Consider the following 144,179-nt stretch of genomic DNA (forward strand, 5'->3'; position numbering starts at 1 on the left):
ACTGATCTCTTATGGAATTGTCTCTTCGATCCTTTCTTGACTCTGCTTGTACTGAGGTTAGCCGATGGGTTGGCCCGTTGAGGTCATTCTTGTATGCGCGGATTTCAACACAATAAGCATTGTGGATTTCGTCCAAGTGGTTGGAGAACTCTTCATCAACCGACTTAATAGTTTTCTCGTTGCTCTTGAACCATCCCTGCTCAACCCATTCTGAAAGGCTGCGACCGCCATCCCTTCGGACACGTTTGGTAAAGTCATCCTTACTCGGTTGCACCGGGCAAGAAAGTCCCTCAATCCCTCTCCCAAAGATTGTTTGACGGCAAATATATCGTTCACTCTTGCCTCAGCTTTTTGGCTCCGGCGTGGGCCGTTACGAACTTGTCAGCCATTTGTTCAAAGGTTTTAACGGAGCGTGCTGCTTGCTGCGAATACTATGTTAATGCTCCTCTAGTGAGGGTTTCGCCAAACTTTTTCAGCAAAATGGAAGACACATGTTCTTTGGTGAGGTCATTGTCTTTTACGGTATGACGTAATGAGTCACATGATCTTCGGGGTCGGTTGTGCAGTCATATATCCTGAGGTAGGGCGGCATTTTAAAAGTTTTTGGTATAGCATGTGGGGCTGCATCATCATTGTACGGCTGTTCAACGAACCGGCCGGCATCCCTCTTTGGTAACAGCTTGGGAACGCACGATATTTTATTGATCCTTTCCTGGTGTTCCTTCATTTGATCTCAGAGTGCCTTGTTCTCATTCTCCATTTCTTCCATCCTTTTCAAAATGGCTGCGAGGGCATTGTCACCTGCACTATTAATGACATTGTGAGTAATACCTGTCGTTGGAGGAACAGGGAGTTGGTTGCACTGCTCGTCTGTCAGTTGTATAGTGCAAGTCCTTGCGTTTTCTGTAGCCGTGTCCTTGGCGGGCTTGTTAAGGACGCTGGTTAGCATGTCAGTTAGCCATGCTTAGAGGAAATTTTTTACAGCTGGGGGCGTCTCCTCCCCCACAGATGTAGAGGCTCCCTTACCAAAAGATTTTGTGATGATGCAGTGAGGAGGCGACAACCCATCTCGCCTAGGGAGGCACTGGGCATTGCGTCTTCGCCTGCTGTTTCACAGCTTTCGTTGATGACGTTCATGAGGTTGGTTGGGAGGTCACTTATTATTCTCGTCCTTTCTTCTCGGTTACCTGCCATGTTGGGATTTGTACACACAAAGAAAACAGATCTTGTTTTTGCTCTTTTTGTTTTACGCTAGTAACTCGTGTTAGTTGTAGATCTAGAAGAAACTAAAACCTTAACTAAGAAATTCCCAGAGACGACGCCAAATTGTTTGACCAAAAAATATAACTCTTGGTTCAAATAATTAAATTTATGTGATAATGGGTTAAACCTAGTTAATAATAATATTTCTAGATGTGAATTCCGAAAATGTGACTAGCGTCAGATAGATCTGGTAGAACAATGACAGCAACGCACAATAACTACTCCAAAAAAGTATGAGCAATAATGTATCATTTAATAGCAATGAATAACAATAAATATCATTTAACTAAATAGGAGGAGTGATCACCCAATAAAGAATGAACTAGATGGTTGTTCCTCCCGACAATGATGAGTGACAGACAAATCCTAGAATATTCGAACCATTATCGAATCTAGTGAAAAAGTATGGAATAATATGAATGAGAATCTTGATGAAAAGGTAGTGTTTGTATCTTAGCAAGAGAGAGAGATAATCTTTCGTCAAAAGTCTATTCTTACAAAATGAATGTGATATGCCCCATATCATTGTATCTTTTTCTATTTATATGAGACATTTTCCTAGTAAACCCTAACAGTACTAGTGCAGAGAATATCCATTAGAATATTCTCTTTAATATCCTATTTTGAAAACTAGTCATTACAGCTTCATCAACGGTGCTCGACCTCGACCATTGTTGACATCTCGACCACGAGTCTCGCTGTTTCCTGGTTGGTCTCGACTGAAGACGACTCGAGAATTCTTTCTTTAGTGTTATCTTATCTTAAATATTCTTTGACATATATTGACCCATACATTATCCTCACCAATCAACTGGAATTTCCTACTATTTAGATCAAGAACTATACGCTGACCACTTGTTTGTTTGGCATGCTTTGATCCAAACATTAATAAACCAAAAATACATAATTTAGAATCTCAAATTTCTGGTAAAAATAACAACTTGTCCTTTCTAGTAATATGACATGATGAATGAGACAGGTATACTTACGTGTCATGAGGTAGATGAGAAATTAATTAGTTTTAATGTTTTACACGTAATGCGCTTTGACATAATAAAAAAGATTCTAGGTGTGAAAATAAAGAACTTCTTGTTCGTAATAAATTTTTGTAGTAAAAAAAATAAATTGCAACAAAAGTAATATGAAGAAAATGAGATTTTATTGATGGATATTTGTGAGTATAATTATATGTATCCCTTGATTCTCCTCTATAAACTTCTCTGTGATTCAAGGGCTTGAGAAGCGTCTTTCTCGAATGTAGGATGATGCAGACCTCTTTGTGATTTATTTAATCGCCCGGAACGTCGGGCAACACTTTGTTATTTTGGGTTGATCTCCGGGAAGAACTTCGTTGATCACTCCTTTATTGAAGAACTTTGCACTTGATGATTGATCTCTCTGTTTGCGGATGCCTTTACCAATTGCGGAATGCTCTTCTCCAACTCTGAATATCCCTCGAGAGTTATGTAACCCCTCTATTTATAACGGTAGAGGATGGACAATCCAGCTACATACGAACTCTCTTGTTTGATTCTAATTGGCTCATGTGAGTCATCAAACTTATCACATAAGCTATGTGATAAGCTTGCTTGTGATTGGCTAAGACATTTCATTTTAGACACTTGGCAATTCTTGATTGGTCACTGTTTTGGACTGTGATTGCCACATCATTTAACAAGCGGCATCATCTTGTTGGCCTTGGGTTTGACTGGACATGCCATATCACTTGACACATGGCATGAGTCTGGGCCTTAAGATAAAATGGACCTTGGGCTTGAAAATAATAAAATGGACTAATTTTAATTTATAAAGTCCAAATTAATTATTTAACCCAAATGATTTTAATCCAAGTTTTGTATGGATTAGACCCAATAAATTTTATATGTCTACAGATGGCCTCTACTTTAATGCTTGTCGGAGTGTAGGCTTGTCGAAACTCGAAGACGAGGCTTGAAGTATCCATGAAAAGAAAACTTTCTTTCTTGCCTATAAATAAAGAACTTGAATTCTTTGGGCAATCGTGATTCTTCGGTGAAGCATGTAATCAAATCCATCAAACAAGGCCTTCTTACTTTGCCTTCATTTTCTACTTTGGATATAAATTCAATGATATATGTCTTGCCATATGTGAAGTTCACCAAATGAAACTGACCTAAATCGAATTGAAAAAAACTTTTGATGCCAAATATGTTATGCTTAAAAAAATACTTTATTAGTAATAGCAAAATTTTGGTCACCAAAATATGGTCACATTTAACAATGTAAGACAATTTGATCATAAATCAATTTCTTATGACAAAGCCACGTGAAACTCATGCATGAAGCCTTCCCCTCTTTCACTTTGACTTGAATTCAAATACGTCTTAGCAGTTACCTTCTAATGAATATTTACCATTTAAACATTCAAGTCAAACAAGAATTTTCTTTTTACTTTAAGAAGAATTCTTTTTTCATAGAGAAAGTTCCACCGCCTTAAACAATCTATATAAGGGATCTTTCTTGCCTTTATCTTGACATATGAGACTCGTGAACATAGGGTTCCTTTTACGCTGAAACGACTACTTGCAGTCTGCTTTCACTTCTTTTTTCGTTTATTTTTTTCTTTAAAACAGAAAGAATATCAGTCATGCCTTTTTTTAATTGCAGTACCAGTCAACCAGCTTTGCACCCTTGCAAAAAAAGAATTCATATTTTGCTGTAGGAGACTTCAAATTATGAGCCGCTTATTTCTATCGAAACTACACTCATAGGACTAAAACATATCAAAATATCAACATGAATCTCCTTTAGTATCAGTTGAATTTAATTTTCGAAGTGATCTATACGTCTGGCCCGTGTTGATCTCATAGCTTTGTGCACTCTCGATAAAAGATTCATATCTTGAGATCGGAGAATCCAAATCATGAACCGTTTTTATCATTGGAAAAAAGACTCTGAGCTCTACAATATGTGCAAGTATCACAAAGCTCTATCATTTTTAATATTGTCACTGTAAACTTTGAATCGAGCGCTGAAAATCGGAAGGAATGTTCGGGCAACATATACTTCTCCCCTTTTCTTTGCAGGTTTGGAAAAGATATACATGATGAATTCTCCAAGCCACATCAAGCGAAGAAGTAGATGATCACCACTCCTTTTTGTATGGAAGAGGTTCATGAAGCGTACGATCTATCGAGATTTTATGGAGAAGTGCACATCACAATATTCACCATCTGCATTGAAGCGTCATGTCATTGATACCGGTTCTTGTTGCCGTGTAAAAGCTCCATGCCATTGTTTTTATTGCTTGTGCATGGCTGGTGGAACTGCTGGTTTCGGATACTCAATGACCTAACTCATGGTTAAGGCTAGAGATTAATGAAGCTCCCTAATTTTAACTCCCTTTCCACGCCGATTAGTTTCAATCAAACTTTTTGTTACTCATGCTAATCTTTTTTCTTCTTTTATTTTCTTAGAACGTGGTTGTGGAGAAGTCTTCATGAAGCAGCAGAACCACTAAACGAAATCAGAATTATCCCATGAAGCATTGGTCTGAAAGCAGAAAGTCTCAATTAGTGCACCGAATGCATCTATCGTCATTAAAAAACCCAACCAGCAGGAAGCATACACTACTCTACATGAAGATAGCAGTAAGCCTTATGTTGAATTAAGCGTCTTGTCATCAACATTGATACTTACTGCTGAACTGAGCTTTGCACCGTCAACACCAATCAATCATGTGAAATCGAAATCTTCATATTGTCTCCATCGATATTTATGAGTAGAGTTGAAGTGTCATGTTGCTGAAACATCGTGCTATTGGCACCGAGGACTTTCAAGATATTTTATTTTGAAGGATTTTAAGAGATTTCAAGCGATCTTGATATCCCTAAGAAGGTGCATTGCTAGCAAACCTCTCGTCTCTTTATTGCGGCTTGGCGAGCAAGACACATGAAATGTACTTTCAACCTCAGTGACAAAATCCCTACTCTTAGAGTCTTGGAGAGACTATATTTCATCATCGGTGAGCTAACATATACTACATCGCATCATTGAAAGTTGACGAGGAAGACAACTGGAGTAGGCCTTTCCAACTTCGGCGAGCAATCACCTAGCGGGTCTCTGCAAAAATATTTATTTCTCGATGCAGGAGCGATGAAATCACAAGCCACTTCTTCCTAAAGAATAATAACTCGAGGAGCTGGACGATATAAAAAATTCAGTACCAAATTACTCGAGGATTAGCCGCAATATTATTTTTAATTTGATAAACGTGTCCAGCATTTTAACTTTATAGCATTGTACAGTCTCGCCAAAAGATTGATATCTCGAGTTAGGAGTGCCCAAATCATGATCTGTCTATTCCATTAGAAAGAATACTCAGAAATAAGGAAATTCTAAAGATATCATGGAAGGATTCCTTTTAGCTTGGGCAGCAATTTCTTAACTTTGATTCATATGTCTGCCAAAATTGCTCTTCAGCTTTGCGCGCTTTTATGAAAAAATTCATATCTTGAGCTAGGAATTTCCAAATGGCAATCCGTTTGCACCGTTAGAAAGTAAATCAGAGACGTGAAAGACATATGCATTTCATGGCATAACCTTTTTCGGGCTGTCAATAAAATATTTTTGAAGTTGACCTAACTGCAGGGAGCTTTCAGGCTTGCGTACTTTCGGCTAAGAAAAATTGTATCTTGAACTAGGAGCGTCGGAATCACCAACAATTTAATACTATAAAATTCGGACATCAAGAACTATAATCATGTCAAAGATGGAGGCTCAATTAATTTTAGCTAGCTTAACAAATATTCTTTTAAAGTTGATTCTACAGCTTCACATGTAATGGCTTTGGCTATCATCACAAATCTTATCTCCTAGTTTATTTCTTTTGCAGACTTGTGAAGGAGCCCAAAATCTCTTGGTGTCAGACTAAGAAGGCACACAAGATGTGGATATATTGATGTTTCGAGCAATAAGAAACGAGCAAAATCTCCATGCAAAAGACGTACTTGTTGTAGATAGATCATCGTGTGAAAATACTCATTTCCCAAAAATTGTGTATACTTGAATTTTTTATATCCATGAAGCTTATGATGGAGCTTTTAAGAGTGATGTATATGCTCATGTATGGGAGCTTCGAACGAAAGAAATAGATCATTGTGCCCACGACTCAACTACAATAGTTAAGGGATTATGGAAGCTGCTAAATGCCATGAGCACGCCATCAAGGATGATCCATCATATGGAGAATTCACGGATGAGTTGGCAACCAGACTTATCTTTCGATCGTCTACATGATGTTAGATTCCTTGTATAGGATGACGTCTCATTTTGCTTTTATCATTGATGTAAATAACTCTTTCAATATTAAAGCAATAAAATATCGTTTATGCTTTGGTGCCACATTGTCTTATTTTCCTTATTTACATATGCCTATACATATAGAAGAGTTAATGTGATGATCCCATAAGCCAAACCCTTTTTTTAAAACTCATGTGACTGAACTTAGAATGAAACTTTAAGCTGCCTATGTACCTTGGTGAAGAGGATCAAGTCATAACATAGTTCAGAGGGATCATTTTTTTTTTGATTGTTTTAGTCCTAATTTTTGCCTAGGCCGCCTCTTGTGAGGTTTTCAATCTAGCGGAACTTTTTTTGTAATATACAGTTTAGGCTCATGCATCAAGGAGTGTAGCAATATACAGTTTAGGCTCATGCATCAAGGAGTGTAGCAACGTACAGTTTAGGCTCATGCGTCAAGGAGCGTCATGACTTACAGTTTAGACTCGTGTGCCGAGGATCGTCATGACTTGCAGTTTAGGCTCGTGCATCGAGGAGCATCATGACTTGCAGTTTAGGCTCATGCATCGAGGAGCATCATGACTTACAGTTTAGACTCGTGCGTCAAGGAGCGTCATGACTTGCAGTTTAGACTCGTGCATCGAGGAGCATCATGACTTGCAGTTTAGGCTCGTGCGTCGAGGAGCGTAGGTGACTTTCATGGAAAGAACTGCTTTAGAAATTTACCATTGATTTGACCAACTCTGAGACCATCCTTATCAATGATTTTGTATGAGCCAATTGAATATGCTTTTTTCACAACATATGGCCCATCCCATTTTGAAGTAAACTTGTGTGTTTATTGAGGACTATAGGTCTTCGAACATCTAGGACCAAGTCTCCCACTTGGAATGATCGTGGCCGCACTTTCTTCTTGAAGGGCCTAGCAAGACGAGCTTGATAGCACTCCAATCTTTGTTTCGCTTCCAAGTTTTTCTCATCCAATGCCTCTAACTCTGCTAGACAAAGTTGAGCATTCTCTTCGGACGTGAGTCCTTCTTGGATTGCGATCCGCAATGATGGAAGTTTTTGCTCCAGTGGAAGGACTACTTCTATGCCATATACCAAAGAGTAAGGAGTTGTTTTTGTAGCAGTTTTGAAGGTTGTACGGTATGCCCACAAAACTTGACCAATTTTCTCATGCTAATCTCTCTTGTTCTTTGCAATAACTTTCTTCAAAAGGTTACTAAGCGTCTTATTAAAATCTTCAGCAAGGCCATTGGCGGGTTCATTATATATTGAAGACTTATGTTGATTGAAACCGAACTTCTCGCATAGACTCCTTACGAGCTTGTTGTCGAATGGCGTCCCATTATCAGTGATTATGTATCTTGGTATATCATACCTAAAAATTATATTCGACTTGATAAAATCGACAATAATATCCTTTTTCACCTCTTTGAGTGGAGCAACTTCAGCCCATTTAGAGAAGTAGTCTATAGCAGCTAATATGTACATCTGTCCCTTTGATAAATTTGGAAGCGCTCCAACAATCTCAAGTCCCCATGCATCAAAAGGCCATGAAGCTATATTTTGATGAAGAGGCTCTGGGGGTTGGTGGATGTAGTTAGCATGAAATTGACACGCTTGGCATCGTTTGGCATGCTCCATGCAATCCTTCACCATTGTCGTCCAGTAGTAGCCCATTCTCTTGATACGAAAATGGAGCTTGGGACTAGATTGGTGTGCTCCACATGAGCCAAGATGTGCCTCCTCCATCGTTTGGTGGGCTTCTTCTTTGTCAATACATCACAAGAGTAGTCCTTCAAAAGAGCGGCGAAACATTGTCCCCTTATAGAAGATGAATTGTGGTGCTCTTCGTCTGATGTCTATTCTTTGTCGCAGATCCTCAGGTAACTTTTCATGTTCAAGGTACTCTATCAGTGGTTGCCTCCAATCTTCTTCTTCAATCAGTCGAACAGATGTATGATAGATTTCATTGATTTGAAGATCAAGAAGTCTAGGAATAACCCATCTATGACACACATATACCTTTTGTTGACTCATTCTCTCCAAGTTCCATCGTCGTGGCCAAGTTAGCCAAAGCATCACCCTTGCAATTTTATTCTCTTGGGACGTGGTTTAAGAACACTTGATCGAATCTTTCAAGTAAACCAGAAGCATATTGATGCTATGACAAGAGATCTCCCTTCTTACCTCGTAACTCCCCAAAAGTTCGTTTATTATCAGCTAAGAGTCGCCGTAGATCTCCGATTGTAGAATCTTCATGTCTAATGCCATTTCGAGACCGACGATCAAAGCTTGGTACTCTGCAGCATTGTTGGAGCATGTTTCACCTAAAAAAGGAGAATGACAAGACTTGTCTTTTTGGAGAGATTAACATAACACTTGCCCCCGCACCGTTACGCGCGCAGATCCATCAAAAAACATTGTCCATGGTGGAAATTCTTCAATGAACAAAACGTCTTCATTTGGTAACTCATTAGAAAGCTCCCGTTCCGCCGGAAGAGGGTGATCAACTAGAAAATTAGCAAGTTCTTATCCTTTAAAAGCCTTTTGAGGTGTGTTTGTGATCTCATATTGGTTAAACAATATAGACCATCTTGCTTGATGTCCAGAAAGAACAGGTCGAGTAATCATGAACTTCACAGGATCTGCTCGAGAGATGAGTTTGATGGCGTATGCTTCAAAATAATGCCTTAGATTCTTTATCGCATAAAGTAATGCTAATCATATTTTCTCATCAGGCATATAGTTCAACTCAGCTCCTATCAGAGTTCAACTGAGGTAGTACAAGGCTTGTTCCTTTCCTTCCTCATTCTCTTGAGCAAGTAGTGCCCCAAGTGAATGTTCATGTGCCGCGATGTAGAGTATCAATGGTTTCCCAAGCATTGGATCCCCTAACACATACGGATTCAGCAAGTATCTTTTGATGTTTTCAAAAGCATTTTGACATGACTGATCGTGGTGAAAAGGGATATCCTTCCTAAATTGAAGGGTTGACACCTCTCGGCCAGATTAGAGATGAACCTTTGGATGAATGCTAAGTTTCCTTGGAGATTTCGAAGCTCCCTCAATTTCTTTGGCTCAGGAATTTTCTGAATGACGTCAATATTTGTGGGATCAACTTCAATTCCACGATGATGCACAATGAAGCCGAGAAATATTCCAGAAGTAACTCCAAATGCACACTTGAGTGGATTCATCTTCAGGTCGAATTTTCTTAACCTTTCAAAAATAATTCGAAGGTCTTCAAGGTGGTAACGCCTACTCTTTGTCTTTACCACCAAGTCATCAACGTAGCATTCAACCCTCGTATAAAGCATGTTATCAAAGATGTTTTCCATCGCGCGTTGGTAGGTGGAACCAATATTCTTCAAACCGAAAGACATGACTTTGTAGCATTATATCCCTTCTGGAGTTCGGAAAGCAGTATACTTTTCATATTTTGGAGACATTCTGATTTGATTGTATCCGGAGGACCCATCCATGAATGACATAGCATCATGCACTGTTGTAGCATCAACCGTAAGTCGAATAATTTGTACATGCCTTGTTTAGGTCTCGAAAGTCAACACAAACACGTATTTGACCATTCTTCTTCTTGACAGGTACAATATTCGATATCCATGATGGGTACTTCATCTCTCGAATAAATCCCGCCTCGATGAGCTTGTTGACTTCGACTTCGATTTATGGTACAATATTCGATATCCATGATGGGTCGAAACATGTGTTGTGACTGCTTCATAGGGCATGCTTCACTTTTGATCCCTAAATGATGAACGACTGCCTTAGGACTAAGACCAGGCATTTCTTGATACGACCAAGCGAAGACATCTTTGTACTCGGTCAATAACTTGGAGTATTCCTCCATCTCTGAAGGCATAAGAAGCGAACTAATGAAGGTGTGGCGTGGATCTTATGGAGTGCCTAAATTGAGTTCCTTAAGCTCATCTACAGTTGATTGCCCGCCATCTTCTAGTTGAGGGGGAGCCTCGTGTACTTCATCATTAATGTCAAGGCATGGGCTATCTTCCACAGTTATGTGATAGGATGTTTCCATAAAGTCTGACTTTTCTCTCTAACTTCATTGGATGGTCGGCATGGATTCTTTCTCTTTCTCTACTTCTTTAGGAGGATGGCAAGTGTAAACAATGATTCTCATTTGCACCTTCAGTGGACCATCTGTGGATATTGACAAAATAGACTTCTTCTTCATACGTGATGGGAAAGCACTATAGATTTCTTTGTAGAAACAACTTAAAATGACCCCGCTCCTCATGGCCTTACTCCTTATGTTTTGACAGTATCTTTCTAGATGGTGATTTCCTTGTTGTTCCCAGGCAACAAAAGACGGAGGTCTTTGAGGTAGTGGGAACTTCCTTTAGATGTTTGGAAGATACACGTTCACCTTTGTGACTTAGCCTTTCAAACACCGAGACCCGAGCGATTGAGTCTCCAATGTGATCAAACACTGAAGACCGTTGTTTTATTTTCTTGCCCTTAACTTCCTTTATCTCCTCTACCGAGGTGTGTTGTGATGAAGCTATCTCTTAGATAAAATTCGAAGAGGCTCTGCTAAATTGAATCCCAACCTAAACTTGGAGTCCCATTGGGCGTGCCAAAATTTGTTGGCAACAAATTTTTGTAGTACAAAAATAATATGAAGAAACAAATAGATTTTATTGATAAGTATTTGTGAGTTCAATTCTATGTATCCCTTCATTCTCCTCTCTAAAATTCTCCGTGATTCTAGGGCTTAAAAAACGTCTTTCTCGAATGTAGGATGATGCAGACCTCCTTGTGATGTATTTAATCACCAAGAATGTCGAGCACCACTTTATTGTTATGGGTTGATCTCCGGGAAGAACTTCGTTGATCACTCTTTTGTTGAAGAACTATGCACTTGATGATTGATCTCTATGTTTACAGATGCCTTCACCAATTATAGAATGCTCTTCCCCAACTCTGAATCCCTACCCAAACTTTGGAATGGCGACGTAGTGCCCTTGCTTTCTCAACTTCATTTGGGACTCATTGAGCCCATGTATCTTTTCACCAGTGACTTCATCTTTAAGTTCTCCTAGTCTTGATGGATTGGAGAAGTCATAACCAGACTTTTCAAGCAGTATGAAGGCCTTCGGATCAAAGTGCCTTTTTATTTTATCGGCTTGGAGACTGCCTTTAGCAGACTCACAAGTCACTGATGGGATTTGTGAAACTGGGATGGTCATATGCTCCTTCAAATCTTGGATCACTATGTGACTCATTTTTTTTCTTTGTAGTACCTTCTTCTAACAGAGGTTCTCATTTCTTTCTTTGCTCACGCGGCACATAGCGAAAAACCGATGCTCATTATCAATCTTCGTTTGTACGTCACTTTCACATGATGATAGCTTAATGGAGGTTTCTTCCATTTTCTTTGATAACCTGACAGCAGTCCATTGAGCCTCTTTTTTGCTTTTGAATTGACATCAGCTTTGTCAATTGATGATGGTTTCTCCATACTCAATTTACAAGAACCTAGGTAGAATTTTGCATTTGCAAAGTGTGACTCTGTCTCAGTGAAACGATTGATGTCTGCATCTATTTTAACTATTTTCCCTCTTTTCTGTACTTCAGACTAGGGGTGTTCAAAATCGAACCAAAACTGTTAACCGAACCAAACCGATAACTTATTGGTTTATTGGTATCAGATTATCGGGGTAATGGATGGTGAACGGATTGAGATTTTATAATTAATGGCTTAACGGTTTGGGGGCAGATTATTCAATTTCTTATCGAGTAAACATTTAATCCGTTAAATTTTTTTATATTTACACTTTTACCCCTATATATATAAAGTACTATTGAAACCCTAAAAGGCTAAATTACTAATTTCTATTTTCTAATTCTCAATTGTCTGCAACCACCAGAGGTAGAGAAGTCGTCAGCCTCGTCTCTCTCTCTCTTGAACTGAAAACTAAGAAGTCGAAAAATCGAAATCTCAATAATTTATACGTGTATATCTATATGAGTAGTCTTGATGGTATTAAAAATTTGGCTAAATGGCTAAACCACGAATTTCTATTTTCTAATTCTAAATTGTCTGCAACCACCAAAGGCAGAGAAGTTGTCAGTCTCGTCTCGCTCTTGAACTGAAAACTAAGAAGTTGAAAAATCGAAATTTCAATAATTTATACGTGTATGTCTGTATGAGTAGTCTTGATGGTATTAAAAATTTGGTTAATATGTGTATGATAGTATGAGTAGTCTTGAAGACTCTTCAATTAAAAAATACTATTTGGTTAGATCTTAGATGGTATTAAAAATTTGGTATTGATTTGAAACTGTTCGGTATTGATTGAATGATTGTTCAAAAAATTTCTATTTGGTTTAGCTGATAAGCCACCTGATAACCGCCCGAAAATTATTAATCCAATACCAATCTGCCCATTGTCTTATTGGATGGCTAGCGGATTACTATATTTATAATCCGATAACTATTAAGACGAACCGTTAAGTGTAATTATCCTCCCGATCCGCCCGATAAGCACCCCTACTTTAGACATTGATGCAAAGTAGACGATACCACTCCATTCTCATGAATTCAAGGACGTCCAAGTAGCAACTTGTACAATGTTTTGGCATCTATCACCAATGGATAATCCTACGCGGATCATAGCTATAGCTTGTCGTCCTCTTTAGTTGGAACCTTGGATTATTAGGTTACTTTTAGCTTATCGATAGAGATCCCAAGATTTTTTAGCACTATCTTTGGCATGATATTGACAGCCGAACCATCATAAACAAGTATGCGATTGAGATGTTGTTCCTGAATGGCCCCTACAACGAACAAAGGTCTGTTATGTGGCTTAGACCCCATCAACAAGTCATCACATGTGAAGGAAATTGTTGCACAACATGTGCCAACTTTTTCGTTATCATGATGTTCTTGTGTTTTCATTAGAGCAAGCTCATTGTTGCTTTCCTTTGTTTAATCGGTACTAGAAACTACATGAGTTGCACCAACGTGACCTCCATAAAAGAATTTTCTTGGAAAGAATTCATGCAATGTGATGGGATTTCGGAACTGTTAATCTTCTTGCTAATAGAAGATTCGATAATTCTAGGTGGTTGTAGCTTATCCATATCGCACATTTTTGCTCTTGGCTTAGGAATTCATAGCCTCAAAACTGCTTGATATTTTTGTTTCTTGTGAGTGATAGAGTCCAACCCTTATCGTCTTTGTCTTTGGACTGAGTGTCCAGCTCTAGTGAACCTTCAAGAGTTTTCCTTGGAAGATCAACTTCAACGGGCTCGAAACTTCCAAATTGTAAGAAGGCGGTGCTTGAAGTGTTCTGCAACCTTGATCACTTCTTTTCCTTGAGAGCGTGATACTTGCATGATTTGCTTATGCTGTTTCATCCATGTCTATGATGATTTTTCCTTTACTTACAGTAGCCAAGATTTTCTCCTTCAAGACAAAGCATTTCTCTGTAGGGTGGCTAATGACGCGATGAAACTTGCAGTATTTCAGATCGCCAACTTTACCAATTTCCTCAGACCTTTTTGATTCAGGGAGATAGATGACTTTCTTGGCTGGCAATTCATCAAAGATTGTGGGCACGTCTGAATCTGGAAGCACATAAACCTTAGCCTCTAATTCCTTCAATGAGGGACGACGTTTCTCCTCTTTGGAATATTGACTTGGGGTCTTATCCTCCTTCACCTTTTGCTTGGTCGTGACTTTCACAGAAGTTGCTTTCAATGCCATAGATTCTTTGGTTTGGTTCTTTGATGCAATATGTAATGATCCAATCGGTCATTTTGACTTTTAGAACCCTATTCCCCTAAATAAAACTTCCCGTATGTACTTTAAATGATTTATGACTTGTGGGGATGGTTGGTTTGGGATTTGGAAGTGTTTGGGTTGAAATCGGAACTCTTGGTTCCTTAAGTTAGCCTTAAAAGGCCAAGTTTGACTTCGGTCAATATTTTGAGAAAATGACCCCGGAATCGGGATTTGACGGTTCCAATAGGTTTGTATGATGATTTTGGACTTGAACGTATGTCCGAATTGGGTTTTGGATAACCCGAGAGCATTTTGACGCTTAATAGTAAATATCAACTATTTGAAGGTTTAAAATTCTTTAAATTTGGTTTGGAGTAGGATTTTGAGTAATTAAAGTTCGTTTGGAATTCCGAGTTTTGGAATAGTTTCGTATAGTGATTTAAGACTTGTATACAAATTTTCGTGTCATTCCGAATAGTTTAAATATATTTCAGCGCATTGAAAGTAAATTGAAGAACTTGAAATTCTTAAGTTTGAATCAATTTGGTTTAGGGTATGATTCTTAGATTTGGTGTTGTTTTACACGTTCCGAGAGTTCGAGTGAGTCCGTTTTATGATTTCAAACCTGTTGGTATATTCGGGCGGGGCCCCGGGGGTTCCGCGTGTTAACCGGACGAGGCTCGGACCAATTTCGGACTTGGGAGAAAAATGCTAAAGCTTTTTGCTTCAAGTACGTTCACACCTGCTCTTGGACATCAATCGTAGAAGCGGAAGGGGGAAAGAGAGCCTGCCATCGCAGGTGTGGAACATTGGGCGCACCTGCGAACATGCAGGTGCGAGAACTTTTGCGCAGATGTGACCTTGACCCAGGCGAGTGGAACTCGCACCTACGAGAAATTTCCGCAGGTGCAAAAGCCGCATGTGCGGTAACCCTCCGCAGGTGCGAAAAAGCTGTTCGGGCAGAATGTTAAAAAAGGGCAAGGCTGAGCCATTTTTGTCCGTGTTTCCTCCATTTTTGGGCAATTTTGGAGTTGTTCGAGAGAGGATTTCAACTAGCAACATGAAGGTAAGTTAATTCTACATACTTAGAGTTAAATACATAAATTATAAATAGATTATAACTCGTAAATCTTAGAAATCAAAGATTTAAATGAAAAACCTAGATTTTTATAAAAGTGAGATTTTAACCATGAAAATAGTTATGGAATTGGGTAGAAATTATATATTCATGTTCTTGAGATTATGGGTAACGTTTTCATCCAAAAATTCCCAGAATCCGAGCACGTGGGCCCGGGATAAATTTTAGAAATTTTACCATTTCGGATAAGGTAATTTATTTAATAGATAAATTTCGAATCATTTAGCATATATTAATTATTTTGTATAATATTTGGATAGTTTTGGATTTTTGGCGTCGAATCGAGAATTCAACGCGACATGGTAATCGGAAAGTGGACTTTGAGACTAGGTAAGTCTCTTATCTAATCTTGTGAAGGGGAAATTACCCCATAGGGATTAAATTGAATATTGTTGCTAATTGCGGGGGCTACGTACGCACGAGGTGACGAGAGTCCGTGCGTAGCTACTATTAATGCTAAAGTCCGGGTAGTTTAGGACGCAAAACATGAATTACTTATGTAAATTATATTCTTTGTTTAATTAATATTAATTGATATGTATGAATATATTGTGAATTGTTAGATAAAGATATTAAAGGATGAAAATCTCATATATTTGATTTTCTGTTTAAATTAATTAATTGTTAAAAGAAATTATTCTTTCTCCTGAATTTATCCTATAATAAATATACTCTCCTTCTGGAGGTACATAAGAAAATGTCCTCCTTTTTTGTAGAGCGGGCCGAACGCCTCGGCAGGATAGATGCATCTATGGATCGCGCCGCACGTCCCTCAGGAGTGTAGACAACACTCTGGATCGGGCCGTACGTCCTCGACAAAAATTGTACTTAATACTAATAGTTACACGATACCTTAATAGTTTATTTCAGCTTGCGAAACTAATTGATAAATTGGAAATCTTTAAAATTTAATGAATTATTATTCCTGCTTGTTAAGGAATTTTTGTTATTCCTGTAAATGAGACTAATTGATAAATTAAAAATTTATTAAAATTGAATTGCAGATTGTAAAGCTATTTGATAAATTGAAACTTTTATTGAAATTGCATGATTTAATTAATAAATTAAAAAATTATTGCATTTGAAGGATTCGTATTATTTCTGCTAATTGAATATAATTATTGTTAATTCTGTGAACCATGCTGATTTGAATAATTATAACTTATTCCAATTATTATTATTGACCCATAGTGAGTGTCAAAGTCGGCTATCTCGTCTCTACCACTTCGAGATTAGGCTTGATACTTACTGGGTACACGTTGTTTTCATACTCATACTGCACTTGCTGCATATTTTATTGTGCAGGTACATATATGTATAGCGGCCTTGTGGGCGCAGAGGCGTGGTTAATAATTTTGGGGACATGGGTGAGCTGCATTCTATATTACGATTCGCAGCTAACATAGTCTCTTACAGAGTTATTATATTTTTCTATCTAATTTGTATCCTGGACAGATGCTGTATTTTATTTTTAATTCCCTAGTAAATGCTCATGCACTTGTGACACCGGGTTTTGGGAATGGTTGTGAATTGTTTAGAAATTTAGCTGCAAAAATATTTATCATTTACTCTATGAGTTTTATCTCTCTAATTTTATTAAAGATATTTTTATTTCAAAAATACTAAAATGGGTAATTAAGTTAATTGATTATGGTTGGCTTGCCTGACAGTGGTGTCCGGCGCCATTACGACCTTTTTAGATTTTGGGTCGTGACAACATAGTATCAGAGCACTAAGTTCACTTAGGTCTCATGAGTCATGAGCAAGTCTAGTAGAGTCTTGCGGATCGGTACGGAGACGTCTGTGCTTATCTTCGAGAGGCTACAGGGCTATTAGGAATACTTTCCTTCTTGATTCCTCATCGTGCGATTTGATTCCTTTGAGGCTTATGCCTTCATTTCCCTCATATTCAATCTTATGAGACGTTAAGTGCTTGTTATACATTGAGGATCGAGGAAATGTTTAATGGTTCTACAGATGTAGTGCAGGATTCTTCTCCCTGTGTAATTAATTGGGCTATTGTCGTCGCCTTGCGGAATGACGCTCTGTTGTTTCAAGTTAAGTATCAGTACTACCTAAGGTTTTGAAATTTGGCATTGATTGTTACGACGATTCGTGCGTTGTTATCGCACAATGTTTATGTAATGGTAGAATGTATGTCTATGTGTCAGAGCAGTAAACGACTTGAAAGAAGGTTTTCTCAATACATGATTCAGAGGTTCCATGTTTTAATTCCAGCGGAGAAAATGCAATCGGACTATGAATGTTCAGGTTTGGGGTTGATGGGACAAAGCTTGATATTTTCGAGTGTGGTAGAATTCTCAAATTTGATGTGATGTCATCGCCTTGTAAAATGCGTTAAGGTTCGCCAGTGTTATGGTTTTCTTCAACTCGCCTTCACGACCGGGTGTTAGGAATTGGTATAGGGGAAGCAGTCATTAGAGATCACGGTGTGCAGTGATTCAGGATCGAAGCAGCGTTTCTAGTATTGATGTCTCGAGAAGGATGATCGTCAGAAAGGTTTAAAGCTGGTAACGAGCTATTGGTTCAAGTGCTACAGAGACGGATTTTGAGTTAAGTCAACAACTGGGCAGCGAAGGATGAGGAAGGACATGTGGAAGGTGCCTTGTGGTGGTTAGGTTCCGAAAAGGCCAAGTGTAAGAAAACAGAAGCAGAGTAGTGACTTAAAGGAGATGGTTGACCAAAGTGGAAGAGTGGCAAGGTAGCACATGGGTTACATGGTAGGATGATTACACGTCTTGAGGAACGTTTGGAGTGATTTAAGATGTAAAATGGACAATGACTAGGTCTACGGACTTAAGTTGTAATATTAGCTGCTATATTGAGGAAGATTGGATACAACAGGAGGGAGTTGCTTGATATGAAGAATGATACAACATGACTTTGGATTGTAATATATTGTCGCACCTCTAGTTGACGTCCATGAGGAGTGAACGGACTGGTGCAGCTGGTGAATGAGCTCGGACTCAGGATGATCTACTGATTTCGTAGTAATTGCACCCAGTGCAGCAACGTTGGAATATGTCGGCATGTAATATCCACAGGTGGGTTATCTCATGTGAGCAGGTTAACGGTCGCGTGGTGTTGACGACGCTTCTGCAAAGAATTTTACTGGCTACCCGGTAAAAGATTTAATATGTAAATGTGGCTTGTGGTTTGGAGTATTTATTAAAGGGTAATAGAAGAATTTCGAGAAATTTGGCGAGTTGCGGGTGCAGGATCATGTCAACAATGAAGAAAGAATTTCGGTGGATTCCAAAAATTTTGTAATTGTAGCTTCAAGCTAAGTGGGAGAGCCCCACCGTCTATGATTGAATTGTGTAGTGTCAACTTGTGCGGTTTCTGATTATCGGTGTATTGGTGAGTCATTGCAACTAAGGAAAAAAATATCAGTGGTAATTTGAGCAAAGTATTTTTGAAATGTGTGCCATATTTGGCCTTATCAATTCATATTCAAGTTTTTGGAAGACTCGGAGTTTATGCTTCGTATAGATATAACTCACAGGAAAGTGAAATAGTCGGATGTTTCCTTAATAAAGTGTCCATGTGCTAGCAGGGCCTTGGAATTGATTATGTTTGGGAACAAGTCAGAGCAAGTGACTCTCAATAACGGTCCTAGTGGATTCAAAAATTTAAAGTATGGTGTCTAAGGATCTCGAGTCTATAGTATGGTTGAGTATCGAGCTTTTGCAACAGATTATGAAACGAAGCTTGGAGTACTCTAAATTATCTTCAGGTTGTGGTGTAGCATTGGAAAAACAAAAGAAAATAACTTCGGATTCATAAAAGAAGTATCAGAATGGGTGTACCAGTTGAAGATGTAAAAAGTGCGCACAAAAAGGGATATGCGATAATTAGTGGGTTTTGAAATAGCATGGTCTCGTGAAATAAGGTCACTTGGGATGAGTGCGGATTTGAGTTCGTGATGTAATGAATGGAGCTATTATTATTTCTAAGGCAAGTTGAGAGTAAATTGAGAAAAGACGGATCAGCTAACAATGGTTGAATCGGCACGATGGTGGCAATGATCAGTTCCTTCAGCGCATTGAATTATGCATGTGATTTGTGGCGGTATGTGCGAGGCTTGACGGCTGCCGTAATTCATTTTATTTGGAGGAATTCAAGTATTATGACATGTTATGTGTAGAGGGATCCCAGAAGAATTATAGTGGTTTAGACCACTACCTGAGGCCGGTATTTTCTACGGATATGGGAATTCAGTCACGTATTGTAATGGTTCTTTTGAAATGAGTTAAGAAGAAGGTTTCTGTATGATGAAGTGTTTATCCTATTAGTGGTTCGGGAGTTATGATGGAATTCTTGTACTCTTGCACATTGGCGTGGTTAAGTGCACTAAGTAGCATGGGATTCCAAAGTTGAGGATCTAAGATTTCGGTTCGGTGTTGACAAAGATGTCATGAGCTCGGATGAGCAGGAAAGGGATTTAGATGTTTAAAGTAAGATGGTATTATTTTTGGCATCATCTAAGGTCGATGCTAGGTATAAGAGACCTTGTGCATTGATTTGTGGATTCTTGATATGCTTTACAACATTAGTGTAACCGGTAGCATGGCTGTGCAGAATTATAACCTAGTGCGGAAGGTCGTAGGAGCATGTCTCACGGAGAGATTGTGTTAGAGTTACATGTAGTTACTTGATTGAGTGAAGATTGAAACCAAGTATGAAGATTGTGGTAATATCATTGATTCGAGAATTTATGCCTGGAGGGCGCTCGATTCATTTAGTTGTCGACTGTGGAAGTATTATTCTGGTTATGATGGCTATTCTTGTATGTTATGGGAAAAAGGTTTATTATGGATACTTGAAAGGTTATTAGCCTAGTACGATGCGATCAGAATTGACTTGAGGTCTGTGGATGGATTTGAATATGAATATGGGCTCTATATCAGGCCAGATGTGTTCATTTCAGCATAACCGCTCCGTATGGAAGAGTATTCAGACATTGGATGTCGTTTCGTCGTCGATTATTTCATGTAATACTATATTGTTCCGTGTGAGTTATGAAACGGCTTGATAAATTTCTTATGTGTTGAGCTTCCGCATAGTGATGGTGTTATATGAGCAGGATGGCTCTCGAGATTCAGATCATATATCACACCTTAGTTGTGCTTGAGTTTTGTAGCGTATGGAGCTGTCGGTCCTTCCAAGGATGGTATTATGCACTTAGCATGCTTGTATCCGATTTTTGGATATTTTGTAAGTAATGAGCATTCTAGCTCGGTAAGTATTTTTTTATAGATTCTTTTTGTGCGGATCGGGTTGCACGCCGCAACAGTATGATGTTGAGTACAGTTCCCTATATTCTATTTTGTGTGTTTTGTGTCCCATTTTCTGAGAAAGGTTCATGACACCTTTTCAGTTGTTTAATTAGTCACGTGGGTTGAGTAATCCTTTCCATAGTCCGTTTTCCTTATGTATCGCAATCGAGTCCGTAGCTTATTAGCTCATTGTGGCGTCATATGAAACTTTTTGATCGTGTCTGAGGTGGTTTATTGTCTGAGCAGGTTATACTTGGTGAGACGAGATTATTGGATTTAGGATCAGTGCGATCGGATTATATGAAGGTGTAATAAAGAGAAAATACCATTATTTGGTTATAATGAGGCAATGGTTCTTGTCAGAAGGAGAAACTCAATAATTGTTGACTCGGCAGTTGGTTATGAATTTCTATACATTTCTTTCATTGTGAAAGTATTTCAAGAGTTGGAACATGACTTATATGTATCATGAGGTGTGTTGTGAACACCAGATTCGTGGAATTTTGGCTATTGTTATCGGAGGATATTATTATAGTCATGTGAATGATGCGGTGCATGGTCTAAATTCAACAAAGGTATGCAATCCTGTATTGGTGCATCGTGTAGTGATTGATACGACATTCATAGGTTGGAAACAGGCATGGTGGAGAATTCTAGATGTTATAATTGGGCTCTAAGGCTTATTTTCCTAAATAAAGGAGAGAATTTTTAGATCGGCTCGAGTTAATGTGCTCAACTGGGTGTGGTAGCACGGGTAGGTGCACGAGGTATTAAACAGTGATTTTGGATAACTCCGGAACACTCCTTAGCACGTTCGAGGACGAACGTATATTTAAGTGGGAGAGAAAGTAACGACCCAACCGGTCATTTTGACTTTTAGAACCCCGTTCCCCTAAATAACACTTTTCGTATGTGCTTTAAATGATTTATGACTTGTGGGGATGGTTGGTTCGGGATTTGGAAGTGTTTGGGTTGAAATCGGAACACTTGGTTCCTTAAGTTAGCCTTAAAAGGCCAAGTTTGACTTCGGTCAATATTTTGAGAAAACGACCTCGAAATCGGGATTTGATGGTTCCAATAGGTTCGTACAATGATTTTGGACTTGGGCATATGTCCGAATCGGGTTTTGGATAACCCGAGAGCGTTTTGACGCTTAATAGTAAAAATTAACTATTTGAAGGTTTAAAATTTTTTAAATTTGGTTTGGAGTAGGATTTTGAGTAATTGAAGTTCGTTTGGAATTCCGAGTTTGGGAATAGTTTCGTATAGTGATTTAAGACTTGCACGCAAATTTTCGTATCATTCTGAGTAGTTTAAATATATTTCGGCGCATTGGAAGTAAATTGAAGAACTTGAAATTCTTAAGTTTGAATCAATTTCGTTTAGGGTATGATTCTTAGATTTGATGTTGTTTTACGTATTCCGAGAGTTCGAGCGAGTCCGTTTTATGATTTTAAACCTGTTGGTATGTTCGGACGGGGCCCCAGGGATACCGAGTGTTAACCGGACGAGGCTCGGACCAATTTCGGACTTGGGAAAAAAATGCTGAAGCTTTCTGCATCTGGTACGTTCGCACCTGTGCTTGGACATCTGCAGGTGCGACCCTCGCAGATGCGAGCTTTAATCGCAGAAGCGGAAGGGGGAAAGAGGGCATGCCATCGCAGGTGCGGAACATTGGGCGCACCTGCGAACACGCAGGTGCGAGAATTTTTGCGCAGATGTGACCTTGGCCCAGGCGAGTGGAACTCGCACCTGCGAGAAATTTCCGCAGGTGCGAAAGCCGCATGTGTGGTAACCCTCCGCAGGTGCGTAAAAACTGTTCGGGCAGAATGTTAAAAAGGGGCGAGGCTGAGCCATTTTTGTTCGTGTTTCCTCCATTTTTGGGCGATTTTGGAGTTGTTCGAGAGAGGATTTCAACTAGCAACATGAAGGTAAGTTATATCTATACACTTAGAGTTAAATACATAGATTATGAGTTGATTATAACTAGTAAATCTTAGAAATCAAAGATTTAGATGAAAAACCTAGATTTTTATAAAAATGAGTTTTTAACCACGAAAATAGTTATGGAATTGGGTAGAAATTATATATTCAAGTTCTTGAGATTATGGATAATGTTTTCATCCAAAAATTTCCAGAATCCGAGCACGTAGGCCCGAGGTGAATTTTAGAAATTTTACCATTTTGGATAAGGTAATTTATTTAATAGATAAATTTTGAATCATTTAGCATATATTAATTATTTTGTATAATATTTGGATAGTTTGGATTTCTGGCGTCGAATTGAGAATTCAACGCGACATGGTAATCGAAAAGTGGACTTTGAGACGAGGTAAGTCTCTTGTCTAATCTTGTGAGGGGAAAATTACCCCATAGGGATTAAATTGAATATTGTTGCTAATTGTGGGGGCTACATACGCACGAGGTGACGAGAGTCCCTGCATAACTACTATTAATGCTAAACTCTGGGTAGTTTAGGACTCAAAGCATGAATTACATCTGTAAATTATATTCTTTGTTTAATTAATATTAATTGATATGTATGAATATATTGTGAATTGTTAGATAAAGATATTAAAGGATGGAAATCTCATATGTTTGATTTTCTATTTAAATTAAGTAATTATTAAAAGAAATTATTCTCCCTCCTGAATTTATCCTATAATAAATATACTCTCCTTCCGGAGGTACATAAGAAAATGTCCTCCTTTCTTGTGGAGCGGGCCGAATGCCTCGGCAGGATAGATGCATCTATGGATCGCGCCGCACGTCCCTCGGCAGTATACACGATACTCTGGATCAGGCCGTATGTCCTCGGCAGAAATCGTGCTTAATACTAATAATTACATGATACCTTAATAGTTTATTTTAGCTTGCGGAACTAATTGATAAATTGAAAATCTTTGAAATTTAATGAATTATTATTCCTGCTTGTTAAAATTTTTTTGTTATTCGTGTAAATGAGACTAATTGATAAATTGAAAATTTATTGAAATTGAATTGCAGATTGTAAAGCTATTTGATAAATTGGAACTTTTATTGAAATTGCATGATTTAATTAATAAATTAGAAAATTGTTGCATTTGAAGGATTCTTATTATTTCTGCTAATTGAATAAAATTATTGTTAATTTTGTGAACCATGCTGATTTGAATAATTATAATTTATTTTAATTATTATTATTGACCCATAGTGAGTGTCAAAGTCGGCTATCTCATCTCTACCACTTCGAGATTAGACTTGATACTTACTGGGTACACGTTATTTTCGTACTCATACTGCACTTGCTGCATATTTTATTGTGCAGGTACATATATGTATAGCGGCCTTGTGGGCGCAGAGGTGTGGTTAATAATTTTGGGGACATGAGTGAGCTGCATTCTATATTACGTTTCGCATCTAACAGAGTCTCTTTCAGAGTTATTATATTTTTTGTCTAATTTGTATTCTGGATAGATGCTGTATTTATTTTTAATTTCCTAGTAAATGCTCATGCACTTGTAACACCGGGTTTTGGGAATAGTTGCGAATTGTTTAGAAATTTAGCTGCTAAAATATTTATCATTTACTCTATGAGTTTTATCTCTACAATTTTATTAAAGATATTTTTATTTTAAAAATACTAAAATGGGTAATTAAGTTAATTGATTATGGTTGGCTTGCCTGACAGTGGTGTCCGGTGCCATCACGACTGACACAATATTTTTCTTAAACTCCTTTTGATCAGCAAATGGAGATGCCTTTCCATGACTTGCGATGCTTAACTCCATGTCGTGCGCTCGCGTTGAAAGTTCTTCAAAAGTTCGCAATTTGATCCCATATAGGATGTACAAAAGGCCCCGGTGCATTGCTTGAATACACATCTCCACAAGAGATATTTCTGAAAGGCGATCCTTGTAGTCCAAACTTAACGCTCTCAAACGATTAATGTAATCCACCACATGCTCGTCTTTCATTTGCTTGGTACCTGTCAACTCTATCATGCTTACAGTTCTTCGGGCACTGTAAAAACAATTGAGGAATTCCTTCTCAATTTGCTCTCAAATATCAATGGACTCGGGCTCTAAGTCAATATACCTGTCAAATGCATTCTCTTTCGGTGAATGAACAAACTGTTTTACCAAAAGGTCACTATGCGTTTCAGCATTGCCACAAGTCTCGATAAAGTGGGGAATATGTTGCCTTGGGTTTCCTTTGCCATCAAATTGATGCAACTTTGGTGGTTGATAATTGGTTGGCATAGTTAGAAAATCAATCCTCTTAGTATAAGGATTAGAGCAGTAAAACGAACTTTGTGATGACCCACCATATTGAGCTCTGATGGTGTTTGTTATCATGTCTTGCAATTGTTGGACAGTTAATGCAGCAACCGAAATAGATTGTTTTTCCTTCTGAATGCTGAACTTGGCAAGCTATTCCTTAACAACCATTTTTTGCGAGGAAAAGATTGGTGAACAAGGAGGGACGTTGCTCGACTCTCTAGGTGAATAGGCCTCCAATTTATTCATGAGTTGAGCGATTTGAAGGTCTTTGTCTTCAACAAATTTCTTCAAGATTTCTATAGTCTGTTCCATCATGGCAAACTTTTTGTCCACATTAGTTGCGTCAGTTATTAAGGCGTTGACTTTTGTTGAAACTGGAGAATATATCAAATCCTCAAATTCACCCAGGTTGGAGGCTGTTTGAGAAAGTTCGTCAAATAGCGAGAATGGGGTGTTGCCCCCAATGATTGAGATTGCAGACGTCATGTGAGATCTGCTCTTCTTTGCCATCTCCAAGGGGCGAAGTATTCGGATCCATCCAAGCCACCAGCCTTGAACTTGCTTCGAGTGATTGGGCCAACATGATTGAGCTCAGTGGATGCGGCAACAGTAGAATTTTTGCATGAAACATCATCACACTTGCGAAAGGCCATTACATCAATAGATATGAAGTTTGTCATTTTCAACTTGCAAGAAGGAGAGATGAAAGGCATAATTGATCCCACTGGGCAAACAAATTTTTGTAGTAAAGAAAATAAATTACAAAAAAAATAATATGAAGAAAAAGAGATTTTATTGATGAATATTTGTGAGTACAATTCTATGTATCCCTTGATTCTCCTCTCTGAAATTCTCCGTGATTCGAGGGCTTGCGAAGCGTCTTTCTCGAATGTAGGATGATGTAGACCTCCTTGTGATGTATTTAATCGCCCAGAATGTCGAGCAACACTTTGTTATTTTAGGTTGATCTCCGAGAAGAACTCCGTTGATCACTCCTTTGTTGAAAAACTTTGCACTTGATGATTGATCTCTCTGTTTGCGGATGTCTTCACCAATTTTGGAATGATCTTCTCCAACTCTAAATGTCCATAGAGAGTTATGTAACCCCTCTAAGATGAACAATCCAGCTACATATGAACTCTTTTGCTTGATTCTAATTGGCTCATGTGAGTCATCAAACTTATCACACAAGCTATGTGATAAGCTTGTTTGTGATTGTCCAAGACATGTCATTTTAGACACTTGGCAATTCTTGATTGGACACTGTTTTGGACTGGGATTGCCACATCATTTACAAATGGTATCATCTTGTTGGCTTTGGGTTTGACCGGACATGCCATGTCACTTGACTCATCGCATGCGTCTGGGCCTTAAGATAAAATGAACTTTGAGCTTGAAAATAATAAAATGGACTAATTTTAATTTATAAAATTCAAATTAATTATTTAACCCAAATGAATTTAATCTAAGTTTTATATGGATTAGACCCAATAAATTGTATATGTCTACACTTCTATATTTAGTTCTCTCTCAATTTCACTTAGCTTGTCACAATTTCAATTGACAAGAATATTAAAAAAAATGTAAATATAAGTTATTTATAATTTGTTGAGAAACATAAGGATATTTTCTACTTCTATATTACGAAATTGCAAAATTCATCCCGTAAAAAAATTATGATACTTAAAAAATCAATTACTTGTATTATTTGAATGATATTGACCCTAATATAATGGGATATAAGTGATTTATATAGCTGATCCAAGCTAACTTGTGATTCGAACATAGTTGATGAGTTACAAAAATGAGACAATCCAATAAGAGAAATAAACTAATTATCTTGGGACTAAGGGAACTCGCTTAAGTAATTTTTGTTGGCTTTGTCGACATGTTCCTTAATTTTATGTAGAAAGAAAGATCCAAAAAACCTTATGCTGGAGGTATATTCTTGGGGGTTCATATATTAATCGTTCCCCAAATGCATTAAGTTGTGATGGATTTTCGGAAAGCTAAGACATAATGACGACATTTTTTAGAGAAATTCAAAGACTGCGGGTTTAAAGTTTGAACTATGTAGACCCCCCCCCCCCCCCCCCCCCCAACTTTTTTTTTTTTTTTGAATTTTGACAAAATAGCTGCCACTTCTCTAAGGTTAGGTTCAACTCCCCTTCCACGGTTTACACACTAACAATGATGTGAGGCAGTCACGTTTTAGAGTCTTAATTTATCTTAAAAACTATACTCCATGCATCAAACAGAAAAATGGTGGTATTACTATAAGGAAGAGTGAAGTACCTCATTTTCTTTCAACTGTTACTATAATGAAGAGTGAAGTATCCCATGAACAGCTTATTTAAGAGCATAACTCGTACCAAGTTCTTATTAATTAGATTTTTCGGCCCCAGTAATTTTAACAATTACTATGACCAGTCCCAAACATGTTGGTATGGTCTATATTTAGAGGCGAATTTAAGATTTTTAAAACATGAGTGCACCATTAAAGAAAGCACAAAAAAAAAGTATTAAATGAGAATTGGTCCATACTTCTCTAGGTAAATATCTCAACATTCAACAAAGTACACTACTTTCTATTTGTTGCATGAGTGCCAACAAATAATATTAGATCAATTATAGAAAATATGTACATAAAATACCTTGTTTGCCACAGAAACCATAGATTCACGTACCCCATATATTGGGTTATAAATCCGCCCCTGTCTATATTTATGAATCATCATTAACCATGATTCTTCATTTAGATATATCTCAGACCAACATTATGCGGAACAAAAATAAAAATAAAAATAAAAATTAAGAGTATTAGCTAGAAGTTCTCTTCACTTTCTATTACCGTGAAAATCCCTAATATGGGTACTTTTAGAAAGCATGGACCTAAAGTAAACATGCTAACATGATTATAGTAATATATTTTCAACTAATTGGTATGGCCTGTATAGATCTTTTTATTCTATGGTGTCCTATTTAGTTAATTTTGCATAGATTCAAAGAGATTGTAAACCTTTTGAGATAATTTTCTTATATATTGATTTTAGGTCTATTTCGTCCTCTGGATCTTCATTCATTATGATTTTGCACCTGACAGGTTTATCCTACCCAATAATTTCTGTAATTAGAAGAAATATTTTTGACTTAGGCCCAAACTCTAGTGCATACTACCTCTCTGAATAATTCTGAAATATTTCTCATACTTGGGCCCAATCACATATTTGTGCATACTTGATACTACCTCTGCACCTCACAGTATTAGGACCAAGCTATTGCTTTTGGATTACCTCCCGGTATAATTCTGAGTACTCTGTTTTGGAAAAAAGATGGTCTCGAAATGCGAGGATAAGAACATTTAGTATTTAGAGTAATGTCATACAAATTAAGGTGGAGGTAAGTTGAATCAATTACTATCCACGTGGAGGGGTTCTTAAGTGTTTATACTTATCCCTTCACATTGGGTCCCTTAGACCCTGTCATCGTCGCCTTTTGCAAGAGATATGACGTGACTCTCGGCCAGATCCACTCTTCCTTTTGGAGAATAGTGATTCTCCTCCGATTCTTTTCGAGCAAAATCGAGGGGTGTCTTTTCACCCTCGATCACCTCATGCGCCTTTACAGTCCCGACTCTATCGAGGAGGGCTAATCTAACTTGCTCGCCGAAAAGCACCGTTCTCGAGCATAGACGAGACTCGTGACCGAAGTTGGATGGGCCGACTCGTTCGAGTTAGAACTTCGGACCTGATCCCTGCTGATGACATGCCGTTGTAAATTTGATATATTTGAACCGTCGATCTTTGGTGTATACCTAGACAACCATAAGTCACACAATCAACCCTTAACCGTCTTTGGTTCTCATTGTTGTGTTCGTTTCAGCCATGAACACCGCCTGATTTCATAAGTGCGTAGAGAACTAGCCTTACAAAGTTCTCCTTGAAGCGGCTAACACTTCACACTTACATAGGTGATTCCTAAACGTGTCATCCTGTAGATACACTATTTGATATACCCCGTATCAAATTTAGAAATCATTAAAAGGCCTTAATGCTTTATCCTTGGTACTGAACATTGTCTCATCACGAGAACGGACTAAAATTTTATTTGACAATATTGAACCGTCATTAATGACTTTGTTTGATCTCCTTGAATCTAGATCTTGGGATCTCTAGTCTTCTAGGTAGAGTTACCGCCACAATGACTTGTTCTCGGCCATAGCCCCATTCCCCTTGATGATTTCTCAACTACCTCTCTAGTTAGGCCTTTTGTAAGTGGATCCGACATATTATCACTTGACTTTACATAGTCAATCGTGATAATTCCTCTAGAGAGTAATTGCCTAACGGTTTTATGTCTTCGTCGTATATGACGAGATTTACCGTTATACATAACGCTCCCAGCCCTTCCAATTGCCGCTTGACTATCACAATGTATGCATATTGGTGCCAACGGTTTGGGCCAAAATGGAATGTCTTCCAAGAAATTTCGGAGCCATTCAGCTTCTTCACCGGCTTTATCTAAGGCTATGAATTCAGCCTCCATTGTAGAGCGGGCAATACATGTTTGTTTGGACGACTTCCAAGATACCGCTCCTCCACCAATAGTGAATACATATCCACTTATGGACTTAGAATCAGTTGAACCGGTGATCCAATTTGCATCACAGTATCCCTCAATCACCGCAGGAAATTTACTGTAGTGCAAGTCAAAGTTCTGGGTATGTTCTAAATATCCCAAAACTCGTTTCATTGCCATCCAATGAGATTGGCCTGGATTGCTCGTATATCGACTCAGTTTACTTATAGCACAAGCTATATCTGGTCGTGTACAATTCATGATATACATTAAGCATCCCAACACACGAGCATAATCCAATTGTGATATGCTTTGGCCTTTATTCTTTGCTAATGCAAGATTCACGTCAATTGGAGTCTTTGCAACTTTAAAGCCCAAGTGCTTGAATTTTTCAAGTACTGTCTTAATATAATGAGATTGTGACAATGCCAGACCTTGAGGAGTCTTATGGATCTTAATTCCCAGAATTAAATCAGCAACTCCCAAGTCTTTCATATCAAACTTGCTATTGAGCATACGCTTAGTAGCATTTATGTTGGCAATGTCATTACTCATTATCAGCATATCATCCACACATAGGCAAACAATGACTATGTGATTTGGAACATTTTTAATGTACACACATTTATCACATTCATTTATCTTAAAACCATTTGACAACATTGTTTGGTCAAATTTCGCATGCCATTATTTGGGTGCTTGTTTTAGTCCGTAAAGAGACTTAACAAGTCTACATACCTTCTTTTCTTTACCTGGAACCACAAACCCTTCAGGTTGTTCCATGTAAATTTCTTCCTCCAACTCTCCATTTAAGAAGGCCGTCTTAACATCCATTTGATGAATTTCAAGACCATACACTGCAGCTAATGCTACTAACATCCGTATGGACGTAATTCTTGTACCTGGAGAGTACGTATCAAAGTAGTCTAGACCTTCTCGTTGTCTATACCCTTTGACTATGAGTCTTGCCTTGAATTTATCAATAGTGCCATCATCTTTGATTTTTCTCTTAAAAATCCATTTAGAACCCAAAGGTTTATTTCCAGGAGGAAGATCAACCAATTCCCATGTATGGTTGTTTAATATGGATTCTATTTCACTATTGACTGCCTCTTTCCAAAACAATGATTCGGAAGAAGTCATAGCTTCTTTAAATGTTTGAGGCTCATTCTCCAATAAGAAAGTCACAAAATCTGGTCCAAATGAAGTAGAAGTTCTTTGACGTTTACTACGTCTTGGATCCTCTTGATTACATGTACTTTCTTTTGTTTCTTCCCGAGGTCATTTAGATCCTTCACCAAACGACTCACGTTCCTTTTTATACGGATATATATTTTCAAAGAACTCAACATTATCTAATTCTATAACCGTATTATTATGAATGTCGGGATTTTCTGATTTATGAACCAGAAATCGATATGCTTTACTATTTGTCGCATATCCTATGAAAACACAATCAATGGTTTTCGGTCCTATCTTTACCCTTTTGGGTTTAGGAACTTGCACTTTTGCCAAACACCCCCACACTTTAAAATAATTCAAGTTGGGCTTCCTTCCTTTCCATTTTTCATATGGAATGGATTGTGTTTTGCTATGGGGCACTCGATTTAATATTCGATTAGCCGTAAGAATGGCTTCCCCCCACAAGTTCTGTGGCAAACCAGAACTTATCAACAACGCGTTCATCATCTCCTTTAATGTGCGATTCTTTCTTTCCGCAATCCCATTAGATTGGGGCGTGTAAGGGGCTGTTGTTTGATGAATAATTCCATATTCTAAACATATTTCTTCAAAAGGAGATTCATATTCACCACCCCTATCACTTCTTATCATTTTTACTTTCTTGTTAAGTTGTGTTTCAACTTCATTTTTGTATTGCCTGAATGCGTCTATTGCTTCATCTTTACTATTCAGTAAGTAAACATAGCAATATCGAGTACCATCGTCAATAAAAGTTATGAAATACTTCCTTCCACCGCGAGATGATATTGACTTCATGTCACAAATATCTGTGTGAATTAAGTCTAAAGGATTTGAATTCCTTTCAACTGACTTATAAGGATGTTTAACATACTTAGATTCCACATATGTTTGACATTTTAATTTTTCGCATTCAAACTTAGGCAGTACTTCCAAGTTAATCATTTCCCGCAAGGTTTTATAATTGACATGACCCAAACGTACATGCCATAAATCATTTGACTCAAGTAAGTAAGAAGAAGCTGAAATATTATTATTGTTTTCCACAACCATTACATTCAGATTGAAAAGGCCCTCGGTGAGGTATCCTTTTCCTACAAATATTTCATTCTTACTTATGACAACCTTGTTGGACACAAAAACGCACTTAAAATCGTGCTTAACAAGAAGTCCAGTAGAGACTAAATTCTTTCTCATTTCGGGAACATGAAGGACATTGTTCAAAGTCATGACCTTGCCAGAAGTCATTTTCAGAAGTATCTTCCCATATCCTTCAACTTTTGCTGTTGAAGCATTTCCCATATAAACTGTTTCTCCGGGTCCAGCAGGAGCATAAGTAGCAAAAGCTTCTCTAACTGCACAAACATGGTGAGTGGCTCCTGAATCAAACCACCACAGTTTAGGATTTCCCACCAAGTTACATTCAGAAAGCATGGCACACAAGTTATCAACATCATCATGATTTACTACCATGTTTGCTTGACCCCTTTTCTTGTCTTTCTTCGGAGCACGACACTCCGTAGATTTGTGTCCGTTTTTTCCACAGTTGTAGCAGTTTCCACTGAACTGCTTCTTGCTTGGGTTGTATTTCGGACCAGAAGCCTTCTTTCTTTTTTTATTATCTTCAACAATATTTGCTCCCATTATTGTTGAATTTTCACGGCCTCTCCTTTCAGCAACTTTATTGTCCTCTTCGATTCTCAACCGAATAATGAGATCTTCAAGGGACATTTTCTTTCGTTTGTGTTTCAAATAATTTTTGAAGTCCTTCCACAACGGAGGCAACTTCTCAATCATTGTTGCTACTTGGAATGCTTCATTGATGACAAGACCTTCAGCAAGTAGATCATGAATAATCACTTGCAATTTCTGGACTTGGGTAATAACAGACTTGCTATCTACCATTTTGTAGTCCAAAAATTTTGCGGCAACGAATTTCTTCATCCCGGCATCTTCAGTTTTATATTTCTTTTCAAGCGCATTCCACAATTCTTTTGACGTCTCCACGCCACTGTATACATTATACAGATTATCATCCAGTCCGCTAAGAATATAATTCTTGCATAAAAAATCAGAATGCTTCCACGCTTCAATCACGATAAAGCGTTCATTCTCTGGAGTTTTATCTGGAAGATCAGGAACATCTTCCTTGATGAACTTCTGTAGACATAACGTAGTTAAGTAGAAGAACATCTTCTGCTGCCAGCGCTTGAAATCAATCCCGAAAAATTTTCTGAGTTTTTCTGTCGGTGCCAACGCCGGTGTTCGGCTTGTCGATGCGTTGGCAGTCACCGTCGGAACAACTTGGTTTTCGCTTTCAGTCGTCATTTTTCCTGTAAAAGAATGACACAAACAAACGTTTTCAAACTGGAGTAAAAATCACGTAGATTTTAATCTCCAACAAAACGCCACGAAGGCTTTACTCTCCAAAACGGGAGTACACAAAACCACAAAGATTTTAGTTTGCAGAATAATAAGAATAACACAAATACATAAATAAATATTAAATTCCTTAAGATTGTTATTCCCGCCAATATTGCTGTATTTGTAAATAATAATTCTGCAAAATATAAGTTATCGTAATGAAACAATAATTAATTCGAGCCCACTGAATTCACAGTGTTTCCTTAAGGAATTTAATCCCTCCTAGTACCCAAGGTTATGGATTATTTCCTCCCAAGATAGAACAAATAATACACTGATGTAGTGGTACTTCAAACCCCAGTGTTTCAGCGAACACAAAGTTCGGTAGCAAATCACACTTATAGTTGCTTTGTTTGAAGTTAAAACAATGCAGAACGAAGGAGTAGAAACTCAGAAAATCGTATGGAAATGCTGAGAGGAAGGAGTGCAATGTATAGCCAAATCTGTTGAGCGTTTTCAGTTTTGTGTCTTTTGTATTGTGTGTTGTGTGTTGTGTGTGTCTTTCTTCAATAGCTGCTGTACATATATATAGCAACCAGTGTTGAAGAAGAACGACCGTCCACCCTCCATGGTGGAGCATGGATTAACTTGTTTGTGGAGCAAGCACTTGACCATGGTGGAAAGAGCATTAGGCGGCTTGTTGTCGCAGCTGGTGGTCAGTACACGGATTGGAACATATCCGTTACAAATGCGGATAATCTTACGTTAATATTTACTATTAACAAATAAATTTGGTCCAAAAAATTAATCAATCAATCGATCATTTGACCAAATCCAAATCCGAATCCGAATTCGAATCCGAAGCCGAAGCCGAAGCCGTAGCCGTAGCCGAAGCCGAGCCGAGCGAGCGAGCGACGACGGCGGCGCGAGGCTTGCTTTCTTCTTAACTCTTTAAGAGCTACAAGAAGAGCAATTATATATATATACCCACTAAAAATCTTTTCCTCTTCCAATATGGGACAATGTCTCATTGTCAAGAGGGGGAACCTTAAAATTTTACTCAAAAATTTCATTTTCCCTCCATTTCCCATTCACCCTCATTTTAAGACTATTTCATCTTAAATAACAAAACCTTCAACAATTTTAATTCACAACTCACAATAGTTTTTTTATAGGACAAACTGGTATCTAATTGGAGTGCAAAGATTCACATATTAATGTGGCATATTAACCGAAAAATGGCACCATCTAACGGTTCATTTGCACAAAACCAAAATTTCTCAATCAACCTTTGATGCCAATTATGGCAAACTCCTAATTATTTCCATGCAAAACAAATACCATTCTTCCCTTTATTTCACCTATCCTTTGTGTCCCTCAATAACTTCACGTCTACCGCTCCTCATTCTGGCATGGAGGAGCGGTCACCACCACCTGCCGGCGACGTAAACGGCAAGGCCAGAAATCCCCTTTCATCAGCCACATCGCTGCGCCTCTCTCTCACGCCGTCTCGCTCGCCGGATCAGACCTACGTTGTCCAAATCCCTCGTGATCAAGTTTATCGTGTCCCTCCTCCTGAAAATGCCCGAATTGTTGAAAATCATCGTAAGCCAGATTCTCAAAAGAAAAACAAATGCACATGTTGTTGTTTGATCCTAGCCGTGTTACTTGGTCTTGCTATCATGATAGGAATCGTTGTGTTGATCATTCGCGCTTTGTACACCCCCAAATGTCCTGAATTTTCCATCACTAATATCCATTTCAAGAACGTTACGCACCCTTCAAATGGTCATGGCCAAAAGAATAATATTCATCCGCAGCCATACCCTCAATTTGAGATGGAGTTGAAAATTGTTAACGTGAATGAGAGAATGGATGTCGCCTTTGGTAAAGGAAATAACGGGAAGGCTGCCCTTATTTTCAAGAAACATGAAATTGGACAAGGGAAATATCCCTCGATTTCCCAAAAACCTAAGGATTCAACGAATGTACATTTCAACCTTGACGTTGGGAAATTAGCTGGTGATACTGAGAAAGGTCTTGAGGTTGATAAGAAGCCAATAATGATGACCTTGAGCGTCCATGCACCATTAGAGATCACGAGCTGGGCAAAAGATTTGAAAAAGAATTTGATTGTTACGTGTGATTTCGACGTGGAATCATTGATGACAAATAAATCCAAGATTAAATCCGAAATATGTCAGACTGATTTCTAATGCCACCAATTAAGTTGACAGGTGAAAGGAAAATTTTAACAGTTAAATCTATTTGTGATATAGATGAATGTATAATTGTCAGTATCATCGTCTCTGTTTCGGTTAATCTTTTCCACACCTGCTTGATGATCACATTGCTGCATGTGGTTCTCTTCTCCTCCCCCCCCTCCCCCACCCCAAATTGATTAACCTAATTTTCTTTGTTCTTCGAAATTCGGGCGCCATCTGTTGTATAAGGTACTATATAACTTGGATTTTTTAGATTGAACGAAGTGTAAAGTATTCTACTTTACCTTCTTAGATTTTTGTACATTTTACATTTCTCATATGCTATTCTTTAGCTGGCTAAATTTTCTTTCTTTAATCATCTAAAACCTTGCCTTTTAAGATTGGATGAAGCATGAGGTCTTCTTCTTTTCTTCTTAAGTGGGTTACATTTGAAAATGTATATGTCAAACTGCGACATGCTTAGTTGCTTACCCTCACCCTGCATTTTTTTCAGGCAATTGCCATATTATCTGGCATAATATAATAACGAAGTCGTTACTCAAAGGTATCAAATATGTACGTTTGTTCAAAGCAAAAAATTTATGACAGAATTTTTAATTATGAGTACCCTTCCCCATTTTTGTTAGTAGCTTTTATGTTCAAGACCGTAAAGGAACAAAGTATACTAGACTAGTCCCTCCATGTAATATGACGCATATATAGCTTACTATCTTCTCAAGAAAAAAAATAATTATTTCGCGAATCAGATGTCTACGTTTGACTTAAATAGTGCTTGAAAATGAGTTTTACATGCTATATATATACGTACATATATGTACCCATTTTATTCTTTATGATATGAAAAAATTGAAAGAGTGGTCCAAAGAAAAGTAACAGTAAGATTTTCCAGTTATGACATATAAAACGTGGTAAAAAAGATCTTTAGATTTTGGACTAAATAAAGATTAATTAAGTTGAATAATGCAAGTGGTTTAGTTTTCATGTTGATAAGCTTTTCGGAGTTTAGACCGCCTTCAAATTGAAAGATGGTGTGTGTCATTTTAACCCCTTTTCCCATGCACCAAAGGGTAAAATTAGTTCATATGAAATACTCGTATAATAGAGCGACACATGGAACCAGAGACAGATGAAAAATAAGACAGATAGAAATCAAGGTCGGGGGAGCAGTTTCGATTGGCACCGGGAAGCCCCCGAAGAGAATATTGCTCATGAAGGCAAATGAATGCTTGCCACTCAGTAGCATTCAATGAAGAATATTCTGAAGTATTAAATACATAGTCTTTTATAGAGAATTACGACATTCATGGCGTGCCGTTACACATTCTTCAATGGCCCCCATAATTGCCATATAAGAGGGGCTTGATCTTAGAACCTTGTTCCGTAGGTGCAACTATAAATAGTGACTTTAACAGCCATTAGAGAAAAATGAATTTTCTAACAAATGCTATATACTATTCAAAAGGTCAATAATATTTTATTTCTTGTTTAATAGTATTTGTATTACTGCCTTCGGGAGCTCTGCTCCCGGAACCAAAGTTATCTGCTGCTTTATCTCGATTTCAATGCTAAGCCTTACATTTTATTTAATCTGTTTATCATTTTGGGATCAAATCAATTCGCTTGTCTATAAATCACGTTACAAATTCAACTGTACTATTTTACGGCTAAACAATTTGGTGCCCACCGTGGGGCTTAGACAATTGCATAATTGAGTTGATCCTTGCATCTACACTAACCTGTTAAATTCTTTGTTTCTTAGCAAAAAATCATAAAAAAGGACAGATAACGATGTTAATTACATCACGCATAATGCTGATGCCCAAGAAAATCAGCCTCATCACAAAAATTCGATTAGTGACACCTGCAACGAGGGGGATGAGGCCACGCCGGTCCATGGCGTGCAATATTCACGACATGTCCAGGAGGTAACTCCTGATGATACTGAAGACGAGCACGTTGCGGAAACAGTGAGAATCCTGAGGGAACAACAAAAAGCTATTATGAGCCATCTCTCGTGACAGGATCAGGTCATGACGGATTTGAGGCAAACGTTATCGGTGCTTCCAAAAATACAAATGGGAGAGGTCCAATTCCTTCTGGTGCTCCCGCAAACCAAACAGTACAAAGGATTGATAACAACACCCCAAGGGGTGAAGTCGTCTTCGATATGGCTGGGGGGAACGACACCAGATCCGGTAACAATAACGAGAATGATCCTATTAAAACCGAAGTCATGCAGTTTATGAGGGAAATAGACGCCCGAATGGACTAAATCCCGGGTACACCGCCAGTATTGAATGGACCAGACTCAAAGAAATACAATCAGTTGCCGTTCAAACCAAGCGCAACACCAAAGTTGATCTCGAAGCAATTCAAAATGCCCGACGTACCAAAATATAATGAGACTTCGGATCCTCAGGAGTACATAACCAACTACACAACATTGGTGAAGGGAAACGACTTAGCTCCGCACAAGATTGAGTCAGTCTTGTTGAAGAAGTTCGGGGAGACCCTCACGAAAGGGGCCTGGCATGGTATTCACTCTTACCCGAGCGCTCAGTAGATTCCTTCGAGATGCTCGTGAATTCTTTTATCAAGGACCATGCCAAGGCCAGGAAGGTGCAAGCCCGGGAGGGCGACATATTCAGGATTGCGCAAGGAGAGTACGAATTGCTGCAGGAGTTCGTGACCAGATTTCAGAAGGAAAAGATGCTGCTACCGGCTGTGCCGGATGAATGGGCAACTGAGGCATTTACTAAAGGGCTGAATCCGAGGAGCTCAGACGCTTCCTGAAAACTGAAAGAAAGTTTGCTCGAGTTCCATGTAACAACATAGGCAGATGTACACAACCGCTACGAGTGAAAGATAAGAATAGAGGATGACCATCTCGGTTTCTCGGCATCAACCAAGGGTAGGGACCGAGAAAAGAAAAAAGAAAAGTTGAAGGATGATTTCAACGCAGACCGATGGCTTTCCAGAGGTCAATTGTTTCTCTACGAAAGGGACAAAGAACGCGGTAGAGGTTTCCGGATGGAAGTTATATTCACTACCGATAGGAGAACTGGTCATGGTCGGAATAACAGATCATTGCAGGACAAAGAGGTATCGGGCTACCGGGTTTCCACCTACCCCAGATTGTTCGAATATAACTTCTATGTCAGCATAGTGGAACTGGTATCAGCTATGAGAAACATTAAGGATGCACGATTCCCGAAGCCAATGAGCTCCGATCCCAGTCAGAGGGATCCTAATCTATAGTGCGAGTACCATGGGACCAACGGCTATCAGGCTGGGGACTACCGACATCTACGTGAGGAGGTGGTGACATTGCTGAAAAATGACCATCTCAAAAAATTCTTAAGCGACTGGGCTAAGACCAACTACGGCCACAACCGAGATAACGCAGAACCCTAAAAAGCAGGAGAGGATCCCCCTCGTCTAACAATCAACATGATTTTCGGGGGGAACGAGATTAATGGTGTAACCCTTTTGGCAACAAAAAAAAGACAAAGGTATTGATGACCCAGGGAGTTCAGCCAATATTATCCAATGGAGAGTGCTGGAACAAGCCAAGATGACTGGAGGCATCATTCCGGCCACAAAACTCCTCGCCAGGTTCAATTTAGCAAGCGTGACAACCTGAGGGGAGATTTTGCTACCCACGAATGCCGAAAGGGTAATGAAGACGACCATTTTTGAAGTAGTAGACAGCGATATGGGCTACAATATTATTCTTGGAAGAACATGGTTACATGAGATGAAAGATGTGCCGTCAACATACCATCAACTTCTGAAATTCCCAACTTCGGAGGGAATTAAGCAAATAAGAGGAGATCAACCGGCAACAAGGGGGATGGACACTATCTTAGTTTCTAGTAGCAAAGGGAAGGAACATACGACATAAAAATTACGGGAACCGACGCCTGCTCCCGAGCCGAATGAAATCAGTAGGGGGAGTCACCAGAATCCTATCAGGTACCAAGATATTTCCAGATACCAGATGAAACGGACGCAATCAAATCCACAACGGAAGAACTCAAGCAAGTCGCATTGTTTGAGAAATTCTTGGAAAGGAAGTTCCACTTGGGGACAGGACTAAACCCCAAACTCAGGTAAGGATTTATAGAATTTCTTAAATTTAACGCTGACTGTTTTGCGTGGTCGCATGCGGATATGACAAATATTCTGCTAGAGGTGGCCGTGCATAAGCTAAGCCTTGATCCTAACATCCCTCCAGTAAGTTAGAAGAAACGCCTTATTGCCGAGGTCAAGAAAAAATTTGTCCAAGAAGAGGTAACTTAATCGCTTGATATCAGATCAATCCAGGAGATAAAGCATCCTGACTAGCTAGCTAACGTAGTAGTAATTCCTAAAAAGAATAATATATTTAGCATGTGCATAGATTATAAGGATCTGAATAAGGCGTGCCCAAAAGACTCGTTCCCATTACCAAACATTGATCAAATAATTGATGCAACGGCCGGACACGAGTTGATGAGTTTTCTCAATGCCTATTTCGGGTATAACCAAAACAAAATGAACCGGAGGATCAGGAAATAACTTCGTTCATAACAAAACTTTGGCATATATTTTTATAATGTGATGCCTTTCGGGCTCAAGAACGCTGGAGCCACCTATCAGAGGCTTGTGAATAAAATGTTAGAAAAACAAATAGGGAAAACCATGGAAGTTTACATAGATGATATGTTGGTTAAGTCTTTGAACGCATGTGATCATCATAAACATCTCCAAGAAACCTTTGACATCCTAAGGAAGCACAACATGAAGCTTAGCCCCGAACATGTGCATTCAGAGTCAGTTCCAAAAAATTCTTGGGGTTCCTGGTGTCTCAAAGAGAGGTCGAAGTCAATCCCGATAAAATGAAATCCATCAAGGACATCCCCAACCAGCTATCAAATATGAAAGAGGTTCAAAGGTTAACAGGAAGATCAACATCTTTAAGCAGATTCATTTCCCGATCTTCCGAAAAGTGTCACCTTCTTCTCACTTCTGAAAAAGAAGAAAAACTTCGAATAGACTCCGAAATGCCAGCAGACTCTGAAAGATTTGTATAGGTATTTATCGAGCCCTCAATTACTATCAAAACCGGAGGAAGGCGAGCAATTACTGATTTACTTAGCGGTTTCGAAGGTGGCGGTAAGTGTCGTTTTAGTTCGAGAAGACGAAGGTATTTAATCTCCAATCTATTATGTTAGTAAAATTTTAACGGGAGCAAAAACTCGCTACCCACATCTGGAATAATTGGCCTTAGCTCTCATTGTCGCCGCTCGAAAGCTTAGGCCTTATATTTAATATCATCTGATAGCCTTGGTAACAACCTTTCCCCTGCGGAATATCCTTCACAAAACTGAACTATCAGGTCCACTGGCCAAGTGGGCAGTCGAAATAAGTAAATCTGACATAGAATATAAACCCAGGATTGCGATCAAGTCACAAGTTTTTATCGATTTTGTGGCCGATTTCAGTCCTGGACTGCTTCTTTTGGCTACTAAAGAAGGGGTGATGGTGTCAGAATTGACATCGGGAGTCTGGACCCTGTTCACAGATGGATCTTCCAACGTGAAAGGTTCCGGACTCGGTGTAGTATTAATCACGCCTTCGAGAGAAACCCTAAGGCAGGCCATAAGAACGGTTCCCCTAACTAACAATGAAGCTGAGTATGAGGCTTTAATTGCAGGACTCGAGCTAGCCCGGGGACTGGACTCCGAGGTCATAGAAATCAAATGTGATTTCCAACTGGTAGTAAATCAGGTCTACGGGATCTTCGACACCAAAGAGCAGCGCATGCAACAATATGTAGTGAAAGTCCAGACTCTGCTCGCACGGTTCAGGGAATGGTCAATCACCCACATCCCGAGGGAAGAAAACGTGAAAGCGGACGCACTGGCCAATCTGGGCTTATCCACAGAAATAAAGGGATCAGACTCCGGTACGGTCGTGCAGATTATGCATTCGGTATTGGATGTGGACAGTTATTACGAGGTAAACGTGACCAATTTGGTCTGGGACTAGAGAAATGAGATCATTAACTATCCCGAGCATGGAAAATTACCCAAAGGTTCCAAGGCATCTTGGGCGCTATGCACTAAAGCAACCCATTGCTGTTTCAGGGGAGGACAATTGTATATAAAGTCTTTTCAAGGCCTGTTGTCCATATGCTTAGGAAACTCTGAGGCTAATTACGTCATGAGAGAAGTCCACGAAGGAATTTGTGAAAATCACTCGGCTGCAGACTCCTTGGTATTAAAGCTAATTAGGGCAGGATACTACTGGTCCCGGATGAAACAAGACGCTAAGACATATGTTCAGAAATGCGATAAGTGTCAACGCTATGTGCCGTTAGTGCGTCAACCAGCAGAACTATTACACTAGGTCTTGTTGCCGTGGCCATTCATGAAATGGAGAATGAACATAGTCATTCCGCTGCCACCGGGTTCCAGTAAGGTAAGGTTTTTTTAAATATTAACTAACTACTTTTCTAAGTGGGTTGAAACATGTCCTTACCAGAAAATCGGCGAGCGCGAAGTGATCGATTTCCTATAGGAGAACATAATTTGCAGATTCGGGATACCCAAAGAGATAGCCTGCAACAACGGGCCACCATTTATAGGCGCAAAGGTCACAAAGTTCATTGAAGACTTGAAAATAAAAAAAAAATCACATCATGGCCTTACCACTCGAGCGCAAACGGTCAAGCGGAATCAACAAACAAGGTGATTATTCAAAATCTCAAAAAGAGATTGGAAGCAGCCAAAGGCAAATGGCCCGAAGAGTTACCGGGAACGCTATGGGCATACCGAACGACGACCAAGTCGAGCACGTGAGAGACACCTTTCTCTCTCGTATGTGGAGCAGAAGCCCTGATCTCGGTGAAAGTGGGAGAACCTACCATGAGATACTTCTAGACGGACGAAGAAGTAAATAACGAAGCATTGTTGGTCAGATTGGACCTGTTCGACGAACGCATGGACTTGGCACATATAAGGATGGTGGTCCAGAAACAAAGAACGAAAAGAATATTATGAAGGAAGCATCGTCAACAGAAATAAGACCTTTAAACGACAAAGCATGGAAACAATGAATCGCTACGGGACAATTAGATAATCTTTTGCTCTATAGCAAAGTTTCCACTGGGAAATAAAGCTTGCTATCGGGCTAAAGGTTACCCGACCATTCACGAATGCAAGTCACTGGGGGTGGTTAGATAGTCTTTGGCTTTATAGCAAAGTTCCTAATGGGAAGTGAAGCTTGCCATCGAACCAAAGATTATCCATCCATTCACTAGTGGAGTCATCAAAGGAGCAAGACTTTCAGTGTTCAAATTCACATTTCTCGCATTCGAACACTGGGGGGAGGGGGGGGGGGAATGATATGCGAATACAGCAACATGACTGCCACACATACTAGGACTACGAAATCCGGGAATAAAGTTGTATCATCGGGACCGGGGACTGTGCAGCCAACCCCGTAGAAATAAGTTTTACAAATTAGCCACAATTCACTACTAGAAACACATCATTTTTTCACGAAAAAATTATTAGCGGCAATTCCCACCGATATTCAATGAGAAAAGTAAAATTTCTTTTCCATGAATAAACAATAATGTTTCCCATTGACTATCCGTGGGAATGTTTTTGCACGAAAATACGCGTAATTTAGTTTTCTCTGATTCAGTGAGAAAAGTCATTAAAAAAATAATTATATAAAAACTAAAAAATTTCCCAGGGAAAACAGTGGAAAAAAAACGTTTTCAAATATTCCCATAGATTCTGTGTGAATGAAATTTTTTGAATTTTTGTGCTTTATGAAAAGGTTTTCCCACGGAGATTTTCCACGGTTGTAGTGGGAAAGTTTTATTATTATTTACATAACTTTTTAGTTTTCTCTTAGTCTATTTCGTGTTTTCTCCCTCTGTCTCTCCACTCAAACGATGAATTCTTCACCTCACTCAATTTTCAGGTTAGTCTCTCTCTCTCTCTCTCTCTCTCTCTCTCTCTCTCTCTCTCTCTCTCTCAACCACTCCTTTTTTTCGATTTTAATTTTTCGAAACTAAGGGATTTTCTGCTATTTCAAACCCTAGGTTTGAAAAAATTATTGTTGTTCTCTTGGACATGTATAGTCTAATTAAACCTAAGTTTTTATTTATTTCGTCTTAGAAATAATGAATTTGTTAAAAGACAATATTGAGTTGGTTTATTCTTATTAGTTTGGTCTATTTTCAGATCTGTTTTCTTAATATGGATTGGTGCTATATATTTATAGGCTTTCTTCACAAACATGGAGAAATTAGAAAGATTTCTAAGTTGCCCATGTCAAAATGAGGAATATTTTCTTCCTTGAGAACTGTAAAATAATGTAGTATTTATTTTTAAGTAGCTATAGATTTAACAATACAAGCACAATCCTGCTAGAACCGCAGACAAATACCTTCTAAAACTAGAGTTTCCTTGAATTATGCCACCTTTTTTATGATATAGTTACTAAAGTAATGTCTAAGTTTATATTGAAATATCTTTTTGGAATATTTTTCAGGTTCTTTTAAAAGTACATGAATGAGGGTGGGTTCGGGTTTGTTCACAGTAATCTAAAAATATAGCTTTTAATTGAATTAAAAAAAGAAAAAAGAAAAAGAGTACTTACTAATATTTTTCAGAATTAAAGATGAGAAATTAATGAGTTCATGGCTTATTTCATTAGGTGCTTGAATGTGTCTATTTGAGAATGATTTTATCATTTAAGTTCTTGTTTTAGCTTAATATTTTCATTTGATTTTCTTTGTTTATAGGTATTTGGTTCATTAGAAGTTGAAGGTGATAGAATCTAATTGAGAGCAGATGTCAGTGGTGCCTATTAGTTAGCTTATGGGTATTGATTTTTACAAAAGAGATGGTGTAGTAATTTTTTCCCATTAGAAGTACTGATACATTGTCTATATGCGAGTAAGTTTCATATATTAGATATTTTTGAAACATATTAAAATGATTAAGTCCATCCAGACTGCTAAGCTTATTATCTTTCCGTGTGTTTCACTTTAAAGTTTGAGAAATAAAGATACTTAATTTTCTTTAATAAAGTTTACTTTTATAATAATTGTATTTTTTACAGGATAATTTCAAACGAAGCCTGGAGGAGTTCATTCAAAATCAGTCGATTGATGTTAACTATGGAATACTTGTCACTAGTGATGTTAAAAGTCTCAAGTCTCACATAAACTCCCTCTTAGCATTTGGTGCATTTCCTGTGTCCTGTTCTCCAGCATCTGATGATAACTAAGGACTAGTTTCTTTTATTAGTTTGTCTTGGATGGTAGCTGGGTGTTGAATATTGAATGCTGGATTTTTTGAGTTTTTGTTCTACTTTCTGTTTAGTTGGATATTATTTATGAAATGGATTGAATTAAGTATTGTTTATGAAATGAATTGGATTGCATATTGAATTTGGTATTTGAATGCTTAGTTGTAATTAGTCTTGTATTGTTGGTTGTAGTTTCTGTTTGGCAGGTGGTGTAGTTCTAAAAATAAATTTGGCTATGAAAATATTTTTCAGATTTCCCACGCATCCCACCGACTCCGCGGGAATTTTGTGCATATATTTTTTTAGAATTTTAATATTTCCCACTAATTTCCGTGGGAATGTTCATATATATATTTTCAGGTTACGAATATTTCTCACTGCTTCCATGTGTAAAAGAAAATATCTAAATTATCTTTAATACATCCCAAAGATTCGGTGAGAAACTTAAGAAAATTAAATTATTATATTATCTTACTTTTCCCACGATGTTCGTGGGAAAATACACTATTTGACCCCCACCAAGTTCTCGTGAAGCCCTCGGTGGGAAACTCCTTGGGAATTACCCACGAATGTCCTGGGAAACTAATTTTCCACCAGCCATATTCCCGCTGAGCGTCTCCCCTGGGAATGTCGTGGGAATATTAAAATTTCACATAGAATTCCCACCGATTCTTCCGTGGGAAAAGTCTGTATTTATAGTATTCAAGTAATGGCAATTGTTTTCCAGCACAATGAATGCTTATGTACTTTTTAAAATGGAAGGAGTAAAGTAAACTCCTTTTATTTTTATCCTGTTTCTTGTCCAAACGATGAATTAATTTTATCATTTGAAAGCTAATCAAGTACTTCAAATGCTAGTGCTGGAATGAATAGGAGACGTCCTCTTCAAGAGTACCGTAAACATAAGAGGGACCTATCTTATGAAACCCTCACAGTAAAGGGATGGTTTCGGAAGAACTTATGTCCGGAATCCAAATGCCATCGGAGAAAAGTGCACCGAACTCTTGCATAACTCGATGAAAAAAGTAAAATTTGCGCAATGCTTAAACGATAAAGCACTTTTATTTATAACAAATGTGCCAAGTAGAACAATTATAAAAGTATGAAAAACAAAAACAAAGGGAAAATAAAGCAAAAGGCTAAACTATTACATCCCTAGAACTTGGGGGAAGAAAAGAATTTGCGCCCCCAGGAGAAGTAGGCGAATTTGCTGCCGGTTCGGGACTTTGTCCTTCATTATCATCCCCTTCAAGTTTCTCCTCCGTTCCCGAGAATGCGGAACCAGAACCAGAAGAGTCAGTTGCATCGGGCTAAACCGGGAGGCCCCTTCGGGAAGTTGACTCCAGCTCACGGGCCTTGGCGATCTCGGCATCAAAGTCAATGACACATGCTTTGGACTCTTGTAAGGATTTTCTCCTCATGATATACATAAAATATGCTTTTTTAACAATGAGAGAATCCGCTCGGCGCTGAGGCTCTTCCTTAAGCAGGTCAACCTCGGTCGAAAGGTTATTCTGCTCAGATCTAGCGGCCTGAAGGCTGACGTCAAGGTCATAGATAGTAGAGTTATAAACTTTATTATGCTCCATGACCTTATACTTCTCTTCCATCCGGATATGCTTCTCCTCAGCAGCAGCAACCTCTTCAGCTTTGGAGTTCAAGGGTGCCTCCAAATTATTTAGTCTTTCAGTAAAGGCAACCTCACGCTAGGCAACAATAAGAACTACATTATGGACCTTGGACCACTTTGCCTTGGCCTCTTGAATTTGTACCCTTAACAGGGCAACCTCTTGGATGAGGGTCACCACCTCTTAATCGCTTTGCTGCAATTGAGCCTCTAACTCAACTGCTTCGGCAACTTATGCTTCCAGTGCCGTGTGGCGAGCATCAATTTGATCCTACTCAGCCAACAGTTGATCCCACTTAGATGTGAGTTTCTCTTTATCAAGGATCAACCTCTGAAGGCCTTTGGAAGCAAGGAAGTTAGCCTGTAAAGTACAAGTTCAAATCCAAAATCTTGTCATAGCGAAGCTAGAAGAAACAATAAGGGGAACAAATATCGTACTGCTGCTGCGTTGTGCATGAAATTATATATAACACATTCCCCTGAGAGAGAATATATTTTATTCTTATCTTTCTCTGAAGCTAGAGGCTTCAGGTAATTGGCGAGTTACACCGGCCAGGACATCGGATGGCACTTGGTAGAAACCGAGAGGGAGACGCTCCTCCTCTGAGGATCTGCGGAGGGGGATGAATAGTTATGTCCCAAATTCCCATGGATTGGGGACTGGGGAGGAGGGATATCCTCCTCTCGGATTTCTGCGATGGGTGGGGATGATGTAGTAGTTGCTGGTGGCATAGGCATGGTTGGAGAAGAAGGAGATGAAGTTGATGGTATTGTGAGTTGAGAAGCAGCGGAAAAAGCAGTGCTAGATATTGGTTGCTCATCAACCAAAGATGGAAGAGGTCCGACACCCAGCCTCACAGTAGCGGGAGCAGAGACTAGTGCTCGGAAGAGAGAATTGACATCTTCCACTATATCACACTCTCCCCAGAGCGTTTGGACGTCGTCAGCGGTTGGTGTTATTAGCTCTTCAGACTGAGCATTATGTTAAGCTGATGAAGGTCATCGTCTCCTCTGTAGGGAAGCCCCTTCATCACTGCCCCCCCATTATCATCAATCACCACAGTGGCTGCGGTTGGCTCGGGCGCAACGTTCTTTACCTTTTTATTTTTATCCTGGGCCGTAGAGGAACGTCGCCTTTTTTGCTACTTGTTATCCGGCAGGGGACTCCGAGAGGAAACACCTGCATCGGACGCAGTTCCGATGACACCCATTCGGGCGAAGGCCTCCTGCAGCAAGCTTGTCGCATCTATGGGATCAGCCAAAACATCCTCCTCGGGGACAGTAACAGAAACCTGCGGAAGACCTGAATTCAACAAAAAGAGAAATTAGCCAGTTTTTGTTTATGCACAAACTTAAACAAGATACTTACCTCAAACAAGCTAAATCAATCTACTAGTAAGCTTCCCGCGCAAATCCACTTTTGGACGGCTCGAATCTAGCCAAAATAACTTAATATCATAAATAAAAGCCATAGAAAAATATTTCGGATAATAAAGATTCGATCTTTAATGAAAATCAAAAAGTCAACCCAAAAAAGTTAATCCCGAGCCCACACCTCGGAACCCGACAAGACTCACAAAATTTGAACACCCATTCCTATATGATTCCAACCACACCAAAATCATTCAATTCCGACCTTAAATCGGCCTTCAAACCATCAATTTATGTTTTAGAAGGTTTTTACTAAAATTCTCAACTTCTCTAATTCAAATCATTAATCAAACAATAAAATCGAGGTTGGAATCATGAAACAATAACAAATCCGAGTAAAAAATACTTACCCTAATTCAAGTAGTAAAAATACACTCCAAAATCACCCAAAACTGAGCTCCAAAACCTTGTGAGAAAAAGTAACTAAATTTTGAAACAAGAAAATGAATACAGTAGCTATCAGAGCTTAAATTCGGTCCTAGATGATCTCGAAACTCATGCTTTCTAATCCAACCATGATCCTTGCGAGATCACACCCAAGATAGCCCCTCGAAACATCTAATTTGGCCTTAAAATGAGGGAGATATGATGTTTTGAAATTTTAAAAGCAATCTAAAAATTTTAGGGATATAAATGGCATTTTTGTAATTACGTACACCAGAAGAAAAAAACCCAACAATATAAAAATCTTCGTTTTAGCATCCAAAACTCATTCGGAACCTTCCGGACACAAACCATATATGTATTTCAATCATAAAATATGCTACGAACGTACTCGCACACTCAAAATACCGGAAAAGGTCATCTTGACCCGATATTGACCATGGGCAAACTTCAAATCTTTAACATAACTAGTTTCTCAACATATGATCCAAAATACATCCGAGCCCTCCGGACCCCATCCAATCATACCAACAAGTAAAAATACATCATCCAAACTTATCCAAAGCCTCAAACACACCCACGGAAATATCACAACAAAGAATCAAGGTTCAAACCGAATATAATTTCTCTTAAGTTGTTAAATCTTCGTTCTTTCAAAAGATTATCCAAATCACACTTAAACACTTCGGATTACTCTCAAACTTTGCACACAATTTAAATTCAACTATATAGACCTACCCAAAGTCTTAGAACACCAATTGGAATCCAATAACATCAAAGTCAACTCTTGGTCAAACTATGAACGTTTAAGTTCTTGAAATTTTCAACTTTTGACAAATAGTGTTGAATTTTTTTAGGAAAATTTGAAACCAAATTCGAATATATGTACGAGTCCAAAATCATCATACGAACCTATCGGAATAATCAAAACTCGATTCCGTATCCGTTTACTCGAAAGTCAGACCTTGGTCAAATCTTCCAACTTAAAGCTTCTAAAATGAGAATCATTCTTCCAAATCAATCTAAAACCACTCGAAAACCAAAACCAACCATACACGCAAGTCATAATATGAAACTACGCAAAGTCTCAAACCACCGAATGGAATGCTAAAGCTCAAAACTATCAGTCGGATTGTTACAGATGATATGTGATGCCTTGGGGGAATATTATTGATGATATCCGTGTAATGGTGTGATGCTCCTTGTGTATGCCTTACATATTACGTGACTTGTGGTGTTGTTTCCTATGTGCTACTCGATGTCTCTGATAATACTTGTTAACTTGGGCTGTGATAGTACACTTGCACATGCATACACTGTAACATATCATTTATACCAGTTTAGGAGTATGAAACTTGATATTCTTTGATCATGCACATGAGTTCTTATATATCTGTTTTCTCGACGATATGGTTAGACTGTTATCCTGTGACCATGCCGGGAAGATTGGGATATTCATTTTGTGTTGTTATCCTGGGACTATGCTGGGCGGATTGGGATATTCATCATGTGATCATGCCGGGCAGATTGTGATATTAGCCCATGACCACGCTGATCAAATTATAATAGTGAGCCTGTGACCATGCCAGGCGGATTATGATATTGGCACGTGAGTTATCCGTGCAGCACGTGAGTTGTTCGTATGGTTGTGATTGATATCATAGGCACGAGGTGTCATGTGTATATGATTCGAGATTTGGGACTCATGATTTGTGATTATGAGGTGTTGTGCCTCATGTCGATTTTCGTTGTAAACCATATATTAGAAAGTCTTGATTGTTTGGTTGTCATTGGTTTTCCATAATTGGTTTCACTGGTAATCTAATTGTGTTCTGATTATTTTACTATGTTACCACCTGGTTACTCCTAGTTGCCATTTGTTGCTTTTACTTTCCATGGCTAGCTTTAAATTGTTATTCTTTCCATGTTTTGCTTTGTAATGATATTCGTTTTTCTGTTAGCTTTATATTAATACTTTGCCCAGGTTGTTTATGTCTAGTAGGTGTATTGACTTGTACCCCATCATTAATCCACCGAGGTTAGTCTTGATAGTTATTAGGTACTGATTGTGGTGTACTTATACTACGCTTCTGTATATTTTTGTTCAGACCCAAGTACCTCGAAGCATGCCAGTCTTTAGTTAGCTGATAGTGAGTTGTTGCAGAGACTTCAAGGTACACCTGCCATTGCATTCACATGCCTCAGAGTCACCTTCTGTTGTCTTTCATTACCACTATTTATTTCATTCCAGAACAGTATTGTATTAAGAGATTTAGTATTCTCAGTAGAGGTTATGACTCCGTACTACCGATTTTTGGAAAATATATAGCTATTGACCATTTTTCACTGTGTATGTCCTTTATTGGTTTACGTTTAATGGTTAAATAGTTTAAATCTATTAATAACTCAACATGTGTTAGGCTTACCTAATCCTAGGGACTAGGTGCCATCACAATCCTTACTTAGGCCGTGACAACGACAAGCTCGCATCGAGTCTCTATATTTTTATTCATTAATATGTTATATGTATGTATACATAATTTATCCTATGCATAATTTGTTGAATTTGAAACTAGACTCTTAATTATTGGGCATGATTTTCTTAATCAAACTATGACTTTGAAATACCTCTATTGATGGGGTGATGAACATGAACGATTCAGCTAATATGCCATGACTTATGAAATGACATATATTGATGAACATTGAATTTATTTCACTACAGAAAAGGAGAAAAATAGGCGGTATTAATACCATATATCGTGCAACTTTCAACCCGCCAGATTACACAATTTTTAAAGTGGCATTTTAACCTGTATTGCGGCGGTTTGAACCGCATATACATTTATTTTAATTTTTAATATATTTATTTTCAGCTCACAAATACAACTCCTCCCACTCTCCGCCCCCAGCAAACGCTATTCTCCCTCTCTCGTTCCATCCCTCCCCCTCTCTCTCCCACCAAATCTGGCGCAACTCGTCGGTGGTAAGTACTTCACTTACCTCTATCTGCTCCTCTATTTGCTTTTGACGATGTCAACTCCCAACTCCAAACCAAGTTCAGCCAGGTCTCTCTATTTCCTCTCCTTTCTGCTTATGTGTGTATATGTATTTGTGTGGATCTAGGGTTTATTTGTTGGTTTTGTGATGGGTTATTTAATATCATGTTATCATTATTGTCTTCCTATGTGCCTAAAAAACTTGATAATTCAAATGTCTGTGAATTTTATTTTGGCAGTTTTATCGAGTTGTTATTTTATTGTGTGCAACTTAATTAGCCACTTTGTGGTCTGATTTTGGGGTGGATTTTGGGGAACCGGAATTGTAGTATAGGAAATATTTGAAAATTAATCTATTGTGATGAATTACCCAATTAGGAGAGTAATCTAACTCGTCAAGCACTAAGATAAAATCGGACGACATGATTCTCACAGAATGTTCGATAAATATGCTTCAATGATAAAATAAATTTTGGAAATGATATTAAATATTGATCATGAGTCTTAACATTGATTAATCATTAAGGGATGTTAATTTGGGGTGTTCTTCAGGGATTATTATCTCCCTTTTTGGTTTCGTAACTCTGTAAACTTGGATGTCATTGGAACTAATTTCCCGGAACATCCATGAACGACCCCTGGCAATGTGAGTGTTCCAAAGGCTCTTCAATTTTCCCAAAAAGATTGCTATATTTGCTAGTATAATGCTTTTCTTTCTCTTTGCTACTTTTTAATGTGTTACTATAATTTTCTTGTGGAAAGTATAATTTTGAGGGGAGATATGATCAAGATTTTTATAGACCGTAAAAAGCTAGGCTTTTGTCATGACCCAAAATCTCACCTTAAGGTTCGTGATGCCACCTAGTCTCTAGAACTAGGTAAACCGTTCACTTACAATAGTTAAACCAATTGAACATGATATTATGAAGTATAATATAATATAAATGAGAAATTTAAAGGTGTATGCCATTTTTAAGACGATGAAGATGCCTGATGAATGGAGAATGAGTACGATAATTTCGGTGTACAAGAATAAGGGGGATATCCAAAATTGCAAGAACTATAGGGATATCAAGTTGCTAAGCCACACCATGAAAGTTTGGGAGAGGGTGGTAGAAGTTAGGGTGAGGAGTGGTGTGTCTATTTTCGTGAATCAGTTCGGATTCATTCAGGGAGATCGACTACTAAAGACATTCACCTTATTAGGAGACTGGTGGAGCAGTATAGGGATAGGAAGAAGGATTTGCACATGGTGTTTATTGATCTAGAGAAAGTTTATGACAAAGTTCCGAGGAAGGTTCTTTGGAGGTGCTGGGAGGTTAGAGGTGTGCCTGTAGCTTATACTAGGGTGATCCAGGATATGTATGCTGGAGTTAAGACCCGAGTTAGGATGGTGGGAGGCGACTCAGAACACTTCCCTATCTGGATGGGCTTGCATAAGGGATCCACGCTTAACCCATTTTTATTTGCCTTGGTGATGGATGTTCTGACGTGGTACATTCAAGAGAAGGTTCCACGGTGCATGTTATTTGCGGATGATATAGTACTAATTGATGAGACGTGAGGTGGTGTTAACTCGAGGATGGAGGTTTGGAGGCAAACCCTGGAGTCGAAAGGTTTCAAGATGAGCATGACTAAAACAGTGTATTTAGAATGCAAGTTCAGCGATGCGACCCATGATATGGACGTGAAAGTAAGGTTGGATTCACAAGTCATCCCTAAGAAGGGGAGTTTCAAGTACCTCAGATATATTATCCAAGGTAATGGTGAGATAGACAAAGATGTCACACATAGTATTGGAGCAGGATGGATGAAATGAAGGCTCGCTTTGAGGGTTTTGTGTGATAAGAAGGTGCCATCAAGACTTAAGGATAAGTTCTACAGAGTTGTGGTTAGACCTACTATGTTATATGGGGCAGAGTGTTGGCCTATAAAGAACACCCATCTCTAGAAGATGAAAGCAGTGAAAATAAGGATGCTAAGATGGATGTGGACATACCCGGTTGGATAAGATAAGAAATGTTGATACTCGAGAAAAGGTGGGAGTGACACCTGTAGGGGTAATATGAGAGAAGCTAGATTGAGTAGGTGTGAGAGGTTGGCAATATGGGAGCTGAGAAAAGGTTGGGGATGGCCTAAGAAGTATTGGAGAGAGGTGATTAGGCATGACATGGGGTGTCACGACCCAAAATCCAACTAGTCGTGATGGCACCTAACCCAACCCGCTAGGTAAGCCAGTTAACCACTAACCAATTACAATAACAATCAATAAGGCAATTAAGTAAAGAAATATTGAATCTAATACGTTTTCCAAGAACTGGTAGTACAAATCATGAGCTTCTAAGAATAGAATTTACAAAGCTGAAATGAAATAAATGCATCGTCTGTTTGAAAAGTACATAAACAGAATTTTTATAGATCTAAGGCTATCAAGAACAAGAGGCAGCTACAACCGGGACGCAGGTACATCTTCAAATCTAGCTCCCGTCGAACACAACAACATCAGCAGCCAGTATCTGCACGCCAGGTGCAGAAGTGTAGTATGAGTACAACCGACTCCATGTACTCAATAAGTAACAAACCTAACCTTAGGTTGAAAGTAGTGACGAGCTAATAAAAAGATCGGGTCTAACACTAATATTCTACAGTAGTTCATAACAACATAGTACAATAACAAAAGAAGAATCTCCAAAATAAAAGGCTCAGTTCGTTCACAGTTCCAGAAAAATAGGCATTTCTTTTCAAATATCTCAGTGAAAATCCAAATCTTTTACCGAAAAGCCAATATACAAGTAATTTTGAAAACTGTGATTTTTCCCAAAACTCCTTTCAACAGATAGTAAGTTGTTTCATTTTCATATAGCATGAGGAAAGTACTTCTCTATGCCTACATGTCAAGATGCAGGTAAAATCATAAATGTCCCCAAAACTGGGTAGCAGAAGGAAATGCACCTTTATGCATGTATCTCAAGTACGCATGTCAAATGCAATGCATCTCGATAATGAGCTTATGTACTCACACTCTCAGAGTACTCAATCTCACTGTCTCGTATTCTCTCTCAATATGCTCAACACACTTAATTACTCAGCGCTGTACAATACCCATTGCGGCATGCAGCCGATCCATATTTATAGTCGGCCGCGCTCACTGGGGGTGTGCAGACTCCGGAGGGGCTCCTTTCAGCCCAAGCGCTATAACTGTATAGATGATAAGTGGGGATTTTAACCTATTATTTGCTCTCTTTTACTTGTGTTTTAGGCCAAAAATGCTTGAAGGTATTCCCGGAAACTAATGAAATACGCTTGCTTGCAGGAATTGTTCAAAATGAGCCAAAGGAATCAAAATCAACTCACAAAGGAGTCAAAAGTTGAACAAAAACCAAGGTTGGGAAAAGAGGTCTGAAGTGCGGAGCCATGATGCGGCCGTAATCATAATTATGCGGTCCACGAGAGGTAGATTCAGAGAGTGTGATTTTGGGTTAAATGATGAGCGCGGACCGCACCATAAATGTGCGGCCGCAAAAGTCCCTGTGCAGCGGCAATTGAAATTACACGGACTGTGATGGCTGAGATTCAGAGAGTTGACAACTTAAGCAAAAGAGAGAAGTGCGGACCACACTAGAATTGTGCGGTCGCGAAAGTCCCTCGTGCGTCCGCGATTGAAATTATGCGGTCCGCAAGATAAAGAATTAGAGAGTTGATTTCAAGTCAAACTCAAGAAAGTGCGGACCGCATCACTTTTATGTGGCCGCATAATCTGGAGCGCGGCCTCACTTAGAATTATGCGGTCCGCGAAAGTTCAGCTCAACCCAGATCCAAAAGAGAAGAACGCGGACCGCATCAGAATTATGCGGCCGCGAAAGCAAGAGTGCGGCCGCACTCAGAATTACGCAGCCGCATAACCTCCGCAGGGGCATTTTTGTCAGATATTTTCAGCTTAGTATAAATAAACCTTTTGGTCATTTTTAGGTTATGTTATGTTTTGTATGAGCACCTGAGACGGCTGACTTTTCTGTTTTCGAAAATTTTGTACTAGATTTACTTCTTAACATTAGATTTTCATTCCATAAATTAATATTATGTATTTTATCTTCATTGCATCTTTAATTTATGTTATTTCCATGAGTAGTTAAACCCATAGTTAGGGTTGTGACCCAACCCTAGTGTGGGTATTTAATGGGTATTTGATTTTAGGGCTTGAATGTGAATGGGTTAGTAATATTTAGCCAAGTTCTTGCTAGAACTCAAGAATTAATGGTTACAAACTTTGATTCATGCCTTTATGACTTAGTATCTATTTGAGAAAGAGGGACTAAGTCTAGAAAAACTAGACTAACAAGGAATTGGGATGAACTCTTGAAATTGATAGCTCCAATAAAAGGGTTAAACCTAGAGATAGTAATACCCAACTTGAGCTAATATCACTCGATTTGCATGAATACCTATTTGGACTTGAGAAAGCTAAATTGGGCAAAATCACTCAAACTACCGAGAGGTATAGAGTGAGTACCCGCGTGTGATAGCTATATTACAATCTCAGCTAATCAAGCTTGTCCTAGATTTTGTTACCCGTTAGATAGCCACCTAGGTAGAAGTCACTACCTTAGTCTCTTTAAACATTTGAAAAACTACAATAAAAATATTGTCCTTAGTTTCAATTATTGCAATCTTTAGAGTAAAATTAGAAATAGAAATCAAACCCAAACTTGTAGAAGTGTAATTAGATTCAAAACCCGCATCTATCTTAGATATAAATCTGATTCCAAACATTAACTCCTTGTGGATTCGATCCCAACCTAGTTGGGTTAAAACTGCATCGACCACCCTCGCTACTCAATAGTAGTGTAGGCTTGGACCCGATCAGCAGACAACTCACGTGTTACACGGACAACTCACGTGCCATAATATCAACATCTAGAATCGCACGGACAACTCACGTGCTGCACGGACAACTCACGTGCTATAATATCAATATCTGGAATCGCACGGGAAACTCACGTGCTGCACGGACAACTCACGTGCCATAGTGACAACATCCTCACAAACATGCCCTCGACCTCACTCAGTCATCAATCTCTCCAGTCTCACTCACAGGCTCACAATGCCATGAAACTAGCCCGACAACAATAATATGATGTATCAATAAATAACTGAGACTGAAATATGATATGAATGCATGAATATGACTGGGTACGAAATATCAATGAAAACAGTGAAATAACAGCAAGAAATGACCATTATGGGTCCTAGCAGTATCGTCATAAAGCCTAAATATGGTATCTAGCATGTTTGACAGCTCAATTACTTTATCACATGGTGAAAACACAGACATCAACAAAGTAGGACCACTATACAGTGCCATGGAAACAACATAGTCCCAATTCACATGGTGCACGCCCACACGCCCGTCACCTAGCATTGCGTCACCTCAAACACAAATCACATAACACGTATTTTGGGGTTTCATACCCTCAGCTCCAAGATTAGAAAAATTACTTACCTCAAACAAGACAATACCAATACCGAGCAAGCCAAGTGGTGCTCCCAAGATGCCACCCCGCGCATTCCGACCTCAGAACGGCTCAAAACTAACCAAAAATAACTCAAGTACATCAAACAATGCTAAAGGAATCAATCCCGATCGAAAAAGATCAAAACTTGAATCAAAAGCCCAAAATCAGCCAAAAGCCCAACCCAGGCCCGCATCTTGGAACCCAACAAAATTTACAAAATTCAACAGCCCATTCAATTACGAATTCAACCATACTAGTTTCACTCAAATCCGACTCCAATTAGATATTCAAAACTCAAAAAATCATATTATGAAACTTTAGGCCAAAACCCCAAATTTCCTCTTTAAAATTCACAATCCCATTACCAAAAACGTAGGTAGATGCATGGAATAAAATCAAAACCAAGGGTAGAACACTTACTCCAATCCTTGTGACGAACATTGCTCCAAAAGTCGCCTAAACCGTGCTCCAAAAACCGAAAATGGGTGAAAAATCACAAACCCTCGAACTTAAAGGGTTCTGTCTAGTCAATCCGCATTTGCGGATAATTTGTCGCACCTGCGACCACCGCTTTTGCGGAAAAGTATCGCATCAGCAAAAAATGGCCTTGCCCAGCAACCCCCGCACTTGCGGTATTAAGCTTCGTATCTGCGAAGACTCTCGCACCTGCGCTCCATCACTTCACACCTGTGTATCCGCACCTACGCCCTTTTCTCCACTCCTACGGGCCTCCTCATCCAGCTCTCATCTTGCATCTGCGCAAACCAACCGCAGGTGCGATCATACCATAACCAGCAGCCTTCAGCAATGAAACATGAAGTGAAAATGATCCGAACCTCGTCTAAAACTCATCCGAGCCACTCGGGACCCCGTCCGAAGATACCAACAAGTCCAGTAACATGACACAGACCTACTCGTGGCCTAAAATCACGCATAACAATATTGAAACGACGAATCGCACCTCAAATCGAAATATATGAACTTTGAACTTTGAAATTCAATAACTTGTGCCGAAACATAGCAAATCAATCCGGAATGACTTCAAATTTTTTGCACAAGTCCCAAAGAACATAAATAAGCTATTCCAATTTGCAGAATCGGATTCCGACCCTGATATCAAAAAGTCAACCCCCCGGTCAAATTTTTTAAAAATTCAACTTTCTCCATTTCAAGCCAAATTCCACTACGGACCTCCGAATCCCAATCCAGACGCGTTCCTAAATCCAAAAACACCCAACGGAGCTAACAGAAACATCAAAACTCCGTTCCGAGTTCAAATTCATAAAAAGTCAAACTTGGTCAATTCTTCCAATTTAAATCTTCGACAATGAAATCCATTCTTCCAATTTGATTCCGAGTAAACTGAAAATCAAAACCGATGATTCACATAAGTCATATTGCATCATACGGAGCTACTCATGCCCGTAAAATACCGAGCAAAGTGCAAATGCTCAAAACGACCGGTTGGGTTATTACATGGCACTACTTTATCTTACCGAGGACATGGCCCTTGATAGAAAGGTATGAAGGTAGATAATTAGGGTAGTGGTTAAGAGGGAGTGTCTTATTTTATGTCTTATCAGTGTTACTCTCGTACTTTCATTTGTTCGTATCCGCATATTTCTTTTACTTTATGTCGTTTCTTTCGCTCTGGCTATTATATCACTTTTACTTGTTATTGTTAACACTTGTTGTCTCTGCTTCCTTTTTAGGTTTTTTTCTTCTTGAGCGGGGGGGGGGGGGGGAAGGGGAGGAGGAGGGGGAAGGTCTATTGAAAACAACGTCTCAACTATCATAAGGCAGGGGTAAGGTCTATGTACACTCTACCCTCCCAAGACACCACTTAGTGGAATTTCACTGGGTTTGTTGGTATTTTGTTGTTGTTGATAAATTTAAAGGTGATACATGCCGACATATGATAATCACTACAATCCCCAAGACTCGGTAGTACAGAGTCACGGACTCTAGTTGGATACATACAAATGTCTAAAAATACAATACTATTCGGATAAGAATTTGACAATATAAATGTAAAGAAAAGGACTCCAAAGAACTGCGACGACCAAGAAGCTTTACCCTGAATCCTCGCGATCAAGAAACTAAGTCTCATATCTCCAATACTTGAATCTGCAAAACAATATGCAGAAGTGTAGTATGAGTACACCATGATCGGTACCAAGTAAGTATCAAGACTAACCTCAGTAGAGTAGTGACGAGGTACAAGTCAAGACACCTACTATACATAATAACCTGTGCAGAATATCAATATAAAGCTAATAACGGAAGCAAGAATCAGTAAATGCCAACAAGGAATAAACATGTGATAGAACAATAAAGTAATCAGAACACGGTTAGTGTACCAGTGAAACCAATTAATTAAAATAAATGACAACCAAATAATCAAGGCATTATGATAAGTAGGGATTTTGACTACATATTAGCACCTTTTTGCTTTCATTTTAGTCCAAAAGCGTTTAATTATGTTCCCGAAAACTGATAAAATATGCTTAATTGCAGGAATAGTGGAACATGAGCCCCCAAGATGAAATCCAACTCAAGAAGGAGTGATATGAACTCAAGGGCACAAACAGGCACAAAAGCTCAAAGTACGGACCACAGATTTTGAAGAAACTCCTATCAGAGACAAGTGCAAAGTGCGGTCCGCACATGACATGTGCGGCCGCAGAACCTAGGCAAGAGCAAAAGTTCAGAGAATTTGCATCTCAAGTTCAACAGAAGTGCGTACCACACAATTATTGTGCGGCCGCAAAAGAACAGCTACGTGACCGCAGTCACATTTGTGTGGTCTGTAGAAGAGCAATATGGGGCCGCACTCAGAAATGCGCGGATCGCAGAATTAGTGAAGTGCGGTCACAGTTCAAAATTATGCAGCCGCAGGTTTCCATTCCTGTCAGGTTGGAGCAAAGTGCGGACCGCACATGGAATTCCAGCACTATATAAATAGAAGAGTTTCACTTTTTTATGTCAAGTTTTGACATCAGCAGCTACAATAGACATTTTCATCTACTCATTTTAGTAGTTTTTACTATTTTGAGCTATTTGAATATTGATTTTATCATTTTAATTATTAATATGGGTTTAATTATCACTTCTTCTTTTTCTCCCAATTTAAGCATGAGTAGCTAGATTTTCACTAAGGTTGTGACCCAACCCTAGTGTGTAAACTTAATGGGTGTTTTATTTATTGCTTGTTTATGGTTGGGTGTTGATTATCTAGCCGAGTTCTTGCTTTCATGTTAAGAATTAATGGTTGCAAACATTATTTCATGCCTATTTGACTTGGTCTCCACTTGAGAAAGAGAGATTTAGTCTAGAAAAACTTGGCTAGCAAAAAATTGGGTCAATCGAGAGATTGATAAGCCCAATTAAAGGGCTGAACCTAGAAATAGTAAAACCCGACTTGAGCTTATCATCAACTGTTTTGTTCAATACCCATTTGGACTTGAGAAAGCCAAATTGGGCAAAATCACTCTGGCCGTGAGATATTGAGTGGGTACTTGGGTGTTGATAGCTATAATACAAACCGACCAATAAAACAAGCTTTAAAGTTTATAACTCACTAGGTGAACACCTAGGTGAAGGTCATTGCCCTAGGCCTTTCATAACATTTGAAAAACAACCAAAAACACTTTCATAGTTTAAATTCTTAGTTTGTAGTCTTCGTTTAAATTAGACCTAGAAATAACCGAAATTTATGTAAGTGCAATTTGAGATAATTGAAGCTCATACACTATAATATATATTCCTAAGACCCATTCATAGCTCCCTGTGGAAAATAGACCCCGACTCCTTGTTGGGTATTACTATTGCATCGACCATTTTCATATCCTTAAATAGAGAAGTGAAATTGGATGAGATCTATTTTTGGCGCTATTGCCGGGGAGCTAAAAAATGGTGTTACTATATATTTAGGTGTGTTTTTGGAATATCTTCTTTTCCTTCCTTATTACTAACGTGAGAGTATTGTAGGTGCAATCATGGTTAACAACGCGCTCGGAAACATAGCCATGGGGGGATGTGGACGTTGATGATAATGCAATGGATGAGGTCCCTCTTGAACCTCAAGCAAATAGACGAGGCCAACCGCCTCAAGACAATGTACCTGTTCCACCCCCACATTCACCACGAGCGGCTCCACACCGAGTATTGCCGAATGAAGGGTATGCAAGTGATATAGTCCCACCCCGTATTAAGGCGGGAAACTTTCAAATAACCAACGTAATGCTCACTTTGCTCGAGCAACGAAGGTTCTTCACTGGTGCACCGAGCCAAAATGCATATAAACACTTGAAGGGGTTCGTTGATACATGTTGGGGGAGAAAACAAACAAATGTCTCCGAGGATGCTTTGAGGCTAAGGATTTTTCCCTTCTCTCTGTGGGGGAAAGCTTTAGATTGGTTGGAACATTTGCCAAATCATTCCATTCATACTTGGGATGAACTAGCTGATACTTCATCAGCGTGGCAATCTAGATCCAGTGTTGTACAAGGTGATCCATATGTGATTATTCTTCATAAAGAGTTACATGACAATGGGCAATCCATAGTTGAGTTGACAACCACCATGAACCAATTTGCAAAGGCTCAACTTCAATAAGTGCAAAACCCGAGGAAAGTCAATGTTATGGAGGGAGTCAATATGATGGTAAAAAAGAGAAGAACAATAAGTACACAAGTGCAACAAAGAGTGGATAATTTTTTGCAAGATGATAGTGGGTTTGATCAAGGAGATTCATACAATGATCAAGAAGAAGAGGTCCAATATATGAACAATTTTTAAGGGAAAAGAAATAACTACCAAGACCCTAGTCAACAACAATGGAGACCTTAGAATAATCAAGGCAATTGGAATTCTAACAACCAAGGTAATTGGAACAACAACAATCAAGGTAATTGGAGTGGAAGCAATAACCAAGGGAATTGATAAAACAATAATAACCAAGGCAATTGGGGAGGCAACAAATAAGGTGGGTGGAACAACAACCAAGGAAATCAGGGGTCGGATTTTCAAAGGCCCCCGATGCATGAACAATTGAGAAATCCACTTCTTTATCCTTTTCATGGTCCTAGTTCCTCCAACAATTAAATGAGTCATATTGAGAACATGTTTAGGCAAATGATGTAGAAGAATGCCGATTTCGATGCCCAACTTGCTTCACACAACACATTAATCCGTAATTTGGAAGTGCAAATAGGTCAAATCTCTCAAGCTTTAAATTCTCATCCTAAGGGGGCACTACCAAGTGATCCGGTGGTGAACCCGAAGGATGGGAACACTAAAGGGCATGCTATGGATATTACTACAAGAAGTGAAAGAGGTGGGAATGCACCTACCTCGAGTCAAAGGCAACTTGTGTATGATGAGCAAGTGGTAGAAGAAGAGGAGACCCCGAACAATATTGTGCAAGCAAATGATGAACTGCCGATTGAAATTGATGACATGGCGGAAGAAACTCAACAGGATGTGAACCCATCTAGGGATCATGTGATTGACATACCGGAAATGGTAGTGCAAAAACCTAAGGTACCATTGCCTAAGCCACCTCCTCCCTATCCTCAAAGGCTTGCCAAGAAAAATGACGAAAATCAATTCAAGAAGTTCATTAATATGATAAAGAGTCTCTCTATAAATGTGCCATTAGTTGAAGCCTTGGAGCAAATGATCAGATATGCAAAATTTATGAAGGACTTGGTGACAAAGAAAATATCGATGCATTTTGAAACTATCAAAGTCACTCACCAAGTGAGTGCAATTATGCATTCGATGGCTCTTAAGTTGGAAGATCCCGGTGCTTTTACAATTTCTCGTACCATTGGAAGTTGGTGCTTTTACAATTTCTCGTACCATTGGAAGTGCCGAGGTTGAAAAAGCTCTTTGTGATATTGGGGCGAGTATCCACTTGATTCCCTATTCGATTTTCAAGACATTGGGAATTGGGCAATCAAGACCTACATCTATTAGAATACAAATGGCCGATCGTACAATGAAGAGACCGTTAGGGGTGATAGAGGATGTATTGGTTTGAGTTGACAAATTCATTCTCACAACGGATTTTGTTATTCTTGATTGTGAAGTGGACTATGAGGTACCTATTATTCTTGGTAGACCTTTTCTTACTACGGGGAAGGCTCTTGTTGATGTGGAAGCCGGTGAACTCACTTTCCGTGTAGGTGATGAAAAGGTGGTGTTCCACGTGTGCAAATCTATGAGACAACCGAATAGCAATAAAGTGTGTTCGTTAGTGGACTTGGTGACTAATGTTATTATTGATGATAAAAGTGTCACGATTAATGTGGGTGACATGTTGGAGGCCGTCTTGCTAAATTTTAATGATGATGAGATGGATGGCTTCATGGAATGTTTTAATTCTTTGCAAGGGATGGGGTCATACAATTATGCACCTCAAAAACATTCCTTGGATCTTGAGAATAGGAAAACTCCTCCTACAAAGCCTTCAATTAAAGAGCCTCCTATCTTGGAGTTGAAGTCATTACCTCCACATCTCAGGTATGAATTCCTTGGCCCTTGCTCTACTTTACCGGTTATTCTTTCCTATTGTTTGACTAACGTGCAGGTTGCCTCTACATTGGCGGTGCTCCACAAGAGAAAGAAAGCTATTGGGTGGAATTTGGCGGAAATTAGGGAAATAAGCCCCGCGTTTTGCATGCACAATATTACTTTGGAGGAAGATGCCAAACCCTTCATTGAACATCAAAGAAGACTAAATGAAGCCATGCAAGAGGTGGTAAAAAAGGAGATCATAAAGTGGTTAGATGCCAGGGTTGTCTACCCCATTTTTGACAGTTCGTGGACTTCTCTGATGCAATGTGTTATGAAGAAGTGGGGAATAACTGTGGTCACCAATGATAAGAACGAGTTGATTCCAATAAGAATGGTGACTGGATGGAGAGAGTGTATGGACTATCGGAAGCTAAACAAAGTCACAAGTAAATACCATTTCCCACTATCCTTTCTTGACCAAATACTTGATAGGTCAGCCGGCTGGGCGTTCTATTGCTTTCTAGATGGATATTCGGGCTACAATCAAATCTTTATTGCCCTAGAAGATCAAGACAAAACAACTTTCACTTGCCCCTATGGCACTTTCGCTTTCAAGCGGATGCCATTTGACTTATGCAATGCACCGATAACTTTTCAACGGTGTATGATGGCGATCTTTACGAATATGGTAGAGGACTACCTTGAAGTCTTCATGGATGACTTTTCGGTAGTCGGGAATTCTTTTGATGATTGCTTAGCAAATTTGGATAAGGTATTGGCAAGGTGTGAAGAAATGAACTTGGTATTGAATTGGGAGAAATGCCATTTCATGGTCGAGGAGAGTATTGTCCTTGGCCACAAGATTTCAAAGAAGGGAATAGAGGTTGACAAAGCGAAAATATAAGTGATTTCTAAACATCCACCTCCAACATCCGTGAAGGGCGTGAGAAGTTCCTTGGGTCATGCGGGGTTCAACCGATATTTCATAAAAGATTTTTCCAAAGTGGTGAACCCCTTGTGCAAACATTTGAAGAAAGATGCTAAATTTCACTTCAATGATGACTACATGCGAGCATTTGTATTGCTCAAGTTCAAGTTGACAACTACTCCCATTATCACCGCTCCTAATTGGAGCATTCCTTTTGACCTCATGTGTGATGCTAGTGATTTGGCGGTTGGAGCGGTTTTGGTGCATGTATCAACAAGATCTTTCATCCGGTCTACTATGCTAGTAAGACCATTAATGATGCCCAAGTCAATTATAATGTGACCGAGAAAGAGATCCTTGCCATTATGTTTGCTATTGAGAAGTTTCTCCCATACTTGATGGGTGCAAAAGTGATTGTCCACACGGATCATGCATCACTTCGTTACCTTATGAGCAAGAAAGATTCCAAAGCCCGGTTGATGAGATGGGTGCTTTTCTTGCAAGAGTTTGATATAGACATCCAGGACCGAAAAGGAAGTGAAAACCAAGTGGCGGACCACTTGTCTCGTTTGGAGGAGGAGGGGAGGCTGCATGATAGTTTTGAAATCAATGACTCCTTCCCCGATGAGCAACTCTTAGCCATTTCAATGAAAGAGGTGCCATGGTTCGCATATCTAGCAAATTTTCTTGTTAGTGGTATCACCCCCGATGAGTTCTCTTCAAACCAAAGGAAGAAGCTCAAACAGGATTGTAAAGACTATTATTGGGATGAACCGTACCTTTTCCAGATTTGTACGGATGGAGTGATTAGAAGATGTGTACCAGAGGAGGAACAAGTTGAAATTCTGGGGGCTTGTCATTCTTCGCCATATGGTGGTCACCATGGTGGATCAAGAACGCCGGCCAAAGTCCTAAGTTGCAGTTTCTATTGGACCACTCTTTACAAGGATGCAAGTGATCTAGTCAAGCATTGTGATGAATTTCAAAGGGCTGGTGGAATCTCAAAGAAAAATGAAATGAACCTCACCACCATTTTGGAGATTGATATTTTCGTTGTATGGGGTATTGAATTCATGGGAACTTTTGTGAGTTCTTATAGAAACACCTACATCTTGATCACAGTTGATTATGTGTCTAAATGGGTTGAGTTCGTTGCTCTACCCAATAATGAAGCAAAAAGTGTGGTGGCATTTTTGAAGAAGAACACCTTCACAAGATTTGGTACTCTGCGGACTATCATAAGCGATGGGGGGTCGCATATTTGCAACAAAGCTTTTAACACCTTGCTTAGAAAGTATGGTGTCACTCATAAAGTTACGACTCCCTATCACCCTCAAGCTAGAGGTCAAGTTGAAGTATCCAACTGGGAGATAAAGAATATTTTGTCCAAAATAGTGAATGTTAACCGGATGGATTGGTCGAAGAAGCTTGATGATACACTGTGGGTTTATCGGACTGCTTTCAAAACTCCTATCCGGATGTCTCCATACCGGTTGGTGTTTGGCAAAGCTTGTCATCTTCTGGTGGAACTCGAGCATAAGGCCATGTCGGCTTTAAAGAAGTTAAATCTTGATTGGGATGCAGCTGCTAACTTGTGGGTTGCACACTTGAATGAATTAGATGAATTCTAGTACCATGCATATGCAAGTTCGTCCTTGTACAAAGAAAGAATGAAGTACCTTCATGACAAATACATCCGAAACAGGGATTTCAAGGTGGGCCATCTTGTTTTGTTATTCAACTCATGATTGAATATGTTTCCCTGAAAGCTGAAATCCAAATGGAGTGGTCCCTTTGAAATTGTGGGTGTGACACATTTTGGTGCATTGGACTTGAAGAACAAAAATGACGAGGTATTCCGAGTCAATGGTTACCGTGTAAAGCACTATTTGGGATAAGATGATGATGGCCATGTGGTGGCAGTGATTCATTTGACATGATGGTAATCTGTGTCGTGTCGCGACGTTAAATCAGGCGCTTTTTGGGAGGCAACCCATGTTTCTTTTTCTTTTTCTTTTCTTCTTCTTTAGATAGGTCTTATTTTGTGCTAACTGGATGTGAAGTGTGTTGCAGGAAGGTGTGTGCTTTACAGGAACCGTGCTCAGAAATATTGGCTAAATATGAAAAAAGTGCGGACCGTACAATTTTGGACGCTACAACAGAAGGCAAATGCGGCTGCAGAATTAGATGTGCGGACCGCACAACTTGAGATGGAAAAAATGCAAACTCTTAGAAGTTTGTTTGTCAAAGAAACAGCCAAAGTGCGTCCGCACAGTGAATTCTGCGGTCCACACCAAAATCTACGGTCGCACAGCTAAATCTGAGGACCGCAGATTATAAAAAAGGAAGTGGAACACCAGGTAACAGAGTGCAGACCGCTGAAGGAATTCTGCATCCGCACTCGTCTCTTGATTCCTTAGCCAGACCCACTGTGTATAAATAGTAACCATAGGACTACAGTTGAAACTTTCCATTCTCTGAGAAATCAGACTAAAATTTTGCACGCATCTGATTCAATCATCTACCACCTAATTACACATCTGCGATCATTCCATAGCACCACTTCATCACTGGTATGTTCAAATCATTTCTAGGATTCTTCAATTTTTTTAGTTTCATATACAATTTGTTAGTCAGTTTAGACCATTTGTCAATTTCATATCCATGTGGGGGTTAACTCTTACTTGCTTTTTTTGGGGAGTGGGTAGTTTGATTATCATGTTTAGTTGCTATCACCATGTTTAGTTTCTATCACCATGTCCAATTTGTGCTTAAATCGAAAACCTACATGACTCTGCCCGATTAAATTTTGAAATGTGCGTCCGTACAAGGAATTGTGCGGTCTGCAGAAGTATAGATTAGGGAAGTTGGTGAGGTAAGATTATGCGAACCGCACTTAAAATTATATGGACCACAGTAATTTCATCGCGGCCGCAGAAAAGTATGTGCGGCCGTAGATCAGGCCAATCTCTTTCATCAGAGAGTTGGCACTTTTGGAAAGTTTCATGTGCAGCCGTACTTGCAATTGTTTAGACCGTACTTCAATTATGCGGTCGCACTAAAAATTATGCGGACCATAATTTCATTGTTGCGGTCGCATTTTAAAATTGTGCGGTCACAACCCAGGCTGCAGCCGCACTTGCATTTGTGCGAACTGCACTTCCCCACTATGCAACATGTTTTGTTCTATGACTTTTCATTTATCTGAAATTGAATTGGAACTAACTCCTACTGCTATTTGTTACAGAAAAGGGTTAGATCACGAAGTCATGGTGATACATCAAAGGGGAGGGGTGAACCTTCCCGATGCAAAGGCAAAAGCAATTTACCCCTAGCCCTCCAAAGAGTAATTAGTAAGAAAGCCACAATAGGCCGAGGAAGACAGCCCGAGCCCTCCGAATCCAGTTCATATGCCCCATCTAGGGAAGCTTTGGAGGGCAACTCAGTGCAAGAGCAGCCTGCTATGCAATCATAGCCACAACAGCCACATGGCAGATTTTAACTGAGAGACGAGCCTTCCTTCTTTGAGAGCTCTTCCGAGGGTTTGGAAGGTGACAGTCAGGCTTCAGAGCCCTCATCCACACATGCCCCGATGCACCTGCTACTATAGTGGGTGTTGATGATATTCCGGATGATGGCCGAGAGTGTGATACCAGAGTTGCCGGCTTTGAGAGGTCAAAGAGGAAAGAGATTTGGGAATATAGGTTTGTCAGTCTGGCTGCTTTCACAAGCTTCCGAGTGTAGTGGCCAATGAGATCACTCACTCTTGAGCGTCAGTTCATGATAAAAGACCTTGACAAATACAACTCGAGAATGTTGAGACAGTTCGGGGAGCGGAAGTGGTGGATGTGGTTCACCAGAAGTGTGGTAGATGCCAAGGAATACCTAGTCCGAGAATTTTACGCCAATGTGGCGCATATAAAGAAAGGGACCAAAGTAACAAAAGTGAGAAATCTAAAGGTGCGATTCGATCAGAGCACCTTGAACACATATTTAAGTTTTGTGGATGTGGAGCCTATGCAATACCTGGAAACATTAACACTGGGAGATGCAGTTCGACCATGGCTAGCTGAGATTCTTATAGCTCCGGGGCCACCTCCAGCAGGGGTTCCCATTCAGAGGAACACCCTAAATTTTGAGGCAAAGGGATGGCAAACATTCGTGTGTAGCAGACTAGACCCGTGCCAAAATGAAATAAATCTTCCAATTCAACGGGCAGTGCTAGTTGTTTCTATAATGGCCGGGTACCCAATCAATGTGGGTGCCGTGATGTCGTCCAACATGTCTGTGGTAGCCAGGCAAAGTGACACCTCCTACCCGTATCCCAACACTATCACTGAGTACCTTATGGATGCGGGAGTGGAGCCGAGGGATTTTGATACCAAGGTGCGGGCGAAGAAGCCTTCTCATGGTATTGTTTGATGGGTGATGGAAACCCAAAGAAACAGGGTCAAACCTCTACTACGGCAGGCCAGTCTGATGAGCCCGTCGGGTAGCTGCTGAGACAAGTGACATGCCATCTACTTCAGCAGAGACTGCTGATGGTGCAGCAGCTATGCCTCCACCTCCTTCTTCAGGTCCCTCAGCATTAGTGCCTTCCACATCAGCTTTGAAGCCGGTGGCCATGCCCGCTAATCTACTATCTGTGCTACGAGTCTCCCAAATACTAGCGAGCCTCAACAATTGGATGCAGATAGCCACTGCAAAGCTGTCTCACATATCCAGTTTTGTTGCAGCACAGTCATCCACTTCGGCACCCCAGATTCCTCCGACAGTGGAGGATACACTAAAGAAGATCATGGAGAACCAGACCACCATCATGAACACCTTGGTAGCACATGGAGCTGGGGAAGCAGGTGAAGAAAATGAAGAAATCCCAGGCGTCCAAGAAATCAGTTGACAGGATGAGGAGAGAGGTGACCAAGATAGCAGTAGATGGTGATCTTTCATATGATATGCTTATGGAGTCAGACCCATCAGCACCAACAGATCCAACAACACTATTAGCTCCTGTGGCACCAGCTGGCTAGTCTGAGGAGCCACACCTGGCTGCCGACACTGCTGAGGCAGTGTGCCAGATGTTCACCAACCCAGTTACTCCCAGAGTCGATGATGAGATTCAGTTAGAGGAGACTGAGGGCGGTGACGCTGCTATGGACACGGAGATGTCCAAGGCCACATAGGGAGTCTTTTTCACTCTTACCCTTCTTTATTCTTGTTTTGATTAAGCATTGGGGACAATGCCTATTTTTATTCGGGGGTGGAGTTATTTGATTTTCTATTTGGATGACTTTTAAACATTTGGTTTGTAATAACTGACAATATTTTCTTCTGTCTCTTCATTATGTATATATATATTTTCTCTGTTCTCTCTTGATGTATATATTCTCTCTTGATGTATATATTCTCTCTTTTCCTTTCTCATTATGTATATTCGTTAGCTTCTTTATATGTAGATAGGTTATGGATAGGTCGGGGCCCTGTTCCGATCACAGTACATCCATCAGCAGAGGCTTGTAGACATATCCTGTCAGTTAGTGCAGTATGTTGGGCTTGTAGGCCCTGTACATATATTTTGTTGGCTTATCAGTGATAGTAGTTATGACGGTCTTGCCGACCCAGCTTTATGTTGACATTTAGTCAGCATTAGTCTCTATTCAGTGTTATATTTTGCTTCACAAATTGTCTTGCAATGTGGCCCCTGGCCAAAGTGTGACATTATATGTCCAGAATTCCTGAGTCGCAAGTTGGTACGCAAGGATAGATGAGGCACCGGGTGCCGCTCTCACCCCCAGGCTCAGGGTGTGACAAAAGTGGTATCAGAGCAGTTCTGTCCTAGGGAGTCTACAAGCCGTGTCTAGTAGAGTCTTGTTTATGGGTGTGTCGTGCACTACACTTATGTGTATGAGGCTACAGGGCATTTAGGACTGTCATTCTTTTTTCTTACTTTAGATCGAGTGGTAGAGCTCATTTATAAGAATTCAAACTCCTAGCTTTTATTTTATCCGTAATATGACGATACCTCCAGTTGTTAAGAGATTGAATGCGGATATGGAAGAGTTGAGTCAGAGGAACTCGATTTTTCATGATGCTTATGATGAGGAAATGTAAGGTCTTCAGTAGATCATGTGTGTTCTAAGATGTGTAAGCCTCTTGATAAGGAGCCTTAAGGCAAGGATATCTATCCACCCCTATGGTGAAAGGCTATCAGAGATTCAGAAGATAGTACAAGTCTCAACAAGTAAAAGAAGCAAGGTGAAGAAGGGTACGAGGTGCCCAGTTAATGAAGACTATCATTATTTACCATTCAGGACGGGAGATATAAGCATTTTGAGTTACCTTCAACGGTAGCAGAGGTATGTACAAATGGCCACACCCATCTTATTTATGTCCTATGGAAGTTAACAAAAGTAGTATAACAGACGGACGGGTATCAGGATTTGACTGGGGTTAGAGTGACCCAAAATGGGGGATGGAATGTCTGCGTTAGTATACATTTCCGAAGGATAGTGCAAATATGCTAATAGATTTCCTTGTGAGGCACCCAGATGGTGCACTCTAAAATAGTACGGTTAGATATGAGTATTACAAAGATAGGCACTGGAAGCCTTGAAAGGGATGAAAAGATGAGAGGTGCCAGGCCTGGAGACAACAAAAGAGTATAGGCCATAAGGTTGTATCCTCATTTCGAGAAATAAGTTTGTTACTCCAATGCGATTGTCAGGAGGAAAAGTTGGACCCCAAAGTAATAGAAATCAGTATGGGTTGGTGAACAAGGTAAGCTAAACATGAATTAGGGACTGAGTAATTTGATAATGATCGGTATCATGAAAATTTTAGATTTTCGTTCCAGCAACAATAGAATGAACAACAAAAGAAGATTCATAAGAAATTCAGAGAAAGGTCATTCAAGAAGACGCTTCCCTAAAGCAAGAAATGTGAGCAAAGTCCTTAAGGGATTGTATGTGCCAGTTATACTAAGTGTCACCCTCACGAGTAAGGAAAGTTGTTATCCTTGGTACAGAAGGATCACCGCAAAGCATGTAAGGGTCATCAATGATGTGAGAAGACACCAGAGATAAAGAGGTAAAACATCTATAGGTAGATCGTCGTAGCTCTAAATATTAGTACTCCTCTAAAGGGGGAATATGGAGTGATATGGCATTAAGCCAGAATTAAGTGGTTATAGTAATTATGGAATGGTAAAGGAAGAATGCGATAAAATGAAAAAGGGATGAGATTGCACTTATTCAAAGCCTACAGATATGCTATGATTCCAGAACATTATGCAAACACGGCGTCAAGGAGAGAAAGTGAGGGTTCCTGCCTGAAATTTTATTGATGAATAAGGAGCCAGTGCGAGAGGTAAGTTAAGAAAAAGGAAATAACCCAAGAATAATTACGCGGAATATTGATATGAGAATGGGACAACGACTAGTTAGCAGTTGATTCAGGAAGGGCCTAGTTATGGCTAGACAAGAGGTTACACACAAATCAGCAGATCATGCAAGATAAACATAGTGAACCCCAACATGGAGAATTCAGTCTCGCAGATATGACATCAGGACCCTTGGGAAATATTCATATAGGAGTCCGGGTATTTAAGGGTACCATATGAATGTTACGGGAACAAAAGAGAGTTCCACTGGGAAGACAGTCAAAATATTAGTTCAGAGGCAAGCCTACAAGTACAAGGGCGTGGATATAAGTAACTACGAATAATTATAGGTAAGGAAGGACATCAAAAGGTCCGTAATAAGCTCACAGCTTTACAAGAGTCAGAGGATCCTCCCTAAATACTACAATAAAAGACTAGCTGAGAAAGTAAGGAAGAAGGCTTCAACCTAAGCTCAGTGACCTAAGGAGGGAATGGTCTTATAACAACAGTCTCGCAACAACATTGTATGCACTCCATAAGAAAATGGCACCTACCGTGGCTAATGAACGGGAAGTAAAATCAGAAGTGATAACCAAGATCATATGAGTTGTATGGAATTCCAATATGCGTGGCACTAAGATAAGCTAAGTATGCGCGCAACAAGGAGACAAAAAGACCAGGAAAAGTAATTACCTACGTTTAAATAAAACTGAGAAGGAACGGAAGGAATTATTCCATTAATGATCCAGAGTTGGTTACGTTATGAACACACTTAAGAGTTCGGAGTATTATCCATGCAACATATATGTTGACAATCATATAGCCGTATAAGTTTATGGTATAAGTTAAATAAAAGAATTGAGCCCAGGTCATAGACAAAGGATCGAATTTTTAGAAGCTTGAATCATGGATATTCCATAGTGTCCTTGAAAGTCTAAAGTAATAACTAACACCATAAGCCGCAGATCTGAAGATAGCTTAAGCCTACATAAAGGTTGATCAGAGGAAAGAGAAAATTAAAGAATTACATCACCCAAGTAAATCAGGAATTTGATTATTGGACCTAGGAAATTATGGACATCGTGATTGAGAACATTGCAGAATCACTCTTAATATCAGAGGTGCAAGAGAGATAGTACAACAACCATATTCTATAACGGCCTTATGATAAAACAGGTTAGAAAAGTGCCAGCCTTATAAGAAGTCAGTACGAAGCTCCAACCAGATTGTGTAAGCGCCAGAGGTGCAAGTATTATAATATAGCTTCAAGTTATGAACGTGAGTTATACCTATGTGGAAGGGAGGTCATGAAAGAGATATAAGATACGATGTGAGGTTTTAAGGTAAGTAAGGTAAATGTGAACAACCTACGAGATACTCAAAGGCAGAAGATCGTGAATAGTCCATACTTCAGATAGAAGGTTAGAAGTGTTGGGATTCAGTATCCAGGAATGATAGCGCCGGCGTCAGTGGCGTACCTTCCAGCCTATGGTTTCTAAGTACCGAGAGATTTAGCCAAAAGAGTGAAGAGGAGTTATAGACAGTGTGATGCAAGCAAGTTGAAAGAAGATTGCGAATAGTATAAGCATGTATAGATTGTAAGCTAAAGTATGGTAGAGCGACAAGGTATTAGGAAGACAACAGTAAGAATAAGAAAAGACGAGTGAGAAGGTGACGAGAATGGATAAGTTCTCGGGATTAAGCCCATGAAAACAAGAAGAACTGATGGTTTCTCTAAGTTATACAAAGCTCAGTATAGCCTGAATGAACTCAAAGGAGTCTAAGACTAATGGCATTTAAAAGAAATGGAATGCTTCCCTGATAATAGAATGGGGGTGTAATTGTGATGGATAAAGGATTACGTTTGGGCCTTCGATTGAGTAATGACTTGAAGAGGATTTCATGAATTATACAGGATTAAAATACCTATGTAAGGTAAGTCATATTGGAATGCTATAAAATACGGTTATGGAAGTATAGTATCGCCCCTAGGTGGATCAACCTAATTACTCCAGATGTCCCTGATGAGACGTGAGCCCTAGAGGCAGTGTTACATAAGAGGTCAAGTTATCAGTAGTAGATGATAGATCAACATTAAGGTGAATCAACAGTGGGCGTAACGGACAAAAGTCACAAGGTATGAGGTGAGATTAGGTTGTCATTCTTAAGATGAACAAGTAATGATGAGGCATTAAAGGACTTAGATTTATACATATGGGATAAGTAACGAAAGTAACCTGGAGTTCAGTAGTAGACCTCAGTAACAATGAATCGAAGTAAGAGTTATGGTATAATAAGACCTACCTAGATGTAGTAAAGTCGTACGAATGGATAAAAGGATCTGTGAAATAAGGTATAACAATATTCGTAAGTTCGACAAAGTCACATAGGCGCACATACAAGGAAAACATTGTACAGGCTGCATGACAGAAGATAGCAAGAGTTATGAGATTGGAAGAATCCTGACCACACACCGTGGTGCGAGAAAAAGGCCTAAAGGGGGGAATGCCCTGGCCTTTGAAATTATTCAAAGAACAGTTGCCTAAATGCCAAGAAGAGTATTAAAGTATTCACAAGAGCTGTGGGTTATGTGAATGATAAATGCATCATTCAACATTCGAGGACGAATGTTCCAAAGGGGGGAATAATTTTATACCCCATGTTTTCGTACGTGGAAGTACGCCATAAGTAAATTGATATATGCTCGGAAATGAGATGTTACATCCCGCATTTTTCGTACGTTAAAGTTTCGTCATAAGTTAAGCAACATAAGTTCGGGAATGAGATTATCTTGGGATTATAAGTATTATGTTATTTCAAATAAGTGATAAGTAAATTCGTGAAGGTGAGAGGGTAAGCAAATCGAAGAAAATAAATTTCGTCGAAGTTTGACAATTTGGGATAAAATATGGTCCGAGCTATAATACCCGATATTTATGGACTAGTGCCATATAAGGTACCATATGACCATGTTAATATGATGTAAAAAGTGCATTAAAAAGTAGTATTTTAAGTAATTTGAGATAATTGGTTAATTATTAATTTAAGTGGGTAAGAATAAAATTGTCTTGTCCACGTGGGACCATTACAACTAAAGGTTAGTATGACTAATAGGTATTATACGTTGGTGTCACACTTTGAGATAAGTAGTCTTTCTAAGCATTAAAGTCAAGTGGGGCCCACCAAGCAAGACATTGAAAGAATTCTTTTGAAACTCAAAGAATTCATTTTGAAACTTCAAAGAAAGCAATTTGAACTCCAAGGCTTTGGACGTGAGCTTGTTAAGTAACGGATGACCATAACTCATTTGAGGCTTCATAACACAGTATAGCGTGAGAATTTCCATCTTCAACAATTCAACAAAATCTCATAAGCATCTTCAAAAATTCAAACGAGAATTCTTAGTATCTTAGCAACATGAGATTTTGCGATTTTAAGGGAGTACGGTGCAATCTTTCTCAAAGAATAACATATAAATTTTTCCCTACTCCAGGTATGTTAAGGCTAAACCCTTTCTTCATTTTGGCATGATCTCGTAATTACACGAGTTTGATGATGAGGCATAAAGAAAAATTCATGTCCCGAAATTTACATATATTTTCCTAGTCTTGTAAGTTACAATATTCTCCTTATCGGGACTTCATATTCAATTGAGTATTTCCATTTTCCAGTTAAGAGAGCAGAAAGTCTATATATACAGTATTACAATATTTTCATCACCATCGAGCTATAATCAATGGGCAGGCCCTATTGGGCAACCTCTGATCAGATGGTAAGTTATATACCGAGCCTACTGTGGATGAGCGAGCCTACTACGGCAGAGCAGTTGTATATATATACTGAACCTTATAGGGCTGGACAACTATTTTACTTACTATATTGAGAGAGTTGAGTCAGTATCAGCAGGTAAGCATATCTTCAGATTATCATTGACTTCCAGTCGCTTTCAGTTATTATATTATCAGTTCAGGTTCAGCTTTCAGTATAGTGCCTTACATACTCAGTATATTATTTCGTACTGACGTCCCTTTTTTGGGGGCGCTGCATTTCATGCGTGCAGGTTCAGACAGACAGACGGGTAGACCCCCTCAATATGTGTTGCCCGAGTTCAATTTTATCGGTAAGCTCCCCGTCCTTTAGAGTTGCCGGGTCTAGAAGTGTTGTGTACATCTTATGTAGATAGGTTATGGGTAGGTTGGGCCCCTGTTCCGATCACAGTACATCCATCAGTAGAGGCTTGTCGATATATCCTGTCAGTTAGTGCAGTATATTGGGCTTGTAGGCCCTGTACGTATATTTTGTTGGCTTGTCAGTTATAGTAGTTATGACGGCCTTGTCGGCCCAGCTATAAGTTGACATTTAGTCAGCGTTAGTATTTATTTAGTTTTATATTTTGCTTCGCAAATTGTCTTGCAATGTGGCCCTTGGCCAAAGTATGACATTATATGTCCAGAATTCCTGAGTCGCAAGTTGGTACGCAAAGATAGATGAGGCACCGAGTGCCGGTCTCACCCAAGGCTCGAGGCGTGACAATTTGAGTGTGGGTAAATGTTGAAATGATTCCAAGTTTGTATTGACAAAGGGCAATGGAGGAAGATATGGGCAGTATCTTCTTAGTGGTGATGACATACAGGACATGATGTATTCGATCGTATATTATGGTTATATAGTAAGACATTTGTTGGATGTTTATGATGGGTAAATAACAACATGAAATATTTTATTTTATTGGTAGCAAGGATGTGCTAAATCCATTCATTATGGTATAGAGGGAGGTGATGAAGGTGTTGTTGGAGGAACAATTGATAAGAAGATTTAGTTGTAAAGTTTCCAGTTGATGTGGGATGCCAAAAAGGGGTGTCTTGAGCGTATGAAAACTGTGAAATGTGGGTATTACATATAAGCTCAATAATAGATGAGGGTAATTCAAACGAAATGGGTTGCAATAGCCAAGCATGGTTTATGATAAAATGGTTGACATAGAGGTGTAAGTTTTGATGTGTTAGGGGGCTGTAGATGAGATTGTGAAGTGATAGGTTAGGTGTTATCCAGGAGTCGTGCCAAAGGTGGATGTGTTGGCTATTGAATATTCCATGTGGTACCTTGTTGGCATAAATGGTTGCCTTTAAAAATACTTTTCCAAATATAAGAGTCATTAGATTTAGCTATAAGCACATGTGTATTAGCATTCCTGGAGAAATGATATTTACCCTGAAGAATGATAGTCCAAATTGTAGACTTAGTATTGTAATAACGCCAGGAAAGGCTCACAAGTAGGGCTATATTTTTTGGGTATAGTTTTTGAATGCCCAAGCCACCCATTTGTTTTGGTAGTGTGATAGTGTCCCAGTTGAGGAGATGCAGCTTATGCTTATGAGGTGTCGTGCCCCATAAAAAGTTGCGCTGGATGCGGTCAATGTGAAGTAATGTTTTCTTAGGAAGAAGATTAAGTTGCATAGCATATGTTGGTACAATTGAGAATCGATTTTATTAGGGTAACACGATCAACAAGATTGAGGAAGCGGGTTTTCCAACCCTGGAGTCTCTGATTCATACAGTCAATAATATATAAGTAGTTGTGTAATTTGGGTTGTAGTGAGGTTATGAGGAAACCTAAGTATTTTCCAAAAGTTGATCATGTACGCATGTTTAATATACTAGCAAGCAGTTGTTCATCATGGGAGAAGACATTTTTGGAGAAAATAGTTTTGGATTTGTGGAAGTTGATGTGTTGACCTGAACGACGACCTAATTGTTCAAAAATATTTATAATGGTGAAAGCATTTTTTTTATATGCCTTAGCAAATCGTACGATGTCATCAGCAAATAGTAGGTGTGACAACTTGGGTCTGACCCTTCCAATTTTTATAGGGTCCCACTGGTGAGTAAGTATGGTATCGTCGATTAATTGGGAGAGAGTATCCATACATATAATAAATAGATAAGGTGATAAGGAATCTCCCTGACGTATCCCCCTTGAGGGTTGGAAGAATTGTGCAGGTTGACCATTTATTAGTACAGAAATGGAAGAAGTAATGATGCACGACATTATGAGGGAGATGAGTTGATTGGGGACATTGAGGCGTTGTAAGGAGTATCGAATAAACGACCACTCCAGTCGATCAAAAGCCTTTTCAAGATCTATTTTGAGCATCATTTTACCTGTTTGACCAGTAGATTTGCGGAAAGAGTATTGCCTCCTGAGCAACAATAGTATTGTCAACAACTCTTCTCCCTGGGATAAAGCTGCATTGGTTTGGGTGAAAAGGGGTGGGTAGATAGGGGTGAAGTCTATTAATAATAATCTTCGTGATTGTTTTATAGGCAGTGTTACAAAGTCCTATGGGCATGTATTAGGAAATATTTTCAAGGTTATTAACTTTTGGGATGAGTGTTACGTGAGTTTTGTTTAGAGTAGGAGGAATTGAGGAGGTAGTAAAAGCATCTCTACAAATAGTGAGGATGACATATTTCGTGTTGTTCTAGTATCTTTTGAAAAATATCGGATGAAGCCCATCGGGTCCAGGTTCCTTTAAAGGTTTAAAAGAGTGAATAGCTTCATATACTTCAGCATTGGACAATGGTCTAGTTAATAAAGCATTATCTATGTCTAATAGAGAGTTGGGGCTAAGATCAATAGGCATGTGTGAGGAATGTGTTAAACCAGTAGTAAAAAGTTCCGAGAAATGTGAAAGGATAGTTGACCTGATTTGATGGTGGTTAAAATTTCCAATTTCCCACGGAGCCTAGGAGGCCCAAGATACTATTTCGCCTCCGACGTTGTATAGTAGTGAGATGAAAAAATTTAGTATTATCATCACCATAATTTAGCTATTGAACACAGAGATTTAAGTTTCCAAAAATCTTCCTCATGTTTGAGAATTTGATTAAAGTCCATTATGAGGCAATTTTCCAAATTATAGTGAAAGCTATTTTTTCTAGTAGGGTCCATATTTTGAAGACCCTGAATGCGAACTAAGGTTATTTGTTTTTGTAAAAGATGTTACCAAAGGTGTTGGCATTCCAATGTTTAGCATGGGAAGTGAAGTTTTCTAAAGCTTCATCATATGGAGAATGATTATGCTAATTCGCAGAAACTACGGAGTCGAAGGTTGGATGGTTTAACCATAGTCTCAAAAGGAAATAGGGATGCAGAATTTGGAATAACTTTAGTAAGATTTAAAATTAAAGGACAATGGTCCGAATGAGTACGTGGGAGGTGAGTAACAATGGAGTCTTCGAATAAATGCAACCATGCTGGATTAGAAAAGAAACGATCAAGTCATTCATAATAAGTGTATGTCGAATTTTTCTGTTATTCGACCAAGCAAATCTACTGCTAGTAAATCCTAAATCTAGCATGTTAATATTATGTAAGCAAGTGTTAAAAGCATAAGATCTAGCATTATTGATGGGGTTACCGCCGAATTTTTCAGACGAACTAGTAATTTCAATAAAATCTCCACACAATCACCATGCAGAAGTATTATGATTCGCGATATCCTCCAAGTTATTCTATAATAGTTTTCTATTTCCATAAGATGTGCTAGCATATATTAGAGATATTAACCAAGGTTGTGATGAGTTGATCACCTGGACAGATGCGTGGAGTTCCTGAAATGTCTGTAACTGTGATAGGGTTAACAGTAAGATCGTGAGCGCGCCAAAGCAGTACCATGCCCCCAGAATATCCTTGAGCAGCAACCTGAATGAAATCAGTAAAGTTGAATGATTCCTGGAAAGGTGTGTGATACTCCATTTTCGTCTTAGTTAGACAAAGAATAGAGGGATTGTTCCAGTCTAAAAGAAAATGTAAGTTGCAGCAGAACTTCAGTCCATTTTCTCCCCGACAATTCCATAGCATGATTTTCATTTGATTATGGATTCCTGGGTATGAGCTCCCACCCGGAGCCAGGGACATGGTCAGATTCATGTCGAGGAAGTGAGGATGATGTGGTGCCTTCTCCAGTGGATTGTTGTTGAGTGTTGGTATGATGACTGCTACATACTTCTGCTTCACAGAGTAAGGGTCTAGTCGTACATTCAAGAAAGCTTGATCTAAGTTGTGGGGGATGTAAATCAGGAATTTTCTTTCTATATTTTCTTGCATGGAGATACTCAAGTAGGTGTTCATCGTGAGAGTCTTCTGTGGTGTTTTGTGGATCCTCCTCCGGTGGGTTCATGTGATCTTCCATGAAAGGTGGTGTTTGTGATGCAGTGGGTGTCTGCTATGGTGGTAGCTCCAGTTCTTCCTGATGCTGCTTGTTTTGTGGTTGGGGTAGTGGTGGGATCATTTGTAAAGGTTCGTTGAACAAGGGTAAGTAATTGGGAGGTTAGTGTATAGGAAAGGTTGGATGTTGATTTTGATTCTGTGTGTGTAGTCCTAGATGTTGGTGAGATTGAGGTGCAATTTGAATGTCGTGATGTCTTGGAGAGTTATCAGATGCATGGCATTGTCAATTTGTAGTGGGTTTTGGATTTCTTCTTGAATGAGATTGGCGAGTGTGGTGTTGTTGTCCAGAATGGTGGTGACCTGTTGAAGCAGTAGTGAAACATTCCAAGGAGTGGGAAGAACCAGCTCTGCCGGTTGTGATAGCAACGACTGAAGTGGTTGTGGTGGGTAGAGAAATTGGGGCGCTTGGCTCATGTGGTAAGGGATCATTTGAGGCTGGTAGGTGGGTTGTGGTAGTAGTTGATAGTTGTTGATGTATATGTTGGTGATGTTTCGTCGAGGTCGCTAATGGTTGTGTTGGCGGAGAATGTAGGGGCAATACATGTTGATGGAACTATTGGGTATTGGAGGTGGTATGTGGTGATTGTGAAACAATGAGACTATGGGGTAGAGTTATATCAGGATGTATGTTCATGTCGGTACCGTCGGTGAATGTGTTTGTGTGTATTTGGGCGATGGTGATATAATGAGATTCTTGTTTATCAGAAGTTGTGACAGTCGCCGAAATGGGGAACAATGAAGGTATAGGGTTAGTACGGTTTATGTGTGGAGATGGTATAGCTGAGGTGGTAGTTAAAGAGGCCATGTCATGTGATGAGTGTATCTGTGTGAGTAAGGTGGATGGTGTTGTGTCAGTAGAAGAAGTGGTGTGGGGAAGCGTGGGTGATGTAGTAGTAGGTAGTGTGTCTTGGAAATTGATGGGTAATGAGTGCTCATGTGGGATAGGCAATGATGTTGGGGGTGTAGGGGATTGTGTTTGCTGTTTTTGCATGGAACCCTTGTGGGAGGGCCCACTATTTTTTGTAGGCTCAAAGTTAGATGGGCTCGGTGTGGAGAAGGTGAAGTAAATTGGATTGGGCATTAGTGGGGTGTTATTTTGGGCCTGCCGCTGGTACCATTAGGTTTAGGCATTTGTGATTGGTTAGTTGAAATGGCAGTAATGGTAGTGTGTTCATGGGATTGAAAATTAAATATGTTGGAAGTGGGTAGTTGTGTTTTTAAAATGTAAGGAGTGTTGGTGTGTGGTGTGTAGGTATTGAAAGTATTGTTGTGGGATTGACTAGTAGTTGAAGAGGAGCAGGCATTTCGATTATTTATTTTTGGGTAGTTGACAATTTTCCAAGGGCTTTAGTCAACAATAGGTGTGGTTTTGTCAGTAACAGTTGGTGCAGTATGGAAAGTGGAGGCTTGTGGTGTGTGGTATTTTGCGCAAGAAGGTGCAGTGTGACCAAGACAACCACATGTGATACAAAAGGGGATGGTTTCCTCATATAAAATAGGTATAAGTGTGATCAAATAAGGATCTCTGTTGGTAGTGGTTTACCTAACGGAGCAAGAATGCAAAGCTTGGCGTAACGTCCTCTAGTAGTCTGAAGAATGCAGGTGTTTATTTTTAATAGTATACCAAAAATTTAGGGGTCGTAATACACCGTAGGGAGTTCTTGAACACGGATCCATATGTAGAAAGGTTAATTTGGGCAGCGGCCACTACTAAAAATCCGGTAAAAAGCGATCAAAATAACAGTCCAACATTGGTCGGTAATGGCAAATAACCGTCCAAAATGCGACCATTTACGTGTGGACGGTATTTTAGAGGTCGAAAAGGAATACCGACCAAAGTCTGTCAGAAATTACCGACCAACCTTGGTCGGTATGCTCTACACGACCATCTGACACTTTAATAGGATTACCGACCAAAATTGGTCGAAATATTATTTTATTAATTTAACTTAATCGACCGAGCTTGTTCGGTGTTTTAAATTTATTAATTTTTTGTACCGACCAAAGTTGGTCGGTATTGAAATTATTTTTTTAAAATTATTAAAATTTAAAAAAAATGACCAACTTTGGTCGGTAAACTAGACTGGGTAGGCAGAAAACCGACCAAAGTTGGTCGGTAATTTTGAATTCTGGGAATTCATTGTACATTAACCGACCAAACTTGGTCGGTAAACTGTAATTTTTTTTTATTAGTAACCGACCAAGGTTGGTCGGTTTGTTGGGTTTAATTTTGGCAAAAAATACCTGTTTTGGTAGCTACACCACCTGCTAAATCAAAACAGCATACCAATACCCCCAATTCAACTGTAACAACCATCAAATCACCACAAATCCAACCAAAAACCCAACAACTACGACAACAACAACCAAACAGCCAATTAATACATTAAAACTAACAAATTAAAGTTCAATTGAACATAACAATCCAAAATCAAGTGAAAAATAATTACAATAAGTTCAAAATTGTTCAATCTAATTCAAAACTGGTTCTATTAGTCTAGTTCAAAGTATTTAAAAGTATTGGTCAAGGGGTGTTTTGTACAACATCATCATCACCGTCTGATGAACTTTCATCTACAAGAAGGTATAGAGAACGATTTTGTGGATGATGGGAAGAACGATCACGGGGAGGACGGGAGAAACGATCACGAGGAAGACGGGAGGAACGATCACGTGGAGGTCGAGCCTCTGGCGATGACTCACGAGACCGGGGCAACGGAAAAGCTCCAGTAGATAGGAGAGTTCTGATCTGAGGTTGCATACCAAGGAATTGAGCATCTCTAAGCCTTTCTCTTTCCTTGGACGCTTCTAGCTCGGCTGTAAGCTTTGTTACTATCTCCCGCATTGCCGAGAGAATCTTCTTATTAAGTTCCTTGCCTTGCGAGGAAGTCCATATTCCTTGCATTCCACACCTATAACGATGGAAGTTTTTTGTAGGAAGCTCGTATACCTTCCCCCATTTTGGACCGCCAACAACTTCCAACCATATTCTTTCAGCATCCTCGTCCGAAGGTTGGCTTGGCTCGCCCGATTCACCAGATGGATGACTACGAATGAATTTCTCCACGCTACTTTGGTAGCGACCCTACATTATTTTAAATTAAATTAGTATTTAAAAATTCTTATAAAAGTAAATTATAACACTTAAAAAAAATTTAAAGCTTACATATGTAGTCTCTTCCCGGTCCTCGACCCACCTATCTCCATCCCCCTCTTTCTTCTTCTTTATAATATACATCTCCTTGAATAGCTCATCATGGCTCATTGGACGCCCATACATTTTTTCCTGAAAATAAATTAATTTAGTTAATAAATAGAATTCATATACTTAGAAAATTAAAATAATTTAAGCAATTACCAATCTTCTTTCTATTGTCCCCAGGTTGATCGCACCTCCATTGTGCATGAAGCCTCCCTCCTCGGATGCACGAGCTTTCTTTTCTTTTTCGCTAGTCTCTAAGAAATCCACGGTCTTCCATTGCCTTAACAAACCATTCCATAAATCCTCAAGACACCAGCTATGCCTCTTGTTCTTCTTTCTAACATCCGAGAAATTATTCGCCAATCTCTTGCGAGCATTATGATAAATACTTCCGCGCTATAGCGGTATTCCCATACACATTTGCTCTGCATTTCAAAAGTTAAACATTAGATGGAAACATCATAAATATAAATTATTAAACTGCTTAAAAGAGCATTTATACCTTAAATTGATTGAAAATTTGCTCTTTCAACGAGAATGGAAAATCAGTCCAAGTCGCATAAGGGCCGTCATAAAACCTTCTGATGGCATTGGTGATTATCTTTGACTGTTTACCCGGCCTGAACCTGCAATTTAACAATAAAAATACATGAATATCTTAGTAAAAATATTACAAAATAATAGACGCAAAAATAATAAATAACTCTTACCCATCACCCTCAGGGACTATGATGATCCTGCCATAGCGATCATAATGCACTACCTCTGGATCATCATCCTCAGCATGTGTAGACGGTGTAGGGGGCTCAGAGCTACTGCCTCGCAGGCGAAGGCCTGAAATAGATGGAGTCGATGATGAAGATGGTTGCAATCCCTATGATTGCGGCAAGGTTCAATTTATATCCTAAAAGTTCAATTCATATCCAAAAGGTTCAATTTATATCCTAAAGTTCAATTCATATCCAAAAGGTTCAATTTATATCCAAAAGTTCAATTCATATCCAAAAGGTTCAATTTATATCCTAAAAGTTCAATTCATATCCAAAAAGTTCAATTCATATCCTAAAAGTTCAATTCATATCCTAAAAGTTCAATTCATACCCTAAAAGTTCAATTCACAAGAAAAAAAATCCTAAAAATTCAATTCAATTCATATCCTAAGAGTTTAAACATAAACTAAAAGTTCAATTCATATCCTAAGAGTTTAAACATAAACTAAAAGTTCAATTTATATCCTAAAAGTTCAATTCACAAGAACAAATCCTAAAAACTCAATTCAATTAATATCCTAAGAGTTTAAACATAAACTAAAGGTTCAGTTTATATTCTAAAAGTTCAATTCATATCCTAAAAGTTCAACGCATACCCTAAAAGTTCGATTCACAAGAACAAATCCTAAAAACTAAATTCAATTCAAAGTTAATAATTCAATTCTAACTAAACTATTCAAAACAATACAAACTTAAACATCCAATTTATACCATATGTAATCAATTCAATTAAAACAAGACCTAAACCCTAGATTTCAATAAAATGCAAAGTTAAATAATCAATTGAAATACTAATTAACTAATTCATAACTAATTAACAAAGCATTAAATTTATACACAAAATAAATAAGTTGTAATTCAAACCTAGAATTTTTATGAGATGGAGAAGGAGGGGCGACAGCTGGGCAGTGGCTAGCAGCAGCAGCGGCAGCGGCGACGGTGGCAGCTGGGCAATGGTGACGCGGGGTGGGGAATGGGATTTGTGTGAGAGAAATAGAGAAGGAGAGGGGAAGGTATTGAGTGAGCAGTATGAAAATTTGGAGAAGAGAGGTAAGAGAAATGTGGGAAATCCCGTATATTTTAAATCTAATTTTAGAATTACCGACCAAAGTTGGTCGGTAATTTTGGTCGGCACATTTAGTGTTGACCGTTTGACTATAAACCGACCAACTTTGGTCGGTTATTTAAAAAAAAAACTAAATTATTTTTGTTTGTGTTTTTATTTCTTAAAATATTATAAACTATAAAAAATATTATTATAAACTAAAAGCATTTATTTTATTTAACTATAAAATTATTGTAAATAATTATAAACTATAAGCATAATCTTTATAAATAATTATATTAACTAATTACTTTTAATAAATTATAATAGCATCTATCTAAGTGAATTTTCTAAGTTATAATTAAGTATATGAGTAATTTCACACACACAAATACATACACACACACACATACACACACACACACACACATATACACTATATTGTAATTGATGATCAATCACATACACTACTACGTGCGAAAAATTTATCAATTGATAAATCAATATTATTCTATTTTAAATATATTTAGTTGTTAATTTGATGTACTAACTCGTTTACTTAATTCTAATAACTTCTTTCATTTCTTTTATTTGTGATCCATGTATATATATATGTCAAAGATGTTTAGTATTAATTCTTCTATTTTTCATTCGTTCATCACTAATAATGCATGATATAGATTAATCGATATAGGTCGAGACATTTTATTTTTAATATTAATCGATATAGGTAAAAACGTTTTGTTTTTAATATTCATCGATGCATCTAAGTAAGTTATAAGTTGATGAATTAATTTATAAATAGATATATTTGATGATGATAAATTATATATACTAATTAGATTATTGATTCTTCACAAGTCTATCCCTAAAAGAACACGACCCTATAGTCCTAGCGCTTCGTGTTCTTATATATATACGGCTACACACACACACACACACACACACACACACACACACACATATATATATATATATACACACACACACACACACACACACACACACTTCATTGTACTACTTTAACTATATATGGCTTGTTATAGTATATGTTAGTGTATTCATTATTTTTATTACAAAATAAAGTGTTAACGGATTATATTTATATTATTTAGATAGTAAATATTAAAGTGACTCAAAAGTTTGACCAATGTTGACCTAATAACCGACCAACTTTGGTCGGTTATTTTCCAGGAAAAATAATATACAGACCAAAGTTGGTCGGTAAATGCTTCTCATGCATTAACCGACCAACTTTGGTCGGTAATATTAAATATAAATTCTTTAAATTTTATAAAATATTTTAAATAATAATATAATATTAAAATTTAAAAAATTGGGTCCACATGACTGACCAAAGTTGGTCGGTAATCAAAAAGTTGCTTTGACTAAGCAAGTCTGACCGGCTCGGTCAAATATTTGACCAATTTACCTACCAACTTTGGTCGGTATGTAATTTTAAAAAAATATAAAATATTTTTTTTGTAGTTTCTGTCCATGTTGGACTGTTTTTTGATCGCTTTTTGGTTTTTTGACCGACCAACGTTGGTCGGTATGAGTTGGTCGATTTTTAGAGGATTTCTAGCAGTGGGCTGGGTTGAACCTAGGTTCCCATTGGCGCATAGTGTGATATTGTGCACCCACAAACCAAGGTCCTTGTAGCATGACTTTGTTATACGTGGTAGTGCAGTTGAATTTTATCAGATAGTAGTCGTAGCCAAGATCAATCAGTTGTAGAGGTTCTGTAGGTCGACAAAGAGAGGCCAGTTTAGTGTGTAGGTAGTGGTAGGGAACATTGTTTCCTAGTAATTTGATAATAGCAGTGTGTTGCCAAGGACGGTAGAGGCGTGTTTTGTCTGTAGTGGTGAGAGGAGTGAAATATGGATGTTGGCATGAATTTTTTTGTTCAGCATCCAAACATAACTTACTGAGGAAATCCGTTTCTAGATCTATAAATGTATTCTTGTCCTTTTCTAGTAGTGTATCTCGAAAAGTGAAGGGGTTTGGTGATTGGTCATTTATTGTTGATGGTTTGGGTCTAGCAGTGCTTCGATGTAACTGATCTATTTCTTGATCAGTTAATTATGTATCGGAGCAGCTGTTCATGGGGGCGGTTGGTTGATGTTATTGGCTGAGGAAGACGGTGTGAGGGGGCAGTCTCTCTCTAGAACCTAGAGAGAAGCGAGTATGAAAGAGTACTAATATCGAGGTTGGAATCATGAAATATAAACTAATCCGAGTAAATAATAATTACCCCAATCCAAATCGTGAAAATCCCCTCCAAAGTCGTCCAAAACCAAGCTCTCTAACTCAAAATGTAATAAAATAACACAAGCCCTCGAAATAGAGTACTTTATAGCACTGCTACATGATACCCGTCGTGAACGCGGAAGAAGCCTCTATCACGACCCAAAATCCAACTAGTCATGATGGTACCTAACCCAACCCGCTTGGTAAGCCAATTAACAACTATCCAATTCCAATGATATTTAATAAGACAGTTAATTGAAAGAGAATATCCGAATCTTATACATTTCCCAAGGACTGGTAGTACAAATCACGAGCTTGTAAGAATAGAGTTTACAAAGCTAAAATGAAGTATAAGATTACATTCTACAAAGCTATTAAATATTAAGATTATATTTAATAGGGTAAGTTTTGTTTTGGGAGAGCACCTGAACCGTTTTCCTTTTACTGTTTTGTACTACCGTTTTCCTAAACATTACATTTCCTTTCCCTAATCAATTATTATGCATTTGTACTTGAGAAAATCAAATTGGGAAAAAACCACTCAAACTATCGAGAGATAAAGATTGGGTAATTGCTTGTGATTGCTATATTACAACCCCAACCAATTAGACTTGTCCCAGATTTTTCAACCCAAGATCAATCAGTTGTAGAGGTTCTGTAGATTGACAAAGAGAGGTTAGTTTAGTGTGTAGGTAGTGGTAGGGAACACTGTTTCCTAGTAATTTGATAATAGCAGTGTGTTTCCAAGGACGGTAGAGGCGTGTTTTGTCTGTAGTGGTGAGAGGAATGAAATATGGATGTTGGCGTGGATTTTCTTGTTCAGCATCCAAACATAACTTACTGAGGAAATCTGTTTCTAGATCTATAAATAGGTTCTTGTCCTTTTCTAGTAGTGTATCTCGAAAAGTGAAGGGGTTTGGTGATTGGTCATTTATTGTTGATTGTTTGGGTCTAGCAGTGCTTCGATGTAACTGATCTATTTCTTGATCAGTTAATTTGTATCGGAGCAGCTGTTCATGGGGGCGGTTGGTTGATGTTATTGGCTGAGGAAGACGGTGTGAAGGGGCAGTCTCTCTCTAGAACCTAGAGAGAAGCGAGTATGAAAGAGTACTAATATCGAGGTTGGAATCATGAAATATAAACTAATCCGAGTAAATAATATTTACCTCAATCCAAATCGTGAAAATCCCCTCCAAAGTCGTCCAAAACCGAGCTCTCTAACTCAAAATGTGATAAAATAACACAAACCCTCGAAATAGAGTACTTTATAACACTGCTACATGATACCCGTCGCGAACGTGGAAGAAGCCTCTATCACGACCCAAAATCCAACTAGTCATGATGGCACCTAACCCAACCCGCTTGGTAAGCCAATTAACAACTATCCAATTCCAATGATATTTAATAAGACAGTTAATTGAAAGAGAATATCTGAATCTTATACATTTTCCAAGGACTAGTAGTACAAATCACGAGCTTCTAAGAATAGAGTTTACAAAGCTAAAATGAAGTAAATACATCATCTGTTTGAAAAATACATTAACAGAGTTTTATAGATCCAAGGCTACCTCGAACGAGCCAATACCAATGCCGAGCAAGCCAAGCGATGCTCCAAAGATGCCATCACATGCGTTACGATCTCCGAATGGCTCGAAACTAACAAAAAATGACTCGAGTACATCAAACAATGCTAAAGGAACTAATCCCGATCGAAAAAGATCAAATCTTGAATCAAAAGCCCAAAATCGGCCAAAATTCCAAACCGGGCCCGCACCTTGGAACCCGACAAAGTTTACAATATCCAACAACCCATTCAATTACGAGTACAACCATACTAGTTTCACTCAAATCTGACTCTAATTCGATGTTTAAAACTCAAAAATAAACATTATGAAACTTTAGGCAAAACCCCCCAATTTTCTCTTTAAAATTCACAATCCAATTACCAAAAATGAAGATATATTAATGAAATAAAACCAAAACCGAGTAGAGAACACTTACCCCAATTCATATGGTGAATAATCGCCTCAATCCGAGCTCCATAGCTCCCAAAATGAAGAAAGAACCAAAATCCTCGATAATATAGCTTCTGCCCAGCGATTGCGCATTTGCTGACAATTCGTCGCATCTCCGACCACCGCTTTTGCGGTAAAACTTCAGTTTTGCGAAAACAGCCTGAACCAGCAAATCCCTCGCACCTGCGGTCTTTAAATCGCTTCTGCGATCGCGCTTCTGCGCACTTGAACCGTATCTATGGTTCCGCAGGTGCGTCCAAGCACCCGCACCTGCGATCCTCACACCCAGTGATATGTTGGGATTTTGACCGCTTATTTGCTCTCTTTTACTTGCGTTTTAGCTCAAAAATGCATAAAGGTATTCACGAAAATTATTGAAATGTGCTTTTATACAGGAACATTGGGAAATGAGCCAAAGGAGTCAAAATCAACTCATAAAGGAGTCAAAAATGGACAAGGACCAAAACAAGGCAAAAGGCACACATTACGGACAATACAATACTGTGTGCGGCCGCAAAATAAAGAAAGAGCCATGTCAGTTTTTCTTCAGAATATGCAGACCGTACAAATATTGTGCGGCCGCAGAAGAGGAGATTCAGAGAGCTGGTTTTGGGCAAGTTGAAGGAGTGCGGACCACACCATAATTGTGCCATCGCAGAATGACAAGTGCGGACGCACTCAATATTATGCGGCCCGCAGAAGTCAAGGATCAGAGAGATGGGATTTCAAGTTCAAGAAGAAATGCGGACCACACCATTTTTGTGTGGACGCATAATCAAGAGCGCGACCGCACTCATTTTTATGCGGTCCACAGAAGTCTCACGCAACCAGAGCTTAAGATCAAAGAGTGCGGACCACACTATGCTTGTGCGGCCGTAGAAGCAAGAGTGCGGCCGCACTCACAAATGTGCGGTCCGCAGTAGTTGAAGGAGTGTAGCCGCAATCCATAATTGTGCAGCCGCAGAACTAGAACCTGTCAAGCCAAGTCTCGTTGTGCGGACCACACACATAATTATGCTGCCGTACAACCTCCGCAGGGGCATGTTTGTCAGATATTTTCAGCTTAGTATAAATAGAACTTTTTATCATTTTTAGGGTAAGTTTTGTTTTGGGAGAGCACCTGAACCGTTTTCCTTTTGCTGTTTTGAATAATATTTTACTAGATTAGCTTCTAAACATTACATTTCCTTTCCCTAATCAATTATTATGCATTCTATCTTAATTTCTTCTTGTATTTCTTCATTTTTCATGAGTAGCTAAATTTCTAGCTAAGGTTGTGGCACAACCCTAGTGTTGGTACTTAATGGGTGTTTGATTTAGGACTTGTTTGTGATTGGAAATATTTAGCCTAGTTCTTGCTTGAATTCAAGAATCAATGGTTGCAAACATTTATTCATGCCTAATTGACTTAGTCTCTACTTGAGAAAGAGAGAGTAAGTCTAGAAAAACTTGGCTAACAAGAAATTAGGGTGAACAGAAAATGATAGCCCCAATTAAAGGGTTGGATCTAGAGATAGTAAGACCCGACTTGAGCATTATTCACTTATTCTGTGCAATACACATTTGTACTCGAGAAAATCAAATTAGGAAAAAACCACTCAAACTATCGAGAGATATAGATTGGGTAATTGCTTGTGATTGCTATATTACAACCCCAACCAATTAGACTTGTCCCAGATGTTTCAACCCAAGATCAATCAGTTGTAGAGGTTCTGTAGATTGACAAAGAGAGGTTAGTTTAGTGTGTAGGTAGTGGTAGGGAACACTGTTTCCTAGTAATTTGATAATAGCAGTGTGTTTCCAAGGACGGTAGAGGCGTGTTTTGTCTGTAGTGGTGAGAGGAATGAAATATGGATGTTGGCGTGGATTTTCTTGTTCAGCATCCAAACATAACTTACTGAGGAAATCCATTTCTAGATCTATAAATAGGTTACTGAGGAACACTGTTTCCTGATGAAAGAGTACTAATATCGAGGTTGGAATCATAAAATATAAACTAATCCGAGTAAATAATATTTACCCCAATTCAAATCGTGAAAATCCCCTTCAAAGTCGTCCAAAACCGAGCTCTCTAACTCAAAATGTGATAAAATAACACAAACCCTTGAAATCGAGTACTTTATAACACTGCTACATGATACCCGTCACGAACGCGGAAGAAGCCTCTATCACGACCCAAAATCCAACTAGTCATGATGGCACCTAACCCAACTCGCTTGGTAAGCCAATTAACAACTATCCAATTCCAATGATATTTAATAAGACAGTTAGTTGAAAGAGAATATTTGAATCTTATACATTTTCCAAGGACTGGTAGTACAAATCACGAGCTTCTAAGAATAGAGTTTACAAAGCTAAAATGAAGTAAATACATCATCTGTTTGAAAAATACATTAACAGAGTTTTATAGATCCAAGGCTACCTCGAACGAGCCAATACCAATGCCGAGCAAGCCAAGCGATGCTCCAAAGATGCCATCATGTGCGTTACGATCTCCGAACGGCTCGAATCTAACAAAAAATGACTCGAGTACATCAAACAATGCTAAAGGAACTAATCTCGATCGAAAAAGATCAAATCTTGAATCAAAAGCCCAAAATCGGCCAAAATTCCAAATCGGGCCCGCACCTTGGAACCCGACAAAGTTTACAATATCCAACAACCCATTCAATTACGAGTACAACCATACTAGTTTCACTCAAATCCGACTCTAATTCGATGTTTAAAACTCAAAAATAAACATTATGAAACTTTAGGCAAAACCCCCCAATTTTCTCTTTAAAATTCACAATCCAATTACCAAAAATGAAGATATATTAATGAAATAAAACCAAAACCGAGTAGAGAACACTTACCCCAATTCATATGGTGAATAATCGCCTCAATCCGAGCTCCATAGCTCCCAAAATGAAGAAAGAACCAAAATCCTCGATAATATAGCTTCTGCCTCGCATCTTCGACCACCGCTTTTGCGGTAAAACTTTGTTTTTGCGAAAACAGCCTGACCCAACAAATCCCTCGAACCTGCGGTCTTTGAATCGCTTCTGCGATCGCACTTCTGCGCACTTGAACCGCATCTACGGTTCCGTAGGTGCGTCCAAGCACCCGCACCTGCGATCCACAGGTACCTCCCAGACATGAAGCCTGTAATAACTCTTATACTATTTTTTATTTTCCTTTATCTTTATTTTCTCTTTGGTATGTATATATTTTCCCCCTTCGTTTGATGTATATATTGATTTTACTTCAGTTTGTATATTCATTTATCTTGCTTTCCGTAGTTTATTTCGTAGCTTCTTTACTTTGTCTTTCTTAGCACTAGAACTTCTTATTTACTTTAGTAGTTTCTTTTTTGATTTGTTAGCTTCTTTTTGTATTTGAATGATCAATAAGCCTTTGGTTTTCTTAATGCCACGGTTCTTTCCAAAGGCGAATTTTGTGTGAACCGGGTGGCTCTTCCCAACAATGGATGGCGTGAAAACCTTCTTAAGGGATTGAGTCCGTTGTCTTTTATGTTTAGGCAAATATAGTAGTAATTAATAAAAGAGTCTCTAACATGCTTCACTTGGTACCAACATATTTACCCACGACCTTATGGTTAAAAACAAATTGTTGGCAGAAATTAACTCTAGTTGTGACCTTTTAACTCTTGTGTTGAATTAAGCAGTCATCGAGTGGTTCAATCGAGCCATTTGTGATTCTCAATTCTCAACTACGTTTATTGTGGGACCTCGACTCCATTCTCTTCAGTAATCCAGCAGCGTGAGAGGTGAGGTATTGAATTGTAAGTCCAAGTACCCGTGCTAATAGTCTAGAACTTGCCCTGAATATTTTTCTAGGCGAAATTCTAAGTGTAGCTTGGCTTGAGAAATGATTGTAGGCTCTCCTTGGTCCAATTTGAAATTTGAAATCTTCCATAGCCTACCAATGTGATATCCCTAGTCAACCCATTTGAGCCTAAGCCCTCTTTCTTTCAATTACCACGTTACAAGCCTTTATCTGATTGGTAATGACCCTCTCTTGGCACCCGATCTTTCCTTAGCATTCTTGAGAAATAATTGGCAAAAACATGAGTTTGTGGGATAGAAGAGTTGTTTGGAAGTGATAAAAGGTACAAAGAAAAGAAAGAAATGAAGAAAAGGGAAGGCAAAGAAAAGAAAGAAAGAAAGAACAAAAAGACAAATACCAAAAAGAAAGTGACTAAGGTAGAAAGTTGAAGGGATTCGAAGAAAACAATGATGATAGGCATGGAGTAAATAGAAAAGGAGAAAAATGAATGTCATGATCAAGAAAGAGTGACGTTACGTCTCTCTAGTTTCCCAGAGGAAAAAGAAAATGACTCAAAGAGTCAGAAAAGTATGAGCCGAAAAGAGAAAATAGAGTGCTTGAGGAAAGATGAAACCATTCTATTCCAATAAATCCTACCTTGATCCTAAAGCTTTCATTACATCCCGCAAAATCATTACATTAGTGGTGATTTACATGAGGGGCAAGCTTATGGTACTTAGAGCCGGACTTGTGACATTCTTTTGAAAGGAATAAGCGCACTATGCGCAATCCTTGATTCGAGTGTTACATTGTAAAGTGAGATTTGCTAATGGAGAGTAGAGGAAGAGGAGTTTGGGATCCAAAATGACCAACGTAAAAGAGTGAGCGTCCTTGATGAGTTGAGTCAACTCTTGATGCTCTAGTGTCGCAGTAGAACTATGGTACTCAAAAATTCAAATCATTGTGTTGTTGATAATTCATGTGTTATGGGTAATTGTTGGTCCCAATTGATGTGTGATTGATTCACCATTAGGCCAGCTGAAATATCCCTTTTTCTAGTGGAGGTGGAAATTGCCTTAATTGCTTGAGGACAAGCAAGAGCTTAATTTTGGGAGAGTTGATAAGTAGGGATTTTGACCGCTTATTTTCTCTCTTTTACTTGCGTTTTAGCTCAGAAATGCTTAAAGGTATTCACAAAAACTAATAAAATGTACTTTTGTACATGAACATTGGCAAACGATCCAAAGGAGTCAACATAAACTCATAAAGGAGTCAAAAGTGGACAAGGACCAAAACAAGGCAAAAGGCCTATAGTGCGGACCACACAATACTGTGCGGACCAAAACAAGGCAAAAGGCCATGTCAATTTTTCTTCAGAATATGCGGACCGCACAAATATTGTGCGGCCGCAGAAGAGGAGATTCAGAGAGATGGTTTTGGGCAAGTTGAAGGAGTGTGGACCGCACCATAATTGTGCAGCCACAGAATGACAAGTGCGGCCACACTCAATATTATGTGGCCCGCAGAAGTCAAGTATTAGAGAGATGAGATTTTAAGTTCAAGAAGAAATGCAGACCGCACCATTTTTGTGCGGCCGCATAATCAAGAGCACGGCCGCACTCATTTTTATGTGGTCCGTAGAATTCTCACACAACTATAGTTTAAGATCAAAGAGTGCGGACCGCACTATACTTGTGCGGCCGCAGAAGCAAGACTGCGGCCGCACTCACAAATGTGCGGTCCGCAGTAGTTGAAGGAGTGCGGCCGCAATCCATAATTATGCGGCCACAGAACTGGAACCTGTCAAGCCAAGTCTCGTTATGCGGACCGCACACATAATTATGCGGCTGCACAACCTCCGCAAGGGCAATTTTGTCAGATAATTTCAGCTTAGTATAAATAGAACTTTTTGTCATTTTTAGAGTAAGTTTTGTTTTGGGAGAGCACATGAGCCGTTTTCCTTTACTGTTTTGAGTAATATTGTACTAGATTAGCTTATAAACATTAGATTTTCTTTCCCTAATCAATTATTATGTATTCTATCTTAATTTCTTCTTGTATTTCTTCATTTTTGATGAGTAGTTAAATTTCTAGTTAGGGTTGTGGACCAACCCTAGTGTGGGTACTTAATGGGTGTTTGATTTATGACTTGTTTGTGATTGGGTTAGTGATATTTAGCCTAGTTCTTGCTTGAATTCAAGAATCAATGGTTGCAAACATTGATTCATGCCTAATTGACTTAGTTTCTACTTGAGAAAGAGAGACTAAGTCTAGGAAAACCTGACTAACAAGAAATTGGGGTGAACTCAAGAAATTGATAGCGCCAATTAAAGGGTTGAATCTAGAGATAGTAAGACCCGACTTGAGCATTATTCACTTATTCTGTGCAATACCCATTTGGAGTTGAGAAAATCAAATTGGGTAAAACCACCCAAACTACCAAGAAGTATAGAGTGGGTAATTGCGTGTGATTGCTATATTACAATCCCGACCAATCAGGCTTGTCTCAGAGTTTTCAACCGATTAGGTAACCACCTAGGTGGAAGTCACGACCCTAGATCTTTTATCATTTGAAAAATAACGAAAACCAAAAATATTATCTCCTAGTTTTATAATTGCAATCAATAGTTTAAAGTAGAAGTAGAAACAACAAACAAGAATGTGGAAGTGTAATCTAAGGCATATTGTACAATTACACTAAATATATACCTAATCCCAATTCTAATTCCCTGAGGATTCGACCCCGACTTGCGTTGGATTTTATTATTGCTTCGACCGCCTCACTGCCTATATTTGTGGTGTCAGTTTGGGAGACATCACCCAACTCCCCTTCACACTTTTACGACTCCTCTGTCACTTCTGCGACCATCGCACCAGCACAAACCAGCCACATGTGCGGTCACACCAGAACCAGCAGTTTCGCAAAAATCCAAAAATACAATGAAATGATCTGAACCTCTTCCGAAACTCACCCGAGTCGCTCGGGACCCCGTCTGAACATGTCAACAAGTTCCATAATACAATACGGACCTACTCGAGGCCTCAAAACACACATAACAACATCAAAATGACGAATCACACCTCAACTCGAAATCAATGAACTTTGAAACTTTAAACTTCCACAACCGATACCGATACCTATCAAATCACGTCCAATTGACCTCAAAATTTGCACACAAGTCACATTCGACATTACAGACCTGCTCCAACTTTTGGAATCGGAATCCGACCCCGATATCAAAAAGTCCACTCCCGGTTAGGCTTTTAAAAATTTCAACTTTTGCCATTTCGAGCCAAATTCAACCACGGACCTCCAAATCACAATCCGGACACGCTCCTAAGTCAAAAATCACCCAATGGAGCTAACGGAACCATAAAAATTCCAATCTGAGGTCCAATGGCAAAAAGTCAAACTTGCTCAACTCTTTCAAACTTAAAACTCCGTAGTTGAGAATCATTCTTCTAAATCAGTCCCGGATAACCTGAAAACCAAAACCGACTATTCACACAAGTCAAAATATATCATACGGAGCTACTCACTCCCGTAACCGAGCGAAGTGCAAATGCTCAAAACGACCGGTCGGGTCGTTACACCCTCTCCTACTTAAATATACGTTCGTCCTCGAACGTATCCAGAGTTGTTCTCAAAGTCATCAAACCACCGTATAACCTTACCATGCACATACCTCGGGGGTGATCCCATGCCACCCTATCCCATACAGGTCCAATAACACAACATAACTGAAATTTCTCAATTCATCTAGTCCACAAGCCTTAGAATCCAATTTCCAAGATCCAGAATTTCTTATAAGAGCTGAATCTCGCAACCTACACCCTGTATAAGTCTAAACAAGCTGTACCAAGGTGCAACCATAACCCAATATACAATCGCATGATATATCACATAACACAGATACATGTAGCAATGATTTCTAATCATAGTAGCTGCTCAAAATAACCCAATTACGGTAGTAAACCTCTTATAAAACAAGACTCCATTGTAAAACCTTCGTACGCTGTCGATGATGAAAGAAACACGGAGAACTCATAACCATTCATCAGATCAACTAGTCATGAAACTTTCTCTCCTTCGACAAGAACTATAGCAAATTTCTAAGCCGACTTTCGATACTATCCTTCCAACCATGCTGTAATCAATTTCGATAGTATCAATTCTATGTCCAATAACCTCATCTTATCCAACACGACCAGTCTAGTGACATGACACACCCATACAATCTAAACTTACAACCCGTTCAATCTGTACACCAATAAGCAATATTTTAAATGTACTCAATCATGAAAAAAATGACTCAGACGGGAGAACTGTCCCGCAAGCTCAACAAGTACCACCACAACACAATGCTAAGAACCTAGCATACACTGTAGAACAAAAATACACAAATGTAACACAAGGGATCATATCGCAACACACCTCCGCTGCAATGCGTGACCCCATCCAAATGCTGATCCATATGAAATACCTCAGCCACCATGCTCAAAATCAATAACCACGCGCAATTCGACATCAAGTACTCAAAGTGCATTACCATAACCATGGAGAAGCAGATGACACAATGCCATACAAAACCTGAAAGAACATAACCCATACGCCATCAACCATGTAATACCCAATTACTCATCTCGCTAAAATTTTGCTATAAAGGCCAAATAGAACCGTACCAGGTGTGATTATAACCAACGGATCACAACTCCTCGTAGCATAGAAGAGTAACTCACAAATCATTTCAGAACACGAATAAGCTCAACAACAACAACCGAATGGCACATCCATCAACAATAGCAGTATGGAGCTAACTAATCCGGCTCGGTGTAGAATACACATCCTAATCGGGCCTACCAATGGATCCCCAAATCAACTCCGGGCACACACAAATAGATAATTAACCCTCTGAAAGCCCACAATGAATGAATTATAACACATACTATCATCTGGCTAGCTCCGGCCATGACTTCACAGTCCACAACCATGAAACAATCTGCTCTTGAGAACTCCCAGTCTCCACATCCATAGAACACACGAATCACCATGTCTGATCCCAACTCCACCGCCATAATGTCTAACACATCTCTCATACACGATCATCCCATGAGAAGTACTTCTAAAATTCTTCTGTTTCATATAGCAAAATTTGAATATCAGTAGTAGATCAACCAGGAGAGTGTCGCAGTACCAGTGAAGTATCTATAAATCAAAACACGTTGCCCCTTCTGAAATGTATACTCTCATCAAGCCATACCAATTAGTAATATCATTTACCTAGTCCTTTGAAATCATCCATGCTGCCTAAGAATTTTATGACCTTCCATTCAAAACTGAACCGTGATCTCGCTCATGTAAATCTCAATCCCACACAACACACCGCATATACCATGCCATCATATGAAAAATACGAGAACTTCGTAGTCTACTCCGAGTCATAAGCAACTACATGCTCAATTAGCCAAGGACCTTCCATTTGATTTCATCCAGGAGAAAATCACTATACACCACATCCTCTTCACACCAGTAGGAAATATAGTCCTCGAACCGTGGTAGAAACCATTGAGAACTCTTCGAAGCCAACTTGCACATAACCAAGCTATCAGAACCGAATTTCTCTAACTTAACCCAGCCACGCAGGTCACCAAAACCCAAGAGCATTGTCACGAAACACCTGTATAGACTAGCCACATCATAAGTACCCAAAGAGCCGATTATATCCATTACTGTGCTAATCCAACCTACTACCAAGTTTTCCTAACTCTCCGAGTTCTTTCCGAATTACCTTCAAATTGATAGTTCTCCTCGTTATAATACCACGATCCTCAACCAAAACTCACCACACAAGAGACCCTAGTATAAAACCACAACGCCCTAAGGCCCATAAGCCGTTGACTTTCCTCTTAAGCACCCCAAAGCACCACAACCGAGACACCCACTCTAAAGAGGCCTTATGTGAACCTAAAACTATTTCCTTCACCCTCTTGATACTAAAATGCATAATCCACAATGATTAAAAAAAATACCACAAGTCGCGACACCATCCAATGCAAATATCGGATCCTAGCCATATACTAATCCGAAATTCTCAATTGCTACATATAATTCTTGAATCCATTAGAACCATTCTAGAGAGTCATCCACTCTACTCAAATCTCAATTAAACCGACCAAATGGACCGAATGACTTGTGCCCCATTAGCACACCATCACCCAAGGGAGTAACCCACACTCCTAAGCAACCGATCAATTTCCTACTCCATGTACACTACATCCTTTGCGAATAACCACTCAATTATTTTATGATTCCTATATACCCATAGAGTGTAAAATAACATGTACCCAGAAATTCCCTTACTCGAGTCATCCTCAATCTCAACCCCTGCAGTCGTAACTATTTCACCAGTATACCTCAAACCGAACCTAATACAACGCATAATCGTGCAATCAACTCGTCAATAGCAGACTCCCCCACTTGGCTCAAAGCCATAGATCAAAACACACAATAACTTGCAATGCCCATACTCTATTACTTCTATAATACCTCGGTGAGATTCAACTAAATCCTTCATCAGCTCATGCAACACAAACCATCTAGTACCTCAAATCATCTACAATCTCGCATTCATCCTCGTGATGGTTAAGCCAACTTCCACAAGCGGTCCAAACACAAATTGCAACATATATAATTCGGTGTTAAAGGAGAACTTTTTACAAAAACAACATAGGGACCGCACAACCTCAGGACACCCCACGGAGGTAACCCACCTGCTTTGCCTCAAGCTAACATCTCTCTATACTCTCCCACAGTCATAACTATTACGCAATCAATTAATCTTCCTGAGTTTGAACTCATAACACGACATGAAAATCTACTTTACTCCACAACTAAACAACATGAGAGGTCCTTCAACACACCCATAAATCGAGCCCATACGCCAAATCAAGACAGAAATCAAACACCCAATAGTCCTTGCTACATCTCAAGTAAACTCTTCTCGTCACATTCGAAAAATCTGAACACATCTCGCAGTCTCATCATACTCACCACATAGTCATCCAATCACAAATTCCAATAATAGGGGCACCAAAAGACCTATAAGTCCCGAAAGAACGTTCTCACACAATCGAAATCTCCGTGCTCAAGATACCATCAAACCCCGGCCTCAAGTCCTCCAGACCTACGCACAGCTAATACCGAGCGCTCATGTGCGCATGCGAATGCATGGAAGGAATTCAAAGAGTTACACTTCAAGCTGAATCAATGCCACACAATACGGAAAGAAAGATGAGAAGTATATCCTAAATGTCATGTAGCCTCTCGAAGATAGGTATGGACGTCATCATACCGATCTGCAAAACACTACTAGACACTTGCTCATGACTTGTAGAACCTATGGACCTACAGCTCTGATACCAACTTGTCACGACCCAAAATCCAACTAGTCGTGATGGAACCTAACCCAACCTGCTAGGTAAGCCAATTAATAACTATCCAATTCCAATGATATTTAATAAGACAATTAATTGAAAGAGAACATCTGAATTTTATACATTTCTCAAGGACTGGTAGTACAAATCATGAGCTTCTAAGAATAGAGTTTACAAAGCTGAAATGAAGTAAATACATCATCTGTTTGAAAAATACATTAACAGATTTTTATAGATCTAAGGCTTCCATGAACAAGAGGAAGTTACAACCGGGACGCAGGTACATCTTCAAATCTAGCTCCCATCGAACACAACAACATCAGCAGCCAACATCTGCACGTAATGTACAGAAGTGTAGTAAGAGCACAACCGATCCCATGTACTCAGTAAGTAACAAACCTAACCTTAGGTTGAAAGTAGTGACGAGCTAACATGAAGGTCGGGTCCAACACCAATATTCCACAACAGCTCATAACAGCATAGTACAAGTAATAAAATAGGTATCTCAGAAATAAAATGCTCAGTTCGTTCACAGTTCCAGAAAAACAAATAGGCATTTCTTTTCAAGTATCTTAGTGAAAATCCAAATCTTTTACCGAAAATGGCAAAATACGAGTAAGTTTTAAAACTATGATTTTTTCCAAAACTCCATTCAATAATAAGTAAGATGTTTCATTTTCAGGTAGCATGAGGAAAGTACGTCTCTATGCCTATATGTCAAGGTACAGGTAAAATTATAAATGTCACCAAAACTGGGTAGCAGAAGGAAATGCAATCTCTATGCATGTATCTCAAGTACGCATATCAAATGCAATGCCTCTCAATGATGAGCTCATGTACTCACACTCTCAGAGTACTCAATCTCACTATCTCGGATTCCCTCTCACTATGCTCAGTGCTTAGCACACTCAATCACTCAGCAATGTACAATACCTGATGCGGCGTGCAACCCGATCCACATATGACCATAAGGCCCGTTGCGACATACAACCCGATCCACGTATGACCATAAGGCCCATTGCGGCGTGCAACCCGATTTAAATATATATAGTCTACTGCGCTCACTGGGCGTGTGCAGACTCTGGAGGGGCTCCTCTAGCCCAAGAGCTATAATTCATACAGATAACTCATGTGCTGCACGGACAACTCACGTGCCATAATATCAATATCTGGATCTGCACGGACAACTCACGTGCTGCACGGACAACTCACGTGTTATAGTATCAATATCTGGATCCGCACGGGCAACTCACGTGCTATATTATCAATATCCTCACAAACAGGCCCCCGGCCTCACTTAGTCATCAATCTCTCCAGTCTCACTCGCGGGCTCAAAATGTCATGAAACTAGCCCAACAACATTGATATGATGTATCAATAAATAACAACTGAGACTGAGATATGATATGAATGCATGAATATGATTGAGTACGAAATATCAATAAAATCAGTGAAATGACAGTAAGAAATGACCACTATAGGTCCTAGCAGTATCATCATAAAGCCTAAACATGATAACTAACATGATTGACAACTCAATTACTTTATCACATGGTAGAAACACAGACATCAACAAAGTAGCACCACTATGCAGTGCCATAGAAGCAACAGAGTCCCAATTCATATGGTGCACGCCCACACGCTAGTCACCTAGCATGTGCGTCACACAAATAGCGATCACATAACACGTATTATTTGTGTTTCATACCCTCAGCACTAAGCTTAGAAAAGTTACTTACTTCGAACGAGCCAATACCAATGTCGAACAAGCCAATCGAATGGCTCGAAACGAACAAAAAATGACTCAAGTACATCAAACAATGCCAAAGGAACCAATCCCGATCGAAAAAGATCAAATTTTTAATCAAAAGCCCAAAATCGGCCAAAAGCCCAACCCGAGCCCACACCTCGGAACCTAACAAAATTTACAAAATCCAATAACCCATTCAATTACGGGTCCAACCATACTAGTTTCACTCAAATCCGACTCTAATTCGATGTTCAAATCTAAAAAATTAACATTATGAAACTTTAGGCCAAAACCCCCACTTTATTCTTTAAAATTCACAATCCAATTACGAGAAACGAAGAGAGATTAATGAAATATAACCGGAACCGAGTATAGAACACTTACCACAATTTATATGGTGAAGAATCACCTTAATCCGAGCTCCATAGCTTCCAAAATGAAGAAAGAACCAAAACCCATGATAATATAGCTTTTGCCTAGCAATTCCGCATTTGCGGACAATTCGTCGCATCTGCGACCACCACTTTTGCAGTAAAACTTCGCTTCTGCGAAAACAGCCTGACCCAGCAAATCCATTAACCTGCGGTCTTTAAGTCGCTTCTACGATCGCGCTTCTGTGCACTTGAACCGCATCTGCAGTTCCGTAGGTGCGTCCAAGCACCCGTACTTGCGATCCTCACGCCCATTTCCCCTTCACGTTTCTGCGATTCATCTGTCGCTTCTACGACCATCGCACCCGCGCAAACTAGTCGCAGGTGCGATCACACCAAAACCAGCAGCTTAGCAAAAATCCAAAAATACAATGAAATGATCTGAACCTCGTCCGTAACTCACCCGCGTCCCTCGGGACCTCGTCCGAATATGCCAACAAGTTCCATAACACAATACAGACCTATTTGAGGCCTCAAAACACACATAATAACATCAAAATGACGAATCACACCTCAACTCGAAATCAATGAACTTTGAAACTTCAAACTTCCACAACCGATGCCGAAACCTATCAAATCACGTCCGATTGACCTCAAAGTTTGCACACAAGTCACATTCGACATTACGAACCTGATCCAACTTCTTGAATCTGAATCCAACCTCGATATCAAAAAGTTCCTCCTAGTCAAACTTTCCAAAATTTTAACTTTCGCCATTTCGAGCCAAATTCAACCCTAAAGCTCCAAATCACAATCAGGACACGCTCCTAAGTCCAAAATCACCCAATGGAGCTAACGAAACCATCAAAATTCTAATCCGAGGTCAAATGATAAAAGTCAAACTTGGTCAACTCTTTCAAATTTAAAGCTCCATAGTTGAGAATCATTTTTCCAAATCAGTTCCAAATAACCTGAAAACCAAAACCGATGATTTACACAAGTCAAAACACATCATACGGAGCTACTCACGCCTATAAACCATCGAGCGAAGTGCAAATTCTCAAAACGACTGGTCGGGTTGTTACAGCCTCGCGTTCGCGATGAATAAAATACACTGCCACTAAATAACACTATGTGCTCGCGGAACAAACCTCACGAATGCAATGAATACCGCTGATAGAACTTTGCGAACGTATTGCCACCTGCACGAATACGATGAACAAAGACTCCATCTCCCTCACTGATACACGAATACGACACAACACTACGAACTTAATACTCCAGGCCTCACAAAGCTACCTGAACGCGACCCTTACGTCACGAATGCAAAGAAGAGAAATACCCAGCTCCCATAATACACTATGCGATCATGGTCACTACCTCGTGATTGCGAAGGAGACAACAACAGAAAACCAGCAACACAACATGAAGGAAAATGGTTCGAAATTGATCCGTAACACACTCGCGCCCCTCGGGAATCCGTCTGAATATGCCAACAAGTCCCAAAACATAACACAGATTTACTTGAGGCCTCAAATCATACCAAACAACATCAAAACTATGAATCTCCCCTCAATACAGACTTAATGAACTATATCAAATTTCCAAATTCCAAACTTACGCCGAATACGTCTAAACAACTCGTAATCACCTCAAATTTTGCACACATGTCCTAAATGACATAATGAACCTATTCCAATTCCCGAAACAACAATCCGAACTCGATAATATTGAAGTCAACTCCCGATCAAACCTATAAACTTTCCAAACCTTCAAATTGCCAACTTTCGCCAAATAGTACCAAAAACATCTAGAAATATCCAAATGCAAATCTGAGCATACGCCTGAGTACAAAATCATAATCCAGACCTAAAGGAACCATCAAAACTCTGTCAAATACACAAAAGACAAACTCTCTCAACTCTTCCACATTGAAAATCATTCCTTCAAATCAATCTCGTGCCACTCGAAAGCCAAAGCCAACCATACACGCAAGTCATAATACACCTTATGAAACTACTCAAGACCTCAAACCATCAAACAAAGTGCAAATGCTCAAAACGACCAGATCGGTCAGATCTTTACATTCTCCCTCACTTAAAGATACATTCATCCTCAAACGTGCCAAGAGTTGTTCCAAAGTCATCAAACCATGACATAACCTCACCATACATAAACCATGGGTTATACCATGTCACCCCAATCCATATAAGCCTGAAAACACTGCCTAAATGGAGATCCTTACTTCAACCTTAGTCCATAAATCTCAGAACCCACATCCCTAACATCTGGAACTTATTAAAACCCCGATTCTCTCATTTATACATTGTATTAGTCTGAACAAGATGTATCAATCCATTACCATATTTAAAGAAATAATCACATGATATACTACATAACTCAAATACTCATAGCAATGACTTCCGACTACAATAGCTGCTCAATACCAAACCCAGCACTATAACAAACCTCATAACGACTAGAGCCTTGTTCCAAACCTTAAAAACACTGATAATAGTATAAGAAATACGTGAAAACTCATAGACACTCACCCGACCAATAAGCTACACCAAACACCACCTAGACATATACATCGCAATATGGATCCAACAAGCACAACTCGAATGTACCCAATGATGCAAAGAGAATCAAATGAGAGAACCATCCCTCAAGCTCAACAGATATCACCACAAAGGTGAAATTCCATCAATCCATCGCATAAGGAGAAACAAAAACATATGAAATAAACACAAAGGTGCATATCCTAGCATAATGTCATTGTAATGCGTGACCTTGTCCAAACACTGGTCCCCATTGGACATCGCGAGCCATAATGCTCACAATCCACAACCATATGCATCTCAACAGCAAACACCCAAAGTGCACGACCAATAACCATGAAAAAACAGATAACACAATGTACCACAAACAGGAAAACCATAACCAAGGCTCAGTCAACCATGCAACACCCCAAGAGCCATCTCACTTGAAATACTCCACAAGGCCCAAACAATACTGCATTATGTGTGAAAATATTAAACAGTCTCACAACTCACCGTAGCATAGTAGAGTAACTCATGGAATACATTAGAACATGAATGAGATCAACTCCAACCAATGGCACCACCCTCAACAATAGTTGTGCTGAGTAAACAAATCCGACTTGATGAGGATTACACATCCTCATTAGGCCTTCCCATGGCCTCAAAATCAATTCCGATGGTCCCAAAATAGGTAGATAATCTTCAAATGCCCACAAACCACTATGTTTCCTCTAAAGTGTCCAATAATGCCGAAATCAGGATACCCATTCTGAAGAGACTTTCTGTGAATATGAAGTTATTTTCTCTAATCGCTCGTATAATGAAATGTAGAATTAATAGTGGTACAAAAATACTGCAAGTCTTGGCACTAACCCATGTATTCCTTAGATCTTAGCCATATGAAATTTTTGGGAATTCTCCCACACCACATATATACCTTAGATCAAAACTACTATAACACATGACTATGCAATCTAATCATCGATAGCAGACTCTCCCACTTAGCACGAAGCCATAGGACACAACATCCGATGATCCATAATACCACACTTCATTAGCTCATATAGCACCAAATCATAAGATACCCTAAATCATCTACAAAGCGCATATCCAACCTCATGCCAGCCAAGCCCGCTTCCCAAGTGGCTTGAATGATAATATGTATCTTCCACTGAATAGAAGTACCATACAAAACACATAACCTCTAATACTGCCAACCAGCCTCAAATCAACATTCTCCCATAACCCTACCACGATCACCCCAACTAGGCAATCAGTCAAATCCTTCCCAAGCTCGTACTCACTAACCAGATACCAGAACCCGTTGCACCCCACACATGAATAACTAAAAGATCTACCAATACATCCACATCCTCAGTCTTGACAACACCTCAAGACAATGATCGAGCATCCATAACACCATCGTAGCCTGTAGACAACATCACAAATGGTTGGTGCATAGCTGTTACCAAGTGTGCAATATCATTACCTGTGGATGTAAAAGAATATAAGATATATGCCTCAAGCTAAATCAATGCCGCATGAAAAGGAATGAAAGAAGTGGAATTTTCCTAATAGTTTTGTAGCCTCTCAAAGATAGGTTTAGACATCTCCTCACTAATCCACAAGACTCTACTAAATTTGCTCGTGACTGGTAGAACCTATGAACCTAGAGCTATGATACCAACTTGTCATGACCCAAAATCCCGCCTTAAGGATCCTGATGGCACCTAGTCTCTAGAACTAGGTAAGTCGATCACTTACAACACTTAAACCAATTGAACATGATATTATGAAGTATAATTTATTATCAATGAGAAATTTAAAGGTGATACATGTTGACACAATGATAATCACTACAATCCCCAATACTAGGTAGTACAGAGTCATGAACTCTATCTGAATATATATAAATGTCTAAAAATAACATACTATTCGGATAGGAATTGATGCTATAAATGTGAATAAAAGAACTCCAAGGAACTGCGATGATCAAGCTGCTCTACCCTGAATCCTCGCGATAAAAAAACCAACTCTCCCTGAGTCTGTTATCTCCAATATCTGGATCTGCACAATAATATGCAGAAGAGTAGTATGAGTACACCACGATCGGTACCCAGTAAGTATCGAGACTAAGCTCGGTGGAGTAGTGACGAGGTACAAGTCAAGACACCTACTAGACATAATAAATTGAGCAGAATATCAATATAAAGCTAACAATGGAAGGAAGAATCAGTAAATGGCAACAAGGAATAAATATGTGATAGAATAGTAAAGTAAACAGAGCAGGTTAGTGTACCAATGAAACCAATTAAGGAAAGCAAATGACAACCAAATAATCAAGTCGTTCCAACACAAGGTTAACAACAAAATCACACCGAGGTACCACACCTCATAATCACAAGTCATGAGTCTTAAATCACAAATAATATACACATGGCACATTGTACTCACATTATCAATCAAAATCGCACGGACAACTCATGTGCCAATATCATAATCCTCCTGGCATGGTCACAGACTCACTATCACAATTAACCCGGCATGGTACATGCTCACTACCATAATCCGCACAACAAGATTACAATCTTACTATCACAATCCTCCCAGCATGATCACATGCTCAATATCCCAATCCATTCGGTGTGGTCACAGACTCAATATCACAATCCGTCCGGCATGGTCACAGGTTCAATATCATAATTTGCCCAATATGATTACAGGCTAACAGTCCAACCATATCGCAGAGCAACCAGATATACAAGAATACATGTGAGTGATCAATGGAAATCAAGTTTCATACTCCTGAACTGGTATAAATGACATATTAAGCTGTATGCATGTGCAAGTGTACTATCACATCTCAAGTCAATAGGTAGAATCAGAGATACTGAGTGGCACATTGGAAACAACACAACAAATCATGTAATATGCATGACATACAAGGAAGTCACACTATTACATGAATATCATCAATAACATGCCCCACAACCCATCACATATCATCCCTGACATATCCCCCCTTGTCTCGCCGCATGTGCAACAATAAAGTAAATGCTGCCTTGTCTATCCACACGTGCATCAATAAATATCCCACCTTATCTCGCCACATGCGCAAAACTGATATATACATATAGTCTGCCTTGTCTTGCCGCATGTGCGAATATCAATAATAATAATTACATAACAAAAACCTCGTGTAAACACTCTGACAATCCTCTCAACAATTCCACATGTGCCAAAGTCGACAATCAACACAACACATCAACTCGCACCATAAGTGCCCATCTGCCATAATATTTATAAAACAGCAATACTAACATCACAATAATGCATAGTCCACAGCTTAACAATGATGCATACAAGAGTCTCAACAACAACACAATGAGACGGAAATAACTCAACAATGAAAGATATTCCATAAAATAACAACTTCAATTAAGACATGTCAATAGCTATCAATAACTACAATGCCAATCAAATGTATAAGAAGAAAATCAACAATGAAAGACATGGCATGTAATAAAAACCTCAATTAAATGCATATAAGTATAAACTCGACAATGAATAAAAGAACATGTAATTACAACTTCAACTAAAGCATGTAAGAGTAAACTCGACAATGAAATATAGAACATGTAATAGCAAATTTAATTAAAGAATATAAGAAACCCAAGAGTCTAAACCAGTCAATTTCCATACATAAGCTTGTGTACATACTCATCACCTCATGTACATGTCTTTCATATTATTTAAATAGTGCAATTAAGCCCAATCTTACGGGGTAGTTCCCCCACACAAAGTTAGGCAAGATACTTACCTCAATTAGGATAATTCATGACTCAAAAATAGCTTTTCCTTTAAACTTTACCTCCACTCGGCTCAAATCTATCTAAAACGAATTTAATATAACAAACAATGCAAGAGAAACCAATTTTGATTATTAAAGTTAAGATCTATAACTAAAATCAAAAAGTCAACCCAAAAGTCATTCCCGAGCCTGCACCTTGGAACCCGACAAAACTCATAATTCCGAATACTCATTTCGATAGGAGTCCAACCATACCAAATTCATCCAATTCTGACCTCGAATCAATCTTCAAATCATCAATTTATGTTTTTGAATTTTTTTTAATCAAAATCCACAATTTCTCCAATTCAAATCATTAATAAAACACAAATATTGAGGTTGGAATCATGAAATATAAACAAATCCTAGTAAAAAATACTTACCCCAATCCAAATCGTGAAACTCCTCTCTAAAATTGCCTAAAATCGAGCTCTCTAACTCAAAATGTGATAAAATAACATAATCATGTGTAACGACCCGACCGGTCATTTTGAGCATTTCATTCAATTCGGCAGTTTGAGGTCATGAGTAGCTTCGTATGGTATATTATGACTTGTATGTATCGCCGGTTTCGGTTTTTGAGTGGTTCAAGATTAATTTAAAAGGATGATTCTCACTTGAGATGCTTAAAGTTGAAAGAGTTGACCAAGTTTGACTTTCGGTGTATTGGTGTAACGACCCGACCGATCATTTCGAGCATTTGCACTTCACTTGGTAGTATGAGGGCATGAGTAGCTCTGTATGATGTATTATGACTTATGTGAATCATCGGTTTTGGTTTTCATGTTATTCAAAATGGATTTGGAAGAATGGATTTCATGGTTTAAGCATTAAGTTGGTAGAGTTGACCAAGTTTTACTTTTGTAAATTTGACCTCGGAACGAAGTTTTGAGGGCTCCGTTAGGTTTGGATGGTGATTTTGGAAATGGACACATGTCCGGATTTGCATTTGGATATTTCTAGAATGATTAGGCTCTAATTGGCCAAAGTTGGAAATTTGAAGGTTTGGAAAGTTTATAAGTTTAACCGGGAGTTGACTTTGTTGATATCGGATTTGTATTGTGGTTCCGGGAATTTGAAATAGCTTCGTTATATTATTTGGGACTTGTGTGCAAAAAATATGAGTTCATTCCGAGTTGATTTGATATGTTTCGGCACGAGATTTGAAAATTGAAAGTTCAAAAGTTTATTAAGTTCGATTTAAGGTGTCATTTTCATGTTGTTATGTGTTATTTGAGGCCTCGAGTAGGTCTGTGTTATGTTATGGGACTTGTTATATTCGGACGAGGTCCCGAGTGGCTCGGAGGAGTTTCGGACGAGGTTCGGTTCGTTTGGATCATTTTTGGCTAGGCTAGTGTGGCTGGGCTTCTGGTGTGACCGCACCTGCGGAGATAGGGGCGCAGATGCGGAACCGCAAAAGCGGCAGTGGCATCGTAGAAGTGGTTTGGTTGGACTGTCGTTGGGTTGCAAAAATGATGCATTTTTGCGCAGAAGCGCTTTCGAAGAAGCGGAACTATGGATCGCAGAAGCGAAGGCAAGCGCAGTTGCCTTGTTCGCACATGCGTTTGCGCAAAATCATAGACTTTTCGCAGGTGCAATGGTTTGATTATCAGTGCTCTTCCACAGGAGCATGAATTTTGTTGCAAAAGCGACGCCGCAAAAGAGGCCCTTGGTTCGCAAAAGCCAAAATCGCTGGGCAGAAGCCATATTTTCGAGGGTTAATCATTTTATTCTCATTTTGGGATTTTGGAGCTTGGTTGGGGCGACTTTGGAGAGGAAATTCACCGTGTGACTTGGGGTAAGCATTCTTGGCTCACTCATGATTTTATTTCGTGATTCTATCTTCGTTTTTGGTAATTGGATTTTAAATTATAAAGAGAAATTGGGGTTTTAGCCAAAGTCAAAAGCACAAAATCAACCCAAAAGTCCAACCAGGGCCCGCACCTCAGAATTCGACGAAACTTATAAAATTCGAGACATTGTGAACCCGAGAGGCTGGAGAGATTGATGACTGAGTGAGGCTGAGGGCCTGGTGGTAAGGATATTGATGCAATCGGGGTACACGCCGCAACAAGTATTATTGATTTATGATGGGATCGGGCTGCACGCCGTAACATATTTTATTGATTTATGCCATGATTTGCTTGCTATAGCGCTTGGGATGAAGGAGCCCCTCCGGAGTCTGTACACACCCTAGTGAGCACATGTACCTACTGAGTGCGAGTGCCGAGTGCGAGTACTAGTGCCGAGAGCTAGTGCCGAGTGATTGGGAGGACTTAGTGACTGTGAGGACTGAGTTACTGAAAGGACTTAGTGAATTGATACTCTGAGAGTATTCATATGGTTTATCACTGAGTTGCATTGCATTTGACATGCACACTTGACATACATGCAAAGAGATGCATTTTTCCTCATGTTGTACGATATTGCATCATTCATGACTTTACATACACATTTATATGTAGGCATAGAGATATAATTTTCTCATGCCATTTGAAAATGAAACATTTACCTGTCTAAAGTTTTGGGAAAAAAAACCACAATTTTACAAACGTACTAATATTTTGGTGATTTCAGTAAAAGTTTTGGGTTTTTACTAACATACCTGAAAAACATGCCTATTTTCCGGAACTGTGAACGAGCTGAGCACTATATCTCTAAGTTACTTCTTTTATCACTTTTATGATGTTGTTATGAACTATTGTTGGCTATTGGTGTTGGACTTCAACCTTTATTCCAGCTCGTCACTACTTTCCATCTAAGGTTAGGTTTGTTGCTTTAGTACATGGGGTCGGTTGTACTCATACTACACTTCTGCACCTTGCGTGTAGATATTGGATGCTGATGTTATTATGCACGGCGGGAGATGGATTTGAAGATGTACCTGTGTTTCGGTCATAATTGCCTCTTGATTTTGGTAGCTTTTGTACTACCAGTCCTTGGGAAATTGTTGTATAAAAGCAGTTGTATTATCATTTCTTATCTTATTAAATCTCATTAAACTGGTTAATTGTTAATTGGCTTGCCTAGCAGGTTAGGTTAGGTGTCATCACGACTAGTTGGATTTGGGTTGTGACAAGTCAGTATCAGAGCTCTTGGTTCATAGGTTCTACAAGTCATGAGCAAGTGTCTAATAGAGTCTTGCGGATCGGTATGATGGCGTCTATACCTATCTTCGAGAGGCTACAGGACATTTAGGATAAACTTTCCATCTTTCTTTCCATATCATGCAACATTGATTCAGCTTGAAACATAACTTTTTGAATTACTTCCACGCATTCATATGCGCATGTGAGCGCTCGATATCAGCCGTGCATCGCTAGCTTATGATTCCATGGGTGAGGTGCGAGATGTGATTTCTTTGTGCTGATGATGGGCTAGTTTGGAGGACTTGAGGCTTGGTTATGACTGTAGCTTGAGCATGGGAATTTTGATTGTGTGAGCACGTGCTTTTGGATTTATATGTCTGGTAGCGTCCCTATGAGTAGAATTTATAACTTGATGAGTGGTTGGATGGCTATATGATGAGTATGATGTGACTGCGGGATATATTCAGATGGTTTGAATGTGATGAAAAGAGTTTGCTTGAGATGTAAAAAGGACTATTGGGTGCTAGATTCCTGTATTGATGCGACGTATAGTCTCGAGTTGAGTGTGTTGAAAGATTTTTCATGTTGTTTAATTGTGGAACGAAGTAGATTTTCATGTCTTTTAGTGAGTTCAAACTCAGGAATATTAAGTGATGACATAGTAATCGCGGCTGCAAAAGGGTATAGCAAGATGTCAATTTGATGCTAAGCAGGTGGATTATCTCCTGCAGAGTAATCTACGGAGGTGTGATCCTTATAATGTTGTGTGGAGAGTTTCGTTTCTACCAACGGGGTATATGTGTTGAGATTTAAATTTTGGTTGAGAAAGTTGACCTGGTCATCATGTGGATGTATGCGGGCTTAGTAGATGATTTGAGGTACTATATGGTTTGCGTTTTGTGAGCTTATGAAGGTTTTAGTTGAATCTCCCTGCGGTATTATGACAACAATAAAGTATGGGTATAGTGAGTTATCGGATGTTCTGTTATATGGAATTGAGCTAAGTGGGGGAGTCTGCTATCGCCGATTTGATTGCATGGTTACGTGTTGCATTGTTTCTGATCTGAGGCATACTTGTGGACCGGTTATGACTTCTGGACCGGTTATGACTTCTAGATACGGGTTATGTAATACTTTATGGGTATGTGAGAATGTTGGGATGATTGAGTTGTTATTCGTGAAGAATGTAGTGCACGAGGAGTATGAAATTGCTCTGTTGCTTAGAGGTGTGGATTACTTCTTTGGGTATTTTTGTGCTAATGGGGCACAGGTCGTTCGGCCCGTGTGGTCAGTGCAATTGAGGTTTGAGCAGAGTGGATGACTCTCGAGAAGGTTCTAATGGATTCAAGATTTATATGTAGCAATTGAAAATTTTGCAGATTTGTATATGGCTAGGATATGAGATTGAAGTTGGATGGTGTCGAGACTTGTGGAATTTCTATATCATTATGGATTCTACATTTCAGCATCAGGAAGGTGAAAGGAACGGTTTGGGATTCACAGAAGGTCTCTTCAGGTCGTGGTACTTTTGGGATGCTTAAGAGGGAATACAGCGACTTATAGGCCTTAGGTCGGTGTGATTTTATTCTAGGGTCTCGTGGGTTGAGTTTTGGTTAAGGATCATGGTGTTCTGGCAAGGAGAAGTATCACCTTGAGGGTAATTCGGAAGGAACTCGGAGGAATAGGACAGTTTGGTACTAGGTTGATCATCACGACAATGGATACGATTGGTTCCTTGGGTGCTTATGATGCGGTGAGTTTCTATAGGTGTTTTCTGGCAATAATATGGGGTTTGGCGATTGGCGTGGCTTGGTTGAGTTAGATATATTCAATTCTAATGGCTTGATTATGTGCAAATGGGTTTCGAAGAGTTCTCGATCGTTTCTACCATAGTTTGAGATAGATATTTCCTACAATGGTGAGGAGCATGTTCCGTATTGTGATCTTTCTCCTAGATGAGATCAAATGGAAGTTTTCTGACCGATTGAGTATGTATTCTGCTAGCGACTCAGAGTAGATTATGAGATTCTCGTACTGTTCACATGATAGCATGATGGATGCGATGTATGTGTGGGATTGAGATTTGCATGTGCAAGGTCCCAGTTCATATTTCTAGGGAAGGTCATGAATATTGGACAACATGGAGAGTTTCAGATATATAGATGAATGTTAAAACTGCTTGGTAATTGCTGAGAAGGGTGCGCATTTCAGAAGGCGCACTGAGTGTTAATGTACGGATGCTTCATTGGTATTGTGGTACTCGCCTGGTTGATCGACTGTTGATATTTAGATTTTGCTATGTGGCATAGAAGAATTATGGAAGTATCCCTCGTGTGATTATCGCGTATGGGAGATATGTTATACATTTGGGGCGATGGAGTTGGGCGTATGTTCTATGAATTTGGAGACTGGGAGTTCTCAAAAATAGATTGTTTCGAAGTTGTGGACTGTGATGTTGTGGCCAAAGCTAGCTAGATGATAGTATGTGTTATGATTCAGTCATTATAGACTTTCGGAAGGTTATTTATCTATTTGTGGGTGACCAGAATTGATTTGGGGTACATTGGTAGGCCAAATGAGGATGTGTATTCTACACCGGGTTAGATTGGTTGACTCTGTACTGCTATTGTTAAGGGATATGCCATTCAGTCAGAGTTGAGCGTATTCGTATTCTGATATGTTCTATGAGTTACCCTTCTATGTCACGAGGGGTTTTGATTTATTGGTTATTATAAGCACATATGGTGCGAAACTATTTGGGTCTTGTAGCGGGATTTGAGCAAGATGGTTATTGGGGGTGTCAAATGGTTGATTTCCCCTTGGTTATGTTCTCTCCGGACTGTGATTTTGGTCATACACTTCGGGTATTTGATGTCGAATTGCGTGTAGTTATTAATTTTGAGCATGGTGGCTTGAGGTATTTCATATGGACCAGTGTTTGAATGCGGTCACGCATTGCAGTGGAGTTATGTCGGGATATGATCCTATATGTTAGAATCGTGTGTTTTGGTTCTACGGTGTATGATAGGTTCTTAGCATTGCGTTGTAGTGGTACTTGTTGAGCTTGCGGGACAGTTCTCTCATTTGAATCATTTTCCATTTTGTGTATATTTGAATTGTTGCGTAATGGTGCATGGATTGCACGGTTTTGTGGCTCTGTGTAGTATTGGTGTTGAGTGTCGGTAGAGTAGCTTGTATTTGATAAGAGGAGATCGTCGGATCTAGAATGGGTGTTATCGGGTTTGATTACGGTATGTTTGGAAGAATAATATCTGAAGTCAGCTTAGGACTTGGCTTGGGTTCCTAATGGACGAGAAAGAGCTCCATGACTTGTTGAGTTGATAAGTGGTTATGAGTTTCTGCGTGTTTCTTCCATCATTGGTAGCGTACGAAGGTTTTAGAACGAGGTTATGTTTGATACGAGGTTTATTACCAGTACCGAATTTGCTTCGAGCAATTATTGAGGTCGGAATTATTGCTATGAGTAATTGAGTTATGTGGTATATCATGTGATTGCATCTTGGGTTATGATTATGGCTTAATACAACTTGTTCAGACTTATGGAAATTTCGAATGTTGGGAATTGGATTTCATGGTTTACGGGCTAAGGTTGATGTAATGATCTTCAGTTATGTTGCGTTGTCAGGCCTATATGGAATAGGGTGACGTAGGATCACCCTCGGGTATGTAAATGGTAAGGTTACACGGCGATTTGATGGCTTTGGAATGACTCTTGTCACATTCGAGGATGAACATATGTTTAAGTGGGGGAGGATGTAACGACCCGACCGGTCGTTTCGAGCATTTGCACTTCGCTCGGTAGTTTGAGGGCATGAGCAGCTCCATATGATGTATTATGACTTATGTGAATGGTTGGTTTTGGTTTTCAGGTTATTCGGAATCGATTTGGAAGAATGAATTTCATGGTTTAAACTTTAAGTTGGAAGAGTTGACCAAGTTTGATTTTTGTAAATTTGATCCCGGAACGATGTTTTGAGGGCTCCATTAGGTCCGAATGGTGATTTTGGACTTGTGCATATGCCCCGATTTGCATTTGGATATTTATAGAAGGATTCAGCGCTAATTGGCGAAAATTGGAAATTTGAAGGTTTGGAAAGTTCATAATTTTGACCGGAAGTTGACTTTGTGGATATCGGATTCGGATTGTGGTTCCGAGAATTTTAAATAGCTTCGTTATGTTATTTGGGACTTGTGTGCAAAATTTGAGTTCATTCCGAGTTGATTTTATATGCTTCGATGCGAGATTTGGAAGTTGAAAGTTCAAGAGTTTATTAAGTTTGATTTGAGGTGTCGTTTTCTTATTGTTATATATTACTTGAGGAATCGAGTAGGACCGTGTTATGTTATGGGACTTGTTGGTATATACGAACGGGGTCCCGAGTGACTCAGAGGAGTTTCAGACGAGGTTCAGTTCATTTGGATCATTTTTGGCTAGGCTGGTGTAGATGGGCCACTGGTTTGACCGCACCTACAGAGATAGGGGCGCAGGTGCAGAGCCACAAAAGAGGCCGTGGCATCGCAGAAGCAGTTTGGTTGGACTGTCGTTGGGTCGCAAAAGCGATGTATTTTTGCGCAGAAGCACGTCCACAGAAGCATAACTATGTATCGCTAAAGCGAAGGCAGGTGCGTTTGCGCAGAAGCAGAGACTTTCTGTAGATGCTATGGTCTGATTATTAGTGCTCTTCCATAGGAGCATGAATTTTATCGCAAAAACGGCGCCTCAAAAGCGGCGCTTGGTTTGCAAAAGCGAAAATCGTTGGGCAGAAGCTATATTTTCGAGGGTTGGTCATTTTATTCTTATTTTGGGATTTTAGAGCTCGGTTTGCGCAACTTTGGAGAGGAAATTCACCATGTGACTTGGGGTAAGCATTCTTGACTCACTAGTGGTTTTATTTCGTGATTCTATCTTCGATTTCGCTAATTGGATTATGCATTATAAAGAGAAATTTGGGGTTTTAGCCTAAAGTTTCATAGAGTGAGTTTTAGAGTTTTGAACATCAACTCGGAGTCGGATTTGAATGAAACTAGTATGATTGAACTCGTAATTGAATGGGTTGTCAGATTTTATATGTTTCGTTGAGTTCCGAGCGGGCCCAGGTTGGACCTTTGGGTTGATTTTGGGCTTTTGATTAAAGATTCGACCTTTATCGATTGGGTTTGTTTCCTTTGACTAGTTTCGAGCCGTTCGGAGGTCGGTACGCGCGACATGGAATTTTTAGAGCATCGCTAGGCTTGCTCGGTATTTGATTTGGCTTGTTCGCGGTAAGTAACACTTCTAAACTTGGTGCTGAGGGTATGAACCCCTGAATATACGCGATATGTGTTTGGTGTTGAGGTGGCACACATGCTATAGGACGAGCGTGCGAGTGTGTACCGTGTGAATTGTTACTTAGTTATTTCTTTGGTACTATGTAGTTACCTAATCTTATTTGTATCTATGAAATCTCTACCTGCTAGAGTAATTGAGTTGTGATCCGTGTTAGAAACCATGTATAGGGTATATGCTTATCCTGTTGGGACCCACTGAGGTCATTTTTGCTGTTGAGTTATTTACTTACATACTCAGTCATACACATTCATTTGCATGTCATATCTCAGTCTCTGTTACCATTTATTGATACATCACATCATCATTATTGGCTGATTTTTATAACATTGTGAGCCCGAGAGACTGGAGAGATTGATGACTGAGTGAGGTCGAGGTCCTGATGGTGAGGATATTAATGGTATCAGGCTTCACGCCGCAACAGGTATTATTGATTTATGATGGGTTTGAGTTGCACGCCACAACATGTTTTATTGATTTATGCCATGATTGGTTTGTCATAGCGTTGTGGCTGAAGAAGCCCCTTTGGAGTCTGTACACACCACCAGTGAGCGCAGGTGCCTACTCAGTGCGAGTACCGAGTGATTGGGAGGACTGAGTTACTGTGAGGACTTAGTGACTGTGAGAACTGAGTGACTGTGAGGACTGAGTAAATTGATATGTTGAGAGTATGCATATGGTTTATTACTGAGTTTCATTGCATTCGACATGCACACTTGATATATAGGCATAAAGATACATTTTTCCTCATGTTGTACGATATTGCGTCATTCATAACTTCACACACACATTGACATGTATGCATAGACATGTACTTTCCTCATGCTATTTGAAAATGAAACATTTACCTATTGAAAGTTTTGGGAAAAAACTAGCGTTTTACAAACGTACTCATATTTTGGTGATTTGGGTAAACGTTTTGGGTTTTCACTGACGTACTTGGAAAGTATGCCTATCTTCCGGAACTGTGAATGAGTTGAGCACTATATCTCAGAGTTACTTTTTTTTATCACTTTTATTATGTTGTTATGAGCTGTTGTTGGCTATTGGTGTTGGACTCCCACCTTTGTTCTAGCTCGTCACCACTTTCAACCTAAGGTTAGGTTTGTTACTTATTGAGTACATGGGGTCAGTTGTACTCATACTACACTTCTGCACCTTGCGTGCAGATGTTGGATGCTGATGTTGATGTGCATGGCGGGAGCTAGATTTGAAGATGTACCCGCGTTTCGGTCATAGCTGCCTCTTGATTTGTACTACCTATCCTTGGGAAATTCTTGTATAAAAGTAGTTGTATTATCATTTTTTTCCTTATTAAATCTCATTAAACTGGTTAATTGTTAATTGTCTTACCTAACGGGTTGGGTTAGGAGCCATCACAACTACTTAGATTTGGGTGGTGACAATTTGACCTCGGATCGGAGTTTGACGGTTCCGCTACGTACGAATGGTGATTTTTGATTTGGGCATATGCCTGGATTTGCATTTAGATATTTCTAAAGGTTTTGGCACTATTTGGTTACAGTCGGCAATTTAAAGGTTTGGAATATTCAGAAGTTTGACCAGGGAGTTGACTTTAATGATATCGGGTTCAAAATTTTATTCCGGGAGTTGGAATAGCTTCGTTATGTCATTTGGAACTTGTGTGCAAATTTGAGGTCATTCCGAGTTGATTTGATATGGTTCGGTACGAGTTTTTGAAGTCGAAAGTTGAAAAGTTCATCAAGTTTGATTTGAGGTGTGATTCATGATTTTGATGTTGTTATATCTAATTTATGGCCTCGATTAGGTCTGTATTATATTTTAGGACTTGTTGCTATGTTCAGACGCGGTCTCAAGGATCTCAGGTGAGTTTCGGGGTGGTTTCAGATCATTTCGGATTGGCTTGAAGTTGTTGGTTTCTGTTGTTTGCCGATGTCTCTAATATTCTATGCTATCGAAAAGATGTGGTCGTGATCGCATAGTGATTCATAGAAATAGGGGATTTTCTTCATCGCATTCGCGACAGGCCGACAGCGTTCGCGTAGAATTTGGGTTGTCATCTTCACGTTTGCGTCTGCTTCTACGCGAGTGTTGGGTTGGACTGTGCAGGTCGATAGTTTCCTCTTTGCGTTCGCGATGTTTCCCCTGCGTTCAGGCAAGTCAGTCTGCTGTGCGCATCGCGTTCTCGAGGCTTGTGCCACAAATGCGCAGAGTTATTTGAGGCAGTGTAATTTTTGCTCATCGCGAATGCGAGGGTTTTTCCGTGTTCGCGAAGTGTTCACCTGGGCAGTGTTATTAAAGTACTCTAATTCGAAGGTTTTGGTCATTTTATCATATTTTGAGTTATGGAGCTCAACTTTGGTCGATGTTGGAGGCGATTTTCACCACACAGATTGGGGTAAGTATTTTTGAATAGGTTTTGATTTTATTCCATGATTCCATCTTCGATTTTGGCTTTTTATTGATGATTTAAAAAGATAAATTGGGGTTTTTTCTAAACTTTCCTAAAGTGATTATTAGAGTTTTGAACATCGATTCGATCTCGGATTTGAGTGAAATTAGTATAGTTGGACTCGTCATCAAATGGGTTGTCAGAATATGTGAATTTTGTCGGGTTTTGAGGTGTGGGTCCGAGTTTGACTTTTTGGTTGACTTTAAATATTTGATCAAAGATTCCACCTTTATCATTTGAGTTTGCTTCCTATGGAATTATTTGATGATTTCGAGTTGATTTTGACTACTTTCGAGCTATTCAGAGGTTTATTGAAGTAGGATGACGCTTCAAGTGTATCGATTTGGCTTGTTTGAGATAAGTATCTTTAGCTCATCTTTTGTAGCATTATAAGTCATTTCATATGTAGTTTTGGTATTTTGCAGGAAACCAGACTTGAAGAACCAAGATCAGAAAAGAAGATGATAAAAACCTATGAAATGCAGAAATACGACCGCAAAAGTGATGTGCGGGCCGCAGACTCATCGTAGAACGAAGTAGAAAAGCTAGTTTATGAGAGCCATGTCTGCGATCAATTATGCGGTCACATAACATTTCTGCGGACTGCATAGTGATCGCATAATTGTAAAAGAATTCCAGTGAAGATGACTATGCGGTGTGTTATGCAGCCGCAAAAGTGATATGCGGACCGTATAACCAAAATGCGATAGAGAAACTGGAAGTCTGTGTGGTCAACTCTGCGGTGGAGCTAAAGATATGTGAACCGCGAAAGCCTTCTGCGACCCATTCTACGGTTGCAGACTTGATCTGCAGGGTCATTTTTGTCAGTTTTTACCATGACTTTTAGACCATTATAAATAGAATGATTAGGGTTTTTGTGCAGTACATGGTCTGACAGAAAGAGGCTACACTTAGAGCATTGAATGTACCATTATTTTGGAAGCTTCTGAGAGAGAATCAAAGATTTTATCTATATTTGTAAGCTTCATGACTTTATTTATTATACTGTTCTTGTATTTTGGTATGAGTAACTAATTTTAAATACTAAGGTTGTGAATCCTACGTGGGTGTAATGTTAATGGGTGTTTATCATTAAATATATGTAAAATGGTTGATTGATTTCTATTCATTACTCATACTTCATTTATGGTTGATGGTTGCAAATACTTACTAGTGCCAATTCACTTTATCTTTACTTGAAAAAGTGGGTTAGGTTTGGTAGAATTGAATAGCAAGAACTCAAGGTTTTAAACTTTGTTTAATAGAATCTCTTAGGGATAAGTGGATTCTACTTGGAATAAATTGGTTGTTCTTAATTGTAACTCTTTTATATTTGGAAAAATCATAAAGAAGAAATGCTATCTAATTATTGGAAAATATTGGGTAGTCATTTAGGAATCATTTGCATATCAAAGGATCTTCCATTAGAAATATATAATATTAACACCGATAACATTACATTCCATTGAGAGAGACACAACCTTGGTTTCTAAATCAGATTAATCAAATCATCTTAACGAAATAACTTTCTCGACAATTCACAATTACAAAACACTGTTTAAACTAACGGAGTAGAATTACGGCTTAAGTCAAGTTTCGCACTATTTAAGTAACTTTTTCACACCTATTCCATGTGGGATTAGACCCAAACCTAGTTGGGTTATTATATTTGACATCGACCGCCTTACACCATTTATATAGGTGTAATTTGAGCGTATCAAATTTTGGCGTCGTTTCCGTGGAATATGGTTTTGAAATTACTAACTAGTGTGTGCTTTACTTGACATCTTCTTCTATTCCACCACACTTTTCTTGTTTTTCTTTGTGTCATTAGGTAAGCATGGATGAGCCGGAATAAGAGAATATGTTTTCGGATATAGATGAGTATATTGGGCATTCAAATGCCATTGTCCCTCCAAGAGTTGATGCTGCCAACTTCAAATTGGAACACAATCTAATCCTAATGCTAAACGTAGAGGGGTTCTTCCGAAATTCCATCGACGATGATTCAACACAACATCTCAGAAATTTTTTGGGTGTGTGTGCAATGCACAATCAAAATCATATCTTGGATGATGCCCTAAAGGTTGAGGGTGTTCAAGTACTCTCTAATTGGAGAGGCAAGACAGTGGATCCAAAATCTACCTCCTAATTCCATCAATACTTGGCCCGAACTTGTTTGAACTTTCCAAGCAAAATGGTTCCCGCAAAGCAAGAAGTCCGAGTTTCGAGATAAAATTTTCTACTTCAAGCAATTACCGAGAGAGCATCTACATGAGGTATGTGATAAATTCAAGCTCTATTTGGTGAGGTCGTCGAATCATTGCTTTCTAAATAATATTTTATTTGACAAGTTTTATATTGGCCTGGATCCTATGAATCAATCCATAGCCAAAAATGCAACGGATGGGTCCTTTATGGACAAAACATTTGCAAGGGTCACACAAATCCTCGACAAGATGGCCGAACATAACCAAGCTTGGCACTTGGAAGATACCACGGGTAGAATTGCATATGGTACTCCCTCCTTGACCAACATGATTAAGGAGAACTAAGAAAGACATCAAATAATTGCTGGGCTTGCCACCAACGTGTTGACAAAAATGTTCACTGAAAGTCAAACAAAAAGGGTGAATGTTGTGGAAGATGTGCAGCCCATGTAGAATGAGGAATACGAAGAAGCAAATTATGTCAATAATTCTCAAGTAGGATATGAAAGACAATCCTACCAAGGTTCAGGACAACAACACCAATGGAGGTCTAACCGCAAGGGCAAGGAAACCAAAAGTGGCGAAATGACCAAAGTAGTCCAAATCAAGGAAATTGGAGTAACAACAACAACAACTTTTCAAATCGGAGTTCAAACCCCTATGTTCCACCAAAGGGGAAATATTCTAACTCTCCACATTGGAATAAAAGTTCTTCAAGTGAGTCTAAATTGGAAAACATGCTCGAAAGAGTATTGCAAAATCAAGAGAGATCCGACACTTCAATGAAAAATATGAACGAGCTTGTGGGTTTTTACACCAAATCTATTCAAAAGTTGGAGATGCAAATAAGGGATCTCTTAAGAGATCAAAATATGAAGAAAAAGGCACACTCCCAAGTGATACAATTGCAAACCCAAAAGGTAGTGGGAGTGGTCCAACTTCTCAGTGTATGGCCATCACAACTCGAAGTGGAAAGCTACTTCAAGGAGAGAGTGAACAAGTGGTCAAAGTGGAAGATTCTGAACAAGAAGTCGAGACACAAGTTGAGGTGCCAAATGTTGTTGAAGTTGAAAGGATCAAAGACTAGCTAGAAAGGTTGATGATAGAAAACTCAAGAAGTTCTATGATATCCTAAAGCAATTATCGGTGAACATTCCATTTGTGGAAGCATTTCAAGAGATACCAGGTTTTGCTAAGTACTTGAAGGACTTGATCACTAAAAAGAAAACCACCAAGAATAAAGTGGTGAATGTGACTCACCGGGTTAGTTCCATCGTTGCAACAACCATCGTCCAAAATAAAGAGGACCCGGGAGCCTTCACTATTCTATGCACAATTGGATTACTTGACTTTGCATGAGCCCTTTGTGATAATGGGGCTAGCATAAAATTAATGCCCATTTCTATTTACAAGCAAGCGGGATTAGGAATGCCTAGGCCTAAAAGTATGAGGTTGTAAATGGCCGACCGTTCAATAAAGCTACTGGTGGGAATAGTTGATGATATGCTTGTGAAAGTGGGGAAGTTTCTCCTCCCTACCGACTTTGTTATTCTCTATTGTGCTGTTGATAAAGAGATCCCTATCATCTTGGGGAGACCATTCCTTGCGACCGGGAGGGCACTCATTGACTTGGAACGAAATGAGATCAAGTTCCGAGTTAATGACGGAGAAGTTACCTTTCAAGCAAGTAAGGGTATGAAATTTCCACATGCATACGAGAGTATTTCATTCATTGATATTGTTGATGAGGTAGAATATTCAATCAAGGTAAAGATGGAAGAGGGATGCCTTGGTGAGGCATTGACAACTATTTTGGTGATATTTTGATCGTGAGGACATGGAAGGATACGTGGAATCGGTGAATGCATTGGAAGGGCTTGGGTCCTACGCTTATACACTTAAGAAGCTTTCTCTTGACTTAGAGAATAGAGTCACTCCTCCCGCTAAGCCTTCAATTATCGAGCCGCCACAACTTGAAATAAAACCACTCTCGCCGCATTTAAGGTATAAATTTCTTGGCTCTAATGAAACTCTACCCATAATTGTTTCTCTCTTTGTTGAATGATGTGAAGGTTAAACACTTATTGGTTACCTTGAGGGAGCACACACAGGCCATTTGTTGGACTATATCAGATATCTGTGGGATTCCCACTGGAATTTGTGAGCACGAGATACAATTGGAGCAAGAGAGAAAAACTAGTGTGGAACATCAAATAAGGATAAGTCCTTCCATGCAAGAGGTTGTGAAGAAAGAAATCATAAAATGGTTGGATACAGGGGTTGTTTACCCTATTGCCGATAGTTTTTGGGTGAGTCTCGTACAATGTGTGCCAAAGAAAGGAGGCATGACCGTGATGCATAATCACAAAACTGAACTCATCCCAACGAGGACGGTGATTGGGTGGAGAGTTTGCATGGACTACCGGATGCTCAATAATGCTACTTGCAAAGACCATTTCCCTATGACTTCTATTGATCAAATGCTTGATCGGCTAGAGGGAAGGTCATTTTATTTCTTTTTGGATTGTTATTCCGGCTACAACCAAATCAACATCGCATTAGAGAACCAAGAGAAGACGACATTCATATGTACATATGGAACATTTGCTTTTAGTCGGATGCCATTTGGGCTATGCAATGTCCCGACTACATTTCAACGATGCATGATGTCAATTTTCTCAGACATGGTGGAGGATTTCTTAGAAGTATTCATGGATGACTTCTCTGTAGTTGGTGATTCCTTTGAGCATTGCCTTGAAAACCTTAGGCAAGTGCTCAAAATATTTGAGGAAACAAACCTTGTGCTCAATTGGAAAAAATGTCACTTCATGGTGGATGAGGGTATTGTTCTTGGCCTCAAAATCTTCAAGAAAGGCATAGAGGTTAATCTGGAAAAGATCGAAATCATTTCCAAGCTTCCTCCTCCCACTTCGGCAAAAGGTGTTTGGAGTTTTTTTTGGGCATGTCAGTTTTTATAGGCGATTTATCAAGGATTTCTCAAAAATTGTAAGTCTCATGAGCAAGCTCCTTGAAAAAGATGCTAAGTTTGAGTTCGATGAGAAGTGCCTAAAAGCTTTTGAGGAATTTAAAGCAAGGCTCACCACGACATTTATTATTCTCACACCCGATTGGTCTCTTTCATTTGAACTTATGTGTGACACCAGTGGTGTGACTATTGGAGCGGTGCTTGGTCAACAGCATAACGAGATTCTTCATCCTGTCTACTACACAAGCAAGACAGTTAATGGTGCACAATTGAATTACACGGTAACTGAGCACGAACTACTTTCTATTGTCTATGCTTTTGAAAAATTTAGGGCCTACTTGTTGGGATCCAAAGTGATAGTCTACACCGATCATACAGCTCGTCGTTACCTTATGGAGAAAAAGGATGCTAAACCAAGATTGATTAGGTGGGTTTTTTTATTACAAGAATTTGACTTTGAAGTCAAAGACCGGAAAGGAACAGAGAATCAAGTTGCGGATCACTTATCTAGGCTTGAAGAGGCAGGAAGACCAAAAGAAGATATTGAAATTAATAATGCCTTCCCAGATGAATACTTATTGGCAATATCTAGCACCTCCACTCCTTGGTATACCGACATTGCTAACTTCTTGGTTAGTGACCTTATCCCCGACGTATTGGAAACGTATCAAAAGAAAATGTTCATGCGGGAATGTAGGCAATACTATTGGGAGGAACCCTTTTTGTTCCGGATTTGCGCCGACAACATCATTCGATGTTGTGTTCCGAAAGATGAGATAATTCAAATTCTCAAAATGTGTCATGACTCCCCAGTTGGAGGTCACCATGGTGGAAATCGTATTGTGGAAAAAGTGCTTGAATGTGTCTATTATTGGCCATCGATCTATCAATATGCAAATCAAATGGTCAAGGCATGTGACCAATGTCAAAGGCAAGGGTAAATCTCTATAAGGCATGAGATGCCTATGAACTTTGTAGTGGAGGTCGAGATCTTTGATGTGTGGAGGATAGAATTTATGGGTCCCTTCATAACCTCACATGCTATGACATATATTTTGGTGGCAGTAGATTATGTCTCCAAATGGGTCGAGGCAATTGCCTTGCTGAACAATGAGGCAAGAAGTGTAACCTCCTTCTTGAAGAAGAACATATTTACTCGGTTTGGAACCCCAAGAGCCATAATTAGTGATGGTGGCTCTCATTTTTGCTACAAAGCTTTTGTTGGGCTACTAGAAAAATATGAAGTTCAGCACAAGGTGGCCACCCCTTATCATCCTCAGTCAAGTGGTCAATTTGAAGTCTCCAACCGGGAGATCAAAAATTTTCTAGTGAAAATTATTAATGCAAACAGGACCGATTGGTCAAAGAAGTTAGACGATGCATTGTGGGCCTATCGAACGACATTTAAGACACCTATTAGCACCTCACCTTATCAGATAGTTTTTGGTAAGTCTTGTCACTTGCCAGTGGAACTTGAGCACAAAGCCATGTGGGCATTAAAAAAGTTAAATCTTGACTGGACCGAAGCTGCTGATCTAAGGATGACACAACTCAACGAGATGGAAGAGTTCTGTTTCCATGCCTACGAGTATGCAGTCATGTATAAAGAAAGAATGCAGTTTGCTCATGACAAGAAGATTTTGAAGCGGGAATTCAAATTTGGTGACTTGGTCTTACTCTTCAACTCAAGATTGAAGTTCTTTCCGGGCAAACTCAAATCCAAATGGTCGGGCCCGTTCAAAGTTGTAACTATATCTTCCTATGATGCTATTAAATTAGAATCCGAGGACGGGACTCGAACTTTCAAAGTAAATGGCCAATGGGTCAAACACTACCTCAGAACCAATGGAGAAAGGCAACTGGTAGAAAGATTCACACTCAAGGATAGTCCTGTACCAATCCCCACCACTGATTAGCCAAAATAGGGGCAACATCATCGTGTCGCAACGTTAAATCAAGCGCTTCTTGGGAGGCAACCCAAAAGTTAGTAACATCATTTTTTTAGATTTTATTTTTCTAGGTTTGTTTGTAAGTGTTGGACAGTTTGGCGTGTGTATTAGAATACAGGCTACCCAAAATACAAAGAGATAGGATGCAAAGGAAGAAGAAAAATGAAGTAAAGCAAGCTAAGATTCAGCTTTTGTTCTGCGGCAAAATATGCGACCGCATAACAGGTTTGCGGACCGCATAATGGTCGCAGACACAAACATAACACCAGTCAAATTGGGCCTTAAAAATGCGGAAGAAATTCAACTTTTGCGGCCCGCATAAGTATTCTTCGATCGCAAAATAGGTCACGCATGTGTTGCACACCACCCATGTATTAATCCATCGCACAACACATATGCGGCCGCATATTATGTTATGCGAGGGTCAAGTAGTTGCAAACCAACTGGTAATAAAGCCTAACTCTTTCTTTCTCTCTCTCTCTCTCTTCCTGCCATCTCTCTTCTCTAACCTCACACACACAGACACAAAGCATAACACAAAAGAAATCACATTGAGCAAAATAACAATAAATTGAACATAAATGACCCACCTTGGTCGCGAATGTACACCAACTTGGCTTGCTCAGTCATCTGACATCTGGTATGTAAATTTCCAATGTTTTCCCTACTCAGTTTAAGTAAATATTATTATTTTCTTTCACTCACCTTATTCTCCCACATCATTTATAATACCTCTCTCTATTTCCCCAAATGTTTTATCTTCTATAATGGGAATCAAATTTGGGGGAAAGTATTTTCTCTGGGTAAATCACAATTTTGGGGTTTAATGTTAGAGTTACTGAATTGATGGCTGGGGATTGGTAACTTATGTTAGGCTAAGCGTGAAATCAACCTCAGGTTGAGAGTATATTGGTCTATCACGAGTTGTGATTTAGCTGCGTAGTGTTGTATATAATATTGCATGTGAGGGAAACTTCATGGAGAAGATGAAGTATGCAGCCGCATAACTGGTTTGCGATCCACATAATGGCCACATAATCAACTTAAGTTTAATGTAAAAATGCGACCGATCTCTGGTCGCACACTTGTTCTGCGACCACTTCTGCGGCCCACATAATTTTTATTTTTATTTTCTCTCATCTCTTTACTATATTCTACACATGACTTACCATGTATTAACATCACATTCATTGGCAGGAATGGCATCAAAGAAATCCGTAGAAACACAAGTACCCACCACTCGAGGAAAGCGATGGGCTGTAGTTATAAGCCTACAATCACATCAAACCCAACAAAAACGGCCTGGCACACCTTGAATTTCATCTAAGCCTACCTCCCAGTCTGAAGAGGAGGAGGCACAGCTTGACCTTGTGCCATCAATGAACCTCCAGGCCGATGCACACAGAAAGAGTGGTGAGGATCTCAAGTATAGATCACCATCTCGTGAACTCTGTACAGAGATGTCTTAGCAAAAAGAAAGATCATCAAAGAAATGCAATTGAGTTTAAAAGGTCTTAAAGAACAATACCCCCATGTGTTAGAAAACATTCAAAAGAGGGGATGGGAGTTCTCCACTAAGGTTCCGGGGGAATACAATGAAACCCTTGTTAGGTAATTTTATGTTGCATATGCTGCATCCAGGAACTCAGAACAAAAGAGAAACCATAGACACCTGGCCACTGTTTTAGTCCGAGGAGTTGAAATATTCAGTGATGCCGACTCCATCAACAATGTATATTTCAAAGAGTGGGAGCCAGGCATGGTAGAATTTAATGCAAAAATTACAAATAAAGAATCAGAGCATGCTTGGGTAGCCTCTGTAATAGCCAACGGAACTCTACCCTAGATTGCACAGTGTCATAAGATTCACAAGACAGATTTAACCCAAGAAGGTCGGTATTGGCTAAGTTTTATCTGTTCTCGTATAATGCCTATGAGAAATGAGAACGACATGAGTATCGAGAAGGCGATCCTCATTTCTTGCATCATGTCGGGTATCAATATTGATGTGGGAGATCTTATATTCCCTGAAATTGGGGTCCGGGCAAACAAGAAAGAAACATCGCTCCCTTTTCCATGCTTAATCCATGCATTGTGTGAAAACGCACTGATTCCTCCGTTCCCCAAAACATGACCGCATAGTAAAAGCTATTCAGGACATTGACATCACTCGACACAATGATGCCTCGGAGAAAATGGTCAAAGATCCACTAGAGCAATCACTCACACTCCCTCCGACCTCGTCAGGTTTAGCAGCACCTCATGCCTCATCAGTGGAAGACACTTATTCGGCACCTGCCACCTCCACATCCACTCTTAGACCGGCCATTTTGACCTGCCTCACTTCCTACACTCTCCAAGCTTGGTCTACTGGTATAACATGCAAATGCAAAAGGAGACAAATTGACAAAAGAACTTCCATCGCTCATCCGGATCAACGATGGAAGTTTGAGCTAACTAATAAGATTACATTGGCGTCTATCATATAAGGATGAGCGACACAACTCAATAAGTAATCTTCAAAAGCCTTTCATAAAGAATTTCCATCGCTCAATAAGTAATCTTCAAAAGCAACATCTATCATATACGGACCAACTCAAGCACTTTGAAACTTACCTCCAGAAGGTTAAGCGCGGAGGAGCTGCATAAGATGCTCAAGATGGAGTTGCATAAGATGCAGACACTGGAGTTTGACTTGACCACCCTTCTCCCGATGGAAGGGGATCAGGGCACTAGCACTTCCCATGTACCAAGTCTTGATCTGGATTTCACAAAACTTCCCATCAGTTAAGGAGGCACATGGTACTGATATCTCAAAAACTCCGGGTTTCGTTGCACACAACAATGATCATTTAGATGAGGAATCTTGAGAGTCTCATGGGTAAACTGATGAGGAGCGGATATTTCAAGAGGGTATGATCAGAGGGTCAACAGAGGCAAACATGTTGTTGCTGTTACAAAGGAATTGGGTGAAGAGGGGGCTAATATGCAGATAGCTATCGCACATTTCCTTGCAGATATGGCTTCTAGAGCTACTACCACAACTACACAGCCATCATCGGGTGAGGTCAGCAGCTCCCAAGTCCAGGACCGGCTCCGCAGCCGGCGGAATTTCCTACTTTGGTCTCAGAGACCACTGCCCAGTGAGATGATCCACCCACTGCCTCCACAGTTTCAGCTCCAGGCTCAATGGCCACCTCAGATATTCCAAGCGCCTAGTTCGCCCCAGGAAGCTCCTAAACTTTGTTCTTATTTTGTTTTCAATGCATTGGGGACAATGCATGTTCTTAAGTTGGGGGTGGGGTAGTTGACAGACATTTGCAACTTATATACAAACTCTTATTCCCAATAGAGTAGATTTGTATATAGTAATGAATTCCCCTTGAATTTTCTTTGCTGGGTTATTTTCCAAGGGTGTAATAGTAGAACCATGGTCATATCATAAAACGTTTTGACTTGTTTGGTGCTTTTGTTATAGATTCAAGCATGTGATAAATTTTTGTGGAATAAATTGCACCCTTCAATTTTTGTACATAAACAGTTAGGCATTCTTGTGAAATCGAGACTCGCTCTTTGACTTTGTGCTTACTTATAATTTCAACTATCACGTGATGAAGCATTGCATTGCATTGTATTCACTTGAGGGCTGAGATTATGCTGATTCGAGCAATTCATGCATCGTGAGTGGTGAGACTCTGTGTAAATAATGAATGTTCTCAACTTATAATGTCTAGAACTTGCCCGGTTGGTTCCTCAATGCAAATCTTAGGTTGATGATTGGGTGTTGAAATGATCTTAGGCTATCTTTGTGATTGTTAACTAGTTTTTGACCAAGTTGGCCTCCCTGGTGCATGTATCATGCTAGTTATTCCCCGTTGAGCCTTTAACCTTTTATTTGGCGACTTCATTACAAACCTTTACCTGTTTGTGAAATAATTTCTTTTTTTGAACCCGTCCCTCCTTGAATATTGAAAATGAGGCTAAAATCCTAAGTTGGGGGTGTTGGTATCAATTGAGAAATGGTGAAGCTATTCATTGTGTTTAGAAGTAAATACCTCAAAGTTGTGTTAGATGAAGATACTCAAGCTTCAAAAGAAAAGGAAAAGAAAATATATGTGTATATATATATATATATATATATATATATATATATATATATATATATATATATATATATATATATATATATATATATGGAGTTTTGAGAAAATTAGAGAGGTACTTTAAGGTGGTTCTATGTTGGTACTAGAGGTCAATAAGGGCCATTTAGTATTAAAAAAAAAGAAAATAAAAGAGCAAAATGCAAAAAGTTCATAAAAAATAAATGTGTGTAGCGTTCAAGAAGGGTACAGTCACTATATTCCCAAATATTCATCCAACATGTACCGAAGCCTACACTACAACCCTTAAAAAGTAATTTTTGATCTATAGGGTAGCAATGAGTTAAAATAAGGGCAAGTATATGGACTGATACTTGTAGCACTTAGCCTTCTTTCTGAGTGAAAGAGTGTTTGATTGTATCCCCTTTACATATGTGTTGAGTTGGGGATTTTCTTTGATGTAAGCATTCATGAATTGCAAGATTTAGCAGAAGTTAGGCTTCTTGAAGTATGATACAAGTGCATATCTATCTATGGGTAGCACTCTGTCATTGTTCTAGAGGCTCGAAGCTCATAAACTGATTATTCAAACTGTTAATTGATCTTTGTCCTTAAAGAAGGGTGAGTATTAAAAAAAAAGGGAGGGGGGGGGGGAGGGGGTTATATGCTTGTTAGCTAACAGTCCGCACCTTCCATAGTCACTGCTGCTTTGCGATCAGTCGGGAGTAGATTAGCATTTGGTTAGTTGATTTTTTCTTAGTTGTTTGAGGGCAAGCAAGAGTCTAAGTTGGGGGTGTTGATGTGCCCTACAAATGCGGCACTTTTGACACTAATTACATAGACTTTAGCTTATCATTTATAGAATTATAAGTCATTTCTTATGTAGTTTTGGTGTTTTGCAGGAAAGTAGACTTGAAGAACCAAAATCATAAAAGAAAATGACAAAAACCTATGAAATGCAAAAATGCGATAGGTCTGCGCCCACAAAAGTGATGTGTTGTCCACAGACTCATCGCAGAACGAAGCTGAAAAGCCCAGTTTCTGAGAGCCAAGTCTGCGATCTATTATGCGGTCGTATAACATTTCTGCGGACTGCATAGTGATCGCAAAATTGTAAAAGAATTCCAGTCAAGATGACTATGCGGTGTGTTATGCAGCCGCAAAAGTGATATGTGGACCGTATAACCAAAATGCGATGGAAAAACTAAAATTTTGTGTGGTCAACTCTGCGGTGGAACTAAAGATATGCGAACTGCGAAAGCCTTCTGCGACCCATTCCGCAGTCGCAGACTTGATCTGCAGGGTCATTTTTGTTAGTTTTTTACCACGACTTTTAGACCATTACAAATAGAGTGATTAGGGTTTTTGTGCAGTACATGGTCTGACAGAAATAGGCTACACTTATAGCATTGAATGCACCATTATTTTGGAAGCTTCTGAAAGAGAATCAGAGATTTTATCTATATTTGTAAGCTTCATGACTTTATTTATTACATTGTTCTTGTATTTTGGTATGAGTAGCTAATTTTTAATGCTAAGGTTGCGAATCCTACATGGGTGTAATGTTAATGGGTATTTATCATTGAATATATGTAAAATGGTTGATCGATTTCTATTCATTACTCATACTTCATTTATGGTTGATGGTTGTAAACATTTACTAGTGCCAATTTACTCTATCTTTACATGAAAAAGTGGGTTAGAGTTTGGTAGAATTGAATAGCAAGAACTCAAGATTTTAAACTTTGTTTAATAAAATCTCTTAGGGATAAATGGATTCTACTTGGAATAAATTGGTTGTTCTTAATTGTAACTCTTTTATATTTGGGAAAATCATAAAAAGGAAATACTATCTAATTATTGAAAAATATTGGATAGTCATTTAGGAATCATTTGCATATCAAAGGATCTTCCATTAGAAATATATAATATTAACACTGATAGCATTACATTCCATTGAGAGAGACACAACCTTGGTTTCTAAATCAGATTAATCAAATCATCTCAACGAAATAACTTTCTCGACAATTTACAATTACAAAACACTGTTTAAACTAACAGAGTAGAATTACGGCTTAAGTGAAGTTTCATGCCATTTAAGTAACCTTTTCACACCTATCCCCTGTGGGATTCAACACCATCCTAGTTGGGTTATTATATTTGACATCGACTGCCTTACACTATTTATATATGTGTAATTAAATCGTATCGGTACTCAATAAGTAACACGACTAACCTTGGGCTGAAAGTAGTGACGGGCTCAGAAAGGTACTGTCGAAATCCAAATTTCCATAGTACAAATATGACAGGAATATGACAGTAATATCTAAGAGAAACTCATAACCAGATGATACACAGTACATGAATGTAGACATGCTTTCAAGTTCAACAGTTTAAGCCAACACAGATGAAATATGCCAAGTATAACTGATATGAGGAATCTTACATCTCTATATCTATATGTCAAATGTGCATGTCACATTTAATGCATCACAATGATAAACTCACGTACTCCCACTCTCAGAGTACTCAATCTGACTCTCTCAACTCTAACTCATCACACTCAGTCACTCAACACTGTACGGAACATGTGATCACTGCTGGTATGTCAGACTTCGGAGGGGCGGGGTCCTGCCCAAGCGCTAATATAAAGCAAATATGGCCTACTGCAGTGTGCAGCCCGATCGCATAATAATATATAAAGCCCATAGGACCTGCTGCAGCGTGAAACTCGATCCATAATAATCATATATATTAAGCCAAGAAGGTCTGCTGCGGCATGCAACCCGATCCACAAATATCACTCACAACACGGTTCTCAGGCCCTAACTCAGTCATCAATCTCTCCAGTCTCTCGGGCTCACAAATCTTATGCCAATAAGCCAAAAAATGATATATGATACAACAATAAATAGTAACAGAGACTGAGTTATGATATGCAAATGATGGATGTGACTGAGTACAAAATTGCCATTTAAGCAACTAATTCAACATTAGAAATGACCCCAGTGGGTCTCAATAGGACAAGCATACAGCTTAACATGACTTCTAACATGGATTATAGCTCAATTACTCTAGCACATAGGATCAGATAAATAGCAACAAGGTTCGATGACCACACAGTACCACGGAATCGACCGGGTCATAATTACGATGGTGCACGCCCACTTACCTATCACATAGCATGTGCATCACCTCAACACCAACCACATAACACGTATTGCGGGGATTCATACCCTTAGAACCAAGTTTAGGAGTGTTACTTAACTCAAACCGTGCAAATCTCTACTCCAACAAGCCCTTGCCTCGCGAATCGGCCTCTGAACTACTCGAATCTAGCCACAAACAACTCAATACAATCAACACGAGCTATAGAATCAATTCCATATGAATAAGCTAAGTTCTTTAACAAAACTTAAAAGGTCAAGCCCGGACCCATGTCTCAGAATCCAAGAAAAGTTACAAAATATGAACACCCATTCAATAACGAGTCCAACCATACAATAATTATCCAAATTCTACACCAAATCGTCACTCAAATCTCCAATTATTACTCTCCAATACATGGGTGAAAAATCCCCAATTTTCACTTCAAAAACACCAAATCAATGGGGGAAATTCAATGGGTATTCAATATAAATAGATAACAATGACCAAATGTTGCTTACCTCTCAAAATCTAGTGAAACCCTCATCAAAAATTGCCTTAATCCGATCACCCAAAGTCCAAAAATGAATAAAATCTCGGAACCCTTCGAATATATACACTACCTAGCAATTTCTCACCTACGAAGCCAGGGGTCGCACCTGCAATCCCGCTTTTTTGGAGAAAACATCGCTTCTGCGAAATCTACTAAACACCTGACCTCGCGCACCTGCGGTCGCCTCTTCGCACCTGCGGGACCTCATCTGCGGACAAACCCATCAATTCAGCGATCCAAGACACACTGCCAAGCTCCGCTTCTGCGGAACGCTTCGCGAAGGAGCACGTCCGTTTATGTGGATTTCCTCTGCACCTGCGCTAACCAGCATCCTTCACCTTTTTTGCACCTGCGCACACCTAGCCGCTTTCGCGGCTCTACACCTGTGGCCAATCCTTCCGCAGGTGCGATGATACCAGACCTGAAGCACTTCACCATATCACATAAGTCAAATTTTGATCTGTTAACCATCTGAGGCCCCCGGAACCTCAATCAAACATACTAACTAGTACTAAAACACGATACGAACTTAGTCGAGACCTCAAATCGCATCAAATAACATCAACAACACGAATTGCACCCTAATTCAAGCCTATTGAAACTAATGAATTTCTAACTTCTACAATCAATGCTGAAGCCTATTAAATCAACTAAGATTGACCTCAAATTTTGCACACAAGTCATAAATGACACAACAGACTTATTCCAATTTCCAAAACCAAACTCCGAGCCCGAGAACCCCAGAATCAACTCTCGGTCAAACCTCCCAACTCTTCAAACTTCAATTTTCCCAACTTTTGCCAATTTAAGCTAAAATTATCTACGGACCTCCAAATAATTATCCGGACACACTCCTAAGTCCAAATTCACTATACGGAGCTATCAATACCATCAAAACTCTGGTATGAAGTAATTTACACATAAATCGATATCCGGTCAACTCTTTCAACTTAGGCTTCCAACCTTGGGACTAAGTGTCCCACTCATTCCGAAACATCCCCTGAACCAAACCGACCACCCGACAAGTCATATAACAACAAGTGAGCATAGAATAAGCAATAAATGGGGAAACAGGACTATAATACTCCAAACGACCGTCTGGGTTGTTATATTCACCCTCTGTAATACAAACGTTCATCCTCGAACGGGTCTAGAATCATACATGGAGTCTCAAATAGGCGTGGATATCTTCTCCGCATCTCCCGCTCGAACTTCCAAGTAGCCTTCTCGACTGGCTGACCTCTCCACTGTACCTTAAATGAAGCTATATTCTTCGACCTCAACTTCTGAACCTGCCAATCCATAATGGCTACTGGCTCCATATCATAAGTCAAATCCCCATCTAATTGAACCGTGTTATAGTCCAAAACATGAGACAGATCGTTGAAATACTTTCGGGGCAAGGAAACATGAAACACTAGATAAACACTTGATAGACTAGGTCGAAATGCAAGCTTGTAAGCCACCTCTCTAATCCTTTCAAGCACCTCAAAAGGCCTAATATACCAAGGGCTCAACTTGCCCTTTTACGCGAACCTCATGACACCCTTCAAGGGTGAAACTCTGAGTAATACCTTCTCTCCCACCATGTAAGCAACATCACCAACCTTCCGATCGGCGTCACTCTTCTGTCTAGACTGTGCCGTGCGAAGCTGATCCTGAATCAACTTAACCTTGTCTAAAGCATCCTAAACCAAGTCAGTACCCAATAGCCTAGCCTCACCCGGCTCAAACCAACCAACTGGAGACCGACACCATCTCCCATACAAGGCCTCATTTTGAGCCATCTGGATACTCGATTGGTAGCTGTTGTGGTAACCAAACTCTGCAAGCAGCAAATACAGATCCCAACAACGCCCGAAATCCATGACACACGCACCTAGCATATCCTCCAATATTTAAATAGTGCGCTCGGACTGTCTGTCCGTCTGAGGATTGAATGTTGTACTCAACTCAACCCATGTTCCTAACTCTCGCTACACTCATCTCCAAAACTACACGGTGAACTACATTTCCCGATCTGAAATGATCGACACCGGCACACCGTGAAGGTGAACAATCTCGCGGATATAGATCTCAGCCAACCGCTCCGAAGAATAAGTAGTCTCGACTGGAATGAAATATGCAAACTTGGTCAACCGGTGCACAATCACCCAAATAGCATCAAACTTCCTCAAAGTTCATGGGAGCCCAACTAAGTCCATAGTGATACGCTCCCATTTCCACTCTGGAATCTCAAGCATCTAATGCAATCCGCCCGTCTCTGATGCTCATACTTCACCTGCTTACAATTTAAGCAGTAATCTACAAACCCCACTGTATCTTTCTTCATCCCCCTCCACCAATAGTGGTGCCTCAAGTCCTGATACATCTTTGTGGCACCCAGATATATAGAATACCGTGAATTGTGGGCCTCCTCAAGAATCAATTCGCGTAGCCCACCTACATTGGGCATACGAATCCGACCCTGCATCCGCAATACCCCATCATCCTCAAAAGAAACCTCTTTGGAATCAACTTGCTAAAATGTATCCTTAAGGACAAGTAAATGGGGGTAATCATGTTGACGCTCTCTGATGCGATCATATAAGGAAGACCGAGAAACCATACAAGCCAGAACCCGAATATGCTCTGAAACATCTAACCTCACGAACTGATTGGCGAAGGCCTGAAAATCTGATGCAAGCGGTCTCTCATAAACCGGAATAAATGCAAGGCTACCCATACTCACCACTTCCCTACTCAAGGAATCGGCCACCACATTGGCCTTCCCGGGATGATACAAAATGGTAATATCATAGTCATTTTGCTACTCCAACCATCTCCACTGCCTCAGGTTTAGATCCTTTTGCTTGAACAAGTTTTGGAGGCTCCAATGATCTATAAATACATCACAAGACACACTGTAGAGATAATGTCTCCAAATCTTCAATGCATGAACGATGGATGCAAACTCCAAATCATGAACATGGTAGTTCTTCTCATAAAGCTTCAACTGGCGTGAAGCATAAGCTATCACTCTACCCTCTTGCATCAAAACACACCCAATACTAATTCGAGAAGCATCACAATATACTGTATAAGAACCCGATGCTAAAGGCAAAAGTAGAACTGGAGTTGTGGTCAAGATAGTTTTGAGCTTCTAAAATCTCTCCTCACACTCATCCGACCACTTGAATGGCGCACCCTTCTGGGTCAACCTGGTCAAAGTCGCTGCAATGGATGAGAAACCCTCCACAAAGCAATGATAATATTCGGCCAAGTCAAGAAAACTTCGAATCTCAGTAGCTGAAGACGGTCTGGGCCAACTTTGAACCACCTCTATTTTCTTGGATCCACCTTAATGCCCTCACTGTACACCACGTGCCCCAAGAACGCCACCGAATTAATCCAAAACTCACACTTGGAGAACTTGGCATAAAGCTTCTCCTCCCTCAACCTCTGCAGTACAATCCTTAAATGATATGCATGCTCCTCCTGGCTACATGAGTACACCAGGATGTTATCAATAAATACTATGACAAATATATCAAGATATGGCTGGAATACACTGTTCATCATATGCATGAATGTTGTTGGGGCGTTCGCCAGCCCAAAAGACATCACAAGGAACTCATAGTAACCATAGCGGGTCTTGAATGTCGTCTTCAGAATATCAGAGTCCCGAATTTTTAACTGGTGATACCCAGACCTCAAATCAATCTTAGAGAACACTCTAGCTCCCTGAAGCTGGTCAAATAAGTAATCAATGTGTGGCAAAGGATATTTTTTCTTAATTGTAACTTTGTTCAACTGCTTATAGTCGATGCATATCCACATAGTACCATTCTTCTTCTTCATAAACAGAACCGGTGCGCCCCAAGGCGACATACTAGGCCTAATGAACCTCTTATCAAGAAGCTCCTGAAGTTGCTCTTTCAATTAGTTCAACTCTATTGGTGCCATACTGTACAGAGGAATAGAAATGGGCTGAGTGCCCGGCACCAAGTCAATACAAAAATCATAATACATCCAAAAAGTCTCGCACTACCGGAACAAAATCAATAGCAGGAGTATCAACACTAATGTCCCTCACAAAAGCCAAATAGTTTTGGGTAAATAGTGACTATCTTGGGTGAAGTATTATTAGTTTTATCAATTTAATCTTGTTTTATGGCTTTAATAGTTCTTCTTCTTTGTTTTCTTCAATTTCTAGTATGAGTAGCTAGATTTTATCTAGGGTTGTATCCTAACCCTAGTGTGTAAACCTTATGGGCCATTAATTTAATGCTTGTTTATGAATGAGTGTTTATTATTTAACCTTGTTCATGCATTATTTCTATAATTAATAGTTGCAAACATTGATTCATGCCTATTTGACTTGGTTATTACTTGAGAAAGAGGGAATTAGTCTAGAAAAACTTTGCTAACAAGAAATTGGGCTAGTTAAGGTTTTGGCTAGTCTAATTAAACGGTTTGAACTAGAGACAGGAAAAACCCGACTTGAGCTCACATGAACTACTTGAATTGATACCCAATCGGGCTTGAGAAAGCCAATTCGTGCAAAATCACTCTATAACCGAGAGGTATTGAGTGGGTAATCTAGAGTTGAGAGTTATAATACACCCCAGTCACTAAAACAAGCATTAACATGATTTCTCCATTAGGTTAGCACCTAGACGAAGATTACATCCCTAGGTTATTTCCTATTTGATAAAAACATCAAAATATATTACTCGCTTTCTAGTTTCTTCTACTTATTTCAATGTTGTTAGTGTTAATTTTAGAAGTAGAAAACAAAAACTCTATGTTGGAAGGGCAATTGAGCTATTTCACGTGCTCTCATCAAGTGTTCACCCTATCACCCCTATTAAATTCCCTGAGGAAATCGACCCCGACTTTTGTTGGGTATTATTCTTCCAACGACCATTTCCACTCACTATTGAGTGCGAATTGGACGTGGATCAGCACAGCATCACCCTTCATACTTTACTTTCTTCCTCACATGATAATGTATATGAAATGACATGGTGTCACACTTTGTGTTTTACACTCTTCCTCACATGATAATATATAAGCAATGGCACGACATCACCCTTCGTGCTTTACACTCTTCCTCACCAAGCATATGTATATCAATAACAAGCAATCTAGGAAGCATGAATAAAATCAAGAAGTGTAATTAAGAAAATACTCCAAATGAACATCAATCACAGCTTTCAAGCCAATAACAATTCAATGAACCTCAAGAACCTTATTATTCAAGTATCTCAACAAATCTTAAAAGTGATCATCAACTCAAGTATGGAATCCAATTATTTCAAGAATAGCGGTCGTAGCGATGTATTTGTGATTAAGTATAGTGATGACCGAATTTACGACATCAATAGTTTCACAAAAGGTCCGTCATACTTTTTGTCAAGTTATAATAAGCTAAATCATAGTTTCTAGCATTTAACTTCATATTCATATAAATCTAGAAGTCAAGTAAAACATGAAGCAAGAAGGTCACATATTCCAACAAGGCATAAATAATTGTATAATCTAACCCTAAGCCTGATTAACCCGGGCATATGAATATACGCTCATCACCTAATTATATGTATCACCCCTGCATGTAGCAAACAATATCAATTAGTAGAAAAAAATTTCCCAACAAAGTTAGGCAAGACACTTACCTCAAACAAGCCAAATCGATACATTAGAAGCACCATCCCGCTCAAATCAACCTCAATAGCTCGAAACTAGCCAAAATAAAATCGAAATCATCAAATAATGCCATAGGAAGCTAACCCAAACAATAAAGCTCGAATCTTTAATCAAATACTCAAAGTCAACCTAAAAGTAAAACTCGGGCCCGCAGCTCGAAACCCGACAAACTCACAAATTCTGATAACCCACTCGAATACGGGTCCAACCATACTAATATCACTCAAATACGACTCTGAAATGATGTTCACAACTCAATTAATCACTTTAGGAAACTTTAGACAAAACCCCCAATTTCTCTTTAAAATCATCAATAAAATGCCAAAATCGAAGATGGAATCATGGAATATAATCAACACTGAGTCAAAAACACTTACCCCAATCCGTGTGGTGAAAATGGCCTCCACAATCGCCCAAATCCAAGCTCCATAACTCAAAATATGATAAACTAACCAAAACATGCGAAATAGAATACTTTATAAACACTGCCCAGCTGAACTCTTCGCGAACGTAGAAAAACCATCGCGTTCGTGAAAAGCAAAAATTACAATACCTCAATTAGCTCTACGTGTTCGCATCACAAGCCTCACAAATGTGATGCACACAGCAGATAGACCTACGCGAACGCGGGAGAAACATCGTGAACGCGAAGAGGAAACCTGCCTTTACCCGCCCAACACTACGCGAATGCGTAGAAGCACATGCGAACGCGAAAACGACAAGCCCAACTCTACGCGAACACGGTTGACCTGCCGCGAACGCGATGAAGAAAATCCAATATTTCCATGAATCACTGCGTGATCGCGACCACATCTTCACGATCGTGAAGAACAACAAAGACATCAGCAAATAGCAGAAACCAGGAACTCCAAGCCAATCCGAAAAGATTTGAAACCACCCTGAAACTCACCCGAGCCCCTCGGGACCGTGTACGAACATACCAATATGTCTCAAAACATAATACAAACCTACTCGAGGCCTCAAATCACATAACAACATCAAAACCACAAATCGCACTTCAAATCAAACATAATGAACTTTCAACTTCCAAAACTCGTGCCGAACCATATCAAATCAACTTGGAATGACCTAAAATTCTGCACACAAGTTCCGAATGACATAAGAAGATTTGCCAACTCCAAATCTTCAAATTGCCGACTTTCGCCAAATAGTGCCGAAACCCTCTAGAATAATCCAAATGCATATTAGGGCATACGCCCAAGTCCAAAGTCACCATCTGAACCTACTTGAACCTTCTAAACTCCGATCCGAGGTCAAATATACTGAAAGTCAAACTTGGTCAACTCTTTCAACTTCAAGCATCTCAAGTGAGAATCATCCTTCTAAATTAATCTCGAATCACTCAAAAAGCAAAACCGATGATACACGCAATTCATAATATACCATACGAATCTACTCATGACCTCAAACTACCGAAATAAATGTAAATTCTCAAAACGACCGGTCGGGTTGTTATATTCTCCCCCACATAAACATACGTTCGTCCTCGAATATGCAAAGAGTCATTTTCAAGCCATCAAATCACTGCATGAGCACACCATGCACATGCCCGTGGGTTATCCCACGTCACCCCAATCCATGCATGCCTGACAACACAACTTAACTGAATATCTTACTTCATCCTTAATTTATAAACCTTAGAACCCAATCCTCAACATATGAAACTTATCATAAGACCCGAATCGCGATACGGTTCGGTCGGTTTAATTTGTTTAAACCTAAAATACATAAACAAGAAACTCAAAACTACCCATGACATAAACAAGTCAAGAATCTCTCTTGTCTGACAAGGACAATTGCCCAATTTTGAGTAGAAACATGGTATCATTCTTCCAAATATTCCTCATCACAATACCATAGTGCAAATCTAAGGTCTAGAAACCTTATCCCAGCCAATACAAGCAGCCCAACTGACAAGTCACTCCAAAAGCCATATGGAGTCCCACACTACGCGGTCCGTACACCAAACAAGTTATAATTTAGATTTGATAGGTAATAGTAAGAAGGTTAAATATGAAGGCTACCAAGCAAGTTAAGCAGGCGGGGTAATATTAACATCTTCCTATGAACTATTTTCCAGAAAGTAAAAGCAAAACACAAAATAAGCATAAGGAATTACATCTCATCACTGTACCATTGCGGCATGCAACCCGATCGCACACGCTACCGTTGAAGCGCTCAACCCGATCCAATCATATCAATCCACATAGGGGTACCCATAGAGACAGAATGATCGATCACTAATCACATATGCGTCAACATCAAGCATGATAGAGTGCACAAATATAACTCTAGGAAGATGAATAGCCATAAAAGAATATTGAGAAAGAAAAGTACAATTATGGTGCAATACGCAAACCAACTTCACGAGGGCCATCTCGCCCATAATTCCATAAGGCCTAAATGAAATTACAGTATACATACGCATAATCATGTAATACTCACAACCCATCATAACATAAGAGAGAAACACATAACATACACTAGGGCGCGAATAATATCCATTTCGCCCGATGATATACCTACAGTAACAGTTATGTAAGAGCAAGCAAATCCGATCCGATATAGAATACACATTCTCATTAGGCCTACAAATAGCCCCCAAGCCAAATTTCGATCGTCTCCAAAACAGGTAAATAACCTTCCAAAAGTCCACAACAACCTATCCATAACACATATCATCAGCTACCCAATTCTTAACATATCATCATAGTTCACAACCAAGAAATAGTCTGCCTGCGAGAACATCCAGTCTTTAAATCTCTGGAATAACAGAATCTCCATAACTGATCCTAACACCACTACTCAAATGGCCAACATATCACTCGTGCACAATCATCTTGCGGAGGATACCCACATAAATCTTCTGCGCCACGTAGCAAAACCTAAACCTTAGTAGCCCAAAATCAGGTGATCATCATAACACTAGTCAAGCACCAGCAAGTCAAAATACAAGGTGCCTTCATAATTGCACACCATTCCCAAGTGATACCTAATGGTGCTAGTACTCTCTTAAACACCTGAAATCGCCTGTTCCATCTACAACTTGTGACCTTTCCTTCGCAACTAAACCACAACCTTGTGCTCGCAACTTTTAACCCTATACGGAGAACCACAACTATCATGCTAACTCAAAAAAAGTACGCAAATCTCATAATCAACTATGAATCACAAACAAGATGAACACCTCATCAACTGATAACTTATCATTTAACCTAGTCCAGGAGGATATCAGCACACGCAATATACCTTCCATACCTGAAGAAAACATCAACTCCAGGTCGTGGCAATAACCATGGTGAATTCCTCCTAACTCCTTAACATATAATCAAGTCATCAGCATTAATTTCCTATAACTCAACTGAGTTACGCAGACTGCCACCCCAAACGTAACTCAATCCGATATGCTCGCTCTGAAGAAACCTTCTACGGATCCGAAGTCATTTCTTGCATCTCTATAATATTTCCATGTAGAATCATTCTTGACATAGAAATACTGCAAATCTGACCGCCATTTACTATCGATCTCAAGCCCTATCCATACAAAAATTCAGGAGTCTTTAGATTCCACATATGATTTGTAACTCATCAAAACCTTCTCGTTAGCCTTTCACCTTACTCTAATCTCCAATACACAACCAATACGCATCAAGAAAATCGTATTTCACCAGCACATGGCTATTCAAATAAATAATCAAGAATTCCATCAGCCTAGAAATTGATACAACGTATGATCCTGCAATCAGATCATTGATAGCAAACCCCCCGACTTAGCTCGAAGCCATAGAACACTTCATCGGTAATCCATAGTACCATATCTTCATAGTTGGCCAGATCCCGCACTCGAATCAATTGAATACTTAATAAGCTCAGGTAATACTTGTCATAGAACACTCTGAAGACACTGCAAAGCACACACCATTCCTTGTAATAGTCAATC

The 144,179-nt window shown here is 39.3% G+C and overlaps 1 protein-coding gene and 2 long non-coding RNA genes across 4 annotated transcripts; 2 read left to right on the top strand and 1 right to left on the bottom strand.

Annotated features, from left to right (window-relative positions):
- The first annotated feature begins 34,439 nt into the window (after positions 1–34,439).
- On the top strand, positions 34,440–35,728 carry LOC104106868 (NDR1/HIN1-like protein 13). The gene has a single exon (XM_018774364.3). The coding sequence runs from the start codon at positions 34,575–34,577 to the stop codon at positions 35,376–35,378; it is 804 nt and encodes a 267-aa protein (XP_018629880.1). The 5' UTR covers positions 34,440–34,574; the 3' UTR covers positions 35,379–35,728.
- A 15,269-nt stretch (positions 35,729–50,997) lies between these two features.
- On the top strand, positions 50,998–59,846 carry LOC117279330 (uncharacterized). Of its 2 annotated transcripts, none has more exons than XR_004509741.2 (2): positions 50,998–51,212; positions 59,174–59,846. It is a non-coding gene; the product is annotated as an uncharacterized lncRNA (long non-coding RNA). The 2 variants fall into 2 exon arrangements; XR_004509740.2 differs by lacking the exon at positions 59,174–59,846 and adding an exon at positions 54,457–55,238.
- LOC117279329 (uncharacterized) lies at positions 58,500–80,612 on the bottom strand. Its single transcript, XR_011407975.1, has 2 exons — positions 79,078–80,612; positions 58,500–58,783 (listed from the first exon to the last, which is right to left on the bottom strand). It is a non-coding gene; the product is annotated as an uncharacterized lncRNA (long non-coding RNA).
- Positions 80,613–144,179: the final 63,567 nt, after the last annotated feature.

The sequence above is a fragment of the Nicotiana tomentosiformis genome, chromosome 5, assembly GCF_000390325.3.
Source record: "Nicotiana tomentosiformis chromosome 5, ASM39032v3, whole genome shotgun sequence".
In the NCBI taxonomy this organism is placed as follows: domain Eukaryota; kingdom Viridiplantae; phylum Streptophyta; class Magnoliopsida; order Solanales; family Solanaceae; genus Nicotiana; species Nicotiana tomentosiformis.

What these genes read in the sequence shown, in the direction of transcription:
- LOC104106868 (XM_018774364.3), top strand. Translation starts at nt 34,575, where the DNA reads ATGGAGGAGCGGTCACCACCACCTGCCGGCGACGTAAACGGCAAGGCC.